The sequence below is a fragment of the Coccinella septempunctata genome, chromosome 2 (assembly GCF_907165205.1).
Source record: "Coccinella septempunctata chromosome 2, icCocSept1.1, whole genome shotgun sequence".
Lineage (NCBI taxonomy): Eukaryota > Metazoa > Arthropoda > Insecta > Coleoptera > Coccinellidae > Coccinella > Coccinella septempunctata.
This window is the reverse complement of record NC_058190.1, coordinates 54,323,018-54,444,913: the sequence shown is the minus strand read 5'-3', so window position 1 is coordinate 54,444,913 and position 121,896 is coordinate 54,323,018. Positions and strand designations below refer to the sequence as shown.

Here is a 121,896-nt window from a genome sequence, read left to right as displayed (position 1 = left end):
TTATCTATGATTGAAAGTAAAGGTACCTATCTATAGATATTTCGAATATGGTTTTCCAAAAAAATGACCCGATATCTTTAAATAGCAGTTGAATTGGTGTCAAAAAATGACTTAATTATGAACTCAAATGATGAATGGATAAGGCAACTTGCTGACAAAAATAATTGTTAGGTACATATTTTTTTTGAATAATTTAACAATTAGCAAAAAATGTTTGAATCAAATTGCGCATCTTTTTCTTTATTTTTTCAATCATGCAGAACATAAATCAATCTTTATGTTTGAATTTGTTTTATCTGATTCCAGAAGAATGTCAATTGGTTATAAAAAAGTTTGCAGCTCAGTAATCCGTTTTATATGTAGGTACTGTTTGTAGCATACACACACTTGGGTAGTTAAATCTAATAAATTTCCTTATTACTTCAAGATAACGAAAATTTTATCAATAATTTATTGTTTTCTTGAGGTATAACAATATTTTACGAACGAAATATAAATCATAAGTGGATTTTATTGTTATAAGGTTCTTAAAAATATGTATGAAATATCGATAAGGTGTTCAAAATAATAAGCTCCTCATTTTTATAGGTTTCAAAGTTCTGTTTGATTGATAGATTTATACTCGGCTTAATTTACTTACATTAAGAAGCTATATCAAGTGTTTTAATATTCTGTTTTATCGATTCGGACTTAGATATAGATACAAGTATCAGTATAGGGTGTAAGTTTTTATACAACAATAATACCTATATTTTTTGGCTATATCTATCTCAATAATGCAATAGAGAAAAAAATTAGCAGAAATAGTAAAGCCTGGAGGTATCTTATATGTAATCATCTTGAAAACTTCGTTTAAGTTGGTTCTGGACACAATATAGTACTTATAGATAAAGTATTACTTATATGATTTGTGTGAAAAAAAGTTAGTAGAATGGGGATAAAATACTGAAAATTAGAAGGAAAATCAATAAAATGTATTTACTGTCTCAATGCCGTATTGTTCTAATATTTGTCTATACCTATTCATTAAGTTCCTAAATATTGCTGTTATTTCTAGAATGAGTAATACCTTCATCTATACATAAGAAATTAGAGGTGCTAGTTATTTACGAAAATATATAACTACTGGTGGTAGATATTTCCGATATTCTGAAATTCTGATCACGATCAGAGCCGGACTTGTAGAATTCTAAATTAAACCTTATACAATCATATTATTTTCTTAGTTGAGGTGTTTTTTTCGATTAATTTCATTAATTTCAAATACATAGGTGTATGGTTTTCGTCTTGAATTATAACATACTTATTTGTTTGTAATTTTTTTGTCAAATAAAAAGTTCAGGCACGGCATTTCGTCCTATTTTTGAACAAATGTTTCTCACTGAACAACAAAACTAATAAATTTCCCCACTAATGTACGCTCTATACAATCAGGCCCGGATCTACGATTTTTTCTGACCGGGGCAAAAATTCATGATGGCGCCCCCCCCCCCCCCCTTCTAAGGTTCGTAGGAAAAATCTAATTGCATATTCGTCATCGCTTTCAACCCGAGTTATTTTTTTCACTAGTTCGAGGTGGTATAGATTATGCAATTAGATTTTTCCTAAGATGAGTACTTTGGGAAAAAAATCACTCTTATTTTTTTCCCATTGTTCCATCAAAACATATTTTTTCTCATTATTCCTTTAAAAGTTATTCTTTTCCCAAAATACTCCCAAAAATTGCATATTCGTAATCTACGACCTCGAATTAGTAAAAAAAATGACTCGGGTTGCAATCGTGCGAAAAATAAAAAAGTTTGTATTTACAAGAATGTCGTTTACAACCCGCCCTCGTCTATCGTTTTTACCCGCGCTTCATGAACGAAATTATTCCGAACAAAAATTTATTTTTTTAGCTACATATGTCGACCCGGATTATTTTACATATTAATTCAAGGTCGTAGATCACGAATATGCAATTAGATTTTTGGAGGATCAGTATTTTGAGGAATAAATCACTTTTAGTGCAAAATTTCGGATATATTGGTCAACTTTGAAGAGCTGTAGCAGCTAGAAAAAAGGCACTAGTCATATGCTGTTTTTTTTTGTGATGAATTGGTTCTTTGCGAATATAAAAAACCACACTTCATTCATCTATCACGAACAGTTCAGATTTTATGAATTTTTCCGCGAAGGTCCAAAATTTCCGATTTTCCATCGACCATAACTTGAAAAATGGTTTTTTTTTTGAAAATCTGTTTGCATATTCGTGTTCTACGCCCTCGAATTAGTGTACAGAATGAATTCGGTTTTGATCGGAGACCAAAAATATTCTTCAAAAAATCGCCCACTCTGTATATATTTCATTTTGTGAAAACATTTTAAAACACTCCATTTCGTGAAACTTTTGTATAAAACAATTATTTTTTGTACCTCTCTTAGTAACAAAGTTGAAGGGGGGCTCAAATTATGGTGAAAAACTCGGTACCTACATCTATGGAAAATTTGAAAAAATTTCAATCTCACTGATTTCCACCAAAATTGGTGTTTTTACTAAGGCATAGATTACGAATATGCAAATAGAATTATGCTGAAAGGATTAGTTTTTAAGTTATGGTCTATAGAAAATCGGAAATTTTGGCCCTTAGTTCCAGATGAGAAGGCGATGAGTCGACAGGCAAAGAAATTACTGCTGGACGCAGTGTGAACATATCAGATCTTTCAACCTTTTTCACCCAAGTGTGGCGGTCATTCGTAGATGACTGAATAATATGCAGTTAATTGATCCCTCATTGATTTTAAAGATTTTAGGCATAGTGATGGTTTATCATGTTTCCATTCTACACTTTCCATTTTAGCACTAGGAAATTAATTTTTTACGAGAAAATCAAAAGTAAAAAAATTTTAACCTCTGGTTGATTTTGGCGCCCCCTTGAGCTGGCGCCCGGGGCAAGCGCCCCGCTTGCCCCCCCCTAGATCCGGGCCTGTATACAATGCTACTCTCCTTGCTTATTTTCATTTAACATTTTTAATTGTCACTTTTAAGCTTCAAATATTCAATTGACTTTAAACAGATTCCTTCTTTTCGAATTTGGTAGTTGACGTTTATTCAATATATAAAGAATAAGAATTGGATATTTGGTATGTATATATGCAACATGCAACTTGATATACCTACTCATTAAAAATAGTCATAAAAGACTAAAAATTGCCACTACGTCATATGTCAAATTTGACACGATGTATAAAATTTTCTTATAAGTACATCATCAAAATGAGCGCAATTGAAAATATACTAATCCAGCATATTCAAAACAACAAAACTCTCTTTCAAACTGAATTTATTCCGCAGGTTAGGGTAAGAGACTCACACTGTATAGTCTACCTATACTGGCTTCAAGAATTATTGACATCTCGGGCAATGATAGCTCATTCAATGAGATCTATCTGCTTTAAACGAAAAAAATTGAGAAATTAAAGAGAATTTAAAATGATGCCTCATTTAGGTGTTTCTTCATTTCAAATACGTTTCTATATAGATTATAAGCATTCATTTTATTTCTACGATTGAAAGTATAGAAATTATTGGTGATTTCTTGCACCCAGATATAAAGCTGCGTCTGGACTGTCAAAGCCTACTTCGCTGCCAATGATTCTTGAAGCCTGTATGAATTTGCGTTGATAAAAGTAGTTATGTATACTTCTAGCAGTCACTACTACATTCGATACCAGATCATAGAGTCGGATCGCACTGTAGAGGAAGAAAATCGTACGTGGAGAGAGGAACATCCGTCCACAACACCTCAGAGTCAGCGTGTGACAAACCGCACACCGCATTTCGCAACACAAAACCGCCAAATGCACAACATGTTTGACATTTCAATATATGACATATGACATATATGGAGAACATACATCAGTGAGGGTTCCATCTACTGTGCCCGGAAAAAATCTTGGTAGCGCCCGTCAGTCTGGCGGGGTGTGGCGTAGGGGCGCATCAGTCAATCCCACGTAGCGGAGAAACCCTAGCGAGAACAGGTTTAAGCCCTGCCTAGACGGACCGGTCGGCGAATGGAGACCGGAGTGGGTGGGGGACAAGCGGCAACGTCGCCGCACGATAGCGTAATCTCGCGGTCTAGAGGCGCAACTACTCTCCCCAAGCCAGCTATTAAATGATTATTCTTCATTATAGTACCTACGCTCGTAGGAAGTAGATGCTCCGTCTCGTATCGGCCAATTTACGCAGTACGTCCACGTAAAAAACCGACAATTTCGTGTAATCGAGTCCCAATTACGACGCGAATTACACGTATTAAGCGAGAGCGCTTTACTGCGACTACCCTAATCAATGTCATTAACTCCTCCGATCGTTATTAGGTCCGGATTTATACGCGCGATTTGACTGTTTTTTCGGAAGTGACGATTTTATTTATTTTTTTACCCAAACAACCCTCACGCGGATCTGTGACAGTGATCTCCTAAAAGTGCACCATCAGTGAAACATTTATGAGACAACGGACCCGAAGGTGAAGTGAACGAACAGAAAACAACAGACAATAACTAAAAATCGGCAGGATTTGATGTGCGTCGCTAAGGTGTCGAGGTGAACCATCAGCAGCAGCAGCCTTACAGTGTATCCCCCGGCGTACTCACCCGCTGTTAACGTCGGAACGCCTGCCGACGTCTCCACCGTGGACTCCAAGCAGTTCACCACGCTCAACTTCACCGATCTGGGTTCCCCGTTCGGGGGCCCTCAGGAGGATCCACCCGGGACGCCTACCATGTCTAGCGAGGGACACTTGGGGCCGCCAACCCCTCACGAGTCCAACAACTCGACCCCGGTCTCGAAGAGCGCCTTCATAGAGCTGCAACAGCACGGCTACGGCCCGCTCAGGACCAGCTATCAGCACCACTTCAACTCTCCGGCGGGGAACGCTCACGGTGGACCTGGTGGCGGTCACGACGGAGGCTTCCCGAGCCCCAGGAGCGCCCTGAGCGCCTACCCCTTTCCCCCGATGCACCAGAATTCTTATACCGGATACCATCTAGGATCTTATGCCGCCAATTGTCCACCCTCTCCCAAAGATGACGGTGAGTACACGAAACGCGAGAAAAAACGGTTCGATTCGACAAAAAACAACAAAGAAACGAGGAAAAGAGGAAAACTAGACGTACATATTAAGAAATTAAACAATTCTCATTTCAAAAACTACAAGGTTAATCTTTAACTAGGAAATATATATTTTAACAATTCGGTTCGGTTGAAAACATACAAGCTATTGAAAATCCATGAAAAATATCAATTTATAGAGTTATATATGTCATAAACATAAACGATTCCATACAATGAAACCCAGTTTTTCATTTATGTAATGAAACTTCTCCGGACATAAAATTTAACCCAACTCTTTCAGTTACTTACCATAAGATTACCAAAAATTCAAAGAACCCAACTCTTGAAACTAAATTGAACGCTACCTAATTAATATTTGAACGTTTCGTGAAATAAAAGTACTCTTCATATTTTCTCGTATAATACGCCGTTTTCGAATAATCTGATATTTAAAAATAAAAAATCTTTGACTAAATGCAACTCTTTGAAAGATATAAAGAAGTGTAGTATCATAGAATCAGCTTGTTATTCTGAAGGAAATTTCTTTCTTCAAGGATGGCATAGCTTATTATGAAAACTCACGGCTATATCTTTCAATATATAGGACGGATCAGAAAAAATGGCAGAGCAAAAGGTTTTTCTTTTGACCTCAAGAATCTATTACTGAACTGTATGCACAAATCAAAGACTCACCCTTAACACGTTGATAAAAAATAAGAAAGACGTACTCATCATCGAATTATTGTAGGGCTTATGACTTATTTCTCTCCATAATCTATATCAATAAGGGTGTCTCTTGTTGTTGATCCAAGCCAATTCAGAAATACAGAGGTGTTAGTAACAATTATTCCAGTCAATAACAAAATTAAAAGGTGTTGAATCAATCTTCCAACTATTCACCAGTCTTATCGTAATATTATAATAAAATAAAGTGTGAAAACATTTCTATACGTAGGTAATAGTTTACAAAGAAGATTGATAAACGTTTGTCGGTAATTCTCATCGTGTCATTCATATTTCGAAAAGGAAAGATTTATAGTTATTCGATAATCATACGAATTACCTTGAAACACCCATGTAAATATCCATAAATTTGTATAAATTAAGATATTCTCACTTTGTTTCTAAGTGGAGAAATTCGCCAAGCATTCAAATTTGTCCTGAAATTATTTTTTATTTTTTCAAAGATATACTTTCTTCCCGAAGTTTGCGATGATTGATCGTAATTAAATTTTATGATACATAATAATAATTATTCGTAATGATAATAATTCAAATATCCATAAACATCGAATTAATCTTTATTTCATGCATTAATTGAAACAATTTGAATTAATTTTAGGAAATGTTTTTTATTTCGATTCAGTTATTATTCAATTTCGATAATATTAACATCGTTTTTTGTATGCAAGAATCTGCAAATTGTTTTAAATGCCTATTAAACGGAGTGAGGCATACCTAACACTATTCTCGTCAAAATTGATGTTTGAAGTGCCCATTGTTACCTGGAGGCTTTTTCTTCATTCTCTATTCTTTTCTGAAGTGCATATTAGTTTGGGTACCACTAAAGATCTTTTTCTGTCTGACATTTCAACCTTAGATACCTCAGAATTTACATTGTCTCTTATTGTTGTGTTCGTTCTTGGATATTTCCTTAAAAATTATTTACTCGACTTATAACTGTTAGCATTTTTGGTTTGTTTCTCTTTGGAAATACAAAATTTTCGACACAATATTGTTAGTGACAAATTTTTAATCTTTCATATTTTTTTTTCACATTTCTGATAATTATTCAGTTTATAATTTTTCATATTTGAAAGTCTTAAAAGTTTTTTTTATTCTAACGAAAGTAATACTTCCTTCCGTCGGACAGAAAAAACAAAGATTCCGAGCGTGGAATCTCCACTATACAGGTCGGTTAATATTTAAGCATATTAGTCCTGTAGGTACTTCGAAGATCGGAACTAGATAACTGTAAAAGATTAATTTCTGGCCAAAACGATTACTGGACCGAGGCTGAACCTCATCGAGGATCACTCCGACCATTTTAATTTGAAAACACTGATTAGATTTACTTTGGCGATACCTAAAGCCCCCTTCAGACGCGCAGTACTGCTTTAACACTATAATTTTCAAGTGAAATTTCGCAGTCCAAACTCACAATTTTCAATTCTTTGAACAGGCGCTCGAAATGTCAAATTCTGATTTGAAAAATCTGCCAAATTAACTGAAAAATTCAATCAATAATTGAAATTTTCGAAGTTATAATCGTGTGTTTTGAAATAAATTGAAATAAAGGATTACAATGGATATAATATTGAGAAAGAAATAATGGTGGAGTAGAAACGAGTTGAACTTTTGAAAATACACATATAATTAATAAAAGGCAATAATAAATAGTTAACCTACAAAAAAGATGCAATCATTGATTGTTAAATACAAAACATTTATTTGAAACGAATTTCTATGTGAGAGTTCGAAAAACGAACATTTTTATTGAAGGAAATAACTGAAATATTGAATTTTGTATATTTTTATGTGTCAAATAATGACATATTCCAAATTTAGCGATTAATGGTGTTCAGGAAGTATCAACCAAAAAACGCAAATAAAAATTTCTCCGTAATGGTGAAAAGATTTCGAATATGTTCCGCAGAAAATAGTATACCAGTGAAGATACATACAAAGTGAATAAAATATCTATAACAAAATGATTCTAAATGAAAATTAATAATAAGGCAAAAAATGTTCTTATCGGATTTTCAGAGAACATTGAAAAATAATTAGAAAAATAGAAATAAGCACCAAAAAATATACATTTATTAAACCCGATTAAGATCGAAATAAATAAATAGTTTCATTTAGAAAGAACAAATTGATTAAATCTTTCCCCATCTATCGAATTGAAAATCCTCATATAAGAAATGACAAAATTCCAAAGCGATTGTCTACCGAGTGATCCAACAATCTTAATTCCAACGTGTTACATCAATGTTGTTTACGTTCTTTCACAAAATCCGAATTATTTACCCTGTCCATAATGATCTTCCAAGTTATTATTCACACCGTGTAGCATGGGCTTAAGTAGGTATCTTCATTCAGGTAAAAGAAACAGGGGGATCTTGCGCCAGCCAAGAAATAGGCGTTTCTTTTGTCTGTCGGTCTGTGTGTGTGTGTGTGTATACGCTATGGGCTTTTCTTTCGTTGTATCTACTCGACAACTCGGTATTTTTGAAACCGGAGGACTTGAGAGGAATATACGTTTCTTGTCCACTTGTATATGGGTGGAATTATGCCTCGTTTGCAATTTATTTGGGCCTCATGAGAAACCGCACCTACATGACAATTGACAGTGTCCGTACTTACCCATCTAGATCATCGAACACGATAAAAGTAAACAAAATAACATAAAGCAATAATAATCGAAATATTTTAATGGTGTATGATGATCAGTGTTAATATACTGTGATGAAAAGAAAAAAAAACAACTGGACGATACAACACAGGAGAATTGAGGATGATAAAAAGCCATTTAAAATATATACCCATACCCTTTAGGAATAGTAATAAAAAATTAGGATTGCCATTTAAAAAATGATCGATGAACATTTTCTTACATAAAAAATAACGCAATTTTGAATACTAATCGACAAAAAATTGTCTTTGATGTAGCTATTCCAAGTTACAGACTCATTCATAATATAATCATATTTAAAATACGGCATACACTTTTTATGGAATAATTTCATATTAACTAGTAGAAACCACGTTGAAATAATATGAAACTTTGAGTTATAACGCATTCACATTCAACGTTGGAATTCTTTGAATTTCGTAAAAAGGTTCAGCATTTTTCGACCTACCACGTGATCTCCAGCGAATGCAGTTTGTACCAATTGATTTGAACAAGTGAGACTGGTGTAAATTTAATTCGTATTTAAAAAAAATGTTGGAACTGTCCGATTTTCATCGAAAATTTAATTGGGCGATTTATTTCATTTCATGATTTTCAATTAGGCAGTTCCTCGCAATAAAACTTTTTTATGTGAGACGTTGAAACTACATGAGTACCTACTTTTTTTTCAATAAAAAATTTGTTTCGATATATTTAGTATAATTATAGATCATTATCGAATTCCTTAATATTTATTTTCAACCCATTTCGTACATTATCAGTATTTTCTTGAACTACTTCCTCCCAATAGTTCTTCGAAACCGCTTTTAAATAAAAGGAATTATTATTCAATTTGGTGGGAAAAATAAAGATAATTTTTTTACTCTATTAACGTCAGAAATAATTTCTCCGTAAACATTTTAAAAATAAACGAAAATTATCGACCAAAACACGAAAAAATGTGTGCCAGTATGATAAAAGAGAAAATAAAAGGTATAATTTTGCAATAATGGCTTGGACATTCTACGTAGTACAATGATAAGGTTTTCATTATAGGAGAAATGAAAAAATGTTGAGGTAATGCTTCGTAAAGACACACAAGTGATAGAGATTGGCCTCAAATGGAAAATATCGATAGGTATTATGGAGTTTGACATACTGGATATACGTGAAATGATCTTTTGATTTCTCAGCCTATACCCCCTCTTTTTAAGGGTCGAAGTTTGATTTACCACAAGGTCCATCTTTGTGTCGAAATTTTCATCTGCCATTAACCCAATTTCAACGCAAAGTCTGAAACAATCGCCATATTCTTACATGGACATGCGATAACATCGCGAGAGGTGGCAGGGGTCAAATATTCTATGTAGGTTGTGTATGCTGACCCCCATAAATCCGATAATTTATCGACGAATTCTCTAGAAGTCCCCGCCAAAGCCTCGAAAACATGCGAGGCATATTCTATCGGCTATTAGTTTTTAACCAAATTTGAATATGGAACATGCAGGAGGGCGTGGTCTGTTTACGCTGGCATCCAGTGTGACACGACCTCTGAAGCCCATATATCACAAACGAAAATAATAAAAAACCAAGGGCAATTGAACACACACTATCGAATTTAATTACCACCGTGAAGCAATAGTAAGTTATAGCTCAATTTTCCAATTAAACGATTATCCTGGAAATTGATTAATTAGTGACTAATCTATCGGAGAAATAATTTCACTTCTTCCAGCTGGCACCACTGACAGATCCACAGAAATAATCCGGGGGTCACAGAGATTTTCACGATGAAAGATCGAACGATAAATTAGCCGGAATGTGATGGATAACCGTAAAATTGTTGGCACCTAATTGCTACTTTGGTTTACAAATTATTCGCCGGACGGTTCGGATCCTAAGCCGAAATGCAGACTCATCTGAGTGTTGAAAATTCCTCTCGTTTTTTTTTCCGGGGTGGTCTACCTGACGGTGACGCGACGTTGACAGGTGACGATTCTTCATCTCTCGATTAGCATACTTGATCGATTCGATGTTCTGTGCGTATGTCGCGCGGCCGAACATGGTCGTGCAAACTTCCCAGGATTATTTCCCGAATCGAATTTAATTCAGATTTCTATTGTTAGCGTTCGTGGAAAAAGTAATTCATCCTCTGGTACACCTGTCTTATGGAATTTCTTTTGTCTTAGTTCCTAACTTTGTCGTGGAAAATTTACATGAATTATTCTCTGTTTACTGCTAATGGCAGTTTGGCAATTAAGCACATTGACAGATGTTTCATATTTTCCTGCTATAACAGAATAGTAGGTATATATAATGAACATTTCCCAGAGGAGTGTAGAAAATTAGCATTAATTTTCAGTGTCCATTTCAAGTTTCTAATTTGACAACTGATGTCAATCTGCATCTGTGGTCTGTATGGATTTTCCATAGACATAGAGACATGGACTGTGCCTTCCCTTTATATCTATGCATGAAATACGGTCAAAAAAAGTGACAGAGAGAAAAGCACGTCGGGAATGCAGTTGTCTTTTTCTAGAATTTTGATTGGTCTACACTCACCTCTATGTGAACAAAAAAGAGAAAGGTATATCCCGACGAGCTTTTCTCTCTTTCTAATAAATAGCCAATTTCATGCTGGCATTGCTCAGTCCATGTCTCTATGTCTATGGGATTTTCATTGCGTTGGATACTTTTAAACAGTTTTCTAGTATAGTTTCAGTAAAAATCATTTCTCTGTATTACCGCCTTTGAAAATCCAAAACGGATTAAATAATGGATGGAGTAGGTATGTCAAGATAGTGAACACATTTTTCTGTGATGAAACGTCAACCGGCGAATCGGTTAGTCCATCAATGATCGATATACTTCCATAAAACATCCAATATATAAATAAAGTATGTGTTGGCACTCACAATGGGCGCCTCTTCTACCTAGACTGACATATTTATAACAGTGGCGGCTCGTGGTCATGAGAGCTAAGGAGGCTAATAGTTTTCGAGGAGTGTTGGAACAAACTCTTATCAGTCAATAAAATATACTTCTTCAGCATAATGAAAAGTTGTCAGTTCTAAGATTAATTTTGAATGCAAGAGGATGCTATATGCTCCTTTGACTTGTTATGCCTTTCGATAGATCGCGGTAAATTTTTCAAATCTGAAAACCCCGTTTTGAACCATGAAGTATATTCTGTTTGATGAGAAAATAGTAAATATGGCCAGCAGAATAATTTTTCCTGTTTGATCGATCCAGTTAACCAATCACATTTATCGTACCAAACAACACTGAAACTTCTATTCTGACTATTCTGATTTTCGGTAGACTTTAGTGTAATTAAATTTGGTGGAGGTCTTGTGAAGGTTTTAACAACGTGTACAGTTAATTCTCAATATTCAATTCCATTTTATTTTTTGATCCGTATCAGTACTTACCCCTAACGCCCTGACAAAACAACCTATCTTAACAAGAATATATCACAAATTTCCCGAAATTCCAGTTCTCCACGAAGTCGTTACATTCAAATTGAAAATTGAAATCATAACAACTACCGTCGGACAACGCCCCTACCGTCGGAGATCAAGCGAATATAGTCGAAGACGGCACGAAAGAATCGATGGAGAACAGGGGAGCTGAGCCTCCTCTGGTACATTTTACGGGCGAATATGGTACAGTAAGTCAGCTGAATTCTTGTTCGGTTAGTATGCGAGTCCAGAGAACGTATGCGTGAGTTACTCTATCAGCGGAGGCAGCAGGCCCAACAGCCTCCGTCCGAATAGGCAGTACTAGGAAATATTCACATTCGACGCGGCGGACGCGTACGCAGCCGGTGGATTGTACGATTGTTATGCTGGATTTTTATGAGCGGAGGACCGAAAAATGAACTGATTTTTATCTGAATATCTAGTTCAGGTGTTCGGAAAATGTATATAGAAATTACTTTCTGAAAATGAGGACATGCCCGAAGTGAATGTATTTTAGCTCTAAGCTTCATGAGGAGGCTTAGCCTCCCTTGCCTCCTCTGACGAGCCGCCCTTGATTTATAATCGCTGCCACCAACGTAACCTAAGCGGATGTCAATATCGTACATAGAAGGCGAGCATTATAAATGCCACGTCTGACGGTTGACAGATTTCATAAGAAATGAGACGCGTGGATCGTTTCTACTCCAGGGCATGCTTCAAGTTTTTCGATTTATGAAAAGAGGGATTTTTCTACGGGAGTTGTCATTTATTTTGTCATTTTTGACATTGATAACGTTAGATATTAATTAAAGAATCGAACTTGACGCTACCATCTCTTTCGTTTCGACATACGACAAGTGACGCTGTCACTTGTCATGTAGAATATTTACGATTTGGAGTCATGGGGGTTGGATCTGACTGTTGCAATCTTTTTCAGACAAATGCTTGTCGCTGGAAAGGCCTTCCGGTGGCGGAAAAGGGAAGAAAATGAGGAAACCTCGCACGATATACTCCAGTTTGCAGCTGCAACAGTTAAACCGAAGATTTCAAAGGACACAATACTTAGCTTTACCGGAAAGGGCGGAATTGGCAGCTAGTTTAGGATTAACGCAAACTCAGGTAAGTGAATTGTTGAATAAACATAAATAACATAAAATGAATTAGAATCATGGACGTTGGAACAGAACATATACATACATATAACTGGTACACTCCAGTTCTCGGCTTTCACATCGTCTTCAGATGAAAGATACCTACTCCAGCGGACGCAGTTTCCGTTACTCTCCTCGCATTCTCTCTCATCGAATCGCAACCCAAAGAAGCTGCTCAATAATAAGAATAATAACATACCTATATCGAATTAATAATTGTGAGCATGAAATTCGAAATTGCCCCGGTAGCTAGTAGACCAAACGTATAATAAGAACAAGAAAGATAATTATCGTTTTTTAACTCGATTAATAATAAACGAACGGCGCGGAGCGCATCCAAGTAAAGAAGAAGAAGCGAGAACATTGTTATGGTCCGCTTTTCTATGATCGCGGTATGTGTCAAGTGGATTAATGATCTAACCTCGGAACGGTAGCGGACTTAATAAAACGCAATATAAAATTCGATCCGTGCCTCGTACCCCCTTCACATCACAGCCTTTTGACGTGTGAATGGAGGACCGAGAGTCCATTTGTTACGTCGATTTTCTTTTGTTGAGGCGCGACGTTGATGCGATTCATTCCGAATGGTAATCGGGCACTGGAAACAATGACGCGGACGCATTTTTCATTTTCTTACCGGCGACTTTCTTTGTGCCCCACCGCACTCTGTGATCGTATCTATTTGTCACCTGCCCGACTGGCAATTCGAGGTTATCCTCCAGGATCACTTCAAGAACCGTTGACTGCACTGATCCCTATACTAATATAGAAAAAGAATAAGGAATTGGTGAAAATTTTGACATTTATCTCAATGAATTTCTTTCCTTTCGATGATCGGAGAAAATTACGGGGTTTTGACAATCGATCTCAGATCGTGGTATAGGTTAACGTCAGTTTTGACGGAAGCATGGCACCGATCACAGAGCGGGGTGTTTTACATCGATTCGACCATACATAGAGTGAAGAGTACTGTTTTTGGCCTCAGTATTTAGGAAATTCATTTTTCTTTACCTATTAGAGACTGGCTGTGAAGTATCGACATATTTGAAACGATCGGAATAAGAAAGGGAAGAACGAGTCTTCACCTGCTCCATTCCCGACGACTCAATTAAGTCTGGAGTGACACCAGTCAAGAGTCGGCTCTTAACAAACATCGTAACCCGAAGAAAAAATGTCCGGAATACGACATTCCGTATATGAGGGTTCGCCTAATTGAGACATCAATCATAAAATAGAACATCACCTGTTTTCGGCGATTCGCGTAATGACCCTTATGAAATTCCCGGTTTTTTTTTGCGCGCCGCGCGAAACGGACACCGTTTTTTACCCGCGTCGTAACGCCAATTTAATTGCCCGTCTTCGGATCGCCCGAGGACGGATTGTAATATTAATTATAATCTATGTCTATGCTCGTCGTTGTTTCTTCTTTTTCGACCGTGTTCCGAGCCGCGCGCTTATTCAAATTAATGGAGCTTAACGATAGACTTGCATTCGTTTCCGTTACGGAGCGGCCTGTCCCAGATCGACCGGCGTTTTTTCGCCCGCGAAAATGCCTCCGTTCCGATTTTTTTCCAGAGTCTCGGAATTCCTGGGCGTACGCCGCGCGGGGTTAGAGAAACGGTGAAATACCGGCGAAATTGGGGAAATTGCTCTGAATTATGGACGTTTACTTGGGTACGCGGAACTCCGACTGATCTTCCGGCTATTTGCGGTCGGTACGAGAAGGTATTGTGCCGTGGCAGTTGTTGAAAACATCTAATATACCCTGGAAATGATGCCGATTCAACCAAAAAAATTAAATTCAAAATAACCGAGGCCAAAATCACTTCACACAGTTCTTTGACTCAAACTGAAGTTACAAACTCTCTTCTGTGATGGTTGTCAAATCTGACATCGATTGTCAACCTCTCTCGACTTCCGCTGTCATCATACAACTTACTTGTTAGGTTGGTATATCTATGGATGTCATGCAGGATCTATGACGACCTATTGCGTCGCGAATTCTCTGGTCTCCGCGATAGTTGTCAAAATTTTCAGTAGACGTCATATACATACCTTGATTTATTTCCCGAATGAGATCATACAGTGAAAAGGCGAAGCGAATCGAAGGTATAATAATCCGAATCTGACCTATTGATCCTACCGGTCGTTAACGAGCGAATTGCCGGTGGATTTTTATCATTCGGCAATCAATCCGTCGATCGATACGGGATGCAAAAGGCAATGGTAAAAAAGCAGCGCACTAACAACATTACGAGACGTGATTGTTTTCTTCTCCTATCGTAGAACTGTGCGGAGATTGTGGAAGCGGCCGATGGAAGAAAGGCAGGTTTGGTTGGGAGCAGTTTCTGATCCGCTGAACCGTGAATTTACGGTAAAATCAAGATGAAGTGTGTGAAATCGAGTGTGGCTACCGTGGCGGACAATAAACCAATCGAACAAGGACCAATTCCGGAATGGGAGACACCGAATAAGGTCCGAAATATGACAGATGTAACCTTTTCCGGATCGATTTCTCTTGACGCGTTCGGATTCTATGGTCACTAACCTCAACAAATAGAATCTGACATCGAGAATCTGACAGTACTAGAGCCGTTTTTTTCCTCATTGTGTGTCTTCTATTTGATACAATTAACAAAGGCAACTCTAATTTCGGTACTTCAATAATGAATCGAAATGAGAGACCGTCATCAGAGGATCCGACCCTGAATGATATCAACCACTCGAGTAACAGCCTCAGCGGTGCCATAAACTATCCAGCACGTCTAAATTAATTGAATTATGTAAACTAATGTTAGTTTTATTGCCGCATTTGTTACCAGAGAAAACTTATTCACTCATTAGACCGATTTCAGTCCGGCGGTCTCTAATTGAGTCTTTAACTTTCTGCGGTTGGTAGCGGCGGTGAGAGATGACATTTGGAACGGACGATTAGGGTTTTCTCTTTTTGCCTTTTTTCACCGGATCGGCCTTTTCGTTTTCAACGGTAATCCGTTAAACGTTAAACAAAGAACGCTCTTCCTATTATTCCATCGTTAACGTTAATATTCCTATCGTGAAGAAAAGAGCTGACTGTCGTTCGATTCATTCGAAATGATTATAAATGAGTAGGACGTAATTCCGGTGGAAAGTGCTTAATCCGATGATTTATGGAACGCGGCCTCGTAATCGCGCACAGAGATACGTCGTCGGATTTCTATGGACGAAATGGAATTTTTCAAATTTCGAGTGATATTTCCATTATGCCACGGGGTAATTCACATTTTCATTTCGTTTCTTTATATCTAGATGCGGAGAAATTCGATAAGCACACGCGTCGCTATCGATTAAGTCATAATTTATCGACGTTGGCCGTGGGGTAGAGGGAGTAAGGAAAGCGTTTTCGTTCCGTCTGTTAATAAATAGGAATATTGAAATAAACGCGCAAAAGGGGGAGGGCGCGGAATATATCATGTCTGGGGGGTCCACCGAGTGGCCATTACTTATTAATTATGGCCCTAGTTTCAGTTTCGATTTCGAGTACGCGTCCGCGACACAGCCCTAATTGAAATTCTATGCTACACATTAACGACCCATAGAAATTTATTCATTGTCGGAAATTATACCGTGAATGGATATTGGATATTCTTCTATGAAATTACGATTTGACAGAATCGACGAAAATGTTGACGCGTGACACTGTCTCCTCATCGAATAAACGGTTTCAGTCCTCCGAAAAATCTATTTAACTTGTGAGAAGTATAGCGGTAGTATCTTTTATATTTGAAATATACAATGTGAGTGTTTATTTTACGATTAAAGTGTTCGATATTCTATTTCTAACCTTTGTACACCGTTCTATGGAGCAGTCATTACAAAATCTGAGGAATTGTGTTGCTGGTAGCAGATTTCCTATTTCCCCGGCAGATTTTGAAGGAGTCGTTGAATGAATAATTGATCGGCAATTAGTCCGTGAGTAATGAATCGATTTATATGATACGCGAAGTTTATTCATGCCCAGGATATTATGTTGGAAGTTGAGTTAATTTATAAGTAATTGATAGATCAATAACAAGTTTTCGAACGGTATTGAATCGAGTAGCGCGGACTCACCGGCAAATTGAGTTCTTCAAATAAACATTCGTGGTATAGGCTTCGCTTAATGGGCTACTATGATGACTTGCCGATTCCATCACGATAAGGGCGTTGCGACTTCCTCTCTGGAAATCAGAACGACGTCCCCGATGCATCTCACGCTTGACAGAAAGTCGCCCACTTAATGGATTATATCAGAAAAGATAAACCTCTGAAAAAAACTGGGTGAAAACTATATGATACCTTTTCTGAGGGCTACAAGAATAATTGTTCAATGGCGATCTAATTTCGTCGAGAACCAGTAGTTCTATGGAAAAATACGAAAACGACGAGTGGAGAATTTTTTTTCTCCAATTCTTCCATTGGAATCTACGTATTACTTGCTTCTGATTTCATATTTAATGGAGCATTGTTAGTGGAATCATTTCTTCAAAATTTCAACACGTTTCCAGTTATTGATCCTAATTGGTCCTTCGAGCCGGATTTTCGTTTCCGACGTTGCCGGATCTAACTCGAAATCGCGAATCGCGGGGGGATAAACGCAAATATGTGTGCGGAGAAGAAGAGACGACACAATGGAGTGCGTATATAATAAACAACGTCCGTTAGAGGGAAATCCCCCTGGAATCCTTAGGTGGGTTGATTAATACGTCACGGCTCGCGCCGTGCCCTCTCCGACCACGGCGGACGACTACCGGAAAATTGCATATTTTGCTCGTGAAAAATTACGAACAAATATAATAAAGCCCATTTTCAGCCGTTTAATAACGATAATTATCGGAATTTATTATTATATTTTCTCCCCGGCAACGTGTAATTTCGTTCCCGGGACATATCAGATCGGAGAGCGGCCGCGGCTGGGCATGAATAACGCCGGCTGAGGCCAGCAGACCGGGTTCTTCTCGTCTACGCCCACCAGAACCGTCGTCGACGTCGACGTGGTCTTCTTCGTGGGACGGGTTGCTTAACCCCCGTATCGACCGCGTGCTGGATACGGAGAAATGAGAAACGGGTTTCGGACCACGAAAAAAAGAAGAAGAAAAAAGTCGATTTCCCGCAACACCCGTCTTCGTATTTTGCCGGATAAAGTAGGAATTCTCATTCGACTCAACTCAGCCATTCTGGTTATTTTTCCAATGAGAACTCGTCGTTGAAAACTCAAAATTCTTTGAAACGTCTTATTCTACCCAATCTGTCAACCCTCGGAGACGGCGGAAAATTTCGGCAGCTGAAACCGAACGCAAAATTCGACGTCCGATCGACTTTTTCATGCAACCGTCTTCGGCTCTGACGCGACGAGAGAGGTAGTACGAGATGAAGACATCGCTTTCGGAATAATTTATATTGACAAATGAGGTGTCACCGTTGCCACCACAAATGTCGAATACAAATGTTTATCGATGGGCTCATTTGCTATGCGGATCGGTGGACTCGGACCGAGTCGCATCGCTGCCGACTAGTTTTTGCGCGGGCCGTTCGGCGAGCATCACAAAGAAGAAGAACGGGGGCCCCGTCGGTGATATATTCTGTGCACACGTGCGGATTCAGGGTAGCGGCTACCGGCGTTTTCGACGATTAAGTCTCTCTGGTTCGATCGTCTCGAATCGAATATGTCGATCGATGGATATAACCCAAACTTGGGTTGATTCGTTTGATATCTATGACAATTCCGAACAAAAGTCAGTTTTACGGAAATGCACGATCTCTTTGCGTCGTCATGGAAACCATGGCCGATTGTCAACGAATCGTAAGTTATATCATGTTGACGTAATGATGGATTTCGAAATTAATGAAGAATCTATAAAAATACGGTCTAATTTTCATAAACCTCTGGGGTTTATCCAATACCACGATGCTATTTCTGCATATATTTGAGAGATTCTCGAACAATTCTACAAGATTCTGTGCTAAGTTTCAGGCAGTTCAGGGGGGTGAAACTCCCTCAGTAATGACGTGAACCGAGTGAACTGCTGCCATCTCTGAAAGGTCAGCGAATTAATATGAAAAAATGTTAGTTTCCTACGCTGATAATTCTGCGCATAATCTAGAGTGACTTTGTAACATAACCTAAGTTAATCTTTGATTCTGCGCTTGTGTGTGAAATTGATATGTCAAATGATCAACATTCGATTTCAAGTTTGTTTGTTCATTTTATTATAAGTTTTCGTTGGGAAGAAATATTGTTATATACCTAAATTCAAGAGCAACGAGTAACAGTGAAAGAAGAGAAAAAATTGCCTGTTCTTATGGTTCCTTATAGAGTTATGATTGGCATAATTCTTCAGAAGCTGGACTATTAGGAATTCGAAGAATAAATCCTTTCTGATTACGCTTTTCTTCGTAACAAAATTTTATCCGTGAGTTTCCCGTCTATAGTGTTTATCTATGAGGCAGTTCACAGACCGCCGTGTATGTGATGTGTCAACGGTCGAATCATAGAACGAAGGGTGACAGATTTTGACGCGAAATGTACATGTATCGATTTTTGTGGTTCGCGTTGACGTTCGAAGCGATTTAGATTCTCTCCTCTACCGCGAGAGGGCGGATGCGGCCCTGCCGCTCTTCTTCCTTTTCACACACTCGCGAGCTCGTAATTTTTCGGCGGTCTCCAAAGAAGAGGCCGAAAAAATCGCGAAGTCGGTGAAATAATTGAAGACGACATTGTTCGCTACCGATTTTTTTCGCCCCGTATATATATACGATTTTCTCCCGGTCGTTCGTAGAATGCCCGTCGAAATTTTCGGCGCGCATCCATCACGGAACGTCGCGCGTAAAGCCCTAGGGGGAATCGGGGGGGGCACGCCTCCACCGCGTATGTGTGGCAACGCCGCGTCGCACGGAGTCCTCGCTCCGCCGATAATTACAGGGAACCGAAAACCTTTTGACATTTGACCCGATCCACTAACGAGCCTCAGACGGCGATGTTGACGTGACTGAGGAAAATTACAGTCTGGCTTTCCCTCGGATGCCTTTTCGCTTTTCCCAGGATGTCTCACGTGTCCTCCTTTCCCCGCGAAGATTCCTTCTTTTGGGTAATTGGGTTGCGAAGAGGAAAATCTTATATGGCGACGGATTACAGCAACCTTCCGCGAATTGAAAGAACCTTGAAACTGTCAGAATCATAGATTTACATCATCATACAGATGTCGCATAGAGAAGGCATATGAATCTGTGGTCGAGCCAGGGGTGGGTAAACTGATAAAAACGACGAATCGACTGACATTTGTTCTTGACTTGAATTTGTTTGCCAAATCAATCTTTTCTATTTCACATCGTTGAATGTTGGCCGAGCACGACTGAGATAAATTAATATTATAAACTCGAACGCGGAATAAAACCGATTTTATTGGCCTCGTCCGTTACACGCAGGTGTTTTTCCCCTGATTTTTTCTGCCGGTCATTAAGTCCCGCTCTTTCAATTTCTTCACTTTTATGATTTTATATCGATCGTAAAAAAGGTGCATGGAGGTTCCACGCGGCCAGTCGTAAAACTAGAGTCGTACCCACGGTCTCCTTTGTTTTTTCCTTAATTTATGTTCGCACGTAGATATAAATCGTATGATGCACTTGTTCGCGTATGAGATAATGCAGCTGTCTTGTAAATTAGACTTTGTCCGACGGTAGTTGGTATATACCTGGACTTATCTGTATATGTGTGCGCTACAAAGAAATACGGCCATGATTTATTGCCGTTTGAACAGTTACGTTTCGAACGATTCGGAAAATGCGGGTCGTAAAATCTTTGACACATATTGAGCGTTTCGTACCAGAAAACCGTTCTGAAAGTGGTCTATAGGCGGTACCGAAGCTTCGAGATTATTTATGGACACTAGTAGGCCAACAGATCTATCTTTACGAGCCCATGAAATGATTCTTGTAAATACCGAGACCGAAAACACTACACTTCGCTAACGATGAGTGGAATCGGTATTACCCATCCCTGTCTCTGTGATCTTGTGACACTGACGTCAATCTGTCAGGTGGGAGTTTGATCTGTGATCGTGGATTTGTTTATATTTGCGTCTGTTGAACGTCAAAAAACCAAATTTCAGGAAGCTCAAGTTATTTCTCCTATCAGATTATATAGGTAGATACACAAAAGGAAGCAAGTTTTATAAGTTCTTCTCCCGGAGGAAACGTGCATTTTTCCCTAATCGTTCGTACTAATAACGTTTTCATTATATGCAACTAATTTAAATGAATAATGCATAATGAAGCCACGGTTCCAGTTAGTTCTGTACCTAGCTACAACGCCACTCTATCAGAGGTAAAATGATAATTTCATTTTATATTCAATCCTCCGCTGATATGCAGGCAATTTAAAAATCCGATTTCACCGCAAAGGATGTTTTGATTGATGTCCGTTTCGTTCTTTTGGACGTTTCTCATTCCCCGATTTGCATAACTGGTATTTCTATGATGATTTGTTACCGCTTCATGTAGGTGTTTGTTGCCTGAGTTGTAGATACGTGTACGTGATGTAGACCGCGAAAATCTTCGTTTCGTATCCGTTGAAATCATCAGGGATGGTTTCCTCGTTTTGTTATGCCCCCTGTCGGATCCGACCCTGTCTCGTCGCTCTTAACGATCGACGGAGGAAAAGAGGTTGGCAAAAACAACTGAATTAAGTACACCGGGAATGAATAAATAACCCGGTGATATTTTTCCACGAGAGAAATTAATTTATAATGGTCGAAACACCTGGAACAGAATGTTATAATCAATCAACCGAGTGTCTTTCTACGCGAACCGCTCCGATAGCAGCGCCGCCGTGACTGCGGGATATTTTATTCATGTGCGACTCGTAAACCTGAAGACGTCGTCGGTCGACGCGCGAAACACGAAAGGTTATTTTCGCCACCCTGTAGATGGGTCCCGTAAGAAAACGATCCGCTCGCATTAATTGGCACTAATTGATTCGGATCGAACGCAGATTGTTGTGGTAGATGTGTAACGACTTTTGTCGCACGTGACAGGTGCCGGTTTGTGACACAAATCGGTCCCTGGAACTGCCAGGTAGAGATTAAAGGTCGCCGACGGCGATTTTATTCTTATAAGATGGTATTTTGGTACGATAAAGATAGAATCTACTCGTGGAGAAATAGGGGATAATGAGTAAAACCCTTTTGATACTGGTAGAAAGCAAATTATAAAAATAATGAAATAGCTGAGGCCAAAAACACTCTTCTTCGCTATCGACGAGTTGATTCTATACTACCCACCCCTGTCTGTGACCGTTGTATCCGTAAGAAACGTCAAGTGGGAGTTTATTCTGTGATCGTTGATTTGTTTACATTTACGTTTGGCGTACGTGACAAAAAATTATCCAATTTCATTCCTATATTTATATTTTATCAGGAGAATCAGTCTTAAGCTCTGCTCGCTATTATTACTAATTACATTCGCCATCTATTTGTGCGTGTCTTGCAAATTTGATCAAAAATCAAAATAATCACGTTTCATTTTTGTGGTTAAGATTTACCAAACGTCAGATTGACGTTTAGTTCTCTAGACTGCGCGGTAAAACATTGATGCATGTTCGTATTCTATACTTCATTCAACTTTATTTTAGCAGTCGGTTGGCCATGGAAATTTGACACATTTCACTCTGTATAGTACGAAAATGTGGGGTTATGAAGCTTGTCAGAACATTTTTGGGTTTTAAATCAACGCTATGTTGCCCGTTCTAAGTAAAAGTTTCTGTTATTACGTATTTTATCACAATGTCGAATCTCTTCGGAAAATATGTGACGAACATAATTGAAGTTTATACAAACTGATTGAAGACATACCAAATCCAGTTATTTGCATGGAAAATACAAGAGATCAGTATAATATCATAATATGCACTAGCTTGAGGAGAGTTAATGTTCGTTATCTTCTTTGGCTTACATCATTTGTAGATTTCAAAAATATTAACCCGAAGATTAAATGCATATGATGCAGTGGTTGGGAATGGGTATCTCCCGAAGGAATTAACAGATAATTACAAGAATGTTAAATTCTTCAACAAAAATCATCTTGCATCAATATAAGTAAAAGTAGTTGAAGGAAGTTTCAAGTTAAGATGCAACTTCACCGTTGAACAAAAATTTCACATGAATAAACAAGTAACAGGGCAACTCGCGCGTATTTGTGGCTATTCATCTTAATACATTGATATAATTATAATGATTAGGTATTTATTGGTAGCTTAAGACATTTACAATTTATAAGACAAGTCAAATGAAAAATAGAAAAATCAATTTTTGGGAACTTATTCTACGATGACATTAATCGAAAATCCTGTAGTAAACTTTTCGCATTAATTCACTCAAACATAAAATTCCCAAATGCCACCACTTTTTTGGGTCTCCCAATAGAAGGAAATTCTTTGTCATACTCTTCATTCACAATCTTTCTGATTGTGGAAATATTCAGCTGAAATATAAGTCTTTTAGATTCAGATGAAACATTATATAAATTCTCTTACCTTGAATATGTTCGATATCATCTTACGTATTGTGGATTTTAGAATATCAGGGTATAACTATTTGAATGAGCGGACCTGAATTTGAAATAGCCCTTCCTGAAACCCTGTCTCTTTTTTCAATCACTTTCGGCATTTTCGTAATAAAAATTTATATTAGTTGATATTGATATTGAATATTAGTTGTGGCAACGGCGTTATGACATTAACGACATTTAATGAGTGCCAACCTAACTTCGTTCTAGTTACAAAAAGTTGAGAAAATTATTTCATGGTCAACCGACTGCTAAAATAAATTTGAATGAAGTATATCACCGAATTTCACCCCATAAAAAACGTCCGGGGGTTTTTCTCTCGCCCACGTGACCCTGTAATTTTCTCCCCCCGTCCCACTTCTGGCTACATTAACCAAACGCGCACCGACCCAAACGACCAAATTGCATCCTAACGACTTTTTCAATTCTCCGCGGCCAACGAATGATGACAACTCCTAGGTTACATGCTCAAGGCCTCCTTCTAGATGGAGAGTGTAGCGGAAACGTGTATATGTATATCTGGCATCCATCTCTCGGAGATGTCATGCGTGTGAAAACCTATAAAAACTAACCGGTAATTATTTTGAGGAAACTTCGTCATGTTACGTAAGTTTCTGCGCTACCATCATTGTATCTCGACGGTATCGGCGTGTATCCATTTTTTTTAACGCGTTCGTGGCAGACGATGAGGGATTAGTCGAAAGATTGTTGAGGCTAATTTGGTTATTGTCAACGGATGTATTTTATATGTTGGAGACGGAGATGCGGATGTTGTTTATCGCGTTTTCAGATCGCGGGAGTCTTTAGGAAATCACTAGGCATTTTTCTCCTCTCTTTATATAAGACCAAGATGTATAATAAGAAGGTAAAATAATGAGGTTCAGATATAATAGAGTAAATATTTGATTTATCTTCTTCCCTTCTTCGGAAATTCTCACAAAGTTTCTGAACTTTTGTGGAGCGGTATATACAGGGTGACTCTTTGACTCGTATAAATATTTCAACGGTAGATGATTGAGGTTAAAAGAAACACTTTTTTCCTTCACCATTTTTTCTGAATCGGCTCCGTTTGAAAGATACAGGCTGTTGAAAAACCATAGAAAAATGTTATTTTTAGTTCTATCTCACAAACGGATTTATCGAATGGGATGAATTTCGGAATACAGTTTTTCACTCATTTGATGAATCTTTTTCGAACACAAGATATCACCAACGTTTTCCAGTTTTCTCATTATGATCATTACGTACCATAAAAATACCAAAAATTCAAAGAATCCAACTCTTGAAATTAAGTTGGACGCTATCTAATGAATATTTGAACGTTTTGTAAAATAAAAGTATTCTTCATATTTTCTCGTATAATGCGCCGTTTTCGAGTAATTTGATGTTCAAAAATTAAAAAATTATATGTGAAATTTAAAAAACTGAGTACTTTGGCTGAGTACAATTATGTTTAAAAGATCCACAGATGTGTAGTGTCACAGATTTTGTTAGTTATTCTGAAGGTAATTTTGTTTTTTCAGGAGTGGCACAGCCCATTATGAAAATTTAAAATGGATATTTCTTTTTATCAGGACCAAATCGGAAAAAATTATATGAGAAAAATGTGTTTCTTATTTTGACCTCAAGAATCTACTGTTAAATATTTGTAGGAGTCAAAGATTCACCCTGTATATTTGCCGAAAAGTTACCTGTTTCAATGTCGGCGTCAATGATCTACCGTTTCTACCGTCCGATAGATCTCCGATATATCTTGTCCGTTAAAGGATATGGGTCTCGTGGGAGTTCGTCTGGGGGGGTGAAACAGAGCGGAAAAGGGAAGTATTTCATGATATTCCAGCGGAATGGGCGGGTCCCCCAATTCACGTGAACAGTGGCCAACAAACACGAATTCCCATCCTGAAATTCTCCTTACACGATAATTTATTTCGAGGTTAGATTTGAAAAGTATATGATATTCTATGGTTCTCAACCAAACCTCCACCTACATCCCGAAACCCGTCGCAACGTCCATAGATGGCCACGCACAGGAATGCGGTCAGCAGGCAGAGAATCGATCACCACATCAGACGAAACATCGATCCGGAATCATCGACAAACAATTCCGTGGCAACCGCGTCACGTACGAAGAAGAAGAAGTACACCCAATTCGAAATCGCCAAACCGCATACACACTCTTCCTTTGAGTGTACCTACGCCGCCCATATTGCTTGCATAGCCTCACGAGCTGGAACTAAAAAGAATAATTCAGTAACGCCCATCGGACATGTAAACCGCCGTCCCATGGCGCGTCTCCTCTTCTTCTTCTTTCGATTTATAACACGGGCGAAAATACGCTTCAAAATATCCACGAGGTAGTAGGCGCTGGCCGAGGCGGTGTATTTACCGTGGTCGCTAGATGAAATACGATCGATATTGTGAGGAATCGAATAAATCACGCCTGGAGATGATGATGATGATGATGGTCGGGCTGCTATTCCTCGTGTATACCTCGGAGAATGTGGAGAAGGAACTGGAAGGTTTCGCATGCTCGGATGTCCAATTGATAATTTTTTTTTTCGCGATGATGGAGACCAATCGATTTCGGATCATCCTGAAGAGGATACTCGATATGTCGAAACGTCGGCTTCTCTCAAACCCTCCAAAACTAGTCTCAGAATATTAGGTTTCCCAAACTTCCATAAGTTTTTTTGGCGTATTTTGATCGATATTTGACTCTCCCAACAAATGAGATTCTGGTGCAAACTGCCTGTACTGACGTATATTGAGACTTTCATGTCCCCAAAGTCACCAATATTTCTACAGACGACCCACAAGACTTGCTTGGATCAACTTCTCACAAACTTCTCGGATCCATCAGTTTTTTGGCGTATTTCGATCAATATTTGACTCTCCCAACAAATGAGATTCTGGTGCAAACTGCCTGTACTGACGTATATTGGGACTTCATGTCCCCAAAGTCACCGATATTTCTACAGACGACCCACAAGACTTTCCTTGAAGAAGGGAGCTATCTCCAGATACCAAAAGCCACACCCACAGTCAGTATAGGTACTTTGTGATTATCTACCGTATATAAATCCACGCGAATCGATCGCCGTCGGTTCTGGACTACCAACCGGTCGCTGCGATCTGCTCTGCCTCTTCCCTTCTGGTGGAAAGACCGAAACGGGCATTGTTCCGAGTTTGAAATTTCCTGTTACTGTCATAAAACGTCAATTTACGGTATGTGACTTCCACGTTTTAACGGAAAAGGTAAAAGGGTCGGGGGACCGTGTATATTGCTCGACATCGCCGGTTAAGCCTCGCTGACACGATGCGGAGGTATCCCACGTGAAGTTGAACGCGGTTATTGGACGCAGGACCGGATTAGAAAATTCTACGTAGATGTGGACCGATCCATTTTCGTTGAATGTGAAATTTTGTAAGATTTTCGAAGTGTGAGAGTATTTATACGGGGTGGTGCACGTAAAACATTCCGAGGCAAGTTATCTCAAGAGGGTAGTATCTTGATGGAAAATGTGCAAATGAATTTTGCTTAAAATCTCTGCCATTTGTGATAGTTGCGGTTAACTGTTGTACAAGCACTACCTTGTCGTTAAATTGCGGAGATTCCTTGAGTTATTTTAAGAAAAAAAAGTCCTATGAAAATGGGATACGTTTGATTTCGAAATACAGGGTGTTAAATCGGGAATTTTTGGATTGATGTCAAAACACATTCATTATTAGAAATATCGAGCTTCAAAACTAACAATGTATTGATTCACCACAGCCTACATACTGACTTTTTATGACAATTCGAATTTTTCTGTGGATTTCGAGAGAATCGTTCAATTTTTTTTTTTCGAAATCTGTAGCAGATACGACGAAACTATAAGAGACCATAAACGGCCGGTTTCATAATCAAACCTAAAGTCCCTTTAATTTTAAAGCTTGAACACTACTTAAAATGGCAGTAGGTAAAGGAATCTTTGAGCTTAAATTGACTTTAAAAAATTTGATTATGAAACTGGACGTAAGTTCAGTATAACAACCAAGCTTCTTTTTAAATTTTTTCCAATTAACAGTGGCTCACCAAAAAAAAAAGGTTTTGGAGGAAAATAGGGCACAGTGCTCTAGAAATTGGCATGTCACATGGTGTGAACTATAAATTTTAATGTTCATGCCAAATTTCAGTAGAATATCTTGTAGATGCTATATGCTATAAGAGAAAAACTTGGAAAAAATGATAACTTGACCACCCTGTATCTCGAAAATGACACGTTTGCGATCCTATGTTCATGGGACCTTTTTTCTTAAAATAACTCTAGGAATCTCCTCTTTTCTCTTGTACCTACAATTTAGGAACACATGTATATTTAACAATTTTCCAATCGTAAATGTAAGGTGTTGGAATTCTGTGTTCTGAATGTTCAGGAGTAAAAACTAACCTACAATTCTACATTATTTGGGGAAATTCTTGGAAACCCAATGTGTGGCTCAAAGACCAACTGTAGAGTGTAGATTTTTTTACTCTACTCTTAATGATTTCCCGTCATTTCAGTGGTTTCCAGGGGTAGGTAACATATTAACAGTGCCCTGAGAAGATGGGGTCTATCATGCCCCATATGTCCCTCATCAGAGCCGTTCTTCTTCTGCTTGCTTGAAACCATGCTTCGGTAAAAAAGTGAGCTGATATTTTTGGGAGAAGGCTTCATAACGCTCTCCCTCTTTTTGCAATTGAAGAATTGTACAGAATCTCTGCAAATGATTGCAAATTTGCAGCATTTATGATACCCAAACCCCACTTTGTTTTGTCTTTGTTTTTGATTTCATCGTGGAAAGTACCATTTGGGAGCGAGTCCGTCCCTGGTCGGCTGCCATCGGGATCCACACGTAGGCGCTTCCTTTTAGAAATGCACCATCGTCCATTCCACCTCACCGCGCATTTTTATATTAAAACTATGTGTACACAAACAGAAACAAAGCAGGCTATATCTGTAAATAAGCGTTCATTATCGAATCAATTAGACGGGACGTCGAGGCATGCGGGTAGGGTACTTCTGCCCGTCAGTACCATCCAAAGTACCACCTATGGTTAGCCTGCGGAAAAGGGGCCGATGCCAGTGTCGTCGATCGCGGAAAAAATCGAACGCCGCTTTTTAGCGTTATCTTCGTTACGTTTTCTATACGAGATATGTCTCTATTCCCCGTTCGAATTGGAGTTTTTCGTTTCGATTGGTTCGTTTTTGCCATGGCAGATGTTCCGTCCATCTATTGGTTCATTCCGTGTCTACGTTTTTTCATCTCTGTACTCCCTCTTGATCATTGTTTCTCGGAATGTCTAGGTTCCTACGAAAGCGTTGAAGTATAATACAAACTTGATAGTAGGGCTTCTGAGATACAAGTGAGAATCATAAATTCCTAGACGGAATTCTTGAGATACAAGTCAGGATTCTGAGATACTACACAGAATGCTGAGATATAGGTCAGAATTCTGAATTACAAGTTGGAGTTCTGAGATACAACATGAAATTCTGAGATATAAGTCAGAATTCTGAGTTACAAGTTGGAATTCAAACATTCTGAGATACCTACTTCACATAAGGTCGAGATATAAGTCAGAATTCTGAGTTACAAGTTGGAGTTCTGAGATACAACATAGAATTCTGAGATACAACATAGAATTCTGAGATACAACATAGAATTCTGAGATACAACATAGAATTCTGAGATATGAGTCAGAATTCTGAGTTACAAGTTGGAATTCAAAGATACAACATAGAATTCTGAGATATGAGTCGCAATTCTGAGGTATAAGTTGGAATTCAAACATTATGAGATACCTACTACACAATATGTCGAGATATAAGTCAGAATTCTGAGTTACAAGTTGGAATTCAAAGATACAACATAGAATTCTGAGATATGAGTCAGAATTCTCAGATACAAGTTGAAATTCAAACATTCTGAGATACCTACTTCACTTAAGGTCGAGATATAAGTCAGAATTCTGAGTTAAAAGTTGGAATTCAAAGATACAACATAGAATTCTGAGATATGAGTCGCAATTCTGAGATACAAGTTGGAATTCAAACATTATGAGATACCTACTACACAATATGCCGAGATATAAGTCAGAATTCTGAGTTACAAGTTGGAATTCAAAGATACAACATAGAATTCTGAGATAAGAGTCAGAATTCTGAGATACAGGTTGGAATTCAAACATTCTGAGATACCTTTTACACAAAATGTAGAGATATAAGTCAGAAGTCTGAGCTACAAGTTGGAATTCTGAGGTACAACACAGAATTTTGAGATATTGTAACCAGTCCGGCCCTTGCGGTCGGACCTTTCGAGAACCAGAGCGGTCGCGAAAGATTCCAGAATAACCGCGAATCTACCTGAATGTTTCCGGCGCCTATATAAGCCCAGCGGAGGAGCAGGTAGGCAAGTGAAGTACAAGTACATTTATAGTTCAAGCGACTAGTGGAAATAAATAAGAGTGGAAATAAATAGTAGTGTAATAGTTAGGTTGTGAGTTATATGTGTATTAAGTGTAAATAAATAATTTCAATAAGTTGGACGTTTTAATTAAGCGAAGAAAACGTTACATTGGTGTCAAGTGTGCGGTTCAACATCGCTCGAATTAAATGAATAATTTTGGATATTTGGAGTTCATGCCAGTGACCACAAGACTGCAGAACGCGATGGAGACTCAAGCGGTAATGGACTTTTTGAGAAAATTAAATGAGAAAATGGACGAGAATTCTTGTAAGTTGGAAGAAAATTCTCGAAAATTGAATGAGAAAATGGACGAGAACTCATGTAAGTTGAATGAACAAATGGAAGAAAATTCCAGAAAATTAAATGAGAAAATTGATGAGAAATTGAATGAGAAAATGGACCAGATTAGGGAAAATTGTAACGATGTGGTGAGTCAACTATCAGATAAATTGGATGAGAAACTGGAAACCATAAATGAAAAATTCGATAAAGTGGACGAGAGATTCGATATAATGAGTGGAAAATTTGACGAAGTTGATGAAAAGTTTGACAAGGTTAACGGCAAGTTTGAAGAAATGGCAGGAATAATTGAACATCATTCCAAGTTGATAGATTCCTTGAAAAGAATGTCAAACAGAACAGATTTTCTGGCTTCAACACCCTACAGCACAGCGAAAGCGGAAAATGACGGCGAAGGTAGTAGAATGAAGATCAAGCCTCCAACTTTTGATGGAAAAATACCCTGGTCGACATATCAAAAACAGTTTGAAGCTGCTGCCCTGGTGAACAATTGGAATGACAACGAAAAAGCCACGGCATTAATTATAGCTCTACGAGGAGAGGCACTCAACATTCTGCAGACGATTCCGGAGAGTCAACAAGCCTGTTACGAAGTCCTTACATCGAAACTTCAGATGAGATATGGCGATGCTCATCTGCAACAAGTATACCATGCACAAATAAAGAACCGAGTGCAGAAAACAGGGGAAAATCTCCAGGAGTTTGAAGCTGATGTGGCGAGATTAGTCAGGCTGGCTTATCCATCTGCTCCAGATAGCTTCCTGGAACAGCTATCAATCCAGACATTCGTGGATGGGATAAAGGATTGTGAAATACAACAAGCCCTGAGACTAGCACGCCCTAGAACCGTAGATGATGCCTTAGCCCAGGCTTTGGAAATCGAAGCAGCGAAGCAAGCGTCGCATAGGGGACACCTTCGTGTAAGACAAGAGCAAGAAACAGATCGATCTGTTGAGGAGATTGTCAGAGAAAAAGTCCGCAGAATATTGCTTGCTAGGAAAAAGGATGCTGTGTGCTGGAACTACAACAAAAGGAGGTATTTCAAGCAAAATCGTCCAGAATTTGAAAGGACTACAGCTGGGAAAATAAAAGGAGTCGCTGTGGTAGACAATGGCTCGACCAAAACCATTGAGTGTCCCCAGAATTGCAGCCATTGTTCGCGTCTGGAAGAAAAGATCGATTTAAGGCGGACCACCGTAATCGAAGACGACTGGCTACCTGAAGAAATTCAAAGGGCACAAGAAGAAGATAACGACTTGAAAGTAATCCTGAGTTGGAAGAAGAGCGGTAGACGACCTACTTGGGAAGAAGTGTCCAGACTGAGCCAGAATGTAAAGTCGTATTGGGCACAATGGGAAACGTTGAAGATTGATGGAGGTCTTCTGAAACGTTGTTGGGAAAATGAAGATGGAACTGAGCAGAGACTTCAGTGGATTGTGCCGAAGAGCCGTGTGACAGACATTCTGACCAGACTACATAATGGAACTTCAGGTGGGCATTTCGGGATAACTAAGACGTTGGAAAAAGTCAGGCAGCGATTTTATTGGCTAAATTGTAAGAGGGACGTTAAAGATTGGTGTAGAAGATGCAAGGTTTGTGCTGCTGCTATGAAGCAATGAAGCAATATAACGTCGGATCCCCCATGGAACGAGTAGCTATCGACATCGCTGGCCCCTTTCAAGAATCTACCAAGGAAACTCCATCCAGTATAATGTTCGGCCGAGAAATAAGGCTGCCTTGCGACTTAGAGTTTGGATGTAAGCCTGGAGAAGACGTAGCTGGGGAGGACTACGTTAGTAAATTAAGGAACAAGCTGGATTACATTCATGACAAGGTACGCAATCAAATGCAGCAAGCAAGTGACCGAATGAAAATGCGCTACGACATCAAGGCTATTGAAGGTGGATTCACCACTGGAGATCTGGTGTGGCTACATAATCCACAGAGGAGGAGAGGTTTTTCACCAAAGCTGCAGAGACAGTGGGAGGGACCGTATGAAATAATCAAGAGGATAAATGATGTAGTTTACCGGATAAGGAAGCTCCCCAGAGGAAAACCAAAGGTTGTCCATTTCAACCGATTAGCCCCGTACGCGCAGGACAAAGAAGAAGTACGTCTTGTGGAAGCCCCGATGCAAGGTAGCAGCGATTACCAAAAGTTTATGGATTGTTATGGTGAGATACGCGTTGCACGATTCGGCGTTACACAGGAAGTACATCAAGATCTCTTTACCGTGTCTGAGGAATACTCTCTCGCTCATTGCGTGGCAGAGGACCTTCGTATGAGCAAAGGAATAGCAAGAGTATTCAGAAATAAATTTGGACGTCAGGAACAACTATTGCGACAGCAGCCAAGAATCGGAAAAGTTTTGAAATTGAAGGCTGAAGGTCGGTTCATTTATTACCTAGTCACCAAGCGACATTCCTATCAGAAGCCAACCTATCAAAATCTATGGACGGCACTGCATAGCTTGAAAGAAGACCTTCAACGCTTTGGAGTTAGGAAATTAGCTGTTCCCAAGCTCGGTTGTGGATTGGACCAGCTGAATTGGCGAGTTGTGCGAAGCATGCTGGAGGTGGTATTTCAGGGGACTGGTATACGGATCCTGGTGTGCAGTTTCAACCCAAAGCAGGCCAGGGAGCCTGGAAAAACTGTGGAGTGCTACTTCCATCAGAATGGCTACTGTAGGAATGGTGATGACTGCAAGTTTCGCCACGGTCCTCGGAGAGATTCACTAAATCTGTTCTGGGACAGAACAGGCTTAAGGAGGGGACAGTGTAACCAGTCCGGCCCTTGCGGTCGGACCTTTCGAGAACCAGAGCGGTCGCGAAAGATTCCAGAATAACCGCGAATCTACCTGAATGTTTCCGGCGCCTATATAAGCCCAGCGGAGGAGCAGGTAGGCAAGTGAAGTACAAGTACATTTATAGTTCAAGCGACTAGTGGAAATAAATAAGAGTGGAAATAAATAGTAGTGTAATAGTTAGGTTGTGAGTTATATGTGTATTAAGTGTAAATAAATAATTTCAATAAGTTGGACGTTTTAATTAAGCGAAGAAAACGTTACAATATCATACTGAATTCTGAGATACAACTCAGAGTTTCAACTTGTAATTAGAAATTGTAAAATGAAGTGAGAATTCTGAATAATTGCAAGTTGGGAATCCGAGACAAGACAAGAATTTGGAAATGAATTAGTGGGAGTGGGTCGAATCAGATTTGTTTTGTCACAGTCGATTCCTGTAACTATTGTTTGATGTAATCAGATTTCATTCGAAAAAGAAATGAAATTAACCACCAACTGCAACACGTAAATTTCACCAGAAATTTAAAAACTCCTACTTGTCCCTCAAAATTCTGACTTGTATCTCAGAATTCTGCTTGCATCTCGGAATTGGGACTTATATCTAAGACTTCTGGCTTTCAACTAGGTATTCTGACATGTTTTAACTCGAAATTCTGCCTTGCATCCCAGAATTCCAACTCGCAAATAAGATTTCTGACTTCCAACTCAGATTTCTGACATGTGTCTCAAAACTCTTACTTGTATCTGAGAATCAAGACTTTGTAGGGTTTCAGTTATGCCTCTTGAATCTCCAGATTCGCTACCATTGGAAAATTTCAATCCAGGTGAACTTTTTTATATGCTTTTATGGTGTATTTTTCTACGTGTATCGTATCCGCACCTAAGTATCTTTTTCTAATGTACGAAATCCTACAATCTACGGGTAATTAGCGAATATTCGAGCATATCAACGGACTTCTTGTCTTGCGGACTGAAATCTGTATTTTTCCCACGGAAAATACGGTAATGCTTATATCGCAATTAGCCGTCCGAGACGTAATTGCACAGACAACGTGAAAGAGACATTATATCCCCATTTGTCGAAAAGATAAAAAGGAAAGTAGGTAGCTCATATGAGATAGTATGAGCGCGAATTTGAAAAAAATTGAGAGCAACCACTCTTATAAGCTTTCAACGTGCTCGGAAAAACTGCAGACTAAAGACCTACTACACCACCCTATATGACACATATTTGGCAACATTGTGGACAGAATCATGTGATTTCTGGGTAGAACCGACCCTCAAATAGTACTAGTCAAAATTTCGTGGAATTCTGATCGGCAGTTCAGAGACCACAGTTGTTTTAGTGAATCCGGTTTTGTCATTTTCAAGACAATGAATAGAAAGCCATTTCGTGTGTTGATCAAACATTGTTTTTTGATAGGGATGACGTACAGAGGTCTTCTGAGTATTATGTAGACTCTGCATCAGGGAAATCAACTGTTATTGACTGTTACGCTGATTTTCAACGTAGTGACGATGCTGAACGCTCAAAATCGGCAGCAACATCTAAATTAATACGCGTTAAGTTAACGCTCTTCTGCCTTGGGAGTAATGTATTATTACTCTCGAAAGGAGAGTATGTTGATGAGTAAAGTAGATATGTTACACTTAGATCACTCTCATTACCAATAATAATCCGATAGTGTTCATAAAATCGCTCTTAAACACCACAGTGACTCACTCTCTTCCAATCCTAGAAACACCCAGAGCGCACTTCGTCATTCAGATCAAATCGCTACCGACATCAGCATCATCGAACTATATGGAGTCATGATATATGCCACCCACCCTTCGGGGGTTCTGTCTCCGATTAAAAACCGCGGGTGAAATCGAATTACCACCTTTGATCGCTAATTGCGAATCGCAATGTCCTAATTAGATCGCGCTCTGTAATTATTATACCGAGCATAAAGGGTATACGTATAGGAGTTGAGAGGTGACGTGTGTGCAACGCCTGTGGAATAGGTGTAACGCTTTTTTCTCCATTACGAAACTAGGAGCGCGTTAACGATTCGTAGAAATTCGCAACGAACACGCAAAAGTTAATTTTTTCGTGTTGGGTATTTGTGAAAGTGAGCTGCTGATCGTGGGGCCCATGAGGGGAGTCTTGAACTTATCAAAGACCCAAGGGAATGGGAATTTTTTGGGTAATCTCACTTCATGATAATCAAATTGAAGACTTAAGCTATGTTTTTTCCCCCATCCATTCTTGTCCTGAACTTGAATTGTTTGAATGGAATAATGCTGCAAATTCATCGATGAACCTTTCCATATTTGAAGGGAGAAACATTGATGAATCTGTTCTTCTCGCAATAAAGAAACATTGTAGAAATATGGAAATCGCTCAAGCATCCTTATACCTACCTAAATAAAGATCTGCTTCGTCGAAAACCTCTCAGCTCTGATGTTCAAGAAAGATTCCAGAGAGGCGAATGATACAGAACCATTGGGACGTCCAAATGTGGTTGTTACTTTGGAAAACGCCAAGAAAATTCATAGAATCGTTTCGAACAACCGTAAAGTGAAAGTGAGTGACAATAGTTGACATAGAATGAATTGAATATCACTCGTTTGTATACTCCATTTATAATGTCATAACGCCGTTGCCACAGCTAATATCAATTTTTATTACGAAAATGCCGAATGTGATTGAAAAAAGAGGCAGGGTTTCAGGAAGTGCCATCTAGAATTCAGGTCCGCTCATTCAAATAGTTATACCCTGATATTCTAAAATCCACAATACGTCAGATGGTAGCGAAAAGCGAACATATTCAATGTAAGAGAATTTATATAATGTTTCATCTGAATCTAAACGACTTATACTTCAGCTGAATATTACCACAATTGCAAAGATTGTGAATGAAGAGGATGACATTGAATTTCCTTCTATTGGGAGACCCAAAAAAGTGGTGGCATTTGAGAATATTTTATGTTTGAGTGAATTAATGCGAAAAATTCACTACAGGATTTTCAATGAATGTCATCGTAGAATAAGTTCCCGAAAATTGATTTTTCTATTTTTCATTTGACTTGTCCTTACATTGTAAATGTCTTGAAGTATACCAATAAATACCTAATTATTATTATTATATCAATGTATTGAGATGAACAGCCACAAATACGCGCCAGTTGTCCTATTAATTGTTTATTCATGTGAAATATTTGTTCAAAGGTGAAGTTCATCTTGACTTGAAACTTCCTTTGATTCCTTTTACTTATATTGAAGCAAGATGATTTTTGTTTAAGAACTTAGCATTCTTGAATGCTTTGAATGTCTTGACAAGCTTCATAACCCCATATTTTCGTACTATACAGAGTGAAATGTGTCAAATTTCCATGGCCAACCGAGTGCTAAAATAAAAGTGAATGGAGTATAGATGTGCATTTTGTACGAGTTGTATTTAGATATGAAGAAGCTGTGTGCTGAGTGTTTACCTCAATTTTTCACATATTTTCGAGGAAGGTTCAATTTTCGATGAAGGACATTAAAACCAAGCACAATCTTGATACAAGGTTAGGTGTAGCAAGATGCCTGCATAACAGAGCAAAGATAATTCGTCAAGAAGGCTATTTCTGGGAATGGGGAAAACTAGGTCTTCTACCAATTGAAAATTTGTTTCTGCAAGTCGATGGTAACTATCTATTTCAAGTGGAATTGTTTAGCTTTATCCATCCACCGTATTTTTAAGTTTGACCCTCAGCAACTTGCTAGACTGTAAAGAACCTCAAGAAGAGCTTATAAGGAAAGACATATTGCTCCAAGAAGGATTGATCGCGGAAATTTGAGCCTATTTACAGAGTCGGACATACTTTTTTACATAACTGAAGTTACTTAAGCAGGTATTTACTTGAATCTACACGAGCCAAATCATTCTTCGACATTTATAGCGACACTTATATAGCTACTCCAGAAGATTTAGACATTTATTCTCTGGATGAGATTGGTTGAATTGTTTGTCATGCTTAAGGGACTGTTCCCTTGATTTCTCTATAAACTTGTTGGGATCAGATAGGTCGAAACTGACATCATCGCGATTGTCGGCTCATTCCGTGACAGCTAAAGGAAGTCTCTTTCGCCCACGAAGGACGCTGACGTTGCAGCGGCCGCCATCATCAGCGGGTTACGCAAGCGATCGGACAATTCGACTTCCTCTTCATAGAAACGCCATAGAAAAAAGGCCCGAAAGCCGACAAAAACGCATTGTCCACTTCTTGTTTTTCGTTCCGACCACGTGAACACGGTCATAATGGAAAAAATCCTTGAACGCAATAATGGAATCGCGGTTTCGTCACATCCTAGGCGAACTCGATCGAAAAAAATACCCGTATCACGTGACGCCCGGTTTCGGGCGCGTCCCTCGACGCTCGCTTAAAAAAAAATGCATCGGAATCGTTCCTGGGCAGCGGAGCGGCCGTGTAATTAAGTTGTTCGGCGTGTGTGAACACGGCCGGGTTATTATATATTAGATATTGTATGGATGCGGGAATCGCTCGTGTGACGCGATGCTGAAAAAATCGTATTTTTCAAGAATGAATGCGCTTCTGACCTTGCGCCCGACCAGATGAACAATCGGCATGGAATTAACCCAATTACTGGGGACGTCCAGTATCTGTTATTTCACGAACGCGATCCTAGATTACTGGGATTACGGTAGAAAGTTGTGAAAAGCTTCGAGGATGTATTGATATCTAGTTGGCCTAGACCAGTTCCATGCATAAAAAAAATATTGCGTTACCCTAGCAACGAACAATAACTCATTAGAAGTGTCAGTGTGAAGTTTGAGGTTAAAAGAGTAAACCAGAGTTACGCAATAAATTAAAAGAAAAAAGATGTCCACCGAAATTGTGAAAATCGAAAAATTGGAGTATCCAGCCATCGTCAAATACCTGTATTTAAAAGGGTCAATAGATAAATAGATTTACGAAGATATGTTTAATACCCTTGGTGATCAATGTCCTTCGTATGCGACCGTGAAAAATTGGACTGCAAGCTTCAAAAGAGGTAAATTTTCCATTGAAGATGATGACCGATCGGAAAGGCCAGTTTCTGTGTCAGTCCCCGAAAATATCGATGCAGTTCATGACATGATTTTATCAGACCGTCGAATTGGGCTAAAAAGGATAACTGAAGCACTGAATATTTCATACGAACGCGTTCATCATATAGTTCACGTCAATTCGGACATGAAAAAAATTGTTGCAAAATGGATCCCCAAATGTTTGAATGTTGACCAAAAGCGTGCAAGGATAGAAGCATCGCGTTCGATCTGTGCTCTATTTGAAAACGATGTAGACTTCTTAAACCGAATTGTGACTATGGATGGGACTTGGGTACATTTCTACGATTCAGAAACAAAGCAACAATCGATGGAATGGCGACACTCTGGTTCCCCAAGACCTAAGAAATTTCGTGTCCAAAAATTTGCTGGAAAAGTTCTTGCTTCAGTTTTTTGGGATTGCCATGGAGTAATTTATGATTAATTTTTTGGATAAGGGTAGAACAATAACCGGAGATTACTATTCGACATTACTGACCACTCTATGGGAAAAAATTAAAGAGAAAAGACGCTAGGAAAGCTATCCAAAGGTGTTTTGTTCTTGCAGGACAACGCCCCTGCACACAAATTTCATGTTGCCATGTAAAAAATTCGTGATTTAGGGTTTGAATTACTAGAACACCCTCCTTATTCATCACAGTTGGCTCCATCCGACTATCATATCTTTCCTCAACTGAAAAATCGTTTAAAAGGTCGTAAATTTTCTTCCAACGAGGAGGTAATGAAAGCTGTGGAGGTCTAGTTAGCAGAGCAAGAAAAAACATATTTTTTGAAAGGTCTAGAGACGTTGCAGGTTCGCTGTAATAAATGTATCCACTAAAGAGGAGAATATGTTGAATAATAAACATTGAAATTTTGTTCGGTTCTGTAGTAGGCTAAGAATTTTTCAATATATCTCGTATGTTGATCCGACAGGACATGATTAGTTAGTTGAAAATGGTACCATTCAACAAATCGCTTCTTGTTCTTCGTCTACATCGATCTATGTTCGATAGATTTTCAACTCTGTCATTTCTCTGTTGCAGGTAAGAAAAGAACTCGACCTCCTTCGGAGTCAAACGCCAGATGACGAGTCGCGGGTTGAGAAGACGTCGACCACCTGACTGACCTTCTTGGTAGGACCAGATTCGCGGTACGTCTTTGGATGGTGTGCGTATCTCGCATTTTTTTCCCGGTTACCGCGAATCGAAAAAATTACAAAAGGAAAGGTTCCATCTGTTCGTTGTTAACGGTGCCGCGGAGTTGCGTGCGGAAAATAGAAGGGAACCCTCCTAGATAGGCCGGAAGGACGACGGTGTTGCCGCCTATATCCTGCTTAATAATGCGGAAAGCCAAGAGACAGATTGTCGAACGACGGGGTCTCATTTGCTTACGAGGCGAATATATCGTGCGATTGTTGATGAATTCACGTACTTTTCCGAGAATGGAGACCTAAAAAGGAAAGATTCCATCGGAAAATGTTACTCAAGATTGCTGGTGTAATTTGACGGCATTCATTAATGATCCTTAGTTCGCAAATCATCTAAGGACTCAGGCTGGGTAGGGTAAATCTTGGGTTTCAGTTAATTCCACAGAAAAAAAGTTAGGGTTGTATTATACTCCATTCACTTTTATTTTAGCAGTCAGTTGGCCATGGAAATTTAACACATTTCACTCTGTATAGTACGAAAATGTAGGGTTATGAAGCTTGTCAGAACATTTTTGGGTTTTAAATCAACGCTATGTTGCCCGTTCTACGTAAAAGTTTCTGTTAATACGTATTTTATCACAATGTCGAATCTCTTCTGAAAATATGTGACGAACATTATTGAAGTTTATACAAACTGATTGAAAGCATACCAAATACAGTTATTTGTATGGAGAATACAAGAGATCAGTATAATATCATAATATGCACTAGCTTGAGGAGAGTTAATGTTCGTTATCTTCTTTGGCTAAAGTTTGAATACGTTACATCAGTTGTAGATTTCAAAAACATTAACCCGAAGATGAAATGCATATGATGCAGTGGTTGGGAATGGGTATCTCCCGAGGGAATTAACAGATAATTACAAGAATGTTAGATTCTTCATCAAAAATCATCTTGCATCAATATAAGTAAAAGGAATTAAAGGAAGTTTCAAGTCAAGATCAACCTTTGAACAAAAATTCCTCATGAATAAACAATTAATAGGACAACTAGCTCGTATTTGTGGCTGTTCATCTTGATACATCGATATAATAATAATAATTAGGTATTTATTGGTACCTTAAGACATTTACAATGTATAGAACAAGTCAAATGAAAAATAGAAAAATCAGTTTTCGGGAACTTATTCTACGATGACATTCATCGAAAATCCTGTGTAAACTTTTCGCATTAATTCACTCAAACATAAAATTCTCAAATGCCACCACTTTTTTGGGTCTCCCAATAGAAGGAAATTCAATGTCATCCTCTTCATTCACAATCTTTCTGATTGTAGAAAGATTCAGCTAAAAATATAAGTCGTTCAGATTCAGATGAAACATCATATAAATTCTCTTACATTGAATATGTTTGATATCATCTTACGTATTGTGGATTTTAGAATATCAAGGTATAACTAATTGAATGAGCGGACCTGAATTCTAAATAGCACTCCCTGAAACCCTGTCTCATTTTTCAATCACTTTTGGCATTTTCGTAATAAAAATTGATATCAGTTGTGACAACGGCGTTATGACATTAACGACATTTAATGAGTGCTAACCCTACCCCGTTCTAGTTACAAAAACTCGAGTAAATTATTTCACGGCCAACCGACTGCTAAAATAAATGTGAATGGAGTATAGTATATTCCTCTTCGTCGATTCCTCGACGTTTCAGATTGCTTAATCTGCACGACGAGACCGGTTAAAAAAAGTACCTTGGATTTTACTGCGAACATCGACGAATCCTAATGATTTATTAATGCCGACCCGTGTTCGACACGATTATTTTTATCGGAATGACAGTATTATTTCTATTGTGTCGTTTCGTGTACGCTCATGTCGATGCGTTCCTCGAAAAATCCCTATCTGCAAAGTGATTTCCCTTGTTTCGCCATGTCCGAAGACAGGCACACGAAGACAGGCGATTTTCAACGTAATTAATAAGGGAAAACTCGGAAAAATTGCTTGGCGAATGTCCTTATCGCGAATATATAGACGTTTTCAGTGAAACTATAAATTCTGATTCGATAAAGGGAACCGTACACGCCACAGTTGAACCTTGAGAGACAAGAGGTTGATTATTATAGATGTAGGAAAATTCTCTCTATCTCCAATCCATTCCGCGATAGACTTGTACCGCGACAATCGATACAAATAATGATGATGAGATGAGATCGACGCTAATCCAAACAGCGATGTCACCTGGTCCGGGTGTCTTTCTCGAACCGAAATCGACATGATATCTGGGTGCCCTTTTTTCCGTGGTCGTCGTAACTGGGCCGTGTGCATGTAACCCGAACCCGGAGAACACGATACGTCGATCAAATTTAGATAGGGACGACGCGAGGAAACGAAATCGAAACTAGTTTTCTACGGATCCTCTCACGCGAATCGAAATTCGGAGATATGTTCTACTGTCGGTCCGGATTCTGCTCACCGATGGACTTCACGAAATATTATACATTCGTTATACGGGGACACTTTTCGGTTTTCTCTCTCGAGTAAATAGTTTTTTTCCTTGAGACAGCAAGAAATGGTCAAGAGGTCCCACAATTCACAACTCACACAATTGATTATTGTAGAATCTCGCCAATTTTCGTCTGGAATCATATCTGTCTCGAGGAGAGGATTGTGAAAGGTGTATCGACTGAAATAGTCGAGATATAAGTTAATCCGCGTGATTAATCAATCGTCCTGAATAATTCAATAAAGCATCCCCGATCGTCGGAATAAATTGAAGAGCGTACCTATATACCGCGCGTAAAGACATCACAGACCATTGACAGGGTAATACTCGCAGCAGCACGCATTATTTCCATCGTTTCGATCAATCCTCCCGTACCTGTTGAGTCCGGCACAATGACGGCCGTCTAATAGGCCCCCATTTATATGATATCGACCGATGAAATTCATAGAATTTTTATATTATCGCCGCGCGTAGACTCCATTAACGAGCGCGCCGCCGCCTATTACGAACATCGATCTTCGACTTGTTAGTGGCCAATTATTACTCTATTTACCTTTTATCATAATTGATACGAAATAATAATGAAGTCACGGCTGAACGGGAGATGCGCGTTTATTGATTGCTACGCGCTGTTTTATCGAATCTAATGACATTCCGTAAGTGCCTACAGGCGATTGAGAGCATGAGAGGCAGATTTGAATTTATCCAGAAAATGGTAGATTCTATCGAACTGTTATCAGACACACACTCGCACATACATTCTCTTTCATACTCTACCTCTTCCACTCTCTAACCCTTCCTTTACTCTCTCTCACACATACAGACTACCTGCTTTTATATACAGCCCCTTTCCTTTTCACCCTATCTCTAAGACACACTCTTTCTTTTCCTCACATTTATTTCCACTCCTACCACGCATTATATCTCTCACACACTCTCTCACTCTCTCTAAGACATTCGTCTTCTTTCCCTCACACACACACACACACACACACACACACACACACACACACACACACACACACACACACACACACACACACACACACACATACGCACTCACAAACACAAACTAACGCGTGCGCACACACATGCACACACACACACATACACAGACGCACGCACACACACAAGCACACACATCCACGCACACACACGCACACAAACGTACACACACCCAAACACATACACGCACAACCAAACACATCCACACTCACGCACACACGCGCTCACCCATGCACACCAACACACACGAATAATTTGTTGTTCGGACTCGAAGCAATTTCGGTGGTGGAGCGCTAGTAGCAGACGAAATTATTCTAAATTCAATTTTTTTTCATTTTTCGAACCATATCGACCTGGGTCATTTTACTGATTAATTCGAGGTCGTAGATTACGAATATGCAATTAGATTTTTCCTAGGATTAGTATTTTAAGAAATAAATCGTTTTTATTGAAAAATTTCGAAAAAATTGGTCAACTTTGAGGAGCTGCAGCAGCCAGAAAAGGGGCGATGGACATATGGTGATTTTTTCGGTGATAGATTGATCCTTTGCGAATAGAAATATCCCACTTTCATTCACCTACCTCTAACAGTTCAGATTTAACGATTTTTTCAACGAAGGTCCAAAATTTTCAATTTTTCATCGACCATAACTTGAAAACTAATCCTTTCAGCGTAATTCTGTTTGCATATTCGTGATCTACGCCTCCGATTTAATAAATACTCAAGTTTTGAGGAAACTTGGGAAGATCGAAAAATTTTCAAATTTTCCATACATATGCATGGAAAAATTACGATTTTTTCGAAAAATATTTTTGGTCTCCGATCAAAACCAAATTCATACTGTCGACTAATTCGAGGGCGTAGAACACGAATATGCAAACAGATATTTAAAAAAAAAAATATTTTTCAATCTATGGTCGATGAAAAATTGGAAAATTTGAATCTTCGCGGAAAAATCATAAAATCTGAACTGTTCGCGGTAGATGAATGAAATTTGAAATTTTCCATTCGCAAAGCATCCATCTATCACCAAAAAAATCAGCATATGTCCAATTCTCTTTTTCTGCCTGTTACAGCTCCTCAAAATTTTTTCGAAATTTTCCAATAAAAGTTATTTATGTATTTCCCAAAATACTGATCCTCCAAAAAATCTAATCGCATATTCGTAATCTATGATCTCGAATTAGTCAACGAAATGACCCGGGTCGATATATTTTGTACTATTTAACAAAACATGACTGCTGCCTTTTCACACACACACACACACACACACCCCCATACTATCTCTATCACTCTATCAGTGTTTCTCTCTCTCACACACATTCTATGTAGGTGTATGTCTCCACTCACACTCACTATTTCTTTCTCTCACATTTCCTCACACTCTATCCAATACGCACTCTCTTTTCCTCACACATTTTTCTCCACATAACCTTTCTCTATCTCTCACACCCCATCTCCTTTACACTTTCTCACATACTCTAGCTTCTACACACTTCTTTTCGATCTTTTTCGATAATTTTATTGTTTCTATTTTTTGATTATCTAGCCTAACTCTAAAACTATTCAATATGTCCTTGTATAATACATGTCAGATGTGTCCATAGATTTTTACGGTTATTCGGACGGCAGGTACCATCATAGTCGGACATAGGAAATAGGAGGTCGACAGTCTGGCTGATCAAGTGCCCGCTGCAAGGCATTAACATTAATGTCTTGTCATTCCGTTTCTTGTAGATTCACGGTCGCGTGAGAATTTCCGAATTGGTCAGAACCGGAAATCATTCGAATCACTTCGCCATATGTTAATATACCGGGCGAATATCTGGTAGCTGGATCAAACGGCTATTATTCGGTTAATATACCATGAAAAATTCAAAACTGCAGCAGATTTTCGACTAGCTCTATAGATCCTATAAAACTGATCATGGGACGAAACCATCGGAGGCTAGATATCAAATTAACGTCAAAATATTTATCGCAAAGATATTATATGTAAAGTATGTGTATTAGTAGTTCAACTATATGTTTCCAACATTACGTAGTCAAGTTTTCCACAAATTCGCCTGTCTGTACTTTGAGGGAAACTGCAATCGTCGAATACTTCGTTGTCTGCGAGACCGGTCGAAAAAAAAAAATACAAAACCGTCGTTATTTTTCGAGGAGCGGAATTTTCCAACAGTGCCGCAAAAAGGAACAGTTTCTTCGTTTTCAGTCGTGGCCTAGAAATCTCCCATTGTGTAGCGGCGAATGCTCGCAACGTAGTCGCGGATTGCTTGAATTATTCAGCTTTTACGAAGTCAAAAACAATAGACCACAACAACTACACAAAGTCGGCTCGGATCACACGGCACGGAATTGATGTGTGTGTGTGTGTGCGTCTTGCTAAAGGGGCCACAGACCCGGACGAATCTCTCTCGTATACGTATCGATTCACGAACGCTGAAAATATTTTTTATCCATCTATTCGATCTCCGCCAAATGACATCATTTTTTCCGAGCTCATCGCCGATGCAGTCCGATCTGAGGGCCCCCGATTGGGAATCCCAGAAAATCACCAACTCGTGACGAACATACGAAAAAAAATCAACGGTAGCCGCAGCACAGTCAGGACTACCAACCAACTATCGTGTTCAATAGCGTGTGCAAAGTCTTTAGATTTACCCACCGTGGGTATCTCTGCTCATATTCCGACAACAAACAAACTCCGGTTGTGGAGCTCTCGAAGGTCATTAGAGAGATCAAGAGATATGAAAAAATGCATGCAATTTATTAAGAGAGAAGACAGCCGATTATGCAACTAGCAGATAGAGGACTTAGTCATCGCGACTCTAGAAGCGGAAAGGTGTATAGAATAGTCGGATTGCGAAACGTCGTTTTTGATTGGATTTTAATATTTGGTATTTATAAATACAACCTGTTCAATTGATGAAGTTCTCGTTTCCATTCGGTCAAGGACGGATCGTTTCAGCTGCCAGATCCAGATTCGGCAACTTATCGAAATTAACAACGTTGAGAACTAGAAGAATTTTACGATAGGCTGAATGTCAGATCGCCGCATCTACATGTGTGTTTTCCTTTCACCGCAATCTTCTTGTGAATTAGTTCACTATATACTCTAGGGTCTAGGAGAAGTGGTGATGTAGCAACTGTCTTTAATTCGATGAAAATTGCGCTTTAGGAACGGTCAAAATCTCTCATACCGAAAAAAATGAGTCTTCTTCTTCACTTTTTAATAGGACACAATGTCTTTGTAATCTCTGGTTATTGTTCTACCCTTATCCAAAAAATCAATCATGATTACTCCATGGCAATCCCAAAAAACTGAAGCAAGAACTTTTCCAGCAGATTTTTGGACACGAAACTTCTTGAGTCTTGAAGAACCAGAGTGTCGCCATTCCATCGATTGTTGCTTTGTTTCTGGATCGTAGAAATGTACCCAAGTCTCATCCATAAGTAACAATTCGGTTTAAGAAGTCTACATTGTTTTCAAATCGAGCACAGATCGAACGCGACGCTTCTACACTTGCACGCTTTTGGTCAACATTCAAACATTTGGGGATCCATTTTTCCATTTTTTTATGTCCAAATTGACGTGAACTATATGATGAACGCGTTCGTATGAAATATTCAGTGTTTCAGATATCCGTTTTAGCCCAATTCAACGGTCTAATAAAATCATGTCATGAACTGCATCGATATTTTCGGGGACTGACACAGAAACTGGCCTTCCCGATCGGTCATCATCTTCAATGAAAAATTTACCTCTCTTGAAGCTTGCAGTCCAATTTTTCACGGTCGCATACGAAGGACATTGATCACCAAGGGTATTAAGCATATCTTCGTAAATCTGCTTACCTCTTAACCCTTTTAAATACAGGTACTTGATGATGGATCGATACTCCAATTTTTCGATTTTCACAATTTCGGTGGACATCTTCTTTCTTTCTATTTATTGCTTAACTCTGGTTTACTCTTCTGACCTCAAACTTCACACTGACACTTCTAATGAGTTATTGTTAGTTGCTATAGTAACGCAATATTTTTTATATGCATGGAACTGGTCTAGGCTAACTAGATATCAATACATCCTCGTAGATACTTCCTCTATGTAATTCTCTGACAATCTGAGGACATTCTGAAGTATAAAAAAAACTATTCCTTCATCAGGAAATTCATTTCGTTGAGGTTTTGTCCGTCCTAAGGCTCAAGTAATGGAATACTGCTTATAAAGGAAACAATATGACCTCGATCACAGTACCAAAATCATCTATAGAGAAGCTGCGTCAAAGACAAATCGCACCTTATAATTTTAGCAGCGTGGTGTAACCCCAAAAACCCAACCAATCGACATTATTTCTTCCCGAAGGGTAGTACGCTCAACCGCAGATATAAGGGGTCGCACGCGGAATCAATAAGATCGGAACACGTGCGAATTTTTACTACCCCCCCTGTAGTCGGGTCCACGTTCACCGTCACCTGATTCGGACAAAGATCGTACCCCATACGGCGAAGCTTCTCGAAAACGCACGGGCCCCTAACCTGTTGACATTTGAAGTACGACGTATCTTCCTCGTTGCGCGTTCCACTTTTTTTTTCGTTCACATCGCCTACATTAGATTTTGCAACGCGAATCGCACGAAAAAAGGTCGTTTGAAGGAGGTGAAGTGGCGGCGGCATTCAGGGACATCAATTAAAAAACGATCTAGGGTATGATTCTAGTTGTTCTTCCACGGCGAGCACGGGTGGCTAAGATCCATTACGAAACTCTGTTTGGCGGAACTTTGTTCTATTGAACGTACCGTTCGATAAAAGTTCGCGTTACATAATAAGCTCGACAAGATTTTGGAAGGTACAGGTTGAATCTTTAAATTGTACATACTACAGGGTGTCTTTTTTTTCGACAGAAGGTAGAACTCATCAAAATAAGTCGTTCCGCCAAAAATTTTCTATAAAAAATATCCAAGATGGCTAAGATACAACACTTATACTCCACTCACATTTATTTTAGCAGTCGGACAAAATTTCATCGAATATCAAGTACGGGACTGTGGAAGGTGACTCCGGCATCGCAAAAACGAAACAAAATATAAACATATGGCTGAACAATGAATGGTTCAGTACCAAGTTCATCGGATTAGATGCATCAGGTCACTTTTGAGAGAATCATAATTGTTGTATCGTGCAATTTAGGGTGGAAAAAAAATGTAGAAAATCGAATCAGTTCCTTGAAAGTACTTATGTTAGTTATGTTGAAAAAGTGCTATGATGTTTCCCCATTTCAACCAATTTTTACGACGATTGTTGGAATGTTCGAACAAGAAGATTGTGATGCCTGTTGTGAAAAAATTCGTTAATAATTTAGACGAATTTTATTGGGGAGATTTCGAAGTATAATTCTATTTTTCACACTCGTGTCCTGAGTGTCTTCTGTCAGTTGGTATTGAAATGAGCCATTTCATAAAATCGTGTAAATTACTAAAAAATAATGAGAACAATTCGACAATCCTGAATTTCCATTTTCATCACCACGTAAATATCGAACGAGCCTGTATCCTAAACGAAACGACAAGGTCTAATCAGGAGATAAATTTTTTCCCACTGCTTTGCGATAATTCAGCTAACAAACGGTCTAGAGTCTTATTAGAAACTATTTCAGTAGTCATTTTCAATTTTTTCTTCAACTTTGTCATTTCGAAAGTTTCGTATAGCGATTTTTGGTGAAACGCTTCATTTTGACCAGTTCTACCTTCTGTTGAAAAGAAACCTCACCTGCAAATACACCCTGTATGTTAACAGCAGATCGAAAGAAACGATCTTTACAATTTTTTTCGACAACAATAATCTAATTCTCTGGTCAGATGTCACCCTGACAAGTGACAATGACATTTGACGTAAATGGCCAGGAAAACTTCCCCTGCCGTACGGAAACTGAACTCCGACGTCAATTTCCGCGTAATATGTCGGGATTCGAACCTTCCCAACCGTTTCTTATCGAAACCATAAAGCGATAGAGCCGTTTTGTAAACGATAAAAACGACTGGGGAGCGCTTCATTTTGACCAGTTCTACCTTCTGTTAAGAAAAAACCTCACCTTCAAAAACACCCTGTATGGTACGTCGAATGCATCTAACCGTTTTCCTATCATGTGAATTACGAGATCCGTCTTGTGTGCAGCATCCCGCCGGCCGGTGCAGCTTCCCCGAACTCCCCCCAGCAGCGTAAAAATTCTTCTAGTTTGCTGGAAAAGCGACTTGGCAAAAATCCCAGGCCCGCGGAAAAAAGCGAGACGCGACCGAGCCGGTCGGGTCTCGCAGCAGCAGCAGCAGTAGCGTATACAATAATAAAATGCAGAAAATATTTAGCCAGTAGCCTGTTAGGCGAATAAGTCGGCCTTTTTGAAAGGGATCGGAGCCCGGCTTTTTCGAATAGCTGAGCAGGTGGAAATGTCGTGTACACAGGAATGGAGTCGTTTCTTGCCCGTCGACGACGCTAACTGACCTATACGCGGGCGGGCAGGCGGACGGACGGTAAAGGTAAGGGTACGTTGCCCCCCGGCCGCTACTACTACCGGTACAGGGCGATCGCGCAGGATACGGGCATTCGTATTAAGCGCGAATCTAATATTAGTAAACTATTCTTTTAATGAAGCTCTAATATATCGACCTGGGTCATTTAATTGACTAATTCGAGGTCATAGATCCCGAATATGCAATCAGATTTTTTCTAGGATCAGTATTTCAAGAAATAAATCATGAAAAAAATGGTCAACTTTGAGGAGCTGTAGCAGCCAGAAAAAGAGAATTAGATATATGCTGATTTTTTTGATAATAGATAGATCCTTCACGAATCGAAAGTTCTAATTTTCATTAATCTATCGCGAACAGTTTCGATTTTATGATTTTTTCCGCGAAGGTTCAAATTTTCCAATTTTTCATCGACCATAACTTGAAAATTAATTTTTTTTTTTAATATCTGTTTGCATCTTCGTTTTCTACGACCTCGAATTAGTCGACAGTATAAATTCGGTTTCGATCGGAGACCAAAAATATTTAAAAAAAAATCGAAATTTTTCCATGCATATGTATGGCAAATTTGAAAAATATTCGATATCCCCGATTTTCACCAAAATTGATGTATATACTAAATCGAGGGCATAGATTACGAATATGCAAACAGAATTTAGCTGAAAGGATTATTTTTCAAGTTATGGTCTATGAAAAACTGGAAATTTTGGACCTCCCTGGAAAAAAATCATGAAATTTAAACTGTTCGCTGTAAGTGAATAGAAATTGAATTTTTCTAAATGCGAAGGATCAATATATCACCAAAAAAATCAGCATATATCCAGTGCCTCTTTTCTGGCTACTGCAACTCCTCAAATTTGACCGATTTTTTCGAAATTTTCCACTTGAAGTAATTTATTTCCCTTAATACTGATCCTAGAAAGGATCTAATTGCATATTCGTGATCTACGACCTCGAATTGGTCAAAAAAATGTCCCGGGTCGATATATTTGAGCTTCATTAGAAGAACAGTTTTCTTGACGTCACTAACTTGTACCAACAGCTCAAATTTGCCTCTCGTGAAAGTGCTTCACGAGGACCCAAAAGTGCTTTAGTTTTGCCGAACAGTGACTGCAAAATTTTCACCATTTTTGTAGCAAATTTCAACGATTTCAATGCGTTGTTGAGCTTTTATCGTTCCATTTTTAGTAAAGGCGTAGTTTTCACTTGTCAAACGTCAAAAAATGACAGCTGACAGCTTATAAAGTGACAGCTGCCCAAATAGCGGGCTATTCACGATGGAAAACCCCTCATTTGGTCGAGCTTTCAAAATTGTATCGAACCAGAGGCGTTCGTCGTGGAAATAAGCTGAAATAGTTACGAATTGAATCGAGAGCGAGGTTCGTAGAACGCACATGTTCCATAACGGCCCGTAGGAAGTTCCCGAGGAAAAAACCTTCCCGTTCCCAAGAAGTATCACGCTGTCACAGTCGGTGAATACGTCCTAGAATCCGACGAACGCAAAACAAACGTAAGGTCTATCTATCGAACGGTATCCGTAACCGCGTCCTACCTGTTTATCTAGGCACAAGAAGAACCAATTTTCAGTTGTTGTTGGCAGCCCTGGGGGCCCGTTTCCGCTTCACACATGGAGAAGCACACGTTACGAACGTTGTTCACACGGAAACCACTGACAGACGGACATGTGGGCTACGATCCGTCGTTCTTCTTCTGTGTTCTGACAGCCCGCGTCGGATTGACCACTTCACCTCAAGAGTGGCCCCTTCGAAACACTCCAGACCTGTTCGAGACAGCTGTTTCACTAACGAAAATCTAACATAAGACTCCAAGAAACGCGAACCTACACTATAGATTATTGGTGGATTCGATTTTTATATAGCCCTGTTTTTCGAAGATGCGTTTTAAATCAATGAAAAATTGATTATTATCCTGATTAACCCAACCATAAGACCGATGAGGTATCGTGATTAGATGGAAAACCTATTTTCGTTTCTTTTGCGACAGCCTTCACCGATATTTGTCACGAAATGCTCGTCCACAAGAAGCCACAATTGTCAACGAGAGCGTAGCTGTCTCTCCAGAGCAAAATTGTATTGAACAATGCAATGTCCAGGCAATTACACCGCTTACCTGACCCGCCGCAGACATAACAACTCTCTCTGATGGACATTTGGCAAAACATTCCCCAAACTTTTATTGATAACCTCATTGACGCAATTCCGAATAGGGTAAAAGCAGTACGAAGAGCTAGAATAGGCTCCATCTGATATTAAACCTGGATTTGAAGGTGTTTGTAACAGTTGAAACCCTTTTTAAGTCTTCAAACTCCACAATTTGGTTCATTTCTTCACTATGTTGTCGCTCTGAAGCAGTCCTACTTATTTTTGCCATTTTAGGCAAGTTTACCATAGGTAGACACCTAACCTGATATAAATCTTCCACTTCCATTTTTGAGCGGTGTAAATTAAGCCCCTCGCTCATGACCGATGAAATCTTCAACTAATTTCCACCTTATAAGCAAGTCTCTTTGAATTGTGACATAAATACCCTATAAATTTCAATATCGATGAATGACTTATTGATTCCATTCATAATAAGCGAAACCAGAGTGAAATTCCCCTCTGTATTTCGAACCGAATCCATTAAAATCCCATTATAAATTCATAATTTCCTCGAGGGAATTCCGCGAATTCCAACAGTTTTTTTTTTCGAATAGAAAATAATTCAATATCTACGGGGGTCTTTGGAAAAATCTGACTTGCGGATCTCCAAACGTAGATCGCACAGGCCGATAAAATGTTATTATATTCCGCATGAAAAATTGCACTTCAATTTCCGCCGTCAAGTTGTAGTCAACACGCGAGGTTATCGGTTGTGCAACCGTGTGAAAAACCTTGGACGTATTTTCGTGTGTGTATGTGGAAAGGCACATCCATTGTATGTAGTACCTATACCTCGAAGTTGCGAAATTGTTCGAGATGAATCGATTATTGTTCGGCGTCTTTTTTCACGCGCATAGAATCGGACGTTTGAATGGATCCTTCTTGATTAGTTTGAGAGTTCAATAAGATAATAACTCTCGAGAATGTTTGGAAACGATCACGACGAAAAAACATTGTACCCACCCCTCGTCAACTCTACGATTTCGTCGGAATAGCGACGCGCCCTGTCAGATCGCTAGAAACAATGGAATCTCACGGACGCTTCAGCAGTTTCCCTCTCGAACAAACAAACTATTAAATAAAATGAATCATGTCGTCATTTGTAAAACAATTGAATTAATTTTCGACATGAGCGACTCCGCGTACGTCGTATCGACCACCGTATGTCTGTCGTTCGCATCGACAGATACGCACACACGATGTTCTGTGACCGTTTAGGCATTTCGGTGCCCTGCCTAGGTATACGCCGGTTCCGCTCCGCGACGCGCGGAATTTATGGCCCGCTATGACGGGTCGCTCCCCGGTCGTTTTTATCGTTTACAAAACGGCTCTATCGCTTTACGGTTTCGATAAGAAACGGTTGGGAAGGTTCGAATCCCGACATATTACGCGGAAATTGACGTCGGAGTTCAGTTTCCGTACGACAGAGGAAGTTTTCCTAGCCATTTACGTCAACTGTCATTGTCACTTGTCAGGGTGACATCTGACCAGAGAATTAGACTATTATTGTCGAAAAAAATTGTGAAGATTGTTTCTTTCGACCTCAACAATCTGCTGTTAACATACAGGGTGTATTTGAAGGTGAGGTTTTTTTTTCAACAGAAGGTAAAACTGGTCAAAATGAAGCGTTTCACCAAAAATGACCTATACAAAACTTCCGAAATGACAAAGTTGAAGAAAAAATTGAAAATGATTACTGAAATAGTTTCTAATAAGATTCTAGACCGTTTGTTAGCTGAATTATCGCAAAGCAGTGGGAAAAAATGTATCTTCTGATTAGACCATGTCGTTTCGTTTAGGATATTGGCTCGTTCGACATTTACGTGGTAATTAAAATGGAAACTTAGGATTGCCGAATTTTTCTCATTATTTTTTAGTAACTTACACGATTCTATTAAATAGCTCATTTCTATACCAACTGACAGAAGAGACTTAGGACACAAGTGTAAAAAATAGAATAATACTTCAAGATCTCACCAATAAAATTCGTCTAAATCATTCACGAATTTCTTAACAATGGGCATCACAATCTCCTTGTTCAAACATTCCAACAGTCGTCGTAAAAATGGGATGAAATGGGGAACATCATAGCCCTTTTTCAACATAACTAACATAAGCACTTTCAAGAAACTGCCTCGATTTGCTACATTTTTTTTCGTCCTAAATTGCACGATACAACAATTATGATTCTCTCAAAAGTGACCTGATGCATCTAATCCGACGAACTTGGTACTGAACCATTTATTGTCCAGCCATATGTTTTGTTTCGTTTTTGCGATGCCGGAGTCACCTCCCACAGTCCCGTACTTGAAATTCGATGAAATTTTGTCGAACTTCTAGGGGTTGCATCTCAGCCATCTTAGTTATTTTCCATAGACAATTGTTGGTTAAACGACTTATTTAGACAGTCGTTGGTCAGTGTTGGTTTCAGTAAAAATAGGTGTGAAATTTGAAAAATTGGTTAGTTTGGCTGAATGCAAGTGTGTTCGAAAAATCCACAGATGTGTAGTGTCACAGATTCAGGTAATTTTGTTTGTCCAGGGGTGGCATAGCTCATTATAAAAACATCAAATGGCCATATCTTTTTATCAGGGACAAATGGGAAAAAATGGTTTAGGAAATAAGTGTTTCTTTTGACCTCAAGAATCTACCGTTGAAATTAAAGTATCACCCTGTATACTGAAAACCCTTACGATGAAGAAAACTAAATACATACAGCTACGATCTACTACAATATCATTTCCAAATAAAGTTATCTGCAAATATTATTCAAAATGAAGTGAAAATGTTGAAATTAAGGAGGATTTTTGTACCCGTAGATAATATGCATTTGAGTGAAGAAACGCGGCGAGTGAAAAAGAAAGTAGCAGGCCATTAAATCAATTGCGGAAAACCGTTAATTCCCATGGAAATTTATGATAAAACCCCAATAATTCGAAGATTCCGAGTAAGCGAGGAAAGTATGAAACAGTCGATGAAAACCCCATCAGGAACACATGTATGAGATACCAATTAGAAAAAAAAACGACTTAATTATCGAAGTAATAGTAATAAACGAGATGAATATTCCGCCGCTTAGTAACAACGATCCGGATAACGATCTTAACGCTGATTTAACGCGTTCGCGAAGCCACCACCAGATAAAATCGATGCTGATATGGCCCTTCGTACGTGTAAATTCGGCTTAACGGTTCGATCGCCGAATCGACGGCCGAAAGCGGCGCGTCGGTACCGCGGCCACGATAATTGACCGGATAACAGCAACGATTAATTGAAAGAACTGTTGATGGTGTGCGATAGTCGATTTAATGCTAATAATAACAATACGGTACAAATTATCCGAAGATACGATCTCTAATCGCATAAATATCAGCGAGCGGACGCGTCCGCGGACAACTCCGTCGAGAAATCCGTTCGGGTATGGAACGCTTTAATTGAATTTTTTCCGAAGTCCGCATTTTCACGGATACTGAACTTTTGTTCACTTTATTGAGAGGTAAACTGGGAAATTCAGTTCAATACGTCCCGTACCAAAGAAGATTTCAAAGATCTATTCGACAAGGTACTAAAAGATTGTTTTCTCGAAAACTGTAATACCTATAGGAAAATCGTTTTCGACTAATGAATTTTCAGTAATTCTGGCACATCCTGTAGCATACCTAATTAGCGGTAACCTTGATCGAAATTAGCATAGCCGCAGTTATCTAACACATCTCTCTGGATATACTTTTCCTCGTCGAGTAGATCGATCTTGAATCGGAAAAAAGGCTAGATTGTGAATGAGATCCCCCCGCAGTTCTCAGGGAGGCAGATAGAAAAACAGTTAGCCGGGGAATATCAATCAACTGCAAGAGCACAAGACGTAATTGAATATACAAACATGATGGCATAAGTTGTGCCTCATGCATACATAATCTATGCAATATAACTATCGGGCGATTTTTCAATTTGAACCAGCGCGTTCAATTACTCGGAATTGCAACATGCCTAATCCGTTTCTATCTATCAATCATTTTACCAGCGGCTGACATCTGATTTTTTATGGTTTCGACCTTAGAACGTTATTCCTTCGTTAGCTCGCAGCGGTGCTGACGAAATGACCCAAGAATTGATGGCCACTTCTTTTTCTTTCATTAATCTATGGTCTTTTTCGTGGATGGCATACGGGGATCTAGTTGTTTGAATTTTTTTCCATAGTAAAATCTCACTTCATCGACTGATATGGTAACGTTTTCAACTTTAAGTCTAAAAGGATAACCAACTTCTCAAGCATCTGCATATTTTACAGGGTGAGTCTTTGACTCGTACAAATATTTTAACAGTGAATTCTTAAGATCAAAAGGAACACTTTTTTCCTTTACCAATTTTTCCCGAACGGCTCCGTTTGAAAGATACAGGCTCTTGAAGAACCATTAAAAATAATTTTTTCATCTCACAAACGGTTTTATCGACTGAAATGAATTTCGGGATATAGTTTTTCATTTATTTGATGAATCCTTTTCGAACACAAGATATCACCTACGTCTTCCAGTTTTTTCATTATGACCATTACGTACCATAAAAGTACCAACAATTCAAAGAACCAAACTTTAGTTAGACGCTATCTCATTTGAACGTTTTGTAAAATATTTTCTCGTATAATGCGCCGTTTTCAAGAAATGTTTCAACAATCGTCATAACCTCACATTTTCGTCCTATACAGTGTGGAACGTGTCGAATTTCCAAGGTCAACCTACTACTTTCGTGAACGCGAATGGATTATAGGTGGATATAGGTTCCTGTTGATAAGGAACAAAATGAAATTTATCCGTGCGAGCTACGCCTTCTTAGGACGTTTCCCGAGGACACCCTGTATATCTGGGCGTACCCGGGAGCGAATAATTCCATCATTAGTCAGGGCCCCGATGCGCGCGGTATGTATATCGCCCGTTTTTATGAATATTAATGCGGGATTCATTTCAGGAAAAACAACGGAAAGCGAGTGGAAGGAGTACAGTTAGTTGTTCGTCGGGCAAACAAGACAAATTCGCTGTTTAGAGATACCGGGTGAGCAGTTCCGGAGCGCTAGGCAGCCTTATTGATGCTACGACCGAGATAAACTCCTTGCGTGGGCGTTGCGATGAATATATAACAAATTTTCGTATAAACGTCTTGTGAAAAGGGTGGATGTTTGAATTTTCGTTCGAAAATGAGCGAGGAGAACTAAACGACCATAGATAGATGGAGGAATAAAAAAACGTTTTCGTTTCGAAGTGTACCAGCAATAACTCCGGGCTATGTGTGACCTTAAACGTTCAACCCACCGTGGTATCTGCGGAAAATCTCGCCGGTAACATTCACTTATTGAACACAACCAAGAGACTGATTAGAAAAACACGTACTAGCTAATATTTTCATTTAGACCCGTTCTAACCACGATATTTCAATGCAATCGATAGGTCTTGTTTCCATTCGTTTTATTTTACATGTTCATCTTGATTTTGAAGCTTCAGGTTCAGAGCAAAGAGCTGTTGTCATCTTACATAGTTTGTCAGAAAAACAGACTGAAATTTTTGTAATTAGCAACTTATATAGATGGATCTGAAAATATGAAAGTTGCATTTAGTCCTTACATCCAATTACAAAACGCCAATCGTTGACGCACTGTCGTAGGATAGATCGGAATGCATTCTCAATTCAAAAAACAAATATCTGCATATCGAAGTCAAACATTGGTCAAGTCCCACAGTCGAAGTTCTTATGTCACCGCGACAAACAATTGAGTAGCCTGGACCAATATTTGCCGGGAAAGCGAGTGCAAATACTCTTTTTACATCGGAGGTAATTTAAACGGATATTTCGTCCTTCCAACTTCTTCATTTTTTGTTCGGATATAAGTCTTACATTACCTCTTCAGATACATCCAATTGAAGGTGAAAAAAATGACGGAAGCTTATAGCTTTGTTTGAATTCACTCATTCATGCATTGAAATCGCCCAGCGCTTCTTAGATCCAGAAAAACGATTATTTTTCCAATATTTTCATAAATAAGAATCTAATCGAAAATTGGATCTGCAATCTTCAAAAGAGGTGAATTTTTCATTGAAGATGATGACCGATCGGGAAGGCCAGTTTCTGTGTCAGTCCCCGAAAATATCGATGCAGTTCATGACATGATTTTATCAAACCGTCGAATTGGGCTAAAACGGATATCTGAAGCACTGAATATTTCATACGAACGCGTTCATCATATAGTTCACGTCAATTTGGACATGAGAAAAATTGCTGCAAAATGAATCCCCAAATGTTTGAATGTTGACCAAAAGCGTGCAAGGGTAGAAGCATCGCGTTCGATCTGTGCTCGATTTGAAAACGATGTTGACTTCTAAAACCGAATTGTTACTATGGATGAAACTTGGGTACATTTTTACGATCCAGAAACAAAGCAACAATCGATGGAATGGCGACACTCTGGTTCTCCAAGACCTAAGAAGTTTCGTGTCCAAAAATCTGCTGGAAAAGTTCTTGCTTCAGTTTTTTCGGATTGCCATGGAGTAATCGTGATTGATTTTTTGGATAAGGGTAGAACAATAACCGGAGATTACTATTCGACATTACTGACCACTCTACGGGAAAAAATAAAAGAGAAAAGACGCGGAAAGCTATCCAAGGGAGTTTTGTTTATGCAGGACAACGCTCCTTCACACAAATCTCATGTTGCCATGCAAAAAATTAGTGATTTAGGGTTTGAATTACTAGAACATCCTCCTTATTCACCAGATTTAGCTCCATCCGACTGTCATCTCTTTTCTCAACTGAAAAGGTCGAAAATTTTGTTCCAACGAGGAGGTAATAAAAGCTGTGGAGGTCTGGTTTGCAGAGCAAGAAGAAACATTTTTTTTTGAAAGGTCTAGAGACGTTGCAGGTTCGCTGTAATGGATGTATCCAATTAAGAGGAGAATATGTTGAGTAAAAAAATATTTTGACATTGAAATTTTGTTTGGTTCAATAGTAGGCTAAGAATGTTTCAATATATCCTCGTACAATACGTTTCTCTCGATGCTATTGGTTATAGATACCTACCTACCCCAAGTCCGGATTTTAATTTAGCTCTCTATCGCCGTAATTAGACAGCCCAATTAGCAGGTCGCGTCGGACGACCATCGATTACGTCTCGGTCGAAGAAAAGGAGCCGAAACAATCGAGAGCGACAACTAAACGGCGAGAGTTGTTGTTGTTGCGCCAGAGGCACCTATTTGCGTTTACAACTTTACATCGTTCTCATTGAATAATGATCGGGAGCAAATTAACGTTGTAAATGTCCGTTCTATTAATGGATACGTGTTATTCACGGGCCGGTCGGATTCTGCCACCGCGTATACGGGGGCAGAGCGAAAAGTTTTTCTCGAAAAAAATTGTTAGGTTGTTAGGTATTTGTAATTTTCGAAAATTTGAAAATTTCGGAATATCTAGTCTCATAGAAATATATGCAATATAGGTTATTGTCGAATGTTCAGTCACAATAATCGTAGACCTATTTATACTTAGAGTTTGCTATTAAAAGTTATTCATTCTATTGCAATAAAAAGTTTACGGAATTGACTTGTTTTTCACTCTTAGCAGCATACATATCAAGATGGCATCTGCATGTTAATACTCATTAGCTTTGTATGCCATGTTACGTTATATATAGAGCGAAAAAACACAGTAGAAGCATAAATATCCTGTTTGAAAAAGCTGGAGTGTCTGTTTCCACTGTCCATCGGTATTTTTGAATGAGACAACTAACTATTCTCGAACAGCATCAATGTTGAAGATAACTTGCGAATTTCTGCCCATAATTTTCAACTTGTAATACCGCATATTATTATTAGATAAGCTATACGGAGTTTCCGTCCTGTGCGATCGTCGAAGTCTCCGATGCATACATATAAGTAGGTACAGAAGCGCAATCATCATCCGAAGGCCGCTCGATCCCAGTTATACGTTTCCGCCGTCCGTTCGGGATTTCACATCTGCGCTCCGATTTTTTTTCAACCTTTCTGTGCAACGAACCGCGAACGGGTTGATATGTGGCCTCTTACAAATTACACGTTGCCCATCAGATCTATCTATCTCTATCTCTCTCTCATTTTAATAATGCTAATGTCGCATTCATTAACGACGAATCCACATCCAACAGGTTCATATTTCAGATCCTGATGCGACGACGGAAAATGAACGGGAAGAAAGATTTTTTTTTTGCTTTCGGTTTGGGTCCAAAGTTACTTATTTTAGTGCTGATCGCTTCAAAGTTTCGAGACTTGATTTTAAACGTTGAAAAAAAATCGTTGTTGTTGTTGAGATACAGGGTGGGCCATTGAAAACGAAACAGCTGCTCTGTATATCTTCATAAACTTTTTAGGGTTTTCACTCCCAATCTCTGAAACAAAATCAATTAAAAATGAAATCAACGATTTGCTCCTGCGTAAATGCTGCTCTGTATAGGTTGGCAGGACCGAATTATACAGGGTGAGCCTTTGACTCGTAGAGATATTTTGACAGTAGATGCTTGACGTCAAAAGAAACACTTTTTTCATATATCATTTTCTTCGATTCAGCCCTGATAAAAAGATATAACCATTTCAAAATTTCATAATGAACTATGCTACCCCTGGAGAAATAACATTCCCTTCAGAATACCAAGCTGAATCTATGACACTACACATCTGTGGATCTTTTAGACAGAGTTCTATTCAGCCAAAGTACCCAATTTTCCTAATATCACAGATATTTTATTTTTGTACATCAAATAACTTGAAAATGGCGCATTATAGAGTCAGTCATTCGTGGCAACTGTGCGCACATTTGCCTTTCAAGCCATACCCTGTTTCAAATTTTGCAGCTAGGAAAATTAAAACATATTCATAAGATAGAGAATTTTCTAATCTATAAGAAAACATCAAAAAGCAAACAAACAAAAACGTTTTCTTTCCGCAAAAAAGAATTTAATAGAGAAAGTCGGAGTGCGTTCACATGCCCCGTATTGCGGGTAAGTGTGCGCACCCTCACGGGGTAAGTGAATGCAGTGCTTAGTGAACCACACAATCAAAACAAATTACAAAATAATGTCATCAAAATGTTACAATATTAGAGAAATGCTGTTTATTGTCAATACAGAAGCGCCTTTTTACAAGCAGTGCATTATTGTTCGTGCCACAATTCTTGGTGAACACAACGCTTGGTACATTCCCCTGTTGGTGGCTCTTCATATTTTTCCGAACAAATAGGACAATAGGTATTGATCGAATCTTAACCAAGAAAATCAACAATGTCATAATTTATTCCTCACTGAACTAATGCCCATATAATGAATCTATGCGCGCACACTTTCCCCAGTAAGCCAAAATTTGAATTGACGTTCTTATAGAGTTGAGCAGCTAAGAGAACCTAAAATTTTTTATTATATATTTAGATTAATATGCCCATGATCGAATAAAATATTGTCGGACTCGGAACTTGGACCTGGCAGAATTTGCAGAGATGCTAAAAATTAACAAGAAAACTAGTGAATTTGATTGATTGCAAGTAAAAAGTTAAAGAAACGTGGCACGGCGCACTCCTATGAAAAACTAATATGGCGATTCTGCGCCCTTGCTTCACCCAAATGGACCCCTCTTTCATACTTGCATAGTCGAGATATACGCACTGCGCACACTTACCCACTGCGCTCAGTTACCCCGAATGACTCTACGGGAAAATATGAAGTATACTTTTATTTTACGAAACGTTCAAATATTCATTAGATAGCGTCCAACTTAGTTTCAAGAGTTGGGTTCTTTGAATTTCTGGTATTTTTATGGTACATGATGGTCATAATGAGAAAACTGGAAGACGTGGGTGATATCTTGTGTTGGAAAAAGATTCATCGAATAAATTAAAAACTATATTCCGAAATTCATTTCAATCGATAAAACCGTTAGTGAGAGAGAACTAAAAATAACTTTTTTTATGGTTTTTCAACAGCCTGTATCTTCTTGACCGAGCCTATTCGGAAAAAATGGTAAAGGAAAAAAGTGTTTCTTTCGACCTCAAGAATCTACTGTTGAAATATTTGTACGAGTCAAAGACTCACCTTGTATAATTCGATTCTGTCGACCTACACAGGCGCAGTTTGTTTTTCATTGGTCCACTCTGTATAAGAGAGCCTGTGATGTTTGTAGTAAAGAGTTGAATCACGACTTTATCATAATCATTAGATATCCTTCGGTTTTAGTCCAATTTTTTTTAGCTGGGAACAGAGCAGCGTTGCTAGATTCAGTATCTGGATGGGCGACCTCTTCGGTTTTGAATAAACAGCCTTTCAAACGTTCTCGCTTATCGCAAAACAACAACCATCTCGTCCCTAGCTGTCGTCCGTTACGAAACGCACACAGCCTCTCTCGTCTATCGCGAAGACCTTGTAACATTTCTCCGCTCGCCTTCTTCTCTCGTAGCCGAGGGCCAAGAGCCACGACCACGTCAAGTCAAAGTCGTCGTCGGTATTTTTCTGACGAAACGCGGCACTTGCCCGAAATCGGCGATGTCGTAACGGCCTACTAGACCAGGATCCGTTCCTATCCATCAATCAATCATTTCGCTCTTTCCGAACCCGAGGATGACCTTAGACCACCGATGCCTCCGCATACGTCCTCGACAGGGACTATCCTCCAGATCTAGGTGATCCGACAGGTCGTTTTTCGGTTCAACGCTGAAATATTCACACGGATAGAGCATCCGTTAACCACGAAACTCTCTCGATATTCAGAAGAGCTCCGAAATTGTTGAATCCCAGTAGATACGACCTGGTGGAGGTACCTATACCTCACGTAGAAGAAGAGACACATCCTCTGTACCTTTAATAACTCTTCGTGTATCGCTCTCTCTGAAATTTTATGGAATGTCATTCTGAATTTCTACGAGTCGTCTTCAAGATGTACCTACTATGCCGCGCTGTCAGCGTTTTCTCAGGACCACGCTCATCACCATTAGAAATGAGACCGCCATCTGCTGCTGCTCCATTACCGCCTCTCTTTAGGCCGTCTCGTCGCTTCTCGGGAATTTATGAATTATGTCCCGCGCTGAAACGTTTCCCAGATATGATGTCAATTACGCACAATAATGATCGAATCTATTATGTATAATACACGTCTGGTTTATCCCTGTAAATGGCATTCAATTAGATGTTCTTCAATTAGAGACCCCGGTTCCGAAGGAATCTCGATCAGCGAGGATATATTGAAAAATTCTTAGCCTACTATAGAACCAAACAAAATTTCAATGTCAAAATATTCTATTACTCAACATATTCTCCTCTTAATTGGATACATTTATTACAGCGAACCTGCAACGTCTCTAGACCTTTCAAAAAATATGTTTCTTCTTGCTCTGCAAACCAGACCTCCACAGCTTTTTTTACCTCCTCGTTGGAACAAATTTTACGACCTTTTAAACTTTTTTTCAGTTGTCGGAAGAGATGATAATCGGATGAAGCCAAATCTGGTGAATAAGGGGGGTGTGGTAGTAATTCAAACCTTAAATCACGAATTTTTTGCACGGCAACATGATATTTGTGTGCAGGGGCGTTGTCCTGCAAACACAAAACACCTTTGGATACCTTTCCGCGTCTTTTCCCATTAATTTTTTCCCGTAGAGTGGTCAGTAATGTCGAATAGTAATTTCCAGTTATTGTCCTACCCTTATCCAAAAAATCAATCATGATTACTCCATGGCAATCCCAAAAAACTGAACTTTTCCAGCAGACTTTTGGACACGAAACTTCTTAGGTCTTGGAGAACCAAAGTGTCGCCATTCCATCGATTATTGCTTTGTTTTTGGATCGTAGAAATGTACCCAAGTTTCATCCATAGTAACAATTCGGTTTAAGAAGTCTACATAGTTTTCAAATCGAGCACAGATCGAACGCGATGCTTCTACCCATGCACGCTTTTGGTCAACATTCAAACATTTGGGGATCCATTTTGCAGCAATTTTTCTCATGTCCAAATTGACGTAAACTATATGATGATGGCGTTCGTATGAAATAGTCATTGCGTCAGATATCCGTTTTAGCCCAATTCGACGGTCTGATAAAATCATGTCATGAACTGCATCGATATTTTCGGGGAGTGACACAGAAAATGGCCTTCCTGATCGGTCATCATCTTCAATGGAAAATTAACCTCTTTTGAAGCTTGCAGTCCAATTTTTCACGGTCGCATAGCTATTTTTCACGTTATGGTACTGTGTGCCCACCTCGTGTCTTCCCAGAAGAAGTAACACCGAGCTCTTAGGTATCGATATCAATCTGAATGTCACGTAGATGATTGTTGATATACAGAGAATAAGGTGTAGATATCATTTTCGGGGAATTTGATACAGGGTCTCCCGAACTGACAACATGATCTCCAATGCTCATGATCCTGTTCCGCTTGAGATGTCAACTTGCAGTCCCTTATTTGGTTTCTAGATAACAATGCCTTTAGCAGCTAACGTCGATGGATTTTTTTTTTTCGTACTTTACGCTACGTTTGAGATATGGAATTATCTATAGGTTCAAAGTGGAAAACCTCGTATGTTCGATAACTTATCGGAGAACCTTCGTTTCGGTATCCATATAGTTCTGGAAAAATTGGTTCGAAACATGACTTCTAACACCACGACCACAAGCGATTGTTGTTAATGTTTCAATACGATCTCCTTCATTTAAATGAACGAAGCCAATTGTAGTTTGGCTACTACTGGATAGTATCTACTCGTTGATCCTCCTATACAGAGGGTGAGTTTTTGACACGTAGCATCTAGAGGTCATAAGAAAAGCTTTCTACCTATACAATTTTTTCCGATTCAGCCCTGATAAAAAGATATAGCCATTTTAAGCTTTCCAAATGAGCTGTGCCACCCCTGGAAAAACCAAATTACCTCCAGAATAACTAACTTAAAAAGTGTTTCTTTTGACCCCAAGAATCTACTTTTAAAATATCTGTACGAGTCATACTCACTCTGTATACTAAATACGAAACGGGTCATGTGACCATCGAAAACTGTCAAAATATTTGTTGGAAAGGATTAGAATACCGATGTGAAAAAAGAATTTACGTGGAATGTTTCAGAAGTACATAGAAAGCCAAATAATGGTGCATCTATTGAATAATACACATTATTATTTATTATACCTACATGTTATTCAATAGTATAGATACTATAGATGAAGTGAAGGCAACAAGTATTAGAAGTTTCAAAGAATGATATGCCTTTGAGCGGTAGTAGAAGATATTTCTAACGTAACTTCTTGATCTGCAATTGATAGGAGAAATATCCTGTACATGTCATCTTTGGAACGAACGTAGCAGATGTTCCCATCATGCACAAGCAGTTTCCATCGACGACGTTGCGAAAAACTTTTTAGGAAATCCACAGATCTATCCTGTACTCGGCACGTTCACCTTGCTCTATGCAAGTCGGTTCTTCACGATCAGCAGTTAAATTAGAGAAGTAGTTACGCTTCACACTCTTAATTTCACAATTATTGTTGTAATGACTGTATATGCTGCCATCAGAAGTGGGCAATTTATTTCGAATCAATCATCGCGTGAATTATATTTGCGTTTAGGCAGGTAATAAACTTGAAATGCAAAACTGACGGTCTATAGATACGTAATCGTCCGGTTTTATCTGCCATTGAATATTAATCGACCATTAGGTATACTGATTGATCGTCCATCAATACACCGAACCCAGATTCGATGGGAAGTTATCGAATTGGATCGATGAAGGCGCATTTCCTCGGGTTTTCGTCAACTATCGAAGGAGATTTTCCTGATGGATGGAACATTTCCACAAGGACGAGAGTTTTGATCGTGAGATTTCGATTTTTAACGATCGGATCGTTTGAAAACCGCAAATATGTGCACGAGTATGTCATTCGTATGTCATTTGCGGTCCCTGCAACTTAATGCCACGGCAATATCACAATCCACTACCTAATCATTATGGAATTTCATTAATCTCGCTCGTTTGGTCCACGTGCGCGATCTGAAACGGAAGGATATTTCGAGGATGTGGCATCCACAAGGGTCGGTTCGTGGGCCGAAAATCTTCCCCGTCCTTATCGAAACGCATTTTCAGCTTCTTAAATGGACGATCCGTATCGAGATCGAAGATGATATACATCCGGATGTCGACAGAGCGTTTCCGGAATGCCAAGAAGGCGCGACATCTTTCCATCGGCTCTGAGTCGCGTACAGATGACGGATGAATTATTCCGGTCGATTTGCGGAATCCCGCGTTCTCGAGAACGGAATAAATACGTTATTAAAACAGTAGTTTGAATAATTCCCACATTACCGACGACGCAGACCCGCAAAGGGTGCCGACGATCTGATTATTTCGAACCTGTCGCGATTTTTTACGTACCGGCTAGAGAAGACGACGCCCTGTTGCCAACTTTCGCCGTTTGTGAAAGTCTCGAGCGAAAAGATAAACTATGAAATCGAGAAATCGCTCGCGTGAAGTTAGAAGCTTTTGCTCGGTCGTTCAAATTCATCACCAGGGTGGTCAACCATTCAGATATCGAACCAACCCAAAGCTGCTACTCCCAGAAGGAAATATTCACTTGATATGACCATTTCCGAATTTGTCAGTGCGTCTCTAACGCTCTTCCCCGATTGTTGCAGGTTAAAATATGGTTCCAGAACAGACGGAGTAAATACAAGAAAATGATGAAAGCGGCACAGGTACCCGGAGGTAACAACAACAATGGAACGCCTGGGGGCCACGCGGGGCTCCTTGGCTCTAATGCCAACCTGCCATCGTCGAGTCCAGGGCCGCAGGGCCAGGGTATGATGCAAGGTAAGACTACGACGCTTTAAGTATATCGCTCTCCGATTTGAAAAAAATTAATAATTTGGAAGATTCGAATGGTTCGGTAATAAGAATCGAACTTTTTTGAGCTTAGTGTTTGTTGCCATTATTTTTTGGTCTCCATAGGCTTCTGCATAAACAAGTTTTCCATTTCCAATCCAAAAGTGTCAACAGAAACGTTGTACATTTCCAAGATTTTTTTTTTGTCATAACTTGGCATAGATTTGAGTAGAATGTTCTTAATAACTTCTTAGAAAGCGTATAGAGAAGATACCAAGTAGTAATTGATGCAAGTGCATACCATACTTTTAAAATGATCGTGAAATTTTTTATTTTTTTGATTGCTAATACATTATTTCTTTGATATCCTATTATTTTTCTGAAAAACTGTACACACAGGTTGAGTCTTATGCATATATTTTAACAGAAGATTCTTGAGGTCAGAAGAAACACTCTTTTCCCAAACAATTTTTTTCGATTCGACCCTGATAAAAAGATATAGCCATTTTGAGTTTTCATAACGAGCTATGCCATCCCTGGAAAGACAAAATTCGCTTCAAAATCTATGCATCTTTTAAACAGAGATGTATTCAGCCAAAGTACCCAAGTTTTCGAATTTCACAGATAGTTTTTAATTTTTGAACAGCAAATTACTCGAAAACTGCGCATTATACGAGAAAATATGTTGAATACTTTTATTTTACAAAACGTTCAAATATTCATTAAATGGCGTCCAACTTTCAGAAGTTGGGTTCTGTGAATTTTTGGTATTTTTATGGTACGTAATGGTCATAATGAGAAAACTGGAAAACGTTGGTGATATCTTGTGCTAAAAAAAGATTAATCAAACAAACGAAAAATATGTATATTCCGAAGTTCATTCGATAAAACCGTTTGTGAGATAGGACTAAAAATAACATTTACTTATTGGTTTTCAACAGCCTGTATCTTTTAAATCGAGCTGATTCGGAAAAAAGTGGTATAGGAAGAAAGCGTTTCTTTCGAGCTCAAGAATCTACTGTTATAATATTTGTACGAGTCAAAAGTACATGTACAGGGAGGGCAAAATTCGTTGTCTACCTAGAGGACCTCGAGAACTATAGCAGCTGGAAGAAAACGGATGACACATTTTCGAACTCTTTCGAGAAGAAACAAAGAATGGTTAAGACAGCAGCCTCCTACGATACTTCGTTTTTGAGTTTGACAATTTCGTAAAGTTCTCATAACTTTATTGTCTTTGAAGTTACAAATCGGAAACTCAAACCTTCTACAGGCACTTTTTCACGTATAATCCACTGATGAGCTGAAAACATTCTTTCATTTCGAATCATTAGGTGAAACTACATTTTTTCAAAGGCAAACTTTTATTGAATTTGTTATTTTTGAATTGGAAAAAAATCTTTCGTCAGTAGATTCTACGTATTAAACTGCAAGGTTCAAGTTTCAGATCTGTAACTTCAAAGACAAAAAAGTTATGAGAACTTTTCGGAATCGTCAAAATATCAATTTTTGTTTATAACTCAAAATCTAAAAATGATAGGCCGATACTGTTTTCAGATTTGGATTAGTCATGAAAAGAGAGCTCAAGAATGTGTCATCCGTTTTCTTCTAGTTGCTATAGTTCTCGAGATCCCCTCAGTAGACAACGAATTTTGCCCACCCTGTACATGTAGACAAAGACTCATCTTGTTCATATATTTCGAAAGTAAATTGGGTTTTCTCTAAGGAGAAAACGTTTGACGAGTAGTTTATTAACAATTCAGTATATTCGAATATAGTTCAGCCTTTGTTCTTTGAACTTTCGAAACTAAATACAATAATTTCTCAGAAATATTCCTCTTCGATGGGAATTGGGATTCCTTCAAATTGAAATATAACCTTTCCAAACGTTTCTTGTTCTCCCAAAACATCCTCAACCTCAAGTTGAACCTTCAATTCCAACGAAACGTACATATATAAAATCCCAATAAAACGCTACAGAACAAGAGGAATAACTTTGAGTTCATAAACGTTAATAACACCGACAATTAGCTGCAACAAATTCGTCGGCAATAAATATAAGAGACGAACCTTCGCGTAATCTCGACATAAGTTTATTATTACATACATCTTTCGAATCGTTCCCATGTCGTTATAAAACGTCTATACAACAACTTCCCCATCAACGAAAGGTAACCTTTGTATGGTACGGCCGCAGAAGTCAAGGATGTTTCGGCGGCACGCGGCAACCTCGATCCATTAACGCCCAACCCCCGTATACGCCATTGAAAATAATAACAATCTACAATTCTATAAAACATGAAATGGTAAAATATGTTCGACCTTCGGAAAATCTGCTCAAGACAAAGGAACGGCCGCCGCTGTCACGCGAAGAATAGATTTTTCGATCGTCAAACTGCGGTTTCGGAATCGGATAAATTTTTTTGCCGCCCCGGCGTACGTATTTTTTTTTTATTATAAGTCTGTTATGGAAGGGGCTCCCTGCAAGTGGATATATGTTGATCATGTAATATTAATGGAACTATGTCCGGAAAATTACTCACATTAGAACAATGCGATGAATCACTTTCAGAATCTGATTTATTTCCACGTTTGAGAGAGAAGAGGTGTGCGCTGGTATTGAATCATTTTAATTACTTGGAATGGCTGAAAAATTGTTGAAAAATGTTGCGGTCTTCGAGAAAATAGTCATTTATTCTTGGGCAAAGATGCTAGAAATACTGAGGTCCCTTGATAGGTATTCTGATACGTTTTGAGAATTTTTCAATGGTCAACATCATCGTAGATCTGAATGCGATACATAGTCTGAGAGGGTAACTCTTATAGTGATAAATTTCGAAATTTCATCCTTCTCGGTGTATCGGTTTGGTCTTGACGAATTTTTAACTGTCTTGAGGAAGTCTCAACTGACCCCATCTTTTTGGGAAATTTTTGAAGGTCAGCTTTCGAGTAGTTTTTCTTCCAGGAAAATTCTCGCAGATCTGAAAGTGATACATAATCTAAAAGGAGAACTCTTCTAGTTGGAAATCTGAGAATTTCATCCATTTCGGCACAACCGTTCGGTTTTGAGGAAGTTTCAACTGACCCCATCTTTTTGAGAATTTTTCGATGGTCAAATTTTGAGTGGTTTTTCTTCCATGAAAATTCTCGCAGATCTGAAAGTGATACATAATCTAAGAGGAGAACTCTTCTAGTTGAAAATATGAGAATTTCATCCATTTCGGCACAACCGTTCGGTTTTGAGGAAGTTTCAACGGAACCCAACTTTTTGGGAATTTTTCGAAGGTCAACTTGCGAGTAGTTTTTCTTCCATGAAAATTCTTGCAGATCAGAAAGTGATACATAATCTAAAAGAAAAACTTTTCTAGTTGAAAATCTGAAAATTTCATCCATTTCGGCACAACCGTTCGGTCTTGAGGAAGTTTCAACTAACCCCATCTTTTTGGAAAATTTTTGCAAGTAAACTTTCGAGTAGTTTTTCTTCCAGAAAAATTCTCGCAGATCTGAAAGTGATACATAATCTAAAAGGAGAACTCTTCTAGTTGAAAATCTGAGAATTTCATCCATTTCGGCACAACCGTTCGGTTTTGAGGAAGTTTCAACTGAACCCAACTTTTTGGAAATTTTTAGAGGTCAACTTTCGAGTAGTTTTTCTTCCAGGAAAATTCTCGCAGATCTGAAAGTGATACATAATCTAAGAGGAGAACTCTTCTAGTTGAAAATCTGAAAATTTCATCCATTTCGGCACAACCGTTCGGTTTTGAGGAAGTTTCAACTGAACCCAACTTTTTGGGAATTTTTCGAAGGTCATCTTGCGAGTAGTTTTTCTTTCAGGAAAATTATCGCAGATCTGAATGTGATACATATTCTGAAAGTACAACTCTTTTAGTTATTAATCTGAGAATTGCGTCCATTTCGGCAGAACCGTTTGGTCTTGAGGAAGTTTCAACTGCCCCATCTTTTTGAGAGTTTTTCGATGGTCAACTTTCGAGTAGTTTTTCTTCCATGAAAATTCTTGCAGATCAGAAAGTGATACATAATCTGAAAGAAGAACTCTTCTAGTTATAAATCTGAGAATTTCGTTCATTTCGGCAGAACCGTTCGGTCTTGAGGAAGTTTCAACTGACCCCATCTTTTTGGAAATTTTTCGATGGTCAATTTCGAGTAGTTTTTCTTTCAGGAAAATCCTCGCAGATCTGAAAGTGATACATAATCTTAAAGAGGAACTCTTCTAGTTGAAAGTCTAAGAATTTCATCCATTTCAACACAACCGTTCGGTCTTGAGGAGTTTTAACTGACCCCATCTTTTTAGGAACTTTTCGCTTATCAGACTTTTATGGCCGACGCTGGGTGAACTATAAGAGATAGAGCAAAATGATCAAATACAATTTTGAAGAGCTCAAAAATTTATAGAAGTTATTATATCATAATCAGTTCGATTTGGGCCAGGACCGTAATAAGTGAGGTTTTTTTCAACACCTTCAAACCCAACAATGTGTTCTATCCATGCAAATAACTAAATAAAAATTTTTTTTTCAGGCGGAGGCTCGTCGAGCGGCTCCCCGTCGACGGCCGGCTACATGCAGCACGGCTCGTCCCCGGCTCCCAGTTCCACCCCCGGGTCGGACATGTCCGGCCACCAGGGAGGCGGCGCGCCCAGTCCAGGCTCGACGGCGGGTTGGGGCGACGTAAAACCGGGCTGGGGAGACGTGAAGCCCCAGCAGCCCATCCATCCGCCCCATCATCCGCACCCCGCGCCGCCCCATCCCCACGCGCCGCCGCCCCACAACTACCTGCCGCAGTACTCGTGGTATCCCACGGACAATCCGGGCCTTTTAACGTGAGTGAGTTTCACCCTGTGTGTGGACATTTTTTTTTAGGTTTAAGTTTCGTAGAAAGAAATCATACAGGGCATTACCCTGAAAGAGTGAAAGTCTCTCGATATACACGGTGTTAAGGATTCATTCTTATAGCTTGTACGTTGCTCAAGATACTCAGCTGAAATATATGGCAGAGACAACACAATAGGGAATACTCCTTCTGACGAAAATTATGTATTTTATATGAAATATCTTTGAAACGTCACATTTCAGAATAACCATTTCTACCGTTTCCCAAAAACAATTATTTCAAGAACTTAAAAATGAAAAATAAAAATTGGTATTTAAAATTTAAAGCGTTTCGTTTCTATTGCACAAGTTGGCAACATCGACTGAAATATGCGTTGATAATAAAGGACAACAAATACACTATCTTGGTGAGATAGACAAAGACGGCTGTCTATGAAGTCTGCGACGAACGAGGAAGGTCGTAAAATTTTATGGGATTTTTATGGCAGGTTGCTGTTGAAGCAACCTCACTGGCGAGAGTACGGGCCTCATGATGGTTGTAAATCAACAGCTGATATTCTATAAACAAGCCATTTTCTAGTAGGCGCTGTTGCCAAATCGTAAACTAGAAACGAAGCGATTTGAATAGTTTCCGCGGTGCATTTGAAAAATTCATGAATGAAACTCATAATTATTCAGTTTAAACTTGCATATGCTGTTATATGTCCAAATTAAGGAGAATTTCCCATTAAACATTCAAATTGCTCGTAGGCAAGCGATGTTGCTCCGGAGGAATGTGCCCGTTTTTCCTTCTTGAATTTTCTTCTGCTGCGCCACTGGTTGTTTCAAAAGATTTATAACATTTGTTTCATCAAGAATCTTTCTAATCACTTGCGATTGTTTCGTTTCTCCTACGCGTTATTTGTTGTAATTCAGTTTTTTTGTTTCGCGAGTTTTTTTGTATTGCCTTCAGTATATTTGTGTTGATTATTGTACAATTTTTTTCAAATTTGTATGAACTACTGCCTCGAGAAAGTATTCGAAAAAAACTTTGCTTCTCTCGCTTTGGCTTCTTAATGGATTGTATATTTCACCTTATATTGAAAAGAAGGAATTGTACATCTTTTTTGAAGCAATATTTCATTCAATTTGGGAAAATATACAGGGTAATTATTTGACTCTTACAAATATTTCAACAGTAGATTCTTGGGGTCAAAAGAAAACTTTTTTTCTATACTTAACATTTTTTCTGACTCAGCCCTGATAAAAAGATATAACAATTTTCAGTTTTCATAGTGAGTTATGCCATCCCAGGAGGAACAAAATTCCCTTCAGAATAACTAGCTAAATCTGTGATACTACACATCTGTGGATCATTTAAGCAGAGTTGTATTCAGCCAAACTACCCAATTCTTCAAATTTCACAGATACTTTTCAATTTTTGATCATCAAATTACTCAAAAACGGCGCATTATACGAGAAAATATGAAGAATACTTTTATTTTACAAAACGTCCAAATATTCATCATAAATCGTCTAACTTCGTTTCAAGAGTTGTGTTCTTTGAATTCCTGGTATTTTTATGGTACGTAATGGTCATAATGAAAATACTGGAAGACGTGGGTTATATCTTGTTCACAAAAAAGATTCATCGCTTGTCGAAAGATACTGCAGAGATAAAGAACGGAACTCAAGAAATTCCGAATTTTCGGTAGCAGTTGGTATAGGTAGTATATTCTACGAAAGTATCGCATAAATCTGATCTGTGTTAACTGCAGCTTAATCAGCGAAAATTACTGCCAATTTGTCGAAATTAATAGAAAATCCGACCGGTCAAAACGTTAGATCAATTATATTAGTAGTTAGCGGTGAACCGACATAGACAAACTTATGATTACGGAAAAAGAGAAAATGCGTCCTTAATTATTGCGCATAATTCGTGCTAATTGATACCCGGAATAAATTGGGACCGATCTGTCATCGATGTGTCATATACGGTGTCGGATCGCTAATGAAGGGGTTGAGTGTTCTCGACCCGCGTTGTCGGTTATCGCATTGAGATGTATTATATATAGGTGGCGGTGTTCGAGGAGAAGAAATTGTACTCGGATCTGGAAAAAAAGGCGGACACGCGATATTGTATTTAATTATTTAGGAGGCTTTTCTTGGATAAAATCGATAATTGTATAGAATAGTGACCACTTGACCAATTAAATACTACATTTCGACTCTTCACGATTAGTAGGCTAGGTTAGGTTAGGTTAGGTTAGGTCTAGAATATAATTCAGAGAGGATACAATCGGATGCACCCTGTATACCTAAATTGAACGGTGATTCTTTTAAACATATCTCCGCAAAATTTTTGTTTACGTTGAAGTTGAATATTTTGTTTGCAGTTTTTTCCTCTTAGCTTCTTCACTTCTCAAGATATTTTGCTGAAATTTGTCAATAACGCTACATCTTATTCGACATTGTGTGACGTATCAACTGCTCGGAAAAATTTACAGGGTGTTTTTTTATTTGGACTTATGTAATTTTTTCCCAGAATTTTCTTGTGTTGCGTCTTTCTTGGTTCGAGGAGTAAGAAGAAAAATCTTTATTGTTACCTTCAGGAACTTTTAACGATTCGCTTTTCAGTAATGAAAATTTCCATGAAAATGAGTTATGGGTATTAAATTATGAGTTTGTTTGTAAAATTTAATAATATTGTATAGGAACCAAGATATAAATAAAGGTTTCTATAGCTGCAAAAAAAAAGATTCAAAGAAGAGTTGCTCCAAAAAGAGGTACAATTCTTTATTTTCAATATTTGCACATAGTCCTATCCGGCCTGAAGGACCATGTTCAATATTTCGCCTAATAGACTGTACAAGGTGAGTATTTGACTCTTACATATATTTTAACAGTAGATTCTTGAGTTCGAAAGAAACACTTTTTTCCCATACCATTTTTTCCGAATCGGCTCGGTTTGAAAGATACAGGCTGTTGAGTAACCATATAAAAATTTTGTTTTTAGTTCTTTTTCACAAACGGTTTTATCGAATGATGTGAATTTCGGAATATAGTTTTTCGTTTATTTGATGAATCTTTTTCGAACATAAGATATCACCCACGTCTTCCAGTTTTCTCATTATGACCATTAAGTACAATAAAAATACCAAAGATTCAATGAATCCAACTCTTGAAACTGGGTTGGATGCTATCTAATTAATATTTGAACGTTTTGTAAAACAAAAATATCCTTTATATTTACTCGTGCAATGCGCCGTTTTCGAATAATTTGTTGTTAAAAAATCAAAAACCATCTGTAAAATTTGAAAAATTGGGTACTTTGGCAGAATGCAACTCTGTTTAAAAGATCCACAGATGTGTATAGTGTCATAGATGTAGCTTGTTATTCTGAAGATAATTTTGTTCTTTCAGGGGTGGCACAGCTCATTTTGAAAACTCAAAATGGCTATATTTTTTTATCAGGGCCGAATTGGAAAAAATGGTTTGGGAAAAAAGTGTTTCTTTTGACTTTTAGAATCTACTGTTTAAATATTTGTATAAGAGAAAGATCCACCCTGCAAAATTATAATTTTTTTTTCAATTATCAGAATATAAAAGAAGACTGTCTTTGATCGATCCCATTCTCGAAGTGCGCCGCTGGATCAGTGGCGCGCGTCGCATTCCGCTCGCCAATAACAAGGTGTCATATAAAAAAATAAAAATCGCCGCGGCTTCTTAACAATACGACTTCTACGTCGTGGGACTCGTCTACGAAATGTTTATATCTAATAAATATCCCCGACGACGAGGACGGTTAGAACACAAACCGCTCTCGGAAGATCCTCTATGCGGTTTCTCCGAAGACAATGGGCCAGATCAAAGAGAATCGAAGAAACGCACCGGCGGGAAAGTTCGCATAAAGCTGTCAATTTTCGCGAGGAAAAAAACTCGTCGGGCGTTGCCATCCGTTGTCGGGGAAGATTGATATTGCTTCTTCTGGGAGTAGAGGAACATATTCGCGTCGTTCTCCGGTGTCTTTGAACTCGAAAAATTACCTTTCTATGGTGTTAGAGAGGGGAGTTTTCGTACGAGGTATATTTTTCTTCGAATCTGCACCTCTGGGGCTTTTCTTCATGACCATTGGAGACCTGACTTTAGCCTTGCGGGTCTCACACTCCACAGGAACATTCACTTATACTAGATATCAAAAGTATTAAGCTGGTTAAAATCATAACTTCCAAACTGTACGCTATAGCTTTATAAAAATTAGAATATTCAATTCACGAAGGATCAATCTATATGTAAAAAATCAGCATCTGTCCAGACCTATTTTTCTAGCAGCTGTAGCTCTTCAAAGTTGACCTGGAAACGCCACGTCGATGAATTCTCATCCTTATTCATCAATATGATGTCAGGTCTATTGTGAGTTACTCTTTTAGAACCTTGCTGTCTCATTAGAGCTCGTGATGATCATTTTTCGATACAGTATCTGGATGGTGATTGGAATAAGGGACCTTTTTAGCCTTAGCATGTGTCACACAGGCCTAACGACATCTGTCCGCAATATATTTCATATAGTTCATAGAACAGGTCGAGCATTTCAAATACTTGGGAAGCTTCATAAATACTATGGCTAACCTAGACATAGGGAAATACAAAACCGTATCAATTCGGCATCACGGGCATTCTGGAAGCTAAAGGACAGAGTGTTTCAAAATCACGACCTCGATCTGAAGACCAAGACAGCTGTTTACGAAGCAGTGGTCCTCCCAACGCTTCTTTACGGAAGCGAAAGCTGGACGCCCTACAGGCGACATATCAAACAGCTTGAACAAACGCAACAACGTCATTTAACCCTTAATTTGGCAAGAGCATTTATAAAAAACCAACATTACTTTCTATAATGACACTGTATTTTCAACAAACATGCATGGCGAAAATAGTTGTGGGTTTGAATGAAATGAGGTCTATATATATAATATAGGTACTACATGATGCAACCTGATGCAGCCCTCTACACAGAAGAATACTTGCGTGAATATGGCGTATCTCATAGGATACGGAATCAAATTAAGGGTTAAGACAGATAATGCACATCAGATGGTTCCACAAAGTTTCGAATGCAGAAGTCTTGCAACGCGCGAGTTGTACAACAATTGAGACTCTAGTAACGAGGGCCCGACTCAGATAGAGCGGCTACATTCTGAGGATGCAAGACACAAGACTCCCCAAAATAGCTCTATATGGCGAATTCACTGAGGGAGCCCGGAAATCAGGAGTCCAGTATAAGCGGTTTAAGAATACACTACATCAATCCCTAAAATCAGTTAATGCCAATCCTAACTGGGAACAACTATAGACAGGTCGCAGTGGAGGTTTTTGGTCCACAGTTATAATGGAGACTCGAGAAGGATACAGCGGCGGCAAGATCTGGTTGGTGACTATCCATGCCCGGAGTGTGGTAGGATCTTTAGGTCACGGTTGGGTCTCTATAGTCATAGTTGGGCACACAGTCGCATGTAGCCCTGAGAAATTATAAGTCTGTTCGCACCTTTTTTTTCTTCCTTTTTTGGTCTTTTTGTAGATTCTTTCTCGGTAACGGGATACAGCAATGAATGAATGAATAGTTCCTTGTTGAAATCGCTTGATCCTGAATGGCGATGATGAATCCCTCTGTGTCTGGTAACAACTGTAAGCCAACCAAAAGTTTACGCAGGTATTTCGACGTAATCATGGTAAACCTCGTTTTGGCGTCTTTCATGCATAGGTTTGGCAATCATTTTCAGCGTTTTGCTTTCTGTAGAGTGATCGACGATCTCTAGATGATCCCGCTGCATCTTTAAAAGAGTAGAACGATCAGTATCACGAACTACTACTTGACGAAGCAGCCTTGTTTATGAAGTCCTTCAATATCCTGAGACACACGATGGGACATAGCAACAATTCCTCGACCCCTAAGATGTCCTGGTAGCTCTGTTCGTTCTATCGAGCTTTTAGGGCGATGTTTCTGATGTTTCGTCTACATTCTTCCTATTTTTCTCTGTGGGGCTGCTAAATCTATGTTGGCCCAAGAGATGATACCACATGAGTAGCTCAGTTCTGATCGCTTTGATCATATTCTTGCTGTTTACACTACTTTTCATTGTCTTTCTTAGTCTGAGAGTTAAGTCTTTCGTCAATTCTCTCTCCAACTGGCTCAGTTTGATCTGTTTGAACACTAGATACCCTTTAATCCTTGCATTTCTTTCGTTTACTATCATCTGGTGCATATATACGACAGGTACTCATTCGATTTCCATCGTCGGAAAAGCTTCGTCCACCGATGACACTAGACCGAGTGTCCTTCCGCTAAAAATCGTCCTTTCGTCGACCGAACAGTCGATTAGTTTTTCCCCCCGCCATGCCCCGCGGACCTGTTTTTCAACTGATTGATGTATTTTTAATTAAAGCAAGGCCTGTTACGCAACAGCGGATAACGAGAGAGTGAGAGAGAGAGGCCCGCCGAAAAAAAAAGAAGAAACGACCAGAGAGAACATACTTCGCCGAGAACGTGACGTGTACCGTCGCTAATTACCGGTTCTGTGTTCACTTATTCATTTGTTCTGTTATGATGTGTACGGACGTGGTCGAGGAGAGAAACGTTTTCGTTAATAAACATTGTAATATCGTCCTGTTGGTTGTTGAGATTGAGCAACGTCCTCGTTAATGGATCGTTGGGGTTGGTGGGTACCATAGATACTGTCGGAGAGTAGGTGATGATCAGGGTTCATTCGGTAGTCGTAACTCCACCACTGAAGGTCACTCTTGACAGAACTTCTGCAAAAGACAAGCATTCTTGCATCCCATACAGTGGGAGTCTTTGACTCGTACAAATATTTCAACAGTAGATACTTGAAGTCGAAAGAAACACTTTTTCCCTATACCATTTTGTCCGAACCGGCCCTGATGAAAAGATATACCCCAGGTTTCATAAAGCTTGATTGACGAATAGACGTCAATTTGTTTTCTTTAGATATTTCAGTCGTGATCATTCAGAATATCACTATTGCATCAAATTATGATGTTCATAGGTCCATTCAGTAATTCTCAATTGCTATTTCCTCGATATATTCAGACATGAAAAGGTTTCAGTGATTTAGTTTTAAAAATCGAGTGACTGTCAAATCGTTGATCGACAATCAAAGTTTTATGAAAACCGCTATAGGCCATTTTAAGTTTTCATAATGAGCTGTGTGTAATGAGAATAATCAGCTCAATCTGTGACACTACGCATCTGTGGTTTTTTCAAACAGAGTTGCATTCGATCAAAGTATACCCAATTTTACGAATTTCAGAGATACTTTTTATGTTTTATGGGTTTTTCAACAGCCTGTATCTTTTAAACCGAGCCAATTCGAAAAAATGGTACGAAACAAGGTGTTTCTTTTGACCTCAAGAACCTATTGTCAAAATATTTGTACTAGTCAAAGACTCACCCTGTATACTAGGTCTGTTTAGCTTGATAGGTTCCCAGTTACTTAGAAATCAGAGGGAATTGAGAGAACGATGCTTTGCAATGAAAATGGTCGGAAATTCAATCTTGAAGACCAGTCGACTCTGCTGAGTTTAATTTTTCTGTAATAACTTTTCACGCCCATGTTCCATAGTTTTTTCGATAGCATACTTGGATAGCTCGTGAAAAATACTGCATGTACACACATGCTTAGAGCCACGTAAATAAGATTCTGATGAAAAAAATCGATTTTGTAGCGAAAATTCGAAAATTTAAAAAAATTTTAGTGTGCTATAGTTTCGATGAAACAAATCTTCATAGCCCAGTTTCAGAAAAGTTTAATTTAATAAATCCTTCCTTGGGTGCCTATTTCCTTAAAAGTCGATCAAATTTTAATGGGGTATCAATTGTTAAAACTGTATTTTCATAAAAAAATTGTTGTTTAATTCAGCCCAACTAACCGAATTTTTCTTTTTCAGAGTATGGCCAGCAGTCTAGTGAATCCGAAGTGATCAGTTACTAATCTAGGAATCGATAAACAAATTGAAAACATACAAAGTGGACTCTAAAAAGAGCGTTGAGTGTTATAGATATGTTACATTTGTCTATTATGTTGTTACTAAGTTGTATAGTTAACGAGAAAGTTATATATTCCCGGTGAGAACAGATCGAGACGGTAGTGACAGTTCCAGATTATGTATAATTTGAATTTCGTAAAGTTTCTGGTGCAATATGTAAACAAAATTAGAAGGTGAAACGTTCGATCCAAGATATGTTTGAATTGGTACTCGACACGAAGCTATCTTGATTGTAGATATAGCCAAGTGTACATAAATTAATATTTTTCAATTCCGATGAGTCATTCCGCGGCCTCGACTTCTTGGAAATGCTGGATTTCCTGGGAAACGGAATAATTCCTCGTTTTATTATTTTTTTTCGAAGCTATCCTCTTGTCGAGTACCCCCCTCGTCATTTTGATTTTATTTCAGAACGATAAGCACACGGTTGTGGAATAAAATTGTAAATTATGTCCAATCCGACTGTATGTCGGTTATGATGTTGTACAGGCTGTTTCTCCAAAGAGGTACGAGCGATCTCCTGTGATCAATTGTTGATTTTCATGAATACTTTGCATCCGCATCCACTTCCGTTCTCTCTTTGGCCGAAACGGCGGTTGTATACTGATTTTTAGTGATTCCTGTATAATAATATAAACTAATAGTTGTTGATGATTGTGGTGCGTGTAAAGTAAAAAAGAAGATGTACCTTATAATGTAAAGTAGTGTTAATTCGATCAGAACCTGTCTTTTATTTAGATTGAGATATTATTATTACATGAAAAAATTTCTAAATGTGTACAATATATATAAATAACGAAAAACGCCTTTCATTCTTCATGATCACCTTTCACTAATGAGAAATTTCCCAAGAAAAATTACGATATCGTATTAAATTGAAGACTATTGAAACTGAGGTAAGTATGAAATATTTTTGTATGAATTTCTCTTTAAAGAAAAATAGCGACTTTCTGTGAAACTTCAACAGCCTTCATCTCCTGAAAGAAGCCAAATTAGTTCAATGAAGAGATTGTTTTGTTTCTTGAAAAATCAACTGGTGCAAGCATATGAAAAAAAAAATTAAATTCCTAATTTTTTCCTCGAAATCTTCAGACAATTCAGAAATACAGCTGACAGCTCATCAGGATACGTTGCAGACACGTTTTAAAGATGACTTTTACGAGAGTGATAGGTGTTAGATGGCCAGTTTGAATTCTTCCTCACATTTCCTGATTTATTGATACAATAAAATGATAAAATGGACGGAGGTGTATTCCGTCACACTCGAAAACAAATTTATAGCTTCATCAGAGCCGGATCTAACAAGGAATCAAGTGCTAAAAGCGTATTTATAGATAAAAACTACTTTTGGGAATACCATAAATGATACAATCTTTGAAACTGTCGACTGTTTAGGATCTGGAATTGAAAGATCGAGATTTTGAATGGTGTCCTCTATTCATTCTTGATAACTCGAATCGTGAGGCATTTATCTGTTACTTTTCCTACTGAGGAATTGTAATTCCAGTCCATGAAGATGCTGTTGTTAAATATAGCGAAACACGGATTCTCTAAAATCCATATTTGACCCATACGAAAGATGAACACATGTTTTCCTGTTGATTCAGGGAGAAAATCAAGATTCTACGATCATATTTCTGATATATCAATATGCTTTTCTTTTTTCATACTTATTTTCCTCTTAATACGACCCTGTGGCCCAGCGCGGCCGTATTTATTCTCAACTTTATAGTTTTACCAAAGTACTTCAACGCACCTAACGAGCCATTGAATTTTACTAGTTTCGGCAGTTCACCATACCCGTTCCTCGAGTAGGAAATTACGCAATAAAAATTTTTTATATCCTCATTGCAGGGCAGGAAAGCCCGAAACCTTGGGAATAGGTTCTGCTTGTATAGCTTCTGTTGGGCGCCTGCAAGGCTTACAGTCCCGCCCTATGGTAATAGGATCATAAACATAAACAATGTGCCATGATTTTATGGCCAAAATATAAAAGTATATTTTCGAACAAACGAGGTGTTTCGTTGTTTTATTACCGGGAGAATAATTTGAAGCGGTGAGTCGTTGAAATGAACAGACGATTTTGTAACTTTTTTTTTTTTCATTTTGACTTTCTCCCCGTTGTCTTCAATGTGGGGCTCAGGAAAAGACACGAATCTTTCCATGATTTTAGCCTTGCGTTTTTAACATTACTTCCAGTCGTGAAGTTTCTCAAAATCTCCAAAAATGTGATAAAGTTAACTGAAATTCTTGAACCTTGTGAAATTTAGAATATGTATCACGTTTAGATCTGCGATAATTTTTCTGGAAGAAAAACTACTCGAGAGTTAACCATCGAAAAATTCCCAAAAAGATGAGGTCAGTTGAAACTTCCTCAAGACCCAACAGTTTAGCCGAGATGTATGAAATTCTCAGATTTATTACTATAAGAGTTGCACTTTCAGAATATGTATCACATTTAGATCTACGATAATTTTCCTGGAAGAAAAATCACTCTAAAGAAGACCTTCGAAAAATTCCCAAAAAGATGGGGCAGTTGAAACTTCCTCAAGACCAAACGGTTGTGATAAAATGGATGAAATTCTCAGATTTTTTACTAGAAGAGTTGCACTTTCAGAATATGTATCACATTTAGATCTGCGATAATTTTCCGGGAAGAAAAATTTCCACCCTTTCAAATCCCATCGCTTAAAATGGCCATGTTTTTTTAGCCAATGGTATATGGACTGTAAACAATTTCGAGCTGGGAGGAAACCGTTGGTGACAAATCTGATTCTATTCAGAAATGTAGAATCTCCTCTCCTCGCTGATTTAATTCTTGAATTTTCCCGCTGCAAGGAGGATATGATGCGTGAAATAAGAGAACAATATGTGAGAATTTCCTCATGAGCAGTCACGCCATACAACATCCGCCTCACTCTGTCGGCAGCATGTGTGATATTTCTCGAAACGATTCAATTGTCCTACAAAACGTGAAAATATTTCGGCATTCGGAGATTAAACAACAAGAAGCAATAACTTCGTAAATAATTTGTTTTCCGTAATTTGTGTGCAGAAACGCGGAACCGTTTCGGCCATTCTTCATCGGAACTATTAAGTTTCGATAATTTCCCGCCCAAGAAATCTTCCTTGTCGTCATTTCTACACCGTATGTGGCGTAATGCGCTGTTGGCAAAATGGTTAGATTTTTATGTTCTGATAACTCCGATGCTGCACTAGCCACTCGGAATTTTTGATGAGTGACAGACGATTTGAGAGGTTTATGTAATTATTGCCTATTCATTTCTTTCACCTTTCCCCGAAATTCATGCTTTCAATATTGATATACGAGGATATATTGAAAAATTCTTAGCCTACTATAGAACCAAACAAAATTTCAATGTCAAAATATTTTATTACTCAACATATTCTCCTCTTAATTGGATACATTGATTACAGCGAACCTGCAACGTCTCTAGACCTTCCAAAAAAAATGTTTCTTCTTGCTCTGCAAACCAGTCCTCCACAGCTTTCATTACCTCCTCGTTGGGAGAAAATTTACGACCTTTTAAACTTTTTTTCAGTTGAGGAAAGAGATGATAGTCGGATGGAGACAAATCTGGTGAATAAGAGGGGTGTTCTAGTAATTCAAACCCTAAATCACGAATTTTTTGCATGGCAACATGGGATTTGTGTGTAGGGGCGTTGTCCTGCAAAAACAACACCTTTGGATAGCTTTCCGCGTCTTTTCTCTTAAATCTTTTCCCGTAGAGTGGTCAGTAATGTCGAATAGTAATCTTCGGTTATTGTTCCACCCTTATCCAAAAAATCAATCATGATTACTCCATGGCAATCCCAAAAAAACTGAAGCAAGAACTTTTCCAGCAGATTTTTGGACACGAAACTTCTTAGGTCTTGGAAAACCAGAGTGTCGCCATTCCATCGATTGTTGCTTCGTTTCTGAATCGTAGAAATGTACCAAGTCTCATCCACAGTAACAATTCGGTTTAAGAAGTCTACATCGTTTTCAAATCGGGCGCAGATCAATTTTTCTCATGTCCAAATTGACGTGAACTATATAATGAACGCGTTCGTATGAAATATTCAGTGCTTCAGATATTCGTTTTAGCCCAATTCGACGCTCTGATAAAATCATGTCATGAACTGCATCGATATTTTCGGGGACTGACACAGAAACTGGCCTTCCCGATTGGTCATCATCTTCAATGGAAAATTTACCTCTTTTGAAGCTTGCAGTCCAATTTTTCACGGTCGCATACGAAGGACATTGATCACCAAGGGTATTAAGCATATCTTCTTAAATCTGCTTACCTCTTAACCCTTTTAAATACAGGTACCTGATGATGGTTCGATACTCCAATTTTTCGATTTTCACAATTTCGGTGGACATCTTCTTTCTTTCAATTTATTGCGTAACTCTGGTTTACTTTTTTGACCTCACACTTCACACTGACACTTCTAATGAGTTTTTGTTCGTGGCTATGGTAAGGCAGTATTTTTTCATGCATGGAACTGGTCTAGGGTAACTAGATATCAATACATCTTCGTGTGTAGTTGTTCAGATTTTATTGAGTTTTATATCCGAATTCATCTGTTTTTGGCTGTTATAGAATTGTAAAGATAGTAGATTGTCCTGGATAGAGTTCTCTGAAATATCAGACGTTGAATTGGCATTTCTCACGTTCAAAGAGCTTCATTTTCAATAGAAAGAAGAGAAATTCAGATTAAAAAACGATACTTATAACCAAAACAGGCGAATACTTTACTAAGTGTTGTAGAAAACAGAGCATCCAGTATTAACGCAATTTTCAAATGAATGCAGTAAAAATATGATTATGAATATTTCGAAAACGGATGAAATTATGATATTCAGCCATAATAGCTTCATTTTCTGACAGAAATATGTCCTTTTTGTTCAGCTTCTTATAGTTAATCTTTAATTCTTAACCCTGCCAATAAGTCGATCAGATACTTTCATATAGGATGATAGTGATGATACCCGATTTCTATTCTACAACATATGGTAGAATCAGCAAGTGAACCCCAACTTGAAAGGGGTTTGAATTTTATCGTACAAGTTGATTTTTGAAAATAGTGAACTTCCAACAAATACTGCATGAATGTTCAATATATTGTTCCTCTCGAATTTCATCGATGAAACTATTCGCGACCAACCCTGTAGATAGACCGATCGTTTCAATTTCAAGGTTTCCGTCGGTTTTCTCCTGAAAAATAGATCCCTAGAATTGAACCTCGCACATCACGTTGAAAAACATCGAACAAAGGTAAATTTGATCTGCGTAAATAGAGTGAACATCAACCGAAGGTTACCCAGGTGCATGAGACAACAACAACAGACCATCAGAACAAAAGGTAACTGCATGGTCTTCGTCGAGAAGCCAGCACGCTGCCAATAATTGGAACGCACACACAGAGAGATCTAGCTCCTGCTAAATTAGGATGTCCCAACGTCCTTCGAATTAATTCTGCTATAAGAGATAAAGACGTGCATGCACTTCTAACCGGGCAGGCTAAAAAGGAACACTGTCTTAACCAAAGATTAAACATTAACAACATCAAATGATATGACCTCTGCAACAATTAGACTGACCTGCTAAGGCACTTTGGGAGACCACCGGTTTTTATTGAGCACAATTACCTCCGCTATCTATGTCCGTTTTGTCTCTGCGTGCTTCTATTCACTATGCTTGTATATTATTTGAACTTCGTCCCTATACTCACAGAATTAAATTATGCCATCATCATCAGTTTCTTGGAGTATTTCGGGAAAATCTTTTTTATGGAAGTTTTGCCTTGGTTCATTGTATGAAAAAGATCTGTATTTTCTTCGAGAACAGAGAACTACATGAGGATGTATTGATATCTAGCTGTCCTAGACCAGTTCCATGCATAAAAAAATATTCCGTTACCATAGCAACGAACAATAACTCATTAGAAGTGTCGGTGTAAAGTTTGAGGTCAAAAAAGTAAACCAGAGTTACGCAATAAATTAAAAGAAGGAAGATGTCCACCGAAATTATGAAAATCGAAAAATTGGACTATTGAGCCATCATCAAGTACATGTATTTAAAAGTGTCAAGAGGTACGCAGATTTACGAAGATATGCTTAGTACCCTTGGTGATCAATGTCCTTTGTATGTGACCGTGAAAAATTGGACTGCAAGCTTCCAAAGAGGTAAATTTTCCATTGAAGATGATGACCGATCGGGAGGGCCAGTTTCTGTGTCAGTCCCCGAAAATATCGATGCAGTTCATGACATGATTTTATCAGACCGTCGAATTGGGCTAAAACGGATATCTGAAGCACTGAATATTTCATACGAACGCGTTCATCATAAGGCTTGTTCGTAGAGTGGTTTGAAACGGTTGTGAACTGTACAGAGCAAGCGCAAATGGATTTTCGCTACCCTAAAATGGAATTGCGCTTGCTCTGTACAGTTCACAACAGTTTCAAACCACTCTATACGAACAAACCTATTTAGTTCACGTCAATTTGGATGTTGACCAAAAGCGTGTAAGGGTAGAAGCATCGCGTTCGATCTGTGCTCGATTTGAAAACGATGTGGACATCTCAAACCGAATTGTTACTATGGATGAGACTTGGGTATATTTCTACGATCCAGAAACAAAGCAACAATCGATGGAATGGCGACACTCTGGTTCTCCAAGACCTAAGAAATTTCGTGTCCAAAAATCTGCTGGAAAAGTTCTTGCTTCAGTATTTTGGGATTGCCATGGAGTAATCATGATTGATTTTTTGAATAGAGGTAGAACAATAACCGGAGATTACTATTCGACATTACTGACCACTCTACGGGTAAAAATTAAAGAGAAAAGACGCGGAAAGCTATGCAAATGTGTTTTGTTATTGCAGGACAACGCCCCTGCACACAAATCTCATGTTGCCATGCAAAAAATTCGTGATTGAGGGTTTGAATCACTAGAACACCTCCCTTATTCCCCATATTTGGCTCCATCCGACTCTCATTTCTTCCCTCAACTGAAAAAAAAGTTTAAAAGGTCGGGAATTTTCTTCCTAGAGCAATATACCTAGAATCATTCGAAAATGAGATCGATGGAGGCTCTGCTAGACTCTATTTTACAGTAAAAATAATCGGATTGTCGGCCTTCATCCAGATTACCTCATCTTTGTATCAATTTCCTTTGTACCACCGACTGAATCGCATCTAAACCGCCGAACAATAACCTCGATTTCATTAATCAATCAATAGTTCAATCTCTGAACAATGGCCAGCGTAGATATAAAGTGAGATGGTCCGATGATGATCCAACCACCTAACCAAGATAACAATCCGCGCCAAAAGAATATAAGAAAGGCCTCCCACAGATGGCAGATTTGATCTGAACTGACTGCATCTCCACAGGGTCTCCCATTCACACCACGTAAACTAATAAAGAAATTAGTTATGGACTTTGTTATCCGGTAGCGAAATTGCCATGGTTACTTAATCTTGTTTCTTCCTGCTGCATCTTCTTCGTGCTCTCTCGCATCATGAATTATCATTGGTCGGTGCCAATGGAACGCACGCTATAATGATTGTATCTTGGAAGGTGTGCTTGCTAGATTTAATGTAGTATATAGGGTGAGAGCTATAGGTACATGATTTCTACGAATATTTTTCGAAATATGCGGGGTTTTTCGTTCGAAACTGTTTCTTATCGCAACAAGATTGTCGAGCAGAAATAAGGAGACCCCTACTTTCGATTTTTGCTAAGAGGTACCCTTTTTTGGTGTTACAGCACCCTAAAAATAGTCTTTTTCTCTCACAGTCTAGTCACGTTTTACTGGTCCAAACTGTCTTTCATTGGATCCACTGAACACTGAACATTAACCGCGTATTTGAATACCTTGAAAATTGTTGAATCGTTAGAGAGTCCATTGAATTGGAGAGCTTTTTTGTCTCTTCTAATTCTTTTTTATTATTTCGATTTGAATTTTTTCAAGCTCCAATTTTTCATCTTTCTGACTCCCTGTAGATATAGTGCGATAGAAAATCGTATCGTTTGTTATGCCACATCGGGAATTTCGATGAGACCGATCTCGAAACGAGACAAAGGAGGAAAAAATAAAAAGAGGTCTACGTGCCTACGTATTTCTGAAAACGCGGGGCCAAAATTATAGGAAAGAAAATTAGCTCAGTCTCGTGGAAAAGCTACGCTCTTAGGGGTCTTCATTCATTGGGGCAGAAGATCTGTAGATTGCGAGGGGAATTTTAAATTTTGTGGGTGGAATTGCGGAGAGGATGATATTCGGGGGTTATCTCAGGATTGAAGTAGTATGAAATTGTTGAAAAATAGCTGGTCAGAAGATGCAACAACAGTACTTTAATTAATCAATGAATTGTTATTGATTTTCAGGAAACATATTTGGAGTTCCATTAATTTATCCTAATTTTGGGGCTTTTTAGTATTTATATTTTTGACCAAGATCCACAAATGTTTGGAGTCATATACTCCATTCACTTTTATTTCAGCACACCTGTACTTGAAATCCATTCACTTTTATTTTAGCAGTCGGTTGGCCATGAAAATTTGACACATTTCACTCTGTATAGTACAAAAATGTGGGGTTATGACGCTCGTCAAAACATTTTTGGGTTTTAAATCAACGCTTTGTTGCCCGTTCTACGTAAAAATTTCTGTTATTACGTATTTTATCACAATGTCGAATCTCTTCGGAAAATATGTGACGAACATAATAGAAGTTTATACAAACTGATTGAAGGCATACCAAATCCAGTTATTTGCAGGGAAAATACAAGAGATCAGTATTATACATAATATGCACTAGCTTGAGGAGAGTTAATGTTCGTTATCTTCTATGGCTAAAGTTTGAATACGTTACTTCAGTTGTAGATTTCAATTAACAGGACAATTGGCGCGTATTTGTGGCTGTTCATCTTAATATATTGATATAATAATAAAAATTAGGTATTTATTGGAACCTTAAGACATTTACAATGTATAGGACAAGTCAAATGAAGAATAGAAAAATCAATTTTTATTCTACGATGACATTCATCGAAAATCCTGTAGTAAACTTTTCGCATTAATTCACATAAACATAAAATTCTCAAATGCCACCACTTTTTTGGGACTCCCATGTAATAGAAGGAAATTCTTTGTCATCCTCTTCATTCACAATCTTTCTGATTGTGGAAATATTCAGCTGAAATAAAAGTCGTTTAGATACAGATGAAACATTATATAAATTCTCTTACATTGAATATGTTCTCTACCGTCTGACGTATTGTGGATTTTAGAATATCAGGGTATAACTATTTGAATGAGCTGACCTGAATTTGAAATAGCACTTCTTGAAACCCTGTCTCTTTTTTCAATCACTTTCGGTCTTTTCGTAATGAAAATTGATATTAGTTGTGGCAACGGCGTTATGACATTAACGACATTTCATGAGTGCCAACCTTACTCCGTTCTAGTTACAAAAACTTGAGAAAATTATTTCATGGCCAACCAACTGATAAAAATAAAAATATCTATAACGTATAGAAAACTGTGTTTCTCCAGGGGTGTCAAAGACTAACCCTGTATATTCATTTTCTTCGCCACTCAGACAAAAACCAAATGTTTCTCGTCGTTTATTGTTGGCAACCAGTACAGATAACGCACAGTAGGTACTGGATCTTGTTCAAGATGTGAAAAAAAGGGCGCACAGCATGCAGATACAGAGAGCAAGCAGCAGTAACCTCATCCTCCCCAAGAACCCTTACGTGAACACGATCCGTACGCAGGGTGTCCGGAAGAAACTTGGCACACCCACTCCGGCTCATAAAGGACCGCTAAAAAAATCGCATATTCACCGTTCCTGTGTCATCCGATACCCGGGCCATTGACAGCCGCTGGTCCGGTCTTTTGAAAACGGCTTTTTTGTACGCGGAAAACCGTTATTTCGTTTCTGATGGGTACCTTATGGGTTCGACGGGCGCGGTCCCCATAAGCTGACGTATACGCTCGCAACGTGTAATTTTTTTATTATGATTACTATAATTTTCGCCGATTTCAATCTGGGATATTTTAATTCCTGACGCGTGCCACCGGGTATACGCGCACGGGACGGATTGACGTATGTTGTACGTCGGAGGGGGTCGGTTGATATGTCACTTTTCAAGAGATTGGGTGAGATTTTTTCATCGGTCGATCCGATAACGATCGATAGACATCTATCTCGTAAAAAATTCACTGAATCAAAGACTTTTTTTGTTGTTTTAAATATATTCGGTCAGAGGTCGATGAGTCTTTTAAATTGCGCTCTTTTTGATGTAGGGAAATGTTATACAGCTCATCCCAAATTCGAGATAGGATGTCATTGATTATTTCTCAAATGGCAACTAACTCTTTCATGACTGTTTTTTTAAAGTGGGGGTACATCAAGTTACATATGAGTATCAAATAATTAATTCTCATTTCTCTTTGTTCAAAAGATACTTAACAAACATCAACTGATTCGAAAATGAAGGAACAAGGAATAAGAGTACCCTTTATCAAGAAGAGTCATAAAAATTAGGATTGCTGTGTGAAGAAATTACTGATTATGTACAAATTAGGACAAACTGTATACACTTTTCTTTCATAAAATGACCGTTTGCTTATTCAAAGTAGGCTCAACGTTAAGACTTACCTATTTCTCTGATTTTTACAGCACTTACCATAGAAATCACTGGAATGACAGACGAGGCAAGACCTTTCAAGAGCACATGAAATACAGTGCGAGTCCATGACTCGTACAAATATTTCAACAGTAGATACTTGAGGTCGAAAGAAACACTTTTTTCCTATACCATTTTGTCCGAACCGGCCCTGATAAAAAGATATACCCCAGGTTTCATAAAGCTTGATTGATGAATAGACGTCAATTTGCTTTCTTTAGATATTTCAGTCGTGATCATTCAGAATATCACTATTGCATCAAATTATGATGTTCATAGGTCCATTCAGTAATTCTCAATTGCTATTTTCTCGATATATTCAGAAATGAAAAGGTTTCAGTGATTTAGTTTTAAAAATCGAGTGACTGTCAAATCGTTGATCGACAATCAAAGTTTTATGAAAACCGCTATAGGCCATTTTAAGTTTTCATAATGAGCTGTGTGTAATGAGAATAATCAGCTCAATCTGTGACACTACACATCTGTGGTTTTTTCAAACAGAGTTGCATTCGATCAAAGTATACCCAATTTTACGAATTTCAGTGATACTTTTTATGTTTTATGGGTTTTTCAACAGCCTGTATCTTTCAGACTGATCCGATTCGAAAAAAATGGTAAAGAAAACTGTTTCTTAACCTCATGAATCTAGTGTTGAAATATTTGTCAAAGACCCTGTATATTTTTATTATGATCACAAAACTGCTCCCTGTCATGCTGTGATGTTCTAAGCTTGGACAGCGATCTCATTAAGAATATAAAAAGTAGAATGAGACTAAATAAATGGGCTACTTTAATCTGTCATCCTGTCCTGACTGATAACCTGAAGTGTTAGTTTCAGGTAAAAAAAAAGTTTGGAATCTCTCAATGAAAATGGCAATTTCAAAGGGCTGATGCCTCTACTTTACTTAAATTTCTTCATACTTTGAAATAAGAACAAAACTTCATAAATAAACCTGTATCTTTCAATTTCCATGGAAGTCTCAGATGGTTTCTTTCTAGATACTCTGAAATTCCTTCCAATGGAGTGGAATTTTCCCCTCTAGACCTTGAGACCCGTATTTTCTTCCTCATAAATTAACATCGGCGATTTTTTGTCGATTAGAACAAATTTTCTGATGTAGAAATGACGATAATTAATTCGCGTTGCAGAATCGTCGATTGCAGGTTGTAACTTCGAAGCGACAATTTCCAGCCAATTCAGAAATTAAAAAGAGTTATGATGAATGATTTAAAACTGCGAAAAAACGTCGTGATGCAATCGTTGCGTGAAGTGGGTTTGTAACCGGTGTTTTTCAGTAGTTTTTAGGTCGACGTGAAAAATGGGTGCACGACAGGAATCATCTCGTGTGAGTATGGTGGACTATTGCACCTATAATTTATTTTAGATGCATCACTCAGTGAGAATGGGACTATTTGGCTCTGAAAAAGTGAGAGAGTTCAGATAGAAGACTATCTTTTTAATTTGGTAGATAAGATTTTGAGCATATAACTATGTTGAGACATTCTTCTGGTTTACTAGTTTCTATAAAGATTTCACTTGGATCTACGAGGAATCATCATTCATTTTCACAACCTTCTATAATGTCCATATACGAGGATATATTGTAAAATTCTTAGCCTACTATAGAACCAAACAAAATTTTTTTTCTCTAAATTTTTTCCTGTAGAGTGGTCTGTAATGTCTAATAGTAATCTCCGGTTATTGTTCTACACTTATCCAAACAATCAATCATGATTACTCCATCATGGGAATCCCAAAGAACTGAAGTAAGAACTCTTCCAGCAGATTTTTGGACACGAAACTTCTCAGGTCTTGGAGAACCAGAGTGTCGGCATTCCATCGATTGTTGCTTTGTTTCTGGATCGTAGAAATGTACCCAAGTCTCATCCATAGTAACAATTCGGTTTGAGAAGTCTACATCGTTTTCAAATCGAGCACAGATCGAACGCGATGCTTCTACCCTTGCATACGATTTTGGTCAACATTCAAACGTTTGGGGATCCATTTTGCAACAATTTTTCTCATGCCCAAATTGACGTGAACTATATGATGAACACGTTCGTATGAAATATTCAGTGCTTCAGATATCCGTTTCAGCCCAATTCGACGTTCTGATAAAATCATGTCATGAACTGCATCGATATTTTCGGGGAATGACACAGAAACTGGCCTTCCCAATCGGTCATCATCTTCAATGGAAAAATTACCTCTTTTGAAGCTTGCAGTCCAATTTTTCACAGTCGCATACGAAGGACATTGATCACCAAGGATATTAAGCATATCTTCGTAAATTTGCTTACCTCTTAACCCTTTTGAATACAGGTACTGTACTCAATTTTTCGATTTTCATAATTTCAGTGGACATCTTCTTTCTTTTAATTTATTGCGTAACTCTAGTTTACTTTTTTGACATCAAACTTCCCACTGACACTTCTAATGAGATATTGTTCGTTGCTATGGTAACGCAATATTTTTTTAAGGATTGAAATGGTATAGGCTAACTAGATATCGATACATTCTCGTATTATGACTGTTAGTTTTCATAGATACATTAAATTGATAGAAATATTCTTTCAACACTTTCTTCTTAAAATAAAAATTCCTCGAGTGTTAATTTCACTATTGATATCTACGTAGTAGTAGTAATTTCGAAGAGCCTCTTTTTCCACCTATCTGCACCATTTGAAGCCCGTTTCTCCGCGGGAATTTGAGCTGCATCGGCGACGCATCGTCTGTGCAAAAACATTCCGATTTCCGAGAATTCGAAATGTGGTCGACTGTACGTCAGTTTCCCATGGTACTTCCTCTCCGTTTATACCTTACAATATACGCTTTTTATCATACCAACAACATTACCAGGTATTCCTTCTGTTCCTGTTATAGTTGTCGTCGTCATCGTCTAAACTATGTCTCCTATTCCTTCTGTCGTCGTTTCGATGCCAAGAAACGTCGTCAGTGGGTTTACTTCCCTCTTTGTGCATTAAAGCTCGATGCACGCCTGACGATTTGAAACTATCGAAAAATTCCCAAAAAGATGGGGTCAGTTGAAACTTCCTCAAGATCGAACGGTTGTGCCGAAATGGATGAAATTCTCAGATTGATTACTAGAAGAGTTGCTCTTTCAAAATATTTATCACATTTAGATCTACGATGATTTTCCTGGAAGAAAAACTACTCTCAAGTTGACCATCGAAAAATTTCCAAAAAGATGGGGTCAGTTGAAACTTCCTCAAGACCGAACGGTTGTGCCGAGATGGATGAAATTCTCAGATTTATTACTAAAAGAGTTGCTCTTACAGAATATGTATCACATTTAGATCTGCGATAATTTTCCTAGAAGAAAAACTACTCGAAATTGACCTATGAAAAATTCCCAAAAAGATGGGGTCACTTGAAACTTCCTCAAGACCGAACGGTTGTGTCGAGATGGATGAAATTCTCAGACTTCTTACAAGAAGAGTTGTTCATTCGGAATATGTATCACATTTAGATTTGCGATAATTTTCCTAGAAGAAAAACTACTCGAAAGTTGACCTATGAAAAATTCCCAAAAATATGGGGTCAGTTGAAACTTCCTCAAGACCGAACGGTTGTGCCGAGATGGATGAAATTCTCAAATTTTTTACTAGAAGAGTTGCTCTTACAGAATATGTATTACATTTAGATCTGCGATAATTTTCCTAGATGAAAAACTACTCGAAAGTTGACCTATGAAAAATTCCCAAAAAGATGGAATCAGTTGAAACTTCCTCAAGACCGAACGGTTGTGCCGAAATGGATGAAAATCTCAGATTTATTACTGAAAGAGTTACTCTTTCAGAATATGTATCACATTTAGATCTGCGATAATTTTCTTAGAAGAAAAACTACTCGAAAGTTGACCTATGAAAAATTCCCAAAAAGATGGGGTCAGTTGAAACTTCCTCAAGACCGAACGGTTGTGCCGAGATGGATGAAATTCTCAAATTTATTACTAGAAGAGTTGCTCTTACAGAATATGTATCACATTTAGATCTGCGATAATTTTCTTAGAAGAAAAACTACTCGAAAGTTGACCTTCGAAAAATTCCCAAAAAGATGGGGTCAGTTGAAACTTCCTCAAGACCGAACGGTTGTGCCGAAATGGATGACATTCTCAAATTTATTACTAGAAGAGTTGCTCTTACAGAATATGTATCACATTTAGATCTGCGATAATTTTCCTAGAAGAAAAACTACTCGAAAGTTGACCTATGAAAAATTCCCAAAAAGATGGGGTCAGTTGAAACTTCCTCAAGACCGAACGGTTGTGCCGAGATGGATGAAATTCTCAAATTTATTACTAGAAGAGTTGCTCTTACAGAATATGTATCACATTCAGATCTGCGATAATTTTCCTAGAAGAAAAACTACTCGAAAGTTGACCTATGAAAAATTCCCAAAAAGATGGGGTCAGATGAAACTTCCTCAAGACCGAACGGTTGTGCCGAGATGGATGAAATTCTCAAATTTATTACTAGAAGAGTTGTTCTTTCAGAATATGTATTACATTCAGATCTGCGATAATTTTCCTAGAAGAAAATATACTCGAAAGTTGACCTATGAAAAAATCCCAAAAAGATGGGGTCAGTTGAAACTTCCTCAAGATCGAATGGTTGCGCCGGGGTGGATAAATTTCTCAGATTTGATACTAGAAGAGTTGCTCTTTCAGAATATGTATCACGTTTAGATCTACGATAATTTTCCTGGAAAAAAAAATACTCGAAAGTTGACCATCGAAAAATTCCCAAAAATATGTGATCAGTTAAAAATTCGTTAAGACCGAACAGATACACCAAGCTCGATGAAATTTTGATATGTATATTATATTTTCTCATTAATAGCTCTTAACGTAAAATTTCCATCGAAATCAAGAGTGCTCCGCATTTCTACCCGATACAAATCCGGTCGTCCGTCCGCCCCCTTAGTCCTAGATCAAAGTGCGTCTCGTCGAAGGGGGCAGCGCATAAAAAGGTTTTGCGCGTACGTTCGCGTACCCGCCTCGGATTCGCGGCATCCTACGGATTTTTTGCCGGACCGCCGACTCTGGCCCGCCGATATGCGACAGCGATGGTTTTTTAGTCGGTCCCGTATTTCCTTTGAACTGAGCCGCGTTAAAAATCGCGCGAAATTCCAAATATCGTCGCTCGAATGGCCGATATCGAAATGGCCAGTTTGCGGATAAATACAATAATGATGTTTCGCCGGGATGCTGCTGTTAACATTTCTGTTGAGGCCACATTATGAGTTTTAGCCTTCGTTTTAGTCTCAATTTTTGTTGAGCAGTAGAGCTTAGGGAAAAACTCCAGTAAAAAAACTTTTTCTGCCCTTGACGGAAGTGGATTGTAAGCAATGAAATTGTTTACGAAATAAGCTGAAATATTTTATATTTCAAGGCGTCTCGCACTGCAAAAAGTGATCCTTTCCTCGAAGAAAAAGTAAATCCAATAAGTCTTCTCCAAGAAATCAGGAACTTTCATCTGAAATAGAGAGAAAACAAACGCAGAAATACGTAAAATATTAAAATTAGGATCAATATGCCAGATTGATCTAAAATTCACAACTCAATAAAAAAAAATTCGGAAACTGCATGTTAAGTCCTAAAACCATCCTGAAATTTATAAATTACAATGATTAACCAGATGATTTATGGTTTCTTCTTTCTTTCCATTCACAACTAGGGCTTTCAACTGAAAAGCATACTATTTTGCAAAGTCCGTGACCTGTTCTTATACGATTTAGAATACACCATATTTTCTTGGGAAGATCAAAACCAGGAACTCCATTCGAGGGATCACTAACTAGTTCTTTGTTGAAAATAGTGCACCTATTCTATTCAGACTGCCAGAAGTCCTTGTCCCTTCAGTCAGTCAGTCAGTTCAGTCTTAGAATCGTATTTTCTTGAATATAGGTTAGGAAATAAGTCGGGGAATGATTGAAATTTATTACAGGAATTCATAACCGTATAGTTTGTCTACGAATATGAGACGGTCCAATGCTTGAAAGAACTAGTAACCATTGAATAGATGAAGATCTAATAGTTCCAGTAAGATTCAGCTGTGTATCAATTTTTTGCACATGAGCATTATTAACCCAAAAGAGGCAACAATATTAAAAAACTAAACCTAGGGCTGCCTTTCGAAGAATAGTTGCATCAGTACCCCATGAAGTACCAGCTAGTTTATGAAGGATAATATTCCTAATTTCTAACTTTAGACGAAAATTTTCCAAATGGGCTTTGAAATTCAGCAAGGAGTCCAGCTGAACTCCTAGATATTTAGGATTGAAGTTATGTTCCATAATATTTTATACATATTTTTAATAATGTAGGTAACAATAATGGTTTAAACATTGAGCACATTGGTAATCATTGTCCTAGAACCATTTACACTTGCAAATTGTAGATATTCTATGTTGGAAAAAACTTTTCATTATTGATAAACATAGGTACTCGTCGTATACACATTTGGTTATTAAAATTTCATGGTTGGCTGTACCAAAAACTTTCATATATGGTCTAAAAAAGCAACTAGGGGAAAATATTTTTTATTCAATGTTGGGCTCAGCTCCAGCCTTCAAAATAGTGCTTTCGTGTTTCGATTTCCTCTAGTGAAAGCGTGAGTTTTCTCAATCGGAGTCTTTTAGGCCCCATCCTGTATACAAGTTTCCAGATCATCGGCTCCGTTCTACATACAACTCCCAGCAGACAACCCAAGACGTATCGACTTCCTCCGTCTCGATCCATTACTCTTCAGTTTTAGCAATCAAAAACCGAATTAATTAGCGAGTGGTGCCCTCATGCATCAGCAGGTGAGACTAAATGCAGTCGCGTCGACCAGCCCAGTTGACATAAAAATATAATTTGCCTATTAATTACCTCCCGTTTTTGATATCCAGCCGTCCGACTGACTGTCGTCTCGTTTCGCAAAAATTGCGACGACTCCGTTAATTAAACACTTAATCGAGCCAGTTTCGTTTTGATTTTATAATTATTCCGGATTAATTGGTATGTATATGTACCGTACTGATTTGATTGCACGTCACTTCTTGACGAAGTAGGTCTTCCAATTTACATCGGGCGTCATTTTGGTACCACGCCATCAGTCCTCGCAGTATTTCACCTCGTTAGAGATCAAAGTTAGGGTACTCGATAAGGCAGATTGATAAGCTTATATTATATTATATCTCCTGGTCAAACTATAGATGACACAGCGTCCAAAACACCTCTGATAAGAGGTAGATCTTAAGATCGCAGTAAAACCCGCTTCAAAAAGTACATAAATACAATCTTCAGAGTTATTTATGGTTTATCGTTTATATCCTCCAGAAAACATGTTACAGATGATGCAGGTCGATAAATGCACAAACAGAGAGGGAAATGACAATATAGTTACAGTTGGGATATATCGATCTATTGATAATAATATATTCTAAAAATTCCATTTGACTCTAGTTTTATTCTTGGTTGTCTTCTGAACTCTTGGTAGTGTGGCAACTATAATATCTTCACCATCAGACCATTCCTTCACTTCATTATGCCTTCTGAAGACTGAAAAATGAAAAAATAATAAAACCAAACAGAGACATATGACAAAAGAAGAAATAGAATATGAACATCACATTATACAGGTCGAGTATTTGATTCGTACAAATATTTTAACAGTAGATTCTTGAGGTCAAAAGAAACACCTTTTTCCTTTAACATTTTTTCCAATTGAGCTCTGATAAAAAGATACAGGCTGTTGAAATATCATAAAAAATGTTATTTTGAGTTCTCTCACAAACGGTTCTTTCGAATGAAATGAATTTCGGAATATAGTTTTTCATTTATTTGATGAATTTTCTTCGAACACAAGATATCACCCACATCTTCCAGTTTTCTCATTATGGCCATTACGTACCATAAAAATACCAAAAACTCAAAGAACCCAACTCTTGAAATTTTGGATGCTATATAATGAATATTTGAACTTTTTGTAAAATAAAAGTTTTCTTTATATTTTCTAGTATAATGCACCGTTTTCGTGTAATATGAAAAATTGGGTACTTTGACCGAATGCAACTCTCTTTAATAGATCAACATATAATAATAATAATAATCTTTATTGATCCCGTTAGACAATACAGTATAGGACAAGTCAATCATTACAATGAAAAATAGAAAACAAATTATTAGTGGTCACAAGACCAAGATAACAGTGAAAAATCACACAAATATTCACTTACTGAATAGTAGGCTTTGCATAACAGTAATTTCTTTATGGTTCTCTTGAATTGAATTATTTTAAGATCTTTAAATTTTCTTGGTAAGTGATTGTATATTCGTATACTCTGGTATAGAGGCGAGCGTTCAAACCTTGATGTTCTATGCTTGGGTATGAGCAGTACATCCCCTTTCCTTGTCGAATATTGATGACAACTTGACAGCTTCGTGAAAGATCCTTCGTTGGACTTTACATGAAGGAGGCATCTGTATATGTACAAGGATGCAACTGTCATGACTCCATGTGTTATGAAAAGAGGTTTACAGGAGACTCGTGGAGGTATCCTAAAGATAATTCTCAGTATTCTCTTCTGGCACACAAGAATTCTGTCCAAGTCAGATGCACTACCCCAGATCAGGATATTGTATGACAAATGTGGGTAGGCAAGACAATAATAAACATCCAGGAGGGATTGGAGAGGAAATAGGTTTTTGATTTTGTTGAGGGCGTAGTAGGCACTATTAAGTTTTTTACATATCTTTTCTACATGATCATTCCAGCGTAAAAATTTATCAATCTGAATTCCAAGAAATCTAGTAGACTCATCTGGGGAAAGAGATAGATTCTTATATGTCACCGCCTGATTTCCACCCATATCCTTCAGGCTAAAATGTAAGCACACAGTCTTATCAACATTCACCACTAGGCCATTTCTGCTGCACCAAGATACAAACATATCTAGTAGAGCAGAAATTCCAGCCGCTAGCTCCTCAAAGCTCCTTGCCGCAATCAAAAAAGACGAGTCGTCTGCAAAAAGCGCAACTACAAGTGCGATGATGTGTTCAGGTAGGTCATTTATGAACAAAATGAATAATAGGGGACCCAGGACGGAGCCCTGGGGAACTCCCATGTCAAGCATATATTTCTCGGAATCGGCACCATCGACTCTAACCATCATACTGCGTTCCATCAAATAACTTTCCAACCAATCAAGAAATATACCCCTAAATCCAAGATTGTAAAACTTGCTCAGCATGAAAGTAAAACGTAAGGAATCAAAAGCCCTTGACAGATCGAAAAACAGACCAGCCACGAAGAACCCATCGTCCAGTTTCTCATAGACGGTCTGCACGAATGAAAAGGCAGCAGTCTCAGTAGAACGTCCAGGCCTGAAGCCATGCTGGGAACCGGTGATCACATTAAACCTATTCAAGAAACTCAGCATTCTGTTCAAAACTATCCTCTCAAAAATCTTAGAGAAACAACTCAGAAGGGATATAGGACGATAGTTTGAGATGCTGTGTGGATCTCCCTTCTTAAAAATGGGCACAACTATACATTCTTTCAAAATGGACGGAAATCTTCCAGAAGAGAGAATCGCCGACCGCTTTTAGGGTTCTTGAAGATATACAATCAATACCTGTGCTTTTTTTGTTTTTCAACAATTTGATGTTATCAGCTACCTCATGTTTTGTTACAGGATAAAAATAGAAACTTACATCTAGCATTTTTGAAGTTGTACATGAAATAGATAAAGTATTTCTGAAATATCTAGCTAGCATTTCAGATGTTACAGTTGAATAATATTCACCAAATGAGTTTGCTAACTCTGCAGGGTTAGTACATAAATTTCCATTCAAAAGCAGATTTATTCTTCTCTGTTCTTTATTTTTATTACCGATTTCTTTATATACTAGGTTCCAAGTTGTTTTGTTTCTTTGACAAGAGTTATTCAGTATGTTTACGTAATATCTTCTTTTAGTAGTTTGTAGCAACTGATTGTAGTCTGATTTAGCGGTTTTATACATTGTCAAGGATTCTACAGATTTCACGTTCGAATGAAGCCAATAGATATTTTTCAAATGAAGGCTAGCTGATTTTATCTCTGGGGTTAACCAAGGCTTAGAAACATTATTTCTTACAATTCTTTTTAAAGGGCAACAATCAGCAAAAGCATCTTTAATGATCTTTACAAATTCATCAAAGCAATAATCTACGTTAGAATTTACATAAATATTAGTGAAGCTTGTATTTTTAATCTGATTATTAAGTTTATCTAAATTACTTTGAGTAATTTCCCTCACATAGCACACCCTGTCAGCAGAACTGAAAGATCTAACATTTTTCATCGTATAGGAGTAGATCAATGAAATTATCCTATGATCAGCAAGATGAGCCTCGAAAACATTAGTCTTACATAACGTTAAATCTACATCTGTCAAAATATAATCTAGCAGAGAAGAAGAAGTTCTGCCAGAAGTATCAGTGAATATTCGTGTTGGTTCAAATGATGTTATACCTAAATTGAAGCACTGCATGAAGTCGCCGAATAGAGAGTCATTGACATCCACATTCAAATCTCCGCACACAAATAGTGATCTGGATTGATCCGCGCACTCTTGGACCACGTTAGTGAGTTTCTCAAAGAATAATTTGAGATTGGCTTTGGGTGATCTATAGACACTAATAACACAGACCTTCAGGTCGTCACTTGAAATCTTCACTGCACAGGCCTCACAATTCATCTCTTCCGAAAGATTAGAGACACTAATTCCAGATGTTTGAATGGAATCCCTGACATATATGGCAGATCCACCACCCCTTTGTGAAGAACGGCAAAAATATGAGACTAGCATATAACCAGGAAGCATCATGAGTTCAATATTCTCATTCAGACACCAGTGTTCGGCCACACTCACAATGTCTGGTTTCATCGAATCAAGTAATAATTCCATATTTAGTAACTTATTTGCAAGACTTCGGACATTCAATTGCATTATTTTCAATTTAGAAGTTTGATGATTATTTTCCGCGATTCGACTGGAGTGGGTGGAATTTGCTAAATTGTGCTCTGATCCCGACGACGCCTCAGAAAAAACTTATTAACAGTTACTCCCTGCGGCCAGAGCGCGGGATCCATAATTTTTTCCAGATATTGAGTGGGAAAAGTAAGTTTGAAAGAAGCATAGATGTCTGGTTGCTTTGAATTCAATGCCTCACACTTAAGATCAGTGACAAACTGATCAAGAAATTTGCAGATATCCTCAGTTGAAGTTGACGGGCTCAGTCTTGAGACATGCACATAAGATAAGATTTTTTTAGGTGCACTTATAAGAGCAGTCGATTCTGAGGAACCAACGATAGGTTTACTGCTCCTTTTTTGTCCTCGAATAGTCAGAGAAGGATTGACCTTCTTTTCCTTGTTTCTTCTCTTTGATTCGACCAGTGTCCACCCTGTAGGCTCATTAATTGTGGATTGGGAAGAACTTGCAGCAGTACTTTCATTTATAACAATTGTTTCATGATCAGCTGAAATCTCACCTTGTTTATTATCACCGATGGATCCAGGATCAGCGAAAGTAACTCGGTCAATAGTCTTCATCGAATCGACTCCCGAACGCGGGCGCCGATGCATAGCAGACCCCGATGTAGTAGAATTCTCCGTCTTATCCTTATCAAGGGGATTCCACGCAGCCGTTATTTGTTTGTCTTTTTTAAGGCGGCCGATTTCTTCCAATAATGAATTCATTTTCGCGTTTTGCGTAACAATCATTTCTTTCAATGTTTCTATTTCGTTGTGCAGAGGAATAATAGCCTCTTTGACGGCTTGACGTATTATAGAATCCAATTCTTGATTATATGCAGGAAATTTGTTCAGTTTACATTTCGAACAAATCCATTCGTTTAAGCGTCCTTTTTCGCGCATTTCTACTAGATTTTCGATCGAAATTTTCACACACTTAGTATGAAAGCAACCTTCACACACTTTGCAAACAATTGTTTCATCATATCTATCGATTTTACTCGAACATTCGGAGCAACCGATACCTCGTACTCGCGACATGTCGGATGAATATGTGTAGTGTCACAGATTTAGCTAGTTATTTTGAAGGTTATTTTGTTTTCCCATGGGTGACCATATCTTTTATTCATGGCCGAGTCGGTGAAAATGGTATGGGAAAAAATTATTTCCTCTGACCTCAAGAAACTACTGTTAAAATATTTGTACAAGTCAAAGATTCACCCTGTTTATAGTACAATTTAACACTCATAACAAAGAAAATGACAATTGATAACATTGAAAGAAGAAAGAACAATAGAATGTTGTGTGAAATCAAAGCAAATGTACAGAAAAGTATTACAAAAATGTGTCAATTTTTTCTAGTTTTTCAGAACTTTTTTTTTAGAAACGTTAGAGTTTAGAGCACTAGATCAGGGTCTCATTACGAAAAACACTCCAAGATTTCAGGGAATGGGGATTTCAACTATAAGTAGGTGGATAACCTAAGAATAATGAAACACTAATAGTCTTCTATTATTCCGAACATTTCAAAGAAATATCACTTATTTTTTAAATTTCTTCAAGAAAAACGTGACAGGACCCTATATCTGAGAAGGGGTGCATTTTCAACCCCTAGTTCCTTCAAGAAATATTAATCTTCACGAACGGGGAATCACCTATTGCATTTCATTCAGGGAAAATCAGATTGATGAGCCTAAGTGAAACGTGAAATAAACCCATTACGCAAAGCGATATCGAATAACCGTTTAACCCCCCAACAGTCGACACCCCATATCGACGCGATCTTAATCCGATGGCCCGTTTCGTCCTCACCGTAGTAATATCCGAATCGAATCAGGCCGAATAAACAGTCATTGTTGTTGCTCTTTATGAGTCCATAAAACCAACTCGTCTACCAAATAAATAGATCTAAGCAAGCGGGGTACTTCATGAAGGGACCGGAAGTCCGAATTAGGCCCAATCAGGGCTAATTTGCAGTCAGCTGATTGACTCAGATATGCGTGTGTCCTGTACTGCATATTTCTTGGAGGATCGTAGGAGGCATACCTACTCTCGGACGAGAGATTTTCTCGATGAAAAAGTAGACTCTCTAAACTTTTAGGCAAGAAAAATAGGGTATGTCAGTTTCAAATGTACACTCGTCTGTAAAACTAAGAAACGCCTTTATAAAATTCCAATTTTAAAGTGTGTATCAATAAAAGTGGGTGATCATTTAAGCATTGTATTCAAAGTCAAAAAGGAATACTCCTTGTGACGAAAATGATGTATTTTTATGGAATATCTTCAAAACGTCACATTTTGAAATAACTATTTCAACCGTTTCCCAATAAAAATGGGTATTTAATATTTAAAGCGTTTCGTTTCTATTGCACAAGTTGGCAACATCGACTGAAATATGCTTTGATAATAAAGGAAAACAAAAACACTATCTAGATGAGATAGACAAAGATGGCTGTCTATGAAGTCTGCGACGAACGAGGAAGGTCGTAAAATTTTGTGGGATTTTTATGGCCGGTTGCTGTTGAGGCTCGCCAGTGAGTACGCGCCTTTTCAACAGCTGTTATTTTATAAACAAGCCATTGTTCTTTTTATTTTCTAGTAGACGCTGTTGCCAAATCGTAAACTAGAAACGAAGCGATTTAAATTTTAAAACCTCATATTTGAAGAATGATTTTGAAAAGTTTCCGCGGTGCATATGAAACTCATAATTATTCAGTTTAAACTTGCATATGCTGTGATAACCCAAATTGGGGCAAACTTCTCGTTGTAAAGATGCCTACAGTACTGAAAGAGTAGCATCCAGTTTCGTAGTCAATTTTAAAGTCTCTTTTCTCTTTAGTTTCGAATTTCTTACAGCTCCAGATTTAGTAAAACTAAAGGAGTCTTTGAAATTAAAGGACTGGATGTAAATAGCTTATAATTTGTTTAGAATTTAACTATCTGGGAAAGAGTAGACCTATGTCATCTTGGAGGATAGCAGTATCTTCTTGGATTGTATCTAGCTGGAAACATATCAGAGATTGATTATACAAATTAGTTCAGTGCGTTTTGAAACAATGACTCTGACTTTCATTGATGTCTCGTAATGACAGATGCTTTTGGTGGTTTCAGAGAGGTTAGAAATCAGTCCAAAACGCTTTGAGTTTCACACAAAAACCTTGTTTTCACTGTGTTGAATATGTTATATGTGTTAACTCATAACAGCATTTGCGAGAATTTCCAGTTCAATGCTGTAGATGTAGAAAAATGGGGCAATTGAATGGCCAACACGCTCCCCAGACTTGGCATCCTTCGATTTTTTGAAAAGTGCTTTTTTTTATTTTGTATGGGGGCCGAGTTATTAAAGGTGGTACCTTTTCAAATAAACACAATGTATATACATATTACAAGGTCCAAAATCAATCACAACACCACCAAGTTGGTCAACCGAGATTAGCTCATTCATAATGTGACAATCCTTCAGAATTGAAAAGATTTCAGACAGAGTTAGCTTCTTCAACAATCATTTTTTTTTTCTGGTGGAAAAAAACCACACTAACGGCGAATCAGAATCAATAGATCGTGATTGCTTCACATTGATCGGTCCCCCTAATTCAGTCAATTTTCTCCACGATACGAACAATGAGAGAGATCTTCTTCGCTCTTATAGAAATCCCGGGTTCCGTTACGGCATCATCATTTTTCATCTCCAATGTTGAATATACTATTTCTCCTTCAATTAAATCAACGCCTGTGGGCCCCAGCTCGAAAAAAAAGGCCCGAAACAGAGGAAAACCACGGCTCGGAGTCAGATTGGATGCAATGTTGACGTCTAGAGTGATGGCGAACTAACTTGAGCATTTTGTTTTAATCACGAGCGAAGAGGGTCATAAGTCAGAGGCGTGCTGCCAGAAAGGAAAAATTCATATACTGGACTCTTCCAAATTCCGAATTTAATGTCGGAATTCAACGAAATATTTTCAAAATATTATATAGCTCTTCTTTTTATTTCTTCGTAGACTTCAAAAACAAGAAAGAAAGAAAGATTTAGGGAAATTACTGATATTTTCCAGAATTTGTTTCTTGATGTATATTTCCGAAGTTAATTACCATTTAAAAAACCGATTGCACTTTGGTTATCTACGATTTGTAATTATTAAAGAAGTGGAATGCTTCGTCCACAACGGAACTTTCCAATTTCGTTCAGAAAACTTCCAGGAAAAGTGTAAAAATCCAATTTTCCTACGTTTTTCAAGCTCGATATTACCTACCCATAACGACTATAACAAAAGTTTGTCAGCTTTGTTTTGTTGATATTTTACGATACTTAACAGATTAAGGTTGTTCCATCCTTTATTTTCTCAATTATTCAAAATTTCACGAAAATTTCGGGATTGTGTATGTTTATGAATCAACAGCACCTCGTTCTGGCAATTTTCGATTTCATAAAAGTCTCACTCGACGATTCCTCGAATTTCACGGATGATTTACATATCAATTTGTGTTATTAAGGTGCATCATCATTAATTCATGATTATACCTTCTTGTGTGTGTACGATTTTGCTTGGTAATGGTATAATGATGATTGATATTGTACAAGAAAAAATGGATTTATTAGTCGCAGTGTCTAGATTTGTTTCTCCCATAGAGAACCTACCTAAACATAAACTGAAATGTGTCTTAGGTGTTTCGAAAGATGTTCTTCTGAAATTTCACTATCAAAAAATGTGAATCGAATGATGAGCTTCTTGGTACTTGCCAACTCAATGATAATTTTGAAATATGAATCATATATTGGAGAAGAAAACATACAAAGATGTAAGTGACATAGACAACAGAACATTTTTCTCTCGAACTATCTCATCCCAGGCAATTTGTATCTTATGTCTTCTTCCCATAATTTCAATTTAGCAGAGATCCTGTCCATGTTGACAAAATGAAATGCAGTTTCTCAGGGATTTGGTCTGATTTTATTTTCAAATCAGACAATTACGACATCGTCAACGTTTTGGAAAGATTTTCAACCTTTTTCAAGGTTGAAATAAAAAAAGAATTTCAATGTCCCAGTCGTTTTCTATAGGAGAGAGATTGGGAGATCAAGAGGGCCAAGGCACTTGAACTAGATTGTCTCAAAATAAGCCAACGCAAGTCTGAGCTGCGTAATTCCATAATATATATATTTAGATTCAACCAACAGGCATAAAATTTATTCGCAATTCTTCGATTTCTATCTTGGCAGAAGCACGCCCTTGTCGTTCATGATATATACGAAAGGACGGAATAGTAGAGGTAATCTCATCTCGGTCACAGCTGATTATATTTGATCGTTCCCGCTCGCAGGACCAAGAAGTGGATGACGGACAGAGCAATCAAACGGGAGCCGCCGGCCTCCCGCTGTTTTCTGTGTCATTAATCTCGAAACAATGTGGATAATTATTACACACTTCGCACCTTCGCTAGATCCCCCTTTGTACAGCGACTGATCCGATTTTTAACGTTTCGAAAACGAGAGCGAGCCTGCGTTTCGTATCTTTTCTTCCATCATCAGACTGTGGGTACTTTCACGATAAATCCTTTTTTTATGTTTGTCCTCTAGGCACGAGGGTAATCTATATTACTTATTCGGTGCCTTGGACGCTGAGGACTATCCATTTACTCACATATTTTGTCTAAATGTCTAAAATGAAGGTGATTCCAGAACCAACAATGTATCTGTCGATTTATAATGAGTCCGCACTTTCTATACGCTCTTTCTATCCGCGCTTTCTATATGCTCTTTCTATCCGCGCTTGCTATCCGCGCTTTCTATCCGAGCTTTCTATACGCTCTTTCTATCCGCGCTTTCTATACGCTCTTTCTATACGCTCTTTCTATCTGCGCTTTTTTCGCGCTTTTCAACCGCACTTTCTATCCGCGATTTCTATCCTCTCTTTTTCCGCGCCTTTTAACCGCGCTTTCTATGCTCTCTTTTTATCCGCGCTTTCTATTCGCGATTTCTATCCTCTCTTGTTGAGCGCTTTTTAACCTCGCTTTCTATCCGCAATTTCTATCCTCTTTTTCCGCTATTTTCTACCCGCGCTTTAAAACCGCGATTTGAATCCGCGCTTTCTATACGCTCTTTCCATACGCTCTTTCTATCCGTGCTTTCTACTCGCGCTTTCTATCCGCGCTTTCTATTCGCGCTTTCTATCCGCGCTTTCTATCCGCGCTTTCTATACTCTCTTCCGCGATTTTTACCCGCGCTTTCTATACTCTCTTTCTATCCGCGATTTCTATCCTCTCTTCTTCCGCGCTTTTTAACCGCGCTTTCTATACTCTCTTTCTATCCGCTATTTTCTACCCGCGCTTTAAAACCGCGATTTGAATCCGCGCTTTCTATACGCTCTTTCTATACGCGCTTTCTACTCGCGCTTTAAAACCGCGCTTTCTATACGCTATTTCTATCCGCGCTTTCTATACGCGCTTTCTATACGCGATTTCTATACGCGATTTCTATACGCGCTTCAAAACCGCGCTTTCTATACGCGTTTTCTATACGCGCTTTCTATACGCGCTTTCTATCCGCGCTTTCTATTCGCGCTTTCTATCCGCGCTTTCTATACTCTCTTTCTATCTGTTCTTTCTATCCGCGATTTCTATCCGCGCTTTCTATACGCGCTTTCTATCCGCGCTTTCTATTCGCGCTTTCTATCCGTGCTTTTTATACGCTATTTCTATCCGCGCTTTCTACCCGCACTTTTTATACACGTTTCTTACTGCGCTTTGTATCTTTTTTTCTACACTTTCTCTCCACGCTTTCTATCTTCACTTTCTATCTTTGCTTTCTATCTTCGCTTTCTATCCAAAATTTCAGCTCTATTTCTATTCTCTTTTTCAGCGCTTTCTACCCACGTTTTTTACCGTACTTTTTACCCGCTCTTCCTACCCGGGTTGTTGTTTAGTGGAAGCCGCGAATGTCAGTAGATTATTCTGATCCTATTCCTTGAGATATGCGTCCAAGAAATTTGCTGACATCTATGCAGGTAAGATATCAGCTCACTGCTCAGTACTCAGTACAGATGTGTCACAGAGCAGATCATTTATATCAACCAATGAAGGTGGTAAATGAAAACTGAACTTACTTTGAATACAATCGAATCGACACATGACACATGAATACTCCCGTTGGTTGAAAAATTCTCACACAGACTATCAGAAAACACAAATTAAAATTTATCGCTCAATATTCCTCCTCATATAAATGCTCAAACCACTTGTTGTATACTCCTTGTTTTCAAAGAAACTTATTGGAAGCCTCTCTTCTTAGCAAGAAGTCTATTGTCGTGAATCATAAGAAGATGTCACATCCACCCTATCCACATATATTCGATAAGGAGTTATTCATCAGGCTGAATAGGTAGTTAGCTCAAGTTAATGCCCCGTTTCTAGGTCCAAATGCGTCTCGCATCCCAGAATACTCGAAACGTACGAATGAGATCATCGGCAGATCGTATCTCAGGACGGGGTCCCTTATCAAAGGGTCGACACAATCGTGTAATTTGGCATAATTCGAGACGCCACGTGGCATGATTAAAGGTAAGCAACACCCTGACGCGCGCGTTGACTCTTTTTCCCTCCCATCCCTCGATGTAATTACCTTTTCATATTATGCCTAAATGCTGTTTGTTCGGGAGCATCTACATGAGCGATCATCGCTTAATTGGCCTCATTCAGAAGGGACAGAAAAAAATTTCACGATAGCATTCAGCATGGAGTAATACCTATATTGATTGATAAAACAATATGTTGTAAATTATATACTTTTTCTACAGAAGAAGTAGACAATTAGCAAATTTACTCATTTTTACATACGAGGATGCATTGATATCTATAGTTATTATAGCTTAGACATTCTATGCATAAAAAAAATATTGCGTTACCATAGCAACAAACAATAACTCATTAGAAGTGTCAGTGTGAAGTTTAAGGTCAAAAATGTAAACCAGAGTTACGCAATGAATTAAAAGAAAGAAGATGTCCACCGAAATTGTGAAAATCGAAAAATTGAAGTATCGAGCAGTCATCAAGTACCTGCATTTAAAAGGGTTAAGAGGTAAGCAGACTTACGAAGATATACTTAATACCCTTGGTGATCAATGTCCTTCGTATGCGATCGTGAAAAATTGGACTGCAAGCTTCAAAAGAGGTAAATTTTCCATTGAAGATGATGACCGATCGGGAAGGCCAGTTTCTGTGTCAGTCCCCGAAAATATCGATGCAGTTCATGACATGATTTTATCAGACCGTCGAATTGGGCTAAAACGGATATCTGAAGCACTGAATATTTCATACGAACGCGTTCATCATATAGTTCACGTCAATTTGGACATGAGAAAAATTGCTGCAAAATGGATCCCCAAATGTTTGAAAAATGACCAAAAGCGTGCAAGGGTAGAAGCATCGCGTTCGATCTGTGCTCGATTTGAAAACGACGTAGACTTCTTAATCCGAATTGTTACTATGGATGAGACTTGTGTACATTTCCACGATCCAGAAACAAAACAACAATCGATGGAATGGCGACACTCTGGTTCTCCAAGACCTAAGAAGTTTCGTGTTCAAAAATCTGCTGGAGAAGTTCTTGCTTCAGTTTTTTGAGATTGCCATGGATTAATCATGATTGATTTTTTGGATAAGTGTAGAACAATAACCGGTGATTACTATTCGACATTACTGACCACTCTACGGGAAAAAATTGAAGAGAAAAGACGCGGAAAGCTATCCAAAGATGTTTTGTTTTTGCAGGACAACGCCTCTGAACACAAATTCCATGTTGCCATGCAAAAAATTCGTGATTTAAAGTTTGAATCACTGGAAAACCCCCCTTATTCACCAGATTTGGCTCCATCCTACTATCATCTCTTTCCTCTGCTGGAAAAGTTCTTGCTTCAGTTTTTTGTGATTGCCATGGAGGTCTGGTTTGCAGAGCAAGAAGAAACATTTTTCTTGAAAGGTCTAGAGACGTTGCAGGTTCGCTGTAATAAATGTATCCAATTAGGAGGAGAATATATTGAGTAATAAAATATTTTGACATTGAAATTTTGTTTGGTTCTATAGTAGGCTAAGAATTTTTCAATATATCCTCGTAAAACTTGAACACCATTATCCAACTGCATCTTGAACCTATTCAGTCTCTACTGGTCTCTTGAAATTTTTGCTTTTTTGGAATGATGATGACGTAGAAGGAGGCAAAGTCAAGTTTAATTGACAGAACTGTGTTCTGTTGGCACAACTGAAAATAATCGATCTCATATATTAAAAAAAAATTGCGACAATTATTTGACTAACAGTATTTTCGTACCAAAGATTCCTATCGAGTTGGACGATTCCACAATTTGAAACGTGTATGATATGCAGCCTCAAACGATCAGGATCATCTATGGTAAAGGCCGTGTGATAAGTCCAAAGCTTCAACGTAATATAACTCATATTAAGAGTGGCACTTTTTCCAACGTCGAGGGATTCCTTTGACGAGCCGCTTCGTGAAATGCGCGAAATTCAAAATATTCCTCTCCCTTCTCCCCTCCGTACCGGCTTTACGTGTGTTGCTCTGCCACTACCAATGACCTGTTGCTACATCTGTTCATCGGGCTTTGAGAAATCGATTTTAATCAAGACCTGTGTGTAGCCCGTTTTGTTCTCAAATAAATCAACCGATTCTGCTTGGCCAGACTACTTACCATGGGCGCTATATAGGGACTGTTCTTGTAGTACCTAATAGTAATATTCTAATCCTTCAAGACATCTAACATACAGGCTGGTCCAACGAAAACCTAAAACCTAGATTTTGACTGGTTACCAAATTTGGCGATATTGGTTCACTGGGAAACAAAATAAGGTGCACGAAAGAGACGAAGCGAGGGACGTGGCTGTCTTAGGTCATGTAGCAATGAATCCGACCTTTAGTACTAGGAAATTGTCCGATGTATCTGGTGTTTCAAGCACAACAATCACGAGAATCCTAAACCATAAATTTCATCCTTAAAAGATACGTTTGGTTCAGGAATTTCCAGCATTATACAGAGAGAGTGTCTTCAAAGTTTCAAAGGTGAGGCTTTTTTCTTGTCAGAAGGTAGAACTCATCAAAATCAATGGTTTAACCAAAAAATTATCTATATCAAATATCCAAGATGGCTGAGAAACCACACTTATACTCCATTCACATTTATTTTAGCAGTCGGTTGGCCATGAAATAATTTTATCAAGTTTTTGTAACTGGAACAGAGGAAGGTTAGAACTCATCGTTAATGTCATAACGCCGTTGCCACAACTAATATCAATTTTTATTACGAAAATTCCGAAATTGATTGAAAAAAGAGGCAGGGTTTCAGGAAGTGCTATTTAGAATTCAGGTCCGCTCATTCAAATAGTTACACCCTGATATTCTAAAATCCACAATACGTCAGACGGTAGCGAACATATTCAATTTAAGTGAATTTATAGAATGTTTCATCTGAATCTTAACGACTTATATTTCAGCTGAATATTTCCGCAATCAGAAAGATTGTGAATGAAGAGGATGACGAAGAATTTCCTTCTATTGGGAGACCCAAAAAAGTGGTGGTATTTCGAATTTTTATTTGAGTGAATTAATGCGGAAAGTTTACAACAAGATTTTCGATGAATGTCATCGTACAATAAGTTCCCGAAAATTGATTTTCTATTTTTCTTTTAACTTGTCCTATACATTTTAAATGTCTTAAGTACCAGTAAATACCTAATCATTATTATTATATCAATGTATTGAGATGAACAGCCACAAATACGCACCCAGTTTTCCTGTTACTTGTTTATTCATGTGAAACTTTTGTTCAAAGGTGATGTTCATCTTGACTTGAAACTTCCTTTAATTCCTTTTACTTATATTGATGCAAGATGATTTTTGTTGAAGAATTCAACCTTCTTCTAATTAACTGTTAATTCCTTCGGGAGATACCCATTTCCAACCACTGCATCATATGCATTTCATCTTCGGGTTAATATTTTTGAAATCTACAACTGATGTAAAGTGTTCAAATATTAGCCAAAGAAGATAACGCACATAAACTCTCCTCAAGCTAGTGCATATTATGATATTATACTGATCTCTTGTATTTTACATGCAAATAACTGGATTTGGTATGCCATTCAATCAGTTTGTACAAACTTCAATTATGTTCGTCACATATTTTCCAAAGTGATATTGTGATAAAATACGTAATAACAGAAACTTTTACGTAAAACGGGCAACATAGCGTTGATTTAAAACCCAAAAATGATTTGACAAGCGTCATAACCCCACATTTTCGTACTATATAGAGCGAAATGTGTCAAATTTCCATGGCCAACCGACTGCTAAAATAAAAGTGAATGGATTTCAAGTACAGGACTGTGGAAGGTCCCGACAAAACGAAACAAAACATAAACATATGGCTAGACAATGAATGGTTCAGTACTAAGTTCATCGGATTAGATGCATCAGGTCACTTTTGAGAGAATCATAATTGTTGTATCGTGCAATTTAGGGTAAAAAGAAAATGTTGACAATTGAGGCAGTTTCTTGAAAGTACTTTTGTTAGTTATGTTGAAAAAGTGCTATGATGTTTCCCCATTTCATCCCATTTTTACGACGATTGTTGGAATTTTCGAACGAGAAGTTTGTAATGCTCATTGTGAAAAAATTCGTGAATAATTTAGACGAATTTTATTGATGAGATTTATGCACTTATATCGAATTATTGCTACCACTAGTTGTGTGAATTTCCAATGTGACTATGACCGAGAAAAACCTTAAAAATCTTCTGTGGTTTCTTCTTCACCTATTTGAGGAAACAAGGTAGAAAGTACCCCAAAAAATGAACAACATTCTCCGGCAAATAGCCCAGAAAGGCATTACCTTCGACCGCAAATCCCCGGAAAAACACAAAATCGAATCAGAACTGCAAGGGTAAACAGTAAATACCGCTTTGAGGATGTGTGACCGACCGTGAAAGTAACTGTTCATCTACTTTCGTTGAACGGAACGAATTTGCGTCCCCAGCTATTGTACCTTTGCATTGACCGCCCTTGGATGTCAACCAAATATTGGCATGCCCTTCTGGATGGGACAAGAGGATTAGCCATGTTGTCTCTGTATGGGAAATGGACTTAAGGGATGTGTTTATGGGTATTGTGGACGCTGTCGGGTATTGTACGGGGTTTTTGATATTGTCAATCATATTCGGGGACGACTGAAGGGTTGCTCTAGTCGTATGGTTATGGAAGGTGATGGTGAACAGATGCTTCTCATACGTTATGATATTCATATTTCAGTAATCACGTTTGAATGATTTAGATTTGATTTGCATGATGTAATTTATTTAGGAGATTAATTGTATTTCTACATTGTTAACACAGAAATTTTTGGACTTTCACACCCTGTATATAAGAAGGGATTGCATCTAAGGATGAAAATTTAACATAAAAAAACTAATTTCGAAATTATAGCCAGTTAAACTTGGGCAATTTTCACATTTGATAGGTCATTCGTCTGATTCTGTTCTTGTTCGATGAAAAACAAGTAGGTATGTTTAGAGTTTTGTCATGATTAATGGTAGTATTCTGCTTTCATCTGTAAGTCTATCTGTAACTTTTCATAAACTCCTGGACGTTTTTAGTGATCTGTAACTTACAGAAATCCGTAAATTTTTACGATAAATAGTTCAAACTTAACACTGTGATGAAGATAGTTAAAGGAACATTTCCAGAATTGCAATTTTTACGAACCTGTCTGACCGATCGTTCGTACTCTACAGATTTGTAACTTAGAGATGAAGACTTACATAAAAACCCAAAAAGAAAAATTGTTAACCACTCCTACTTCATTTTTCCTGGGCCCAAGATCTTGAAATTTGTCATCAGAGGTTGAAAATAGGAATATGGTGTTTCATTTATTTGATGGATTTTTTTCGAACACAAGATATCACCCACGTCTTCCAGTTTTCTCATTATGACCATTGAGTACCATAAAAGACCAAAAATTCAAAGAACCCAACACTTGAAACTAAGTTGGTCGCTATCTATAGAAAATTTGAACGTTTTGGAAAATAATATTCTTCATATTTTCTCGTATTATAAGCCGTTTTCGAGTTATTTGATGAAATCAAAAGTATCTGTGAAATTTGAAAAATTGTGTACTTTGGCCGAATACAACTCTGTTTAAAATATCCACAGATGTGTAGTCTCACAGATTTAGCTAGTTATTCTGAATTTTGTTCCTTCAGGGGTGCCACAGGTTATTATGAAAACTTAAAATGGCTATATCTTTTTATCATGGCCGAATCGGATAAAATGGTATAGGAAAAAAGTGTTTCTTTCGATCTCAAGAATCTACTGTTACAATATTCGTACGAGCCAAAGACTCACCCTGTATATTCGTTGGGATCAAGAAAAGAAAAGGAGAAACATGAAGAGGGCTCTTCTTGTAGCCTCCAACATTGCAGGATCCCTGCATAGCACAAGATAACCAGGCGTGTACTGCCGAGGATGGCCATCCGATATCGACCATCATATATTTTAGCACGACGCGTTCGAACATTAATAACAAATTGACAATTCCATCGGACACAAATGCAGCGATTTATCTCAAATTGTCGGGGGGTCCATGATAAATTACTTCGCAGATTAAGTTGCTGAACCACAATGGCCAAACGACTCTGATTGTAAGACGCGATTGTTGATTTATTTGTTATTATATTTTGCTGAAAAAGATCCAGAGGGAGGTTCCCACATCTCTGACATTCTGAAGTAAAAAAATTAATATGAAAAAAGGTGGTCTTCCTCCTTCCTTCTTGTTGATAATTAGAGCGAAAATTAATGTTGATATATTAAGTTTTTTTTTCAATATTTGATGCTTTTTCCCTTTCTTTTTCAAATTTAAAACTAACAATCACAATAGCATTAACATTATTATTGGGAAATATTATTAAGAATATTTGGGAAACGAAGGAACCTGCCTAAATGAAGTTTTACCAGGCATTCAATACTACCTTTGTTAGACGATCATTAATTTTCACCTTTCATCGTGGATATTATAAAAACTTATAGTTTTCGAATCAACATGTTTCTCTGTCCCCAAGCTAATTCTATGTAATTATAGCATTGAGTATTAAAACTCTGATACTAATCCATCACCAGAGTTCATTAAAATAAAATGTCTTAACCTAAAAAAAATGTAGACAATCGCAAAAAACTCTAGAATAGGTCGGTATGTGATAATGATATGGGGCAACCATATAAAAAAAAACTAGAGCTTCTAAGGAAGTTTTCCATGTTAGTTAACGTTGTTGTAATGATAATAATACATATATTTAATGGAGATAACATCGGTACCATTACATTTTCTACTGGCGAATAAAGAAGTCGAGGAAATGATAGTATAGATATTTTTACAGGATGTCAGATGATATATACTTCATTCACTTTTATTTTAGCAGTCGGTTGGCCATGGAAATTTGACACATTTCACTCTGTATAGTACGAAAATGTGGGGTTATGAAGCTTGTCAAAACATTTTTGGGTTTTAAATCAACGCTATGTTGCCCGTTCTACGTAAAAGTTTCTGTTATTACTTATTTTATCACAATGTCGAATCTCTTCGGAAAATATGTGACGAATATAATTGAAGTTTGTCTTCTTTGGCTAAAGTTTGAATACATTACATCATTTGTAGATTTCAAAAATATTAACTCGAAGTTGATATGCATATGATGCAGTGGTTGGGAATGGGTATCTCCCGAAGGAATTATCAGATAATTACAAGAATGTTAAATTCTTCAAAAAAAATCATCTTGCATCAATATAAGTAAAAGGAATTGAAGGAAGTTTCAAGTTAAGATGAACTTCACCTTTGAACAAAAATTTCACATGAATAAACAAGTAACAGGGTAACTTGGGCGTATTTGTGGCTATTTATCTTAATACATTGATGTAATAATAATAATTATAGGTATTTATTAGTACCTTAAGACATTTACATTGTAAAGGACAAGTCAAATGAAAAATAGAAAAATCCATTTTAGGGAACTTATTCTCCGATGATATTTATCGAAAATCCTGTAGTAAACTTTCCGCATTAATTCACTCAAACAATAAATTCTCAAATGCCACCACTTTTTTGGGTCTCCCAATAGAAGGAAATTCTTTGTCATCCTCTTCATTAACAATCTTTCTGATTGTGGAAATATCCAGCTGAAATATATGTCGTTTAGATTCAGATGAAACATTATATAAATTCTCTTACATTGAATATGTTCGCTACCGTCTGACGTATTGTGAATTTAAGAATATCAGGGTATAACTATTTGAATGAGCGGACCTGAATTCTAAATAGCACTTCCTGAAACCCTGTCTCTTTTTTCAATCACTTTCGGCATTTTCGTAATAAAAATTGATATTAGTTGTGGCAACGGCGTTATGACATTAACGACATTTAATGAGTGCCAACCTTACTCCGTTCTAGTTACAAAAACTTGAGAAAATTATTTCATGGCCAACCGACTGATAAAATAAATTTGAATGAAGTATAGATTTTTACAATTCTGGCGAAATCAAAGACAAATATAATTAAGAAATGTTTTCAATCTCTCATATACATCCTGTTTTATAGCCATTTGAACATCAACCCCTCCTTTACCTATCTTTGTGAGAGAATATTGTAAAATTAGATTAATTTTCATATTTAACCTGTTCCATGATTATGATGGCATCAGTATATTGAAATCTCTAATTCGATCGTTGTTGGATGGCACAGAGCAGAGTGTTGAAAAATGAATTCTTAAATAGTAAAAATTGCTCAGTTCTGAATAGAGAGACAGCCAAGTCGTTTTTCCTCCTTGTCTTTGACGTATCGTTGCGACATCAACTCTCCGAGCTGAACAATTCGCAAAATTGCGGCAATATTCTTGCGATAAATCGAATCCTACGCACGGCGAAGAAAGACTTCATTGGCGATTCCGAGCAATCGATTTATATTAGCAATTTGTTATACACTGTGAGACACGAACGATAAACGATGTAAATTGGGCTTAATTCCCGGATTTACATAGACTTTTAGACGGCTGTTCACCATACATCAGCAAGATTGCATCTGATGTTCGGCGTTTAGCGATTATTTATACGGTTGATCATGCAGGAGACCAAAAAAAAATTAACTTTCGTTATTTATTGAACAACTGTTTGTTCGAGGAAGTGGGCAGAGGGATAATGGCGAGATTATTTGCTCAGTGGCTTCACCGTATATCATCCGGTCTTGAAGTTATATAAAAAAAAATGGAAATTTACTGTTTACCACGATTTAATGCTTTCCGCACAAAATATTGGTATGTAGGTAAATTTAAATCGTTTCCCATATCTTCCTACTCATAATATTTCTATGTATCATCAAGAGTTCCAAATTTGTCGTGAATTTTTTGAAAAAAAACACATTTTCATGTATTTCTTTTTTCGTATTAAAAAAAATAGATATTTTGAAACGAAGGAAACTCGATTCATGTTTCTATTTCCACTAATAGAAGAGAGCTGTCATAGTGGTCATTATTAGCGCTTACTTCGTCGACTCTCTCGGATAGGCAACCCATAAAACGCTAACGGTTTTCTGCATTGCCTACTTTCAGAGTGTGAAAATTAGACCCTCGATTGCTATAATTACTACAGTTGTGAGTTATGAAATCGATTAATTTGAGTTTTCTATAGATGGTGAATGCCACTTTGAAGAGTCGATGTGTAATTATGTCTCAATTCATTACATTTTTTCAGCTTTTAAAACGATAGAAAACTGGGATTATACTAATATTTTGTAGCTTGGAGGACTCGATTTCTTGATATAAAGGATGTTTCATACTTAAGTGTATATGGCTAGACTGAAAGTAGAGGACACTCTGAAAAATGGCTATGGTTGAAAGGTCTTCGATGCCTATTGTACAAGATACAGAGCGCTTCATTCATTGGTCCATATTTTCCACATATGTACCATACATTTCGAACCACTCGGTATATTCTATTAAATTTTTAGGAGAATATGGATCCACCTCATCCACTGGCATAGCAAATCCAAAATTCAGGACCGGCTCTGTAAAATTTGATTGGACAAAAATAAGGCCATAGAGAGAAGCCAAGTAAAGAAATTTTGGCTATTCAATTGTGAAACTTTTGAATTCTTACACTTTTGATACACTTTTATTCACTCATGGTACTGTTGCTTAACATATCAATAATTATAAATTAACATGCAGGTATGTATTCAGTTACATTTTTATTGAATATTCGATTGTACCTATTATGACAAGTATGTAGGTAGGAATAGGTAAGTCTTTGACTCGTACATCTATTTCAACACTAGAATATTGAGGTCAAAAGAAACACTTTTTCCTTCATCATTTTTTCTGTATCAGCTCGGTTTAAAAGATACAGGGTGTTGAAAAACCATAAAAAAATATTATTTTTATTTCCATCTCACAAACGGTTTTATCGAATGAAATGAATTTCGGGATATGGTGTTTCATTTATTTGATGAATCTTTTTCGAAAACAAGATATCTATCACCCACGTCTTCCAGTTTTCTCATTATGACCATTATGTACCATGAAAATAACAAGAATTCAGAGAACCCAACTACGTTGGAAGCTATCTAATGAATATTTGAAAGTTTTGTAAAATAAAAGTATTCTTCATATTATAACGAGCCGTTTTCGAGTTATTTGATGTTTGAAAATAAAAAGTATCTCTGAAATTTGAAAAATTGGGTACTTTGGCTGAATGCAACTCTATTTAAAAGAACCACAGATGTGTAGTGTCATAGATTCAGCTTGTAATTCTGACGAGAATTTTGTTACTCCAGGGGTGGCATAGCTTATTATGAAAAATTGAAATGGCTATATCTTTTTATCAGGAGTGAATCGGAAAAAATGGTTCGAGAAAAAAAGTGTTTCTTTTGACCTCAAGAATCTACAGTTAAAATATTTGTACAAGTCAAAGAGTCACCCTGTATAAGTGCGTGCTATTGTAAATCTAAATTCGAATAAAAATATGAGAACGACAACACATATAACCATATCAAGAGTATAGGTTCGCTAGTATCGAATCACCCTATAAAGTCCAAAAAGGATTTTAACTCATGCCCCAATTAGAGTCGAATCCACCTAAAAATATTTCTTCTAAGAATAGTAAACGATACACCCTTCTTCTAGATTTCATCTAAAAAAAGTGAATCAGAATTTAGTGATGCTCATTCTGCTCAAAACTTCACATATTCGCATGAAAAGTTTAATAATACTGAGAGGGACACTCTAACACTTGGAGGATATGGTAGATGTTATCAAATGCCCAAACTTTCTAAGATTATTTACGTCTTAGCCCAATTCGACAAGTCCACCAAAACCTGTGAGGTCATCAAAATTTATTGGAGGAGACACAGACTTTAAGGTGATTTGTTTTTCTTTTCCACTAGAATTTTCACCAATCTCGATTGATCTCGAAGCGCATCACAAAATTTCCACTCGATACATGTTGCATGCTGAATATTCACATTGCCTCCTTAATTACAATGATTTAGTCCCCGATGCAGAGAAGAGCAGCAGAAACTCCAAACCGGCGTTTACATCGAAATGGGCTAGTTTCCTAAAACTCCAAAACCGAATTTGGGATTATTAATGGAAAGCCTTTTCTACTAGTTATCCAACACGTAAAAGATTCGCTTCAAAATTTAGACATTTCAGAAATACACCCTTCGAAACTTCGACTATGGAAAGCTTGTGACGTAGAATGCCTTCATTAAAGTATAGTAATTTTTGTTAATTCGACAACACTGGAACCGATCAAGAAGATATCCACAGATTACAAAAAATTGTTTCTGTAATCTGTGTCTTCACCTTCTTAAAACCGATGACATTTTGTGTCATTATGTGTATTTCTTGTCAAATGTGATCATCAAACTTGATATTTATTACGTCTATGGTGATCAGAAAACTTTCATGACCATTACTGACACAAATGGGCGTTGCCGGATTGTAAAAATGACGTAGAATGTTCACAAGAGCACTTCTGAAATCAGAATTTTCGTAATCGAATACAGACAAAATGCAATATGTTAAAATTCGAAAAAAATATATTTCGAGATATTTGAGTTATAAGGATTTTTATGACATATATTCTGAAATTTAGGAAAATACCCCATTCCCGAGAAAACTATAATAAAGCGCCGTATTAAAGAAGAATTAATAATTAAATTTACGTTAATAATATATGCAAGATCCGGATAGATAGAAACAAATACTAAATTATTCAATGCCGCTGATGGAGGATGATTGGCATCGTTGAGAGGATGTTCTTCATCTATTTCTCTAGGATGCCAACGTTATACTTACGTCTATATCCATCGCAGAGACCGGTGGTTTTCTCTTTTAATCGTTCTCGATACCTTCGATTTCGGAACGGACTTTTCTGTCATATTATTTAAATGCATTTTGTGCGGTAGCAGCCGAAGGTCGCTTAGGAGGATGTCGGGTTGAAAATCGATATAATTAGGGTGTTTGGAGCGTATTTTTTCCATAAATTATGGAAATGAGCCACCAGGATATGGAAAACATCAAAGCTGCACTCCTTTCTGAATGCGTTTCTTCGGCGATTAGTACATTTATTCCTGTAATCACTCTAAACACACTCATTTCATCGGCTGTTCACGATTCGTCTCACAACATCCAAAGAATCCTAGATATTGTGGGACAGTCAATATGGAAAAGATGAATTTTCATGTATAGGTACTCATTCACATTTATTTTAGGAGTCGGTTGGCCATGAAATAATTTTCTCATGTTTTTTGTAACTAGAACGGATTAAGGTTGGTACTCATGAAATGTCGTTAATGTCATAACGCCATTGCCACAACTAATATAAATTTTTATTACGAAAATGCCGAAAGTGATTGAAAAAAGAGAAAAAAGTTTACTACAGGATTTTCGAAGAATGTCATCGTAGAAAAGTTCCCAAAAATTGATTTTTCTATTTTTCATTTGACTTGTCTTATACGTTGTATACAACAACAAAATACCTAATTATAATTATTATATCAATGTATTAAGATGAACAGCCACAAATACGCGCCAGCTGTCTTATTAATTGTTTGTTCATGTGAAATTTTTGTTCAAAGGTGAGGTTCATCTTGACTTGAAACTTCCTTCTAATTCCTTTTACTTATATTGATGCAAGATGATTTTTGTTGAAGAATTTAACATTCTTGTAATTATCTGTTAATTCCTTCGGGAGATACCCATTCCCAACCACTGCATCATATGCATTTCGTGTTCGTGTTAATATTTTTGAAATCTACCACTGATGTAATATACTCAAACTTTAGCCAAAGAAGATAACGAACATTAACTCTCCTCAAGCTAGTGCATATTATGATATTATACTGATCTCTTGTATTTTCCATGGAAATAACTGGATTTGGTATGCCTTCAATCAGTTTGTAAAAACTTCAATTATGTTCGTCACATATTTTCCGAAGAGATTCGACATTGTGATGAAATACGTAATAACGGAAACTTTTACGTAATACGGGCAACATAGCTTTGATTTAAAACCAAAAACTGTTTTGACAAGCGTCATAACCCCACATTTTCGTACTATACAGAGTGAAATGTGTCAAATTTCCATGGCCAACCGAGTGCTA

The 121,896-nt window shown here is 38.0% G+C and overlaps 1 protein-coding gene and 1 long non-coding RNA gene across 3 annotated transcripts; both read left to right on the top strand.

The window, feature by feature from the left end:
* Positions 1 to 4,163: 4,163 nt before the first annotated feature.
* Positions 4,164 to 80,260, top strand: LOC123307963 (homeotic protein distal-less-like). 2 transcript variants are annotated; one of them, XM_044890472.1, is made up of 5 exons: positions 4,164 to 5,073; positions 12,888 to 13,069; positions 66,381 to 66,555; positions 71,107 to 71,407; positions 79,359 to 80,260. In XM_044890472.1, the coding sequence occupies exons 1-5, from the start codon at positions 4,764 to 4,766 to the stop codon at positions 79,375 to 79,377; spliced, it is 987 nt and encodes a 328-aa protein (XP_044746407.1). In that variant the 5' UTR covers positions 4,164 to 4,763; the 3' UTR covers positions 79,378 to 80,260. The 2 variants fall into 2 exon arrangements, with proteins under 2 accessions (XP_044746407.1, XP_044746408.1); XM_044890473.1 differs by having other exon boundaries at positions 71,107 to 71,411.
* On the top strand, positions 15,134 to 15,958 carry LOC123307964. Its single transcript, XR_006537025.1, has 2 exons — positions 15,134 to 15,327; positions 15,388 to 15,958. It is a non-coding gene; the product is annotated as an uncharacterized LOC123307964 (long non-coding RNA).
* Positions 80,261 to 121,896: the final 41,636 nt, after the last annotated feature.

Bases quoted from the DNA above. Each gene is read 5' to 3' on its own strand.
- LOC123307963 (XM_044890472.1), top strand. From the start codon at position 4,764: ATGTCTAGCGAGGGACACTTGGGGCCGCCAACCCCTCACGAGTCCAAC. The intron at 5,074-12,887 runs GTGAGTACACGA...AATCTTTTTCAG, and splicing joins ACCCTCTCCCAAAGATGACG to ACAAATGCTTGTCGCTGGAA. The intron at 66,556-71,106 runs GTAAGACTACGA...TTTTTTTTTCAG, and splicing joins GGGCCAGGGTATGATGCAAG to GCGGAGGCTCGTCGAGCGGC.